A 121,896-nucleotide genomic window follows, 5' to 3' on the forward strand; every position below is an offset into this window, starting at 1 on the left:
GGAGGGAGTGGTACCAACGGGTAGCCGCGTCGAAGAGCGTCTCATGGGAGGAGCTCAAAATCGGCCAGTGCATCAACCTGTCTTTGTCCCAGATGGAGAAAAATGAGCCGTTGGTAATAGCGGCTTCTTATTTTTGGTCTGATGCACTCAATGCTTTCTTATTTGGGCACGGACCCATGACCCGACACTGGCCGATGTGGTTCTGCTGACCGGCCTTGACATTTCTTCCCCGGATACACCCTTCCACCTTCTAGCCGCAACGTCACATCGGCTGGACACAAGAGGAATCGGCGGGTGGAAGGGATTCATCAGAAGTAATAAAAGAACCGGGTGTGTTGAGAATAGGGAGCATACGGCCTTCTTGATGATGTGGTTAGAAAAACATTTCTTTTGCGGAAGAGCCGCCGGCCCGTCAACCAATACCCAGACTTTAGCTGAAGCACTGTCCAGAGGAAACCATGTCCCTCTTGGGAAACATTTGCTAGGGGCGGCGTACCACATGCTCCATCAAATCGGCATCAGACTATCCAAGGGAGAGCCGATCGGAAATCCAGGCGGATCTTGGTGGTTCATCAACCTGTGGCTGAACCTTTACATGAGCGAGATCACTCAGCAGAGGGTGGACCGTATGATGTTCCCCAACATCGAATCGGCAGAAGACCCTACCGAACGTCGCCGATGCATGTCCTTTGGTGAAGCGGCATCAGCCTTTCCAGGTTGCACATATTCTGCTACAAAGGTAGCCGAGTACTTCCGATGCTTCTATAACGGCTTAAATGAAGATGCAACCATTTGGTTTCCTTATCGGCGGGATGACCCGGTCTTTGAACTCCCAACCTGCTTTGATTCGACCACTGGCCGTTTTGACGAAGAGCTCAACGAAGAGTTAATCAAGCCAGGAATCTTGCCAGCTAACTTCTTTTCGGGGAAAGATGCCCCCACGTATGAGTTCTACAACCCTTCTGTTGCAGCACGTCAATTCGGCATGGGTCAGCTGCCGATTCAAGTGTATTTTGCTGGCCGAATCAAGTTCAGAGATGAGCTCACATCCGGTCTGGATTACAGTCGGGTACGAGACCGGATTCCGGATTCCAGCACCATTGACCTGAACAACTGGATAGTAGCTCCCTTTGCTGTCCAACCGTTCAAACTCTGGTGGGCCGATTGGAAGCAATTTCTCTTCTGCAATTCGGCATCGGCATACTGCAACCTCCTGGATCCAGACAACATCGACCCGAACGCCGAGGTATTTTCCTTAGCCGATTTTTACTCCTCTTAACGTGATTGAATACTAATGGTTTTATTATTTCTTCAGGCTGAGAACCGTACACCTCCAACACACAGCCGTAGTGGTTGGCTAATAGAGGGTCATCATCCATACACCTCCTATCCTCTCATCGGCTATGACACTCCGTCCGTAGACGTGATTGCTGGCCGATCGAAACAAGTTCAGAAGAGGATCACCAAGAAGACCAGTCACCGAGTCCGAGCCCGCATAGAATCGGCGGATCCTCCTGTGCTCGTATCGGCAGAGACACCAGCCGCACCACCCTCTCAGGCCATTAAAGATGTCGATACCCAGGTCGTCGCACAAGCTGGGGCAGCCGCCACGTCATTGTTGTTAGAGGCTATTCAGGTAAACCTAAGTTTCATTCCTCCCGATTGTTGTTCTGATATTAACCGTTCTTATCTTAGACTGCACAGAGCACTCCCATGGACACCCAACAATCGACAGTAGCCCAATCGACCATTGACGCGCCCCTGCTTCCATCCATTGAGGTATAGCACTATTTCACCGATTCTCCTTAGTATTTGCATAATGTGCTTATTTAATTCTCTGACACAGGTCATCGGCACACCAAGCGCTCCTCAACCACCGGTCTTTTCTCAGGGAGTTGGTCCAAGCACCGCGCCGATCGTTGTGGAGTCTTCCTCTTCTGACGAACCCATGGCACAGGCCCCTGAGCAAGGCATGACGGCTTCTCAAATGCAACATGAAGAAATTCGCTTCAAAGTGGTAAGTTATATTCCGGCTTTATTTAGCCGATTTGCTTCTACTTTCAGCCGATTTATTTCTTCTTGTTTATTATCTCTAGGAACAAGACACCCCCGACAACAGCCTCTTCTCTTTCGCGGTTGCCCTCTCCGACGATGAAGAAGTCGCTTCCCGCCAAGTCGCCTTGAGCTCCATCCCTGACGATGTCCGAGCCAAACTTGCTAGTATCCGATCCCTCCTTCAAGGGGACATCGGTCGACTAGTAGAAGATGCTTCACCGATTCGGCAGCTCTTCGGTGACGTCAGCGGACGAGTACCAGAAGAGGCGGAGGAAGCCTTGGCGCCGACGGCATTCATTGAGTCTATGCGGATCCCGGTCTTCAGAGCCCTTCATCACATGGCCGATCGCGCCAAGCTGGCCAAGACTCGTGAAGAGGAGGACGCTTTCAAGCGTCAAGCTCAAGAGGCGCACCGGCGTATCCATTTTCTGGAGGACTCCCGCCCGGGGATCATCGGTGAGATAGACCGCCTCAAACGTCGGAGGGCAGAGGTCGCCAAGGAGATGGAGCAAGTGACCAAGGCAATCAGTGCCGAAGAGAAAAGGCTCCAAGAACTCCCCTCTGTCATTGCCGATTTGAAACGGGAGAGGCAACACTTGGCCCACGAGGCCCTAAAACTCCACCGTAGCGCATCAGAAGTCCCCGGATCGGCGGATGAAGACCAATGGGTCCTAGATTCTGCCGATCAGATCCGGCGTCGGGCGATCGTGGCTATCGATACCCTTCTGGGTAATCTGTAAAACACTGACTGTTTTGTACGAACATTTATTATCTGCTTTGATCGTCCTTCGCGACGCCCTTTCTATTTATTACCTTTCTTATTTCCGATGGGACGTATCCTTACCAAATTTCCACGCCCCTTCTTCTTATAAGTACCGGCCTAGGCACTTCCTTCCGAGAGTACCAGTTTGGCTTTCGGTTTTATCCCCTTGCTCCTCTCGTCGGCGCGTCTTTCTGTCATGTCTTCGTCGGCTTCTTCCTCCTCTGTCAACCAGGTGAAACCTTGGCTTTGACTCCCCTTTCTCTTTTTAGATCTTAAGAAGAAGATGCCCCTTCTTATTCCTTTTTTGTTTCAGCCTCAGCGTCTTAGCCCTGAGCTCATACGCGCCATCGAGCTCATACACTCTGAGGACCCATTGTCGTCAGAAGATAAGGAGCTGATCAGGGCTCATCGTGATGAACTCCAAGACCATGTCACCGCGGAGGCTCGTGTGGTCTTGGAGTTTGTGGAGAGTAATGGTAGTTGGCAATCTTCAACCGACAGGAGCCATCCGCTTCCTCCGCGAGTCGTTCTTGAAGACGCGGCGGCAGGAACTTCACACCCGGCCATGGATCGGAGCCATCCCCTCCCTCATCAAGTTGAAGCGGAGGCTTCAATGAAAGAAATAGAAGAAGAATACCTCCGACTCATGAACGAGTTGGATCGGACTGGGAGGGAGCGCAAGAAGAAGAATAATTAGTTATTTGTATTTTTTGTTCTAAGGGCGACTAGTGTTTTGTCGGCCCTGTAACCCATCGCCCATACCGAATGAATACATCGGCCAATTTGGACGACTATGTGTTTGAACCGTTTTGTATCGGCTGTGTGTGATCGTATTACAGTTAATCCCTTATGCTCCGACCCATATACTGGGGTAGTATCTTTTTAAGTACCTTCCGTTCAGAGCTCTAGTAAATTATTCTCCCTCTATTGTTTCCAAAATGTAAGCATTCCCTGGAGCAGATCTGCCGATTTTATACGGCCCTTCCCATGTAGGGGACCATTTTCCGAATTTAGGATATTTCGACCCAATCGGCAATACTAACTTCCATACTAAGTCCCCAGGGGAGAATTGTTTGACTTTGACCTTCTTATCGTACCACCTGGCTACTTTCTTTTTGTTTTCTTCAATGCTTATCAGAGCTCTCAATCGTTGGCCAGCCAAATCATCAAGTTCCCTTTTCATAAGTGACGAGTAGTCATCGGCCGTTAACTGGTCCTGGAGCGAAATACGCCTCGATCCCGCCCTCGATTCCCATGGTAGTACTGCATCGTGACCGTACACCAACTGATAGGGAGATAACTTGGTAGCCCCATGACAAGCCATCCTGTACGCCCATAGGGCCTCAGTCAAACATAGATGCCACTTCTTTGGCTGTTCCTCGATTTTCCTTTTGATCAACTTGATTATTCCTTTGTTGGAGGATTCTGCCTGACCATTGGCTTGGGCGTAATACGGAGAAGAATTTAACAATTTGATTCCCATATCGGTTGTAAATTACTCAAATTCCCCTGATGTGAACATTGTTCCCTGATCGGCTGTTATAGTTTGAGGGATGCCGAATCGGTAGATGATGTGATCCCTTACGAAGTCGGCCATGATAGCCGATGTCACGGCTCTTAACGGAATTGCTTCTACCCATTTGGTAAAGTAATCAGTAGCCACCAGAATAAATTTGTGCCCTTTGCTTGATGGTGGGTAAATTTGGCCGATAAAGTCTATTCCCCATCCCCTGAACGGCCATGGCTTGATAATGGGATTCATAGCCGATGCGGGCGCACGCTGGACATTCCCGAACTTTTGACAATCCTGGCACCCCTTATAATATTTGAAACAGTCTTCGAGGATAGTTGGCCAGTAGTACCCATTATTCCTGATCATCCACTTCATCTTATGGGCCGATTGGTGTGCTCCACATACCCCTTCATGGATTTCTCCCATCAGAATCTTGGCCTCCTCTGTTCCAAGGCATTTGAGTAGAACACCGTCGATCGTTCGGTAGAACAGGTCGTCTTTGAGCAGTACGTATTTAGTAGCATGAAAACGTACTCGTCGTTCCACCTTTTTAGACGGATCTTTCAGGTAGTCGGCAATTTCTTTTCGCCAGTCATCGGCCGCAAGTTCTAGAGCCATAGCGCCTAGAATTGGCCGATATCTAGATGCGTGCTGGGCGAGCTTGTTGGCACCCTCGTTGTGATCCCTTGGGATGTGTTCGATTACTGTCGATCTAAATCCTTTTAAGAGCTGTAAGCAATCTTCGTAATAAATTCTTAATACGTCGTCCTTGCATTCGGATCTTCCGGTCAGTTGATCCACAATAAGCATGGAATCCCCGTAGACTTCAATAGACTCGGCCTTGACCTCTCTTAATAGTTGTAGGCCCTTCAATACAACTCGGTATTCTGCTTGATTGTTAGTAGTGGTAGCTTCTATCGGCAGAGAAAAATCATAGCTTGCCCCCCGAGACGATATGAGAACGATGCCGATTCCTGATCCGACCCCACATGACGACCCATCAAAATATAAAGTCCAAGGTGCCTGCTCTATGAGGGCAATCTCCGGTCCGCAGTGTTGGGCGACGAAATCGGCCATGACCTGACCCTTGACGGCTTTTGCCGATTCATACCGTAGGTCAAACTCTGACAATGCTAAGATCCATTTGCCGATTCGTCCTTTCAAGATCGGCAGTGATAGCATGTATTTCACTACATCCTCTTTGCATACGACCACGCATTCTGCCGACAGTAAATAGTGCCTGAGTTTAGTTCATGAGAAGTAAAGACATAGGCACAACCGCTCCACTAGAGGATATCTTGTTTCAGCGTCCAGAAGTCTTCTACTGACATAATAAATTACCCGTTCCTTGCCTTCGAACTCCTGGACTAGAGCCGACCCAATAGCTTTTTCATCGGCTGATAAGTATAGCTTGAACGGCTTACCAGTCTGAGGAGGAACCAATACTGGTGGCGAGACCAAGTATTGCTTGATATCTTCCAGTGCTTTGCGCTGCTCCTCCCCCTATATAAATTCCTGGTCAGGTTTTAACTTCAACAGTGGCGTGAACGCCTGAATCCGCCCAGATAGATTAGATATGAATCTTCTGATGAAATTCACCTTGCCGATTAAAGATTGTAATTCGGTTTTGTTCTGCGGGGCCATGACTTTGTTGATGGACGCTATGGTCTTTCGATTGATTTCAATCCCTCGTTCGTGCACCATGAATCCTAAGAACTGTCCGGCGGATACGCCGAAAGCACATTTATTGGGGTTCATCTTAAGCCCATGTTTCTTGGTGCACTCTAGCACTTTTCGCAAATCGGCCAGATGCTCTTCATGTCCTTTGGACTTGACTACGACGTCATCGATGTAGATCTCCACCAGAATGCCAATGAGCTTGTGAAATATGTAATTCATGGCTCTCTGATACGTAGCGCCAGCGTTCTTCAAGCCAAAAGTCATCACCACCCATTTGAACAAGCCAAGGTGGCCTGGACATCTGAAGGCCGTTTTTGGTATGTCCTCTTCGGCCATAAGTATTTGATTGTACCCAACGTTTCCGTCCATGAAGCTAATAATCTTGTGCCCCGCGGCGGCGTCGATCAGTACATCGGCCGTCGGCATGGGGTAACCATCCATCGGTGTGGCCTGATTAAGAATTCTGAAATCAACGCAAACGCGTAGCTTTCCATTCTTCTTGTACACTGGTACAATGTTGGAGATCCACTCGGCATAACGGCATTGCCGAATAAATTTTGCTTCGATTAGCCGAGTTATTTCAGCTTTTATGTCTGGTAGAATCTTGGGATTGCAGCGCTGTGCGGGCTGTTGGTACGGCCGATACCCTGGTTTTATGGGTAGCCGATGTTCAACAATAGATCGGTCTAAACCGGGCATCTCATGATACTCCCAAGCAAAACAATCCTTAAATTCCTTTAACAAATTTGTCAATTTACACTTGTATTCTGGGTCTAAATTTGCACTAATATAAGTCGGCCTTGGTTTGGTACGATCGCCTAAGTCTACCATCTCTAATGAATCGGCCGACGTGAACCCGTGCCCTAGCTTCCCATCTTCTCGGGTGAACTGATCCATCTATTCTGAGTCTTCGGAGCTGACTGCTCAGATCGGCTGTAGGCCAAAATCGGTGACCTTCAGGAAATCGGTCTCCCATACTCTGCCGGATATGCACCTGACGGTTTCGCAGCTCCACTGCTGCGTGTCGGCTGCCGCGATGCTGTATGCGGAATCGGCGTTGACTACCTCGATGTTGTCGCCGACCCATTGTACGAGACATTGATGCATTGTTGACGGGATACAGCAATTTGCGTGTATCCAGTCCCGGCCGAGTAGCATGTTGTAGGATCCCTTGCCATTAATAATAAAAAAGGTGGTAGGAAGGGTCTTACTGCCGATGGTGAGGTCGACGCAGAGAGCGCCGCGAGTGTTTGACACGTTGCCCTCGAAGTCCTTGAGCATCATGTCCGTCTTGGTCAAGTCGTCATCGCTTTTTCCAAGCTTCCGGAGCACGGCGTATGGCATGATGTTGACTGCAGCTTCTCCGTCTACCATCAGTCTAGTGAGGGGGCGGCCGTCAACATGCCCTTTAAGGAACAGCGCCTTCATGTGTTGTCGTTCGTCATCTTCGGGCTTCTCGAACGTGGCCATCATTGGCTCCAAAGCCAACTGTGCCGTCTGGTCTTCTATCGCCGATATATCTTGTTGATCGGCGGGAGTCATGAATTCCATCGGCAGTATGAAAACCATGCCGATCTCAGCTGCCGATTCGTCACCCGCCGATTCGTCATCTCCTTTATCGTTTCTTTTGGGGCGCCACACCCGAGGCTTTCCTTCCTTCTTGTCCGTCGTGCTCTGTTGTTCCTCTTCTTGTTGTTCCCATTGGCGGAGACGTTGGATTCTTCGTTTTTGAGACTTGGTCAATCCATCGGGACACCACCTGGGGTTTATTGGTCTTCCCCCTGACTTGGCGCGTTCCCACTCTGGTTCGCGTCCTAACGGGTTTTCGTCTGTCACCCGAGCATCGGCCATCTCTTCGAGCCGGCTGTGAACGTTGGCCTTGTTTTCTGACCGGTCATGCCGATCAGTCCTGCCCCCCTGCCTATCATGGCGTCTATCTTCCGACCGATCATATCGGTCACTTCTGCTCCCCAGCCGATCACGCACGGGAGGGCGCTGGTCATCTTGGTTGCGCCAATTCCTGCTGATCGGTTCTGGCCTTCCGTCTCTGGAGCGAGACCTGTTGAATGGCCGATTGCCACGATATGGACCGTTGCATTCTGGGCAATTATCGGCCGAAGGTAGCCTGAGGTTGTTTTCCCAACAGTGGACGAAGAAAGGACACCTCCAGTGATCTTCGTGCCGTCGCATGGCTTCTTCCCGGGACCTTGAGCGTTCATGCTGACGTTGGTACTTCTGGAGCAGGAACTGGGAAGTAATGCGTGGCTCTTCCGATTCGCCATCGTCATCCTCCATCCGCCGCTTCCCCTTGACATCTTCAGGCGTAGCTTGATTTCTGGGGTCAACGGCGCCACTCTTTTTAGCCGATTCGGACGTCAGCACTTTTGTTTGGAGTGAATTCTTTCCAGTATCAACCATGTTGGTGGGGAAGGGGTGCTGGTCGATCTTCATTGGCTTGGCCGATTTTGTCGGCACTTCAAATTTAAGTCTGCCCTATTCGATGGCTGACTGTATCTGCTGCCTGAAGATTTTGCACTCATTAGTATCATGGGATGTGGCATTGTGCCACTTGCAGTATTTCATCTTTTTTAGTTGTTCGGTAGAAGGTATTGTATGGTACGGCGAGAGTTTAATCTGCCCTTCCTGTAGGAGAAGGTCGAATATTTTATCGGCCTTTGTCGTGTCAAAACCGAACACCTCCGGCTCCTTTTTGCCGAATGGGCATGATATCGGCTTTTTTCCCTTGATCCACTCCGCAAGTCCGACTTCAACGTCTTCCTCGTCCTCTAACTCTTCCAGGAACGCCACTTTCTTCTGGAAATTCCTCCGTGGATCGAAGGAACGTACCTCCTGTCCAGACAATCGGTGGACAATCTGGCTCAAACTCTCGAACTCCTGTGAGGCGTATTTTTCTTTAATGTGGGGCAGAAGGCCTTGAAAAGCTATATCGGCCAACTGCGCGTCGTTTAGAGCCAGGGAATAGCACTTGTTCCTGATTTTCCGAAACCTCTGTACATATGAGGATATCGGCTCGTCACTTCTTTGCCTGAGACTGGTCAAATCAGACAGTTTCATCTCATGCACCCCGGCGTAGAAGTATTTGTGGAACTGTCTTTCTAAATCGGCCCATGTGATAATCGAGTTTGGCGGCAATGTCGTGAACCATTGAAAGGCCGAACCAGACAAGGATGATGAGAACAACCGTACCCGTAGGGCATCCTGCGTAGCTGCCTCCCCACTTTGGATGATGAATCTGTTCACGTGCTCTACGGTCGAAGTGTCATCCATCCCCGAAAACTTAGTGAAGTCAGGAACTTTATACCGATGGGGGAACGGCAATAGGTCATATGTAGACGGGTATGGTGTTCTGTAGGTGTAAGTTTGTACTTTCGGCTTTAAGCCGAATTGTTCTTGCATCACCTCCGCAATACGTGCAGACCAATCTGGCTGTTGCTGGTGAACCGTTGGCTGAGGTATTGGCACGTGTTGGTAAACCGGAGGCGGAATAATCTGAGGCTGAGTGAAAGCAGGTGGCATCTGATTGAAAGCCGGTTGCGTATTGAACATCGGCTGTTTGAATGAGCCACTCGTTTCATCATATAGCATGAGCTCTGCTGTCTTGTTGACCTCCGGAGCGACAGGCTGGTATGGCGGTACGATCGGCCGAGTGGCCGCCTCTGAAGATGCCTGGAATGGAGGGCTTCCTTGACTGGCCGATTGATTCTGACCGACCGTGGCTGAAGGTGCCCCCCAGGGTGATGGGCTAACTGGAGGGAACGGTGCAGAAGACAGTTGGATGGAGTTATACCCCATAGGAGCTGATGACGAAGAAGCACCTGAACCCCCGACAGAAAATTGGATCGGCTGTGAAACCGAATTCGAATAATTCTGGTTTGGTGGAATCGGCTGAAAATATGCCGGTCCCCTATATCCTTGAGGTATCCCACCAGCGAAGGAGTTGACAACGGCGTTGTGCACCATGTTTGAAAGTACCGGGGACTGATCAACGAAGGCGTGATAAATGGACTGTTGAATCATATCGGCCATTTTGTCCGAGTCCTCAGAAATCGTGATTTGGCGGGGAGCAGGGAACGGAGTCTTCTTGATAGTCTCCCCGCTTCTGGAGCGACTGAAAGACTGTAGGCAAGCCTTCAGGAACTGTGTCGTATACTTATCCAGTTCTTCCTTCTGGTCGTCCTTCAGATCTGCTTCCATCACCTCGATGACGTTATCTTCGGAGACTTCAGCAGCTTTCGACATAATGGCGGTTGTATTTGTCCCACCAGGCGTGGCAAAAGTGTGTTGGCGCTAGAAATCGGTCAACCGAATCCCAGCGTCCGACACACGACCCGGGAGAATCTGCTTAACTCCTGTTCGGGTGATTGCCCTGGTGCGGTTCGCGCGGCGTGCCAGCCAATCTGACCTGTTGATTGGCAAGGAAGAATACGTGTTAGGTCCAGAAATGGCCGATCTCGAGAGAGCTTATCAGCGAATCGGCCGATTTGCCGTATTAAAGAAATCGGCTATGAGACAGCCGATCACTATAGCCTTGTGGACGGAGAACTACTGGAGTAATCAACGTAAAGCTATGATGACAACACTAGGAATAGATCTAATCGGCAATATATAAATAGATGAATTTAATAGCAGACTATGAAGGAAACCGAAACTACCGATTCCTAGCTGGATAACTGGTGATAAAACTAGAAAGACAGGTAAAACCTATGATTCTAGCAAATATCGATAACTAGTGAATAAATCTAAACGAAACAACAGCGATACGCCCGAAGTTAAAGCTTAGATATTACTCGATAAGCGGAACTTACAGAATCGGCCGGAGATCAGACTGATGCAGCCCTGCCAACCCGCACAAACTCGTGAAAAAGAGGAAAGTTTTGGCGAAATCGCCTGCTTGAAAGTAAGTACGAGGAAAAAGTAGTTTGTTGTATTGATTTGTTGATGATTACAGATTTACAAAGGTAGCTATTTATAGCCCCGTACATGTGACTTCTTAACCGACTAGAATTCTATCCCTAATTCAAACAGAAAACGAATATTTACAAACACGATTCGTGCTAGGTTGGTTACTCTACGCTTCATGGGCTAATCTCCCCCTCATCCTTTTATTCCTTTCCAAGCCCATACAGGCCCAATTAACCCATCCTCCTAATCGGCCGATTCCTTATCAGCAAAAGGCAACCGATTGGGACCCCGGCACGTTTCGACCCGAAGCAAGACAGAAGTCATCGGCCGATCTTGCACTGTAGCACCATTCGACCGATTCCCAACTGTGCTTCTCCGATTCCCTCTCTTCTTGGCGCCGATTTTACTAGTGACGAAATCTGGCGTCAACACATGCCCCCCAGTTTCGGAGTAAAACATAGTCCTTTACTTCGAAATTCTTTATAACCTCCCCTCCGAAACGGCCATAATGAAAATATCCTTTCGTTTCGCGGTCGTCTAGCTGATGATTGCAATCTTTTCGAAACGGGCGCCCACGACAGCCACTACTCCCGAAAAACTCGAAACGCCGGCGCGGTGAAAATTCCATTTTTACCCTCCTTCAGGCATCCTTTAAATAGCGTTTCACCCCGCACTTCATCTTCAAGCTCACGTCTCTCTTTCCCAGTGCGCGCGCCCTCTTCTTTCTTCAGCATCTTTCCCTTGCCGCCGAAGCTTTCTAGCGCCACCCTCCTGCTACTTTTTCTCCTTCTCCTCCAATGGCGGCTCCTTCCGGCAGCTCTCCAGCGCGCGACGTTCCGGAAGTAGCACCTCCGGCGGTGGTGGCGACGGCCGTTGCTCCATCCACAGAAGAAGGAGCTTCATCGGAGATCCCAATGGCGATCCCCATCTCTACTGGTATCGTGAATTAAAGCTCTATGCTAAAATGTTCATTGGACCATGCTATCATCAAAGTACTCTATTCATTTCTTCAGAAATGTGATTTATGAGGCCACATTTTATCAAGGTCTTAACTCTAGGCAAGACTAACTTCTTTCCTACTGTTGGCGCTAGAAATTGGTCAACCAAATCCCAGCGTCCGACACACGATCCGGGAGAATCTGCTTAACTCCTGTTCGGGTGATTGCCCTGGTGCGGTTCGCGCGGCGTGCCAGCCAATCTGACCTGTTGATTGGCAAGGAAGAATATGTGTTAGGTCCAGAAATCACGATCGGCTAAATTTCCGATCTCGAGAGAGCTTATCAGCGAATCGGCCGATTTGCCGTATTAAAGAAATCGGCTATGAGACAGCCGATCACTATAGCCTTGTGGACGGAGAACTACTGGAGTAATCAACGTAAAGCTATGATGACAACACTAGGAATAGATCTAATCGGCAATATATAAATAGATGAATTTAATAGCAGACTATGAAGGAAACCGAAACTACCGATTCCTAGCTGAATAACTGGTGATAAAACTAGAAAGACAGGTAAAACCTATGATTCTAGCAAATATCGATAACTAGTGAATAAATCTAAACGAAACAACAGCGATACGCCCGAAGTTAAAGCTTAGATATTACTCGATAAGCGGAACTTACAGAATCGGCCGGAGATCAGACTGATGCAGCCCTGCCAACCCGCATGAACTCGTGAAAAAGAGGAAAGTTTTGGCGAAGTCCGCCTGCTTGAAAGTAAGTACGAGGAAAAAGTAGTTTGTTGTATTGATTTGTTGATGATTACAGATTTACAAAGGTAGCTATTTATAGCCCCGTACAGGTGACTTCTTAATCGACTAGAATTCTATCCCTAATTCAAACAGAAAACAAATATTTACAAACACGATTCGTGCTAGGTTGGTTACTCTACGCTTCGTGGGCTAATCTCCCCCTCATCCTTTTATTCCTTTCCAAGCCCATACAGGCCCAATTAACCCATCCTCCTAATCGGCCGATTCCTTATCGGCAAAAGGCAACCGATTGGGACCCCGGCACGTTTCGACCCGAAGCGAGACAGAAGTCATCGGCCGATCTTGCACTGTAGCACCATTCGACCGATTCCCAACTGTGCTTCTCCGATTCCCTCTCTTCTTGGCTCCGATTTTACTAGTGACGAAATCTGGCTCATGTGGATCGTATTCTACTCTACTTGAGTAGGAACCAAGCTCACCTAGGACTCGTAGGCGTCTAGATGAAGATGACCCTGAATACGATCCAACCATGGATCATCAGGTACCTGCAAGCACATTCATATACTAGCTAGTGATGCGTTTGTTGTTCAGATGAAGATGATAAACTCCAACTATTGTTTTCTCTATAGAACGATGACCAATCCCCGGTTCATTTGCCGCCACGACGGCGTAGAACATCAACTCTGCAGGAAGGCGAGGTACCTGCCTCTGCACCACAGCCTTCGGCTACAACTGCTTCCAGTAGTGCTCCGAAAAAACAATGTGGGAAAAGAAGGCAAAACCAGATCACTGAGAAAGGTACTCGCGTCATAGAAATGCTTGGCTCCAAAGGTGAGCCCATATTACCTGAGGGGATAGCTGCTAGGTTTTGGAACATATGTGGAGCTATTGTTAGGGATAAATTACAGACCAGCATCACGACTAGTAACTGAAAGAATGTGCCTATCACTACAAAGGCTATATTGTGGGCCACATTGAAAGAAAAGTTCACTTTTCCTGAAGGTCAAGAGGAATCCACAAGAAAATTTGCTGAGGGCCTCCTTGGGACATGTTTCATGAATTGGAGGTCTATTCTTAATACATAATAAAGAAAGGCAAGAATGCTAGGGATGACTTCGGTAGGATTCCTCCAGAAATGTGGGAGGAGTTCGTACAACAGAAGAACACGTTGGAAGCAAAAGTCCTGAGCGAAGAAAATACTAGGAAGGCTATGAAAGCCACTGAGAACCCCCATCACTTGGGTGCGGGAGGGTACGCAGCCAAGATCGCTAAGTAGAGGAGAGAGGAAGAAGAACGGAGGATAGCTAGTTAACCGGATTTGTTTGAAGGCTTGGATGAGCGCAACAGGAATTGGGTACTAGCTCGAATTCTGATATTCACACCCGATGGCAAGGTTGCATTCAAACACCCAACAATAGTGGAAATTTATGAGAGGTTGGAACAGCTCATCGAGATGCAAAAGAAGGGTCTTTTCAAGCCGGACAGGGAGAGATATCAGCTAACCGCTGCAATCGGAACCGCGGAGCACTCTGGGCATGTTTGAGGGATGTCATCAACATTGCCCTAGGGTACATACTGTGGTATCCCCAGGATATCGTTCTGAATATTAATGCATCGCTAGAAACCTCACAGCGGAGTCAAGATGAACCCATGCTACAGTCAAATGTTGACACGGAGCAGCGGACGTAGTCACATGTGTAGGTAGCTACCAATGAGGGCGAGCAGCCGACTCAATCATGTGTGCAGGGAGCTATCAATGAGGGCGAGTATCCAATGCCGCTATCACCTGTTCTAGAAGGTGTCACTGAGGAGAATGGACATCACTACTCCAAGGTGATGAACGGGTAGATGATGTACCAGTTATTGATCCAACATCGCCGAGGCCACCATCTCCACCTCCCCAAAGGTCAGCGGTACCTCATATGGTCAGTACATATGATTATAAGACTCCATAAACAGAAGTCGACAAGTTCTTAAATGTATTGAAAAACAAGGCTTCATCTTCCGGTGAGAAATTTGTAGCTTGCGGCGCCTCTCGGTAAAAGGAAATAAATGAAAACCTCAATTTCTTTGTATCAGATGAAGTCCCAGATAAATATGAGCATGGCAAATTATTCTTGTATCGGTGGGATCTTGTGGACGGCCCATGGGAACTCAATAAGCTGCATGGATAGATCATGGCCGCAATGAAGTAAGGCATTCGAGCAATCACCACGCGTATCCCAAAAAAGATTTTCCTTGGCGCTCTCGATTACGAGATTGTGATTGATTTTGAGGATTTGCACGTACTTTACCGTCATCAACATCTTGACGTCCAGCTCATTACTGTATGGTGCTTGTAAGTCCACATGTACCACATACACGAGTTTTACGTACATATGTATATATTTTATGTGTCAACTACCTGAGCGACTACCTATTCTGCAGGATGTAATGGAAAGAGGAAGAATCGACGAATGGCAGGTTCTCAGTAGCATACCTTGACCCAACACGAATTAGCGAGCCAGAGCACAAGTTCAAATTGAATGAAAGGGTCAAAGCAAAAATCGATGCAAGAAAATTGCTATAAAGCAAAAAGTCCATAGAGCTGAAATGCACAAAGTGTCCGTGCACATTGCAAGAGTAACGAGGAAAAAGGCTCACAAGAATCATATCATGAGAGCTTACAATTTTTGGTAAGCTAGCTAGTTTAAATTGCTATTTATATATTTGGTGCTAATTAATGCCGTCTATAATATAAATTATTCTAATATAATGCAGAGACCACTGGATTTGCATATGTATTTACCCCAAGCAAGGATTTGCAGTGATCCTCGACTCAGCTAGATTTACCAAATATAGTTACAAGGAATTCCTAGGTATTGTACAAAAGTAAGACATTCCTTGACAATACTTAAATGCATGTTGAGATTCTATGCATCTAAGTTGTATTATTAACTCTTGTCTTTATATTCTCAAAGTGCGCACAAGCTTTACATAATGAAAGGCGGGGAATACCCTGAAAATAGGAAGAAAATGATGAAAAGAATAACACATAGATTCGTAAGAACATAAAAACTTGGTTTCTTTTCATATAATGTCGACTTGTCATTTATAACAACTCATCATTTTCTATTTGATTGCAGTGCCAGAGGCAACCTTCTGATACTGCGCTATGCGAATATTACGTGTGCGAGTTCCTCAGAAACAATGGGAGGTACCGGACGAACCCCGAAGACGTAAGTCTCTTATACGCTGCCATGTGCTAACTTTATAATGGTAATCCATCCTAATCTTCATTTACTATATACCTGCAGATGCCTAGGATCGAACCTCGCAAGGCGGCGCTCGAAAGGTTCATCCAACACGAGATTTGTCATGAGGAAGGAGAATTCTTTGATCCAAATGGCGTGTTGACGGCGGATGATTGCAAAGGTCTACGTAGATGGACGAAGTAGTTTGAATATTAGCGTGGCAAAGAATAGCTCTATTCCGAACGTTGAATTATGTGAATTATTTATTATTCAAATTTATTGAATAATTTGAATTATCTATGATGTACGATGCAGTTTTTAATAATGTGAATTATTTATTATTTAAGTTCGTTGTTACGTGGTTGGAGATACATATTTAAATTTGATTGCTAAAAACTGGCGGAAAATAGAAATTATAAATAAATCACAGGAAATAATATATAAGGTAGAAAAATAAATATTCCTAGCGGGTGGCATAACCACCCGCCAGCACAGAAACAATTTGTGCTGGCGGGTGATGTAACCACCTGCCAACACAGAGGGGTCACCGTCATTTATGCTGGCTCAAAGTTGCTAGCGGGTGCTCGGCCCGCCAGCACGTAACCCTTTTAGCTGCCAGCACGAATCTTTTGTGGCCTGGCGTGAAACGGCAAATAAAATGAATCGGAGGTAGTATTTGTGTTTGTGCCAACAGAATCAAAGGCGAGGACGATTTGGTTTACCCGGAGGGCCTACGCGAGGATTCCAGGTCAATTGAATTGTTACATCAGTGGAATGTCGAGCCATCGAGAGCGCTTATGCCCTTACAACTACATCTATGGGCGATTTTATTGTCAAGAATGCGGAGGAGAATGCCGCCCTGGCCCTGGACAACATAGGATCACCTCCCTGGCTCATCGCAAGTTCTTGCGGTGCTTCATACGCGTGAGCAACCTGCCGCCGGGCTTCATGGAATGGGACATCCCGGAGCTATATCAATGACATTTGCCACTGCAAATCTGAGACTCGCATGAGGTTCGCCGTTCTGGTGTTCAAGAAACGTGCGGATGGAGAGAGGGCCGTCGACGAGGTCAATGGCTACGAGGTCGCCGGCCATAAACTTCGAGTTGATTGGGTTTACCCTTCTTGTGTGTAGCGCAAGATGACAAGCTAGAGCTTTCGGTTTTTAATTTTTATTAGTACATTAATTACCAAGTCTCAGATAAATATAGCATGTGTACATTTCATTCTTGAAAACAAACTAAAGTGAAGTTTCTCTCTTCTCAGTCTAGGTGATCATGGCTACAATCACGTGGAGGTATGCATGTCTAGTATTTATTCAGTACGATTAAAATCAGTAGAGGAAAGCAAGAAAACAAACGAAAAATGCATGGAACCCTGTCATACATTACACAAAGTAGGCCTAATACACGATTTACTTTGGCCCATATGCGACCATTTTCCTCCAGGGCTTCTCTACAAAGAGTTTTATGATTGTATTTTTGCTCTTTTTGGTTATTTGATTTATATCATCGAACAATGACGAGATGGGTACTACTGGAGACAGGATGGCATACCCATCAACCTCATATCATACGGCTCTATTGTGCTGTTTCCAATAGTTGGATTTCATGCCCAACACCTCCATGGTGGATTTCGTGCACAATATCTCGCTCCATGATGGTACAGTTTTCTGCTCTCTTATTAACCTGCTGCAGCAAGATAGAAAAAGAAAGAATATGTGCCATATAAATGATGTGTACGATATGCTATACGAGATTAGCGTAAGCGCTGGGCACCTGCCAATGGGTTGCATAATTTTCACTGGAAAAATTTACGGCTTCATAGTTCATACAGATACACAGTACTTCTTGTTTTTTGATAAAAAGGATTTCCCATGGGAAATAAGGAAAATGATTTGGGTTACCAGAATACTTCTTAGAAAGAAAGATAATGATTTTGCGCGGTCAGGTATTCTTGAAAAAAAAGGAAGGGTTTTTATTACAGTCTTACCATATACATATTCAAATTTACCGTGTATGCTTCATGGCTTTCTACACAGGGAAGTAGATTTTTTTTTTACCGACTTAGACCTGCTTTTGAATTGAGACTTGAGAGAGGCTATGCAACATTGTTCAGCCAAGCAGCTAACTGAGAAGTGAGGAGCACGGCCAAAATGCAAACTTTTTTTTTTTGCTACGTACACGTGTGCAAATCAACAAACTACTGCGGATTCAGCTAAAACTGAGAAAGCGATGGGTCTAGCTCCTTGGCATATGCTGAGAGTATATGTTGTAGTGCCTTATCCAGTCTCAGACGGTGCAACCAATGGGAACTTGACATAACACATGCGTGGGGCCATTTCTATCTCCTCTCTTGGTTGCATTTGCATTGCTGCTGCTAATGGCCATAGCTCCCAGCACACTCCGCAGTTGCTGTACAGCTCCAGGGCAGCAATGGCGCATACCATGACTCCCCTTTCAACAGCGCAAAACACAACCTCCATTCTGAAGATTGCTCCAAAATCCCCAACTCTGAAGAACAGCAGCGACCTTTCTCTGGGAGCCAAATGCGACACCAGGAGGTCAGTGAAGTATATGTATATTCAGTTCAATTTCTCTTTCTGAATGTGTTTGTGTTTCTCCCCTTCTTAGAACTTCGATGTATTGCTGTAACAGGGCACTTGTATGTGGCTTGATTGCTGCTGGTGCTGGTGCAATGCTGGGACCTGACATTGCTTCTGCTGCGTCTAAGAGACGGCCTCCGCCGCCTTCGCCGACGGAGGAGAAGAAAGACCCGAACGTTAGCGGCGTGCAGGCTAAGGTGCTTGCCAGCAAGAGGAGGAAGGAGGCCATGAAGGAAGCTGTGGCCAAGTTGAGGGAGAAAGGGAAGCCTGTTGATAAGTGAAGGGCAGAACCACAGAACAAGTAGCCTTTGGTTCCAGCCTGCTTTTTCTCCTCTCGTTCGCTGCTGGCCCTGCTGCTGTGCGTTTCTGCATCAATAATTTCGTTGCACAATTTTCCCAGTTTTTATAATTTTCAATGGGTTGCTTAATTTTCACTGGAAAATTTACGGCTTCATAGTTCATGCAGATACACAGTACTTCTTGTTTTTTTGATAAAAAGGATTTCCCATGGGAAACAAGGAAAATGATTTGGGTTACCAGAATACTTAGAAAGAAGGATAATGATTTTTCACGGTCAGGTATTCTTGAAAAAAAAAGGAAGGGTTTTTATTACAACCTTAACATATACATATTCAAATTTACCGTGTGTGCTTCATGGCTTTCTACACATGGAAGAAGAGACTATCCATCATTTTCTTTTTGAGTGTTCCTACGTCAAATTACTGTGGTGTGCGGTACATATTGTTTTTGAATTGCACCACCATTGAACTTTGAGGATTTGTTCCATCAATGGTTACAACAGGTGGGGTAGAAACCAAACCCACACTTATTGACAGGGGCAGCGGTTTTGTGTTGGGCAATTTGGCTCACAAGAAATGATGTTGTTTTTGATAAATGCCAACCAAAAACTTTTATGCAGGTTCTTTTCAGGGGAACGCATTGGTTTCGGCAGTGGGCGCTGTTGCAGCGCAGTGATTAGATAAAAGGAGATGATGATCTAGCACACTGGAGACATCGGCTCTTTGCTTTTTTGCTTCCCATGGACGTTTAGTTTACGAATTGGCTTATGAAATTTTGGATGTTCTATTTAAAACTTGTGCGGTGGTGGTGGTGCATGTAGCATTGGTCTATTACGTTTAATAATGTGTGAACTGATTTCTTTTTGTTAAATATAATGGATGAAGCCGGAACTATTTCCATTATTAAAAAAAAGACCTGCTTTTGAATTGAGACTTGAGAGAGAGGCAATGCGAGACATTATCCAGCCAAGCAGCTAACTGAGGAGTGAGGAGCACAACCAAAATCCAAACTTTTTGCTACGTACACGTGTGCAAATTAAATCAACAAACTACTGCGGATTCAGCTACAACTGATGAGAAAGCGATGGGTGCAGCTCCTTGGCATATGCTGTATATGTTATAGTGCCTTATCCAGTCTCAAACGGTGCAGCCAATGGGAACTTGACATAACACGTGTGGGGCCATTTTTATCTCCTCTCTTGGTTGCATTTGCATCGCTGCTGCTAATGGTCATAGCTCCCAGCAAACTCCACAGTTGCTGTACGGCGCCAGTGCAGCAATGGCGCATATCATGACTCCCCTTTCCACAGCACAAAACCCAAACATCACTCTGAGGACTGCTCCAAAATCCCCAACTCTAAAGAACAGCAGCAATCTTTCTCTGGGAGCCAAATGCGACACCAGGAGGTCAGCGAAGTATATGTAAATTCAATTCAATTTCTCTTCTGAATGTGTTCGTGTTTGCCCCCTTCTTACAACTTTGATGTACTAGTGCTGTTACAGGGCACCCAGAACTCGCTCTCCGGTGGGAGTGGGGCCTCCCATGAGAGTTGGGTGAAGAATATGGCCAGCGCGTAGAAAGTGCGCTCGCAGGCACCGAGGAGCCGTTCTTGCGAGAAGCAAGGGATGTCGTCAACGGTGGGAGGTCAAAGAAAGAGAATTGACCTCTGAATACAGTGATCCTATGATCTGGGCTCGAGGTCCGCCTCGAGGTGCACATCGATCTAACGCATGAGGGCGTTGTAGTCGATGATCGCCACCAGACGATGCCTCCATCAGCTCCGGCTAAGTGGGGCGCCCCTCCTCGTGGAGGCGCAAGCGACCAAACTGGTCGGCGACGAAGTCCAGACTCCCGAAACAGAAGGTCTGGGTCGAGAAGAAGTTGGGATGAGCTTTAGCTCACCCTCGGCGACGACGGCGAACTCGAAGCTCCCGAAACAGATGGTGTCACCCGGGACGGCACCGCCGTCGGTGCTGAAACCGAAGAAGGCCATCGAAAGCTAGTGAGGAGTGCGCGACTCTCCCTACCTGGCGCGCCAGCTGTCGGTGTTTCGTACCGTCGACTAGTGATTATACGTCGCACTCTCCTCACTCCCGATGGCTAACACACAAGAACAAGAGTTTATACTGGTTCGGGAAGCCCCTACGTCCAGTTTCGACAGAAGTCGTGTTCCTTGGATCGAGTGCACTGGGGCTTACAACAAGGTGCTTGCAAGTAGGCATGCGATGGGTGTGTGTGTATTGAGGAGTCGAGAGACTTTAAAGAGAAGGCCTGGTTCCCTTATATAGGCTAGGGACCGGGTGATAGCTTTGGAAGAAAGGAGGGGGTCTCCCGACCTCGGAGATCGGGAGGCGTGGGATGGTCGGGGAACGTGGCCTGAGCTAGCAATGTGGGCCCTTCCCATGTGGCCCTCTTGCCATGTTCTCCATGGTCGATCTAGGATCCGTACGGTTTGTCATGGCAGCCCCTGTGCGGTATGGAGTGCTTACACGCGGCATGGCCTGCACCAAGGCACGCCTCTATCCCGTCCGCTAACCCCATGGCAGGGAACAAGACAGACACTGTTGCTTACATCCGTACTCGGAGTGGTCAGGCGGGCTCTGGTCGGCGGCCAGGGCAAGGCGTGCCGCTAGTCCCAGCTTTTCCCCAATCTGCTGGGTGTCCTCACGGCCACTCAACGCCGTGAGGTTCAATCCTGAGCCCTGCCTCGTACTTTGGGCTTGTACCAAGCCTGTCGTGGCCACCTTATCCTGATCCTGATGGTCCATTATGGTGGGGAGGGTCACGATGACGCACGCAGGTGCCTGTGTGAGCGTACGGGTCACATGGCCTCCTCCCTCGGATCGTCCTGGAGCGGTCCGAAGGGTGAGGCCTCACCCTTGGACCTCCTGGTTAGAGGTCGGCCTCCCTGGCCAGTCATGTCCTTGTATGCAGGTCGACGTGGAGTGGTCAGAGGCCGCAATCAATGCACTGGGGAGTGACGTCGGTCCCCTTTGGTTAGAGAGTAGGTGGAGTGCTCCAGGCCCCATGTGGGTCCCACTCCTAAGTCGAGTGGTATGTTGGGTCGCGGTCCATCTTACTGACCTAGGGAGGTCGGGAGGTGGGCTGCAGCAATACTTGGGCTGCTTCGAGGTGCTCCGAGCTGTTGGGCTTCAGGCCCCATTTGTTCATTAAGGGCCTTGGGTACCTTTCGTCGGGGTACCCTTGGTACAGGAACCCGTCATATAGATCGGATGATTTCTTGTAGTGACGGGTGGGGCGGGTAGGTATGCATGCATGAAAAATGAAACATGCAACGTAAATTATAGGCGGGACAGGATGGGTATGGCGGGTACACGAGGTGCGTTTGGTGAAAAAAAATATGCAGAAACATTTTTCTATCATCCAATTTTTTCTATCCTCCTACCCTTCGTCACACCTTTTCACCCTCCCCTTACCTGGCAGGTGGGTCCTCTGTGAGGGATAGGGGGTGTAACTTTGGATGGAAATTATTTCCAATTCTCTCCTTATAGTACTAGTGGAAGTGTGATATAAAATAAGATTACATACAAGTGTTAATCAGTATGCATGTTAAAAATAAAAAGATATTAAAGTAAACCTAATTGTAAAATCATCAATAGTTCTCGTCATCTTTCATGCAGAAACCTATTTGACATTGACATGAAACTATCATTTAGAGTTAAAAAGGTAGAACTCAAATGCTTGATACAAAATACACATTCTATTAATTCAAGGGTAGTGCCACCTAATGCAAGGACTAATTGAGCAGGACAAACAAAAGTTAGTGAAAGAACTTGTATGCTGTGGCCAAGACGCTATGCACCGCACAGCAGCTCTGCTTATGTGCTTGACACCAGACGTGCCTTAGGAACAATAGTCCTATATCAGAGAATGGAGCAAAGTGATGCTGAAAAATGATAATCCTATATAATAGAATGGAGCAAAGTGATGCTGAAAAATTAAGTCCGCATAACTCTAAGATTTATAATTGAAACTGATGTGAACTAAAAATAAATAACCTTAAAGAGTCAAATTGTTTAATCAACAAGACATTGAGAGAAGTGAATGACATGCATGTAGCTGGAGCTTCACTGTTTCATACCTGCAGAGCTCCATGAAAGACAAAGCAACCTGACAGATTTTACTATTCTAGTATCAACTATCCTGGATGAGCATTTCTTCACGGATAGAGGCTACCACAACCAAGAACACACAAAAAAACACAAAAAACCCATATGTTTAATAGTTAAATCATGGTTCATACCTAAATTTTTTTTTGCATTAAAATCTATACTCAATTGCTCACGAGAAAGAATTACCATGCATAATTTTTGTTTCTGCACCAGCAACAGGAAGAGGATGGTAATCCCCTTACTTGAATGTTGCTTCCTTGAATGCACGTGCCTTTGTCATCCACATCCTCGTCTTGCCATACCCATCCCAGGGCCACATCAACCCTCTCTTCGAGTTTGCTGAGATCCTCACGAGCCAAAGCAGCGTCCGATTCGCCCTTGTGCTGAGTTGATGCATAACTAGAAGTCTAGCTGCTCCATTGATGTATAGCTAGAAGTTGTAAAAGCCCTTCACTGCGTCCAATAGTTTTTTTAAAAAAATTGCGTCCTTTAGTATTTCTTTCAGTACTTCTCGCCCATGTTCTTTGTAGGCTTTGTTAAAAATTTTTAAGGGACATGTTCTCCGCCTCTATTTCCTCCACAGAAATTTTAAACAACACTGTACTCTGGAAGGAATCCCTATTGGTTTTATCGAAAGTAGAGACCTCATCTATACTTTTTTTTTGCAGTAACAATATTTATGACACTAATCCTTTCAGTACCAACTCTTGACTCATGCACAACATGCACTTGCCTTTAAAAGAATATAATAAATAAGAACTTTCGATTTATAAAGACTTGGCTCTCCTTTAAAATGGAGAGGAAACACCAAATCTTAAGGAAACTATACCGCATCTTCCCCAATTACATAAGTTCTTTTATTGAAACACCAAATCATGAAGGGTGATTCCACAAACACATTCTTTTATTGAACCACCAAACCTCTACCTGCATTACATATTTTTCAAAAATGATCTTATATTTAGAGAATTCCCAGAAGTGAAGTATTTGTATGGAAACAACCACATTATCACATTGTATTTTTTAACAGTAGAAAAGGATTCATAAAACAAGAATACACAATGTTCGGAAGTGCATGTATATACTTCCTTTAAATCTCTATTTCTCAAATGAAGTATTAGAACTGGAATAGGATAGTACAAATCTAAAGGACAAAGAATTTGTTCCAGAATCCACACTAATCTGGTGCATTCAATTAATAAACCACATTGCCACAATCAACCAATTCGTGATATAATGTTTATAGTTACAGTCATAATGTCCGGTGGACTATAAAACCATACATGACAACAAGTGGTGGTCACAAACATCTGTTGTCTTCTTTTGTGTGCCAGGCTTGGTCCTGTAGAGTAGTTCACCTATCCCATGATATACATCATTTCCACAATAGTGGAGTTGCAAAATACTAGTATGAAATGGAATTGCTTATAGTCAGCTGAATGAAACATTAAATCGAATATAATCATTTCATTTCTATGTTGTTCTATCTGGATTATTGAAAGTAGTTGTTAGTTATAAAAATCTTCCAATTCAAATATTTGTTCCTTTGGCTGCAGAATTTGCTTGACACAAAACGTACCATCTTAACTGGGTCCAGGGTCTTGTTCTTCCAAAATAGTAAATACAAATAATTGATTAGTTCAAAACACACCAGAGTGATAGGTAGCGCAAACAATTGAGGAGAAAAATAAACAATACAAGTGACATGTGGTTTAATAGTCACATGCAAAACCATGTATGATGACCAGAAACACAAAACCTCTAAAATTAAATATTTATTCCATTAAAGAGGAAATAATGGCTACCAATTGAGATAGATTTGTATATGTTAAAGAGAAAATAAATAGATCAAATATTTATTTTTGGAGAGATAAAACATAGCCAACATGGAGTAAAGGATTACAAACAAACCTCTAAGTTGTAGAACACAGCTGTGGTCACTGTTTCAGGGTGGGAATTTATCGAATACCTTGGCCCAAGATCTGAATTTTTTGTCCACTTTTAGATTTTCTACTAAGTTGGAGTCATGATTTGTCCAATTTTTTTAGCCTTTCCAAACAACCATGAACAAAATCAGTGGTGGAGTACAGTCTCACATAGCATGCCTGCCCATATCCCATATAGCCTTCAAAATGACTATGAGCAAAATCAGTGTCCAAACATATATCTAAGTAAGTCTTGCGATGACAAACTCTATCAAGCTTCAAACTCTAAATAGCCAAGCAAGATTAGATTGAGCTGGACCATGAAAAAGTTTGAGCGTTGAAACAAATCGGCTTGAGCAACTTATCTTGCTCATTGAGTTGCTTTACAAATATTTAGAAATTAAATTAATATTGGAAATCACCTACCAAATGCATACTTTGACCAGATAGTTGTAGGAGAGAGCTAGTAGGAAGTTTTAATTCCAAATTCAGCTATAGACAAGATTAAGTTGGCTCCTACAAATTCAGAGGCCTTTTCAGTTTTAAGTGCATCAACAACTAATTCTAAGGGGGAAAAGGTGAGTAGTACTCAAAGCATTCAGTTATTGGGTTTTCGCATTTGTTTCCGACTCAATAGTGCATAAAAGATTAAAAGGTAATATATGTGCAAACCAGACACTGAGATATTTACCTCTTCCCACATGCCATGGATTGCAGAAGCCTGCAACCTAAAGAATTTAAACACATCAGCTCGTAAAATGTAGGGATGCCAAGTATATTTGTGTTATGTTGAGCTTCTTCATATATTATTGTTGTTGTATTTAATTATTAATATACTAATGTCTCATGTAGATGGATGATAGATTGGGAGATGTAGCCAAAGATGGGAAAAAAGGACTACTACTGCTAGCTGAACTTGCACAGCATGGTGGTGCTATTGGAGAAATGAGCAACTTGAATACTAAGCGGTATTTGCACAAAAGTGAATATAGGGAAACATCAGAAACTGGAATTCAATGGGTGATGAAGTGTATGTCACATCCGAGGTATTTATATAAGATGTCGGATGAGCACCGAGATTTTTGAGAAACTTCATGACTTGCTAGTCTCTACCTACGGATTGACCTCAAGCAACAATGTTTCATCTATTGAGTCATTGGCGATGTTTTTGTGGATCGTTGGAGGACCAAAATCTTTTTCACAAGCTAAAAATCGTTTCACACGGTCACTTTGGACAGTTCACATGAAGTTTCACGAAGTGTTGAAGTGTTTGCGCAAGTTAGCTAAGGACAACATTAAGCCAAGAGATCCTACTTTTTCTATGGAGCATCAAAGGGTGAGAGAGGATCATTTTTTGCCATACTTTAAAGGTGCAATTGGAGCAATAGATGGTTCACATGTTAAAGTGGTAGTGCCAGTGGACGAATTGATTAACCACACATGCCGTCATGGATATACATCTCAGAATGTGCTAGCTATTTGTGACTTTGACATCAGGTTCACCTTTGTAGTTGCCGGTTGGCCGGGTTCGACACATGACACACGTATCCTCAATCATGCATTGGCAAATTTTCCTTCATTTCCCGTACCTCCTAAAGGTATACATGGTTCCTTCATCAAGTTAGCAATACTTGTATTATTATGTACCTTACTAACTTGGTTTTGTAGGAAAATATTATCTTGTGGACTCGGGTTACCCAAACCGAATTGGATATCTTGCGCCTTTCAAAGGAAGCACATACCATATACTAGAATTTTGGCATCGTTTGGGGCCTCCTTAAGGAAAGTACGAGATGTTCAATTTCTTACATTCATCTCTTCGTAATGTCATTGAAAGGTCTTTTGGAGTCTTAAAGCAGAAGTGGCATATTTTGAAGGGCATGCCAAGTTTCTCACCTCGTACTCAGAAGCATATCATTATGACTTGTCTTACATTGCATAATTTTATCCATGACAATAATTTGTGTGATAAGGAGTTCGAGAGATGTGATGTTGATGAGGAGTATTTGTGTGGCGGAACACCTCGGATTAACTCAACTAAAGCACGGGTAAGTCGCTTAACACGCGATCCTCATGCCTTAATCAAGTTAACTCGATGAGCCGTCGGATTTCATCCGATTTAACCACTTAACAGGACCGAGTTAGCATAGCTCACACGAAGGTGAGTGGTTCCAGAGAATACAACAGATCCACCATTGGATTAACAATTCATTACACACTGGTTGAAATCAGAGTTTTACAAGGTTTGAAAGAAGAAAACATAGCGGAAGCTAACGTCGGGGTCGGATGTCCCTGGTGAGGCCTGACAGGACATCAATGCTCCCATTCCCCGCCGTCCGAGGAAGGATCCCACTCGACTGTCCACCCAGGAGGGAGCTGGGGCGGCCAAGTGCCAGTAGCAAGCTCTGAAGTTTCAACTTCACCTGGAAAGAGATGCCACAAACAAGGCTGAGCTTCTAAGCTCAACAAGACTTAACCGATTGGTGAAAAACTACTCCACCACTTCTAGACATGCAAGGCTCTTTGGCTGAGGGGTTTGGTTTGCCAAAAGCATCTATGTTAGGTCCTTACTTTCAATGTTTTAGCTGAGATTCTGAGTTCATTAACCGGTCTATATTGACAACTTATACTAAGCAAACATAGATCCAACATTATGTATATAAGCTCATCATCAAGACCATGTCATCATCAGACTCCTTCTTTACTCAGTGTAGCATAGTGATCAAGCAGTCTCAAACTGTGAGAGGCAGACGAATCGATTCGAGTTCTTTAACCATGCATGGTGAACCTAACCTCACGACATCCGCGCACCACCGAGGGTCGCTTCCTGTGTTGGCCTTCCCCATCAATTCCCTAACCCGTGTCGGGCCCACTTCCCTTGGTGCAAGGTTCCACAGACTCGACCTCTGCCGTTCTGTGACCACACTTGCCACCACATGCAGCCGCAGGGGAACTTCGTTCCAGAGACAGTGGATCGACCGCTCACATCCAGGTTCAATGAGGTACTAGGCTTCCCCATCCCATAATGGGTATGAGATTAGTACTCACTACGGGAAATAGGGAAGATGCCGAGTGCCAGGGGCACTCGGCGAAGCCCCAAAAACACTCAGCAAAGCGTTTGCCGAGTGTAACACTCAGCAAACGACACACGGCAAAAATCCTGACGGCAAACACTGATTCGCCGAGTGTTTTGTGTCGGGCACTCGGCAAAGTCTTTGCCGAGTGCCCAGAAAACACTCGGCAACCAATTATTGAAAAAAATAAAAAAAAGTCATGCTCCGCCACCAGCACATCCTGCTCCGCCGCCGCCACCTGCTCCGCCGCCGCCACCTGCTCCGCCGCCACCGCCGCCACCACCATCCACACCGCCGCCAGCCACCGCCACTACCTCCCGCCGCCACACCATGAACCCCGCCGCTGCCAGCACCGGATCTGCCGCCTACGAGCACCGCTGCCCGAGCTCCCCCGACGACGACTACTACGAGGACGACGACTTCGAGTTCACGCCTCTCCTCTTCAGGCCCTGGCGCCGGCACGGCGCGCGCACCGAGCGTCCAAGAACCGCCGAGGCCGCAGCCACGCAGCCTCCCCAGCAGCGCCGCCGGTGACGGAGGGGAGGGGTGGGGAAGCAGATCTGGGGGGGGCGCCGCCGGTGACAGAATGGAGGGGCGGGGAAGAAGATCCGGTGGAGGGGCCGGGCGGGCGGCGGATCCGGGGGCTAGGCGGGCGGCGGCGAATCCGGGGACCGGGGGCCAGGCGGCGGCGGATGCGGGAGCGCCGGGCGGCGGGCGGTGGGGCGGGGGGCGTCGGGCGGCGGGACCGGGGGCGCCGGGCGGCGGGTGGCGGGTGGCGGTGGGGAGCGCCGGGCGGCGGGTGGCGGGTGGCGGTGTGGGGCACCGGGCGGCGGGCGGCGGCGGGAGGGAGAGAGGAGGGAGTAGTGACGGGTGGGAGTGACGGGGGGGAGTAGTGAGGGGGCCGGGTGCGGTGCGACCGGGACTTAAGTCCTTGGCGGCTGGGCACTTAAGTCGCCGAGTGTCCTAGGGGTGACACTCGGTGAAGGGTTCTTTGCCGAGTGTTTAACCTAGGACACTCGGCAAAGCTATTTAAAAAAAATTAAAAAATATCCAACAGTTTCAAAAAATTGTCAAAAATTTACATGAAATAATATATATTCTCTATTGAATGTACAAAAAGTTTTGTAGTCAAATCAAAACTCGACCGTCATTTTGACTCCAAATCTTATGCAATCCTTCTCAACGTTACTATTTTTCTTCTGAAATACTTCGGTTTGTAAACATCGTACGTGACGAAATGTGCAAAACATTCTCAATTTTTTCCACAGCCTCCACCTATGATATCATCACATCATGACAAATCTCATGATTTTTAGACTTTGCTTGTTTTTTTTATAATTTAAAAATACCACTGCCACACGTTCGTGGTCATGTTTCCTAAACAAGATGTTCGAAATTTCTTGTCATTTCATGGGTCAGGTCTCAAATTGCGCCGAAAAACATGAATATCATTTTTCTACTCATTTTGTTCCATAATTTGAATCACTTGCAGTTCAAATTTGACTTATACCAAATATTCCCTTGAAATGCAATTAATTAAATAAATATAGCAAATAAATCCAAAAATATACCAAATTTTAACATGGAGTACCACATGTTGTATGTGGGGAGTAGAAAAAATTTCATGGTGAAAAGAGGGAAAAAAATTATTTTTTTGCCGAGTGTCAAAAAAAACACTAGGCAAACCCCCCTGTTTGCCGAGTGTTTTTTTGACACTCGGCAAACCCCCCTCTTTGCCGAGTGTTTTTTTTGACACTCGGCAAAGAGGGGGCTTTGCCGACTGTTTTTTGTTTGACACTCGGCAAAGCCCCGATTTGCCGAGTGTTTTTTTTTTGCCGAGTGTTTTTAGCTTGGCACTCGGCGAAGAGCTTGTTTGCCGAGTGCTCGAAAAAAAACACTCGGCAAAAAAAATACACTCGGCAATTTTTAGCTTTCCCGTAGTGACTTTCAAACACTTGATCACGAACACCACCACTGTCGGGCCTTAACAGATTCAATAAATAGACGGGACGATCAGCAGACTACCAAAAGAGTTAACCAAAACCTTGCCCCGTCCATCGTCCTTATAGTTGTAACCAGAAAGAGAACAGCCAACTCCTATAACTCGCGAGTGACAGGAAATCACTCGACTTTTATCGAGTCCTATTAAGCATTGCAACTACTCGATCCAACAGACTAGTGTTCAGATCAAAGGGACTAAGTCATGCATCTATGGTTTCAAACAACTCCTATACGTAAATGCACATTCATAAGAAGGAAGGCATGTGCAAGTTTGGAAAGATGGGTTCATGCTCCGGGGCTTGCCTTCAAGTGGGGTGGAGGTGAACTGGTCCTCAGCGGGTTCGGCTTCGGCTTCTGTGATTGGCGGCTCTGCTATAGCTCCGTCTTCAAGCGCCGGATGTAGCTCGTAGGTGCCGTCGACGAGATGTAACTCTACACGAATGCAAATGCAGGAGTTAGCACGTAGACGGTTATTTCAACAACACTTGCAAGCTTTAGCTCCAACACTTGTAGCAAAGCTACAGGAAAGGTGGGGGAGAACAGGATAAAAGGGTCGGATGGGGATAAACTTGTGATCTGACCCTTAAACTTAAGGAATAACTGTGCCGGGGTTCTCAGACTTAACACAGAGAAGTCCCCGATATTTTACACAGATACCCTCGGGTCAAGGAAGGAGATACAACCGAGCCCTCGGGTGAGGTGGATAAGGGTCGGCGAAGCAGACAGAGTCGGGCGAGATGGAAAAGGGGTCGGGCGAACGGGAAGGGGTTGGCAACTTACCTTCAGGTCTGCTGGTGAAGTTTTGGGGGTCGGGAAGGAACAGACTTGGGCAGAAAGACTAAGGTGCTAAGGTTTGGGCAGCGGCGAGGTTCAACGGTGCTCCGGCGGCGGCGGTGCTTCTTGTGGACAACAAGAAAGCTCTAGCACAGCGCAGAGGAACAGACGGTGGTTGGTTAGGGAGAAGTGGGTTTGAGCGGAGAGGGGAACTTCTCAAGAGCTCAGCAGCAATGCTCAAGTGCGCGCAGAGTAGGGGCGGCAAAACAGCGATGGCGAAGGAAACGCCGGTGGGACTCTGGTACTCCTTTTTATAGCTGCGCGGCAGAGAGAGAGTTCGAGCAGCATGAAGACCGGGAAGAAAAGGTGGAGTGCGTTGCCGTGGCGGCGATTGAGCGGCGATGGGCGTTGGAGCAGAGCCTTGGAGACAGGGTCTTTCGTCATTGGGCATTGGAGACAAGGCCGGCGCAGGCGCGGCTTTGCCGGGATTTAGATTTGGCGAAGGCGAGCGTGGTCTGGTCACGTCAAGTGGCGGATTGTGGACGGCGACTTGACGGGCGTGTGACAGGAAGGAAGGCGCTACAAGCGAGGTCGCAGCAGGCGAGGTGACAGGGCGAGCGGCGGCGCGAGCGAGCGCAGACAGCGGCTTGCCGGGGCACATTACTGGCAAGGCGGAAAAAGGAGTTGATTCTGCTGGAGTCGTGGTTGGCGAGGGTGGTATCATCGTGGAGCGAGCTCGTGGGCAGCGCGACTGTGGAGAGGCGGAAAGACCGGAAGGCATCGGGGCTTGTAGCCGAGGATCCGGGCGAGATGATGGGTGCGGGTCGCGAGGCGGTCTAACGCAGCTGCGGCAAAAACTCTACCACGGCAGCGACAGGGCACCTTGGCGCGGCCGGCGAGGATGCGAGGGAGACGGGGCGAGGCAGAAAGGGTTGCAGGGGGCTTCCGCTGCGACTGGGAAGGAGGGCGCGCTGATCCATCCTGTCGCGGCCGGCGACTGGGCAAGGCGGCGGGCGTTGGGGAAGTTGAGCCACGTGGCGGGGAAGCTCTGAAGAGGGCGCATGCTGCTTAGGCGCGTTGGTCTTGAGAGAACCGGGGAACTGATTGTGGGTCCGCCAGTCAGCCTCTGGTTCTCCTTCAGCTCCAAGATTGGAAGGACACTGTCTTTGGACTTAGAGATGAACCGGCGGTCTGTTTGGGTTTCCCGGGGTCGGGGCTGAGAATCGGACCTTGAGCGCTCATGCTCAGGAAGGCAGAGTCAGCTAGATTAGGGGCTCGTCTTAAGATAAACTTGGTTGATTAACCAAGGTCGTTACAGCTTGGTACAATATGCAAGTGGCACGAGATAAATATAAGGAGATGAGAGTGACGATGTGGAGAATGAGGATACCATGAATAATATTTGTACTAGGATAGCTGATGCTTTGGTTTGTGCGAGAGGAGGACAATTATGTTGAGGGTTGGCATCATTGTATAAGCTTTTTGATGAATATTGTTCTATTTATGTGGACCAATCACTTTGATGGATGGAAAACATAGATTTTTTTTTTTCTAAAATAGTCATTTACATGCAAATTAGTGAACACATTATTTTGTTACGAGCAATTTGCATATAAATAGACCCTCAAGCCTTTAGGGGCATTACTGGTATTCCATACACAGCCTACAGTTTCACAGCTGCTCTAACCAAACGGTCTTCTGCTTTTCCCACAACTGCTTTCTCACAGCTGCTTTTGTACAGCCCACAGCTCACAGCAGCTTTTCCAAAAGCCACAACCCAACCAAACACACCCCAAATCCTTCACCTAAGAATCCAACACTCAAACACACTAGGCGATGTGAGAGCTCCCTCCCCTCACATCTCAACGGCAAACGCCGGCCTATCTCAAAAATAGGGAGGTAGAAGAGTAGTAAAGTCTAGTCTAAGTACCAGATCAGAAGACTGTCCATACCAATGGACACGGACTATAGCTATAGGTTATACACTCTGTAGAGTTTGTACATTTGTACCTGCACGGATGGAGCCTGAATGAGGATCAGCCGTCCAAACCCCACCTAATGGCCAGAGCACTAGTAGGTGGCTAGCACTCTCCTATTTCCTCGAGCCTGGTAGTGTCTTCGACTGCAGGGCACACCGTCACCTGTCAGAGACCTCGAAGCTGTGAAACCTACACATGCCGAGGTGCAGTATGGTCAGAGCAGATCAAGACTTCGAACTCTGATCCTCCATTCTACCTACAAGCTGAGCGCTATCCACCACTAGTCTCGGACCGAACTCCACCCGTGTTACGGTATGCACGTAAATAGTCCAAAGAAACATGGTTAAACTGACTCAGTCCTTAGGAGCCAAGAGCAAGCACTCAACTCCACAAAGTATGTGCCGAAGCACCTGCAACATACAAGTACGCTACCTGCTCCTTAGTGTCAACAAGGTACCCGCCACAGGCACAGGGGGTGCAGAGAGACTAGAATGCTCTCTCCTAGCAAGGCACTTCTCAGTACCAACCGCGGCTTGCTCCAACACGTCAAGGGATCACACTCACCCAAAACGCACGTGAGAGTGCACACGGAATCCTATCACCAAAACCATGGCATATGCCCATCCATAACTCAAAAAGCATGTATATGGATATAAGTAAGGTGGACTAGCTAGGGGTATGTAGCTACTCCACAAGTAGGTGAAAAAAAGTTTAAACAATTATCAAGGCATGGCTAGAAACATAGGCTATGCAATTGATCATCATCCACGCATCATAATAAAGCACTAGAAACTAAGCATGCAAAGGATCTATATGATTGGGAGTGATATGACACCTTGTCCGTTGTCGTTGAGGTCCTCTTCGATGTAGTCGGGGTCTTGAGAGTCCTCCAGGTCGTAGCTCGAGTCTGAACAGAACGAGATACGACGCAATATAAATTTATCGGCAAAACATCTAAGCAAAAACTCCAAGAAAGCTAAATTTAGAAGATCCAAATAACACCAAACTAGCTACAAACAACACATACTCAATTTTACAAATTTAATGCAACTGATTTCATATTTTTTAAGTTTAAATGAATTAGTTATAAATTTTTAAAAACTAAAGGATTTATTTAATTATTTAATTAATTTAGGAAATTCATTAATTAGGGTGACACGTGTAATCTTCTAGTTGCACCACGTGGCAGCATGGGAGGGTGCCATGTTTCGGCGGACGTTAGCGTGGATCCAGTCAACGGTCAACGTTGACCCGATCAACAGTCAACTGGGCCCCACCGGTCAGCTGGTGGGCACCACGAGTGGGCCCGGCCCTGGACACATCAGCGCCACATGGCTCCATGTTGTAGCCACGTGGTCATCCTAGTCTAAGTGGCACTGCCACGTGACGCCCATGTGGCCGCACAGGGTTAGCCGTGATCCGGTGTGTCGGCCGGATCCTGTCCGCTACCCATGTGTGGCCGCAGGTGTAGCGCACGCTTGATTGGCTAGTGCGGTAGTGGGCGGCGGCGAGGCGGGCGCACGGTGATCGTGCCCACGACGTCGCGGCACGGCGGCACAGCGAGGCTGCGGGGCAGCAGTGGCGAGGCAAGCACGGTGCGGGCGGCAAGGCAGCCGCCTTGCCAAAGGCGAGGCCTTTGGCCGTGGCGAGGTTGGGTTGCATTACAGGCTACTCGGCGAACCAGACGCGGGGTGCGCACGCGCGCATTGGCCAAGCAGGGTCTTCCCTGCGGCCATGCGGTCGGGCCAGCTAGCCATCCGTGGAAATAGCCGGCGGCCTCAGCGGCTCGATCCCGTGACACCACAAGACCACGCGCGGCCAAGAGCGTCACGGCTTGCCATCGGTCATGGTGCGGCGGAGCCATGTGTGGTGCAAGAAGCCGGCGGCGAAGACCAGAACAGAGAGGGGAAAAGAGAGGCGGCGACACTCACGGTGGGGCAGAGAAGGAGAAGGTAGCTGGCTTGACGAAGACGGCGACGAGCTCGCGGATCTCCTCGGCATAACAATGGCAACTCGTAGTTCCTCGACGGCTTGGCGGCGACGGGCTGCTCCGGCTCCTTCCCTTGGCAGCGTGGCGCCCCGGCGGCAGCGGCCCATCTTCATCCTCCCTCCTTCTCTTCCTCTTCTCTCAGTTGGTTGGCGTCGGAAAGGGGAGAAGCCCCTGGTGGGGTGGAATGGCGAGGAGAGGCTACTGGCTAGGGCTATGGCAACGGGGTGCTGTCTATCCTCAGCCTGCGCGCCTGAGGGTGTCGTGGCGGCCATTCAATGGCTCGCAAGTAGGGTTTGGGGCCGCGGTGGCACGGGCTGGCGGGAGTGGCAGGGGCAAGGCGTGGGTTTCCCCGCCTCGGAAGACTCCGGAAGGGGTCACGGGCGGCTAGGGCTGCGGGGAGGCGCCTGCGGGTGCTCCTCGTGTTGTCACGGAGTGGGGGACGCGCGCAGGCGAGGCGGTGGCGGCACGAGCAGAGCAGGTGGCTGGTGGGAGGAAGGAGGTAAAAGCTGACACGTGGACCCCGTGTGTCGGTGAGAGGGAGAGAAAGGTGTGTGCGATGGCGTCCTGGTGGGCTAGCTGGCTGGCAGGCCAAGGTGGGCCGGCTTGCTGGGCTGGAAGAGGGAGAGAGGGTTATCGGGCCAGGCCAGTTGGTTGCGGGCCGGCCTAGTTTGGTTAGATAGGTTAGATAGTGTTGACACCATTTTTTGACACGTGTCGAAATTGGCGTCAAAAGGTAGCGAAGGTGCTGGTACAAGGCGAAGGAACAACGGCTGGTGGAATCGGCTGATGGAGTCACAGCAGTCCAGCCGATGGAGTCACAGTAGCCCAACTGATGGAGCCACAGTGGTCCAGCCGATGAAGTCACAAGGGATCGGCCGATGGGAACAGAGGGATTCAGCCGATGGAAGGCGATGGAGACCCAGCCGATGGAGCCAAAAGGGCCTGGACAACACAAGAAAGGAGATTCTATCCGATCGTGGATTTCAGAGATTCGGCTGAAGATCTTTCTAGGTAGTAAGTATAGAGTTAGTTAATAAAGTTTAAACTCGTATCCGACTCTTGCACGAGTCATTTTATTTAAATAGTTTGTTTCTTAGAGATAAATCTTGTATTTCGTCGTAATCGACTAGGACTAGGAGTTTGGAATTTTAGTATATAAATAGAGGCCCTGCGAGATCTAGAAAGGACATGTACACACATCAATACAAATCTACTTTACTCGCAATTTACTTTCAAGTCGACGACTTCGTCAAAGTTATCTTTTTCTTCAACAAGTTCTTCCAAGCTAGCGAGGCTGCATCAACTTGATCTCCGGCTGGATTGTGAGTTCCGTGTTTACCGAGTAATTTCTAGGCTTTAACTTCCGGGCGCATCGCTGTGGTTTCATCTAGATTTATTCACCAAGTTATCAATATCTGCTAGATCTGCAAGTTCATCTTGTCGTTTTAGCTTTTATCATCATTATCCAGCTTGAAGTAGTTTCTATCGGCTTTTTATCCTGTTCTTCTGTCAAGATATTATCGTACAGCCAATCGGATTTGTTTCAAGTGTTGTTCGCATAGCACTGTTCAGGTTAGGTTCTCAGCGTTTCCTCTGCATTGATTACGCATACATCGGCTGATCTAGCTGATCATATCTATTCGTATCGGCTGCCTTGCCGTCACGTTTCCTTGTCAATCAGCAGGTCAGATTGACTAGCATGCCCGCGTTCACCACGCGCAACCCGTACAAGAGCGAAGTAGATTCTCTCGGGTTTCGTGTGTTAGCACGTGGAAGTCACCGCCCGATCAACAGATAGGTTAGTTTAGGTTTTGTTTTTATATTTAGTTTGAATTTTGAATTGGATTCAAAATTCAAACACACTCATATTTGAAATCCAACAAAATCCAAAAAGAGCCAAAACAAACTAGCACACATGTTTTGAAATTAATTTGAGATTTAATTTATTAGGGAATTCTAGATGAGAGTAGAATTTGACTTCCATTTTTAAATGAGCACACAATTCAAACAAATTTTTTTAAATTTTTGCAAACTCTCTCAATTTAATATTTCAAATTTTTAGGAATATTACACCAGCAGCTTACTGAGGTCCGATGATGGAGTCTGCGTGCGGTGCCTCCGTGCCTGTGCGGTGGAATCTGCTAGTATTGTTTGGTTGCTGCCTCGCTCACAGATTTTATACTTTTGTTTTGGCTAACACTTGGACACTTGGTCACCCTGTAACAATGTCTACACTAAAAAACCGAATAAATTAGATTCTTATTTCCAAATGTTCTCACATTAGGAACTAAAACAAAAGATGTTCTGACATTATAATTGTTCTACACCTAAAAAGATATATCGATGAGTTGAAAAATATTCAAATCGAGTTTTAAAACCGACTGACAGCGATTTTGATCACTGTGAGCTTGTTCTTGTTCAGTTCAGTGATCAAAATACTAGCTGTTGATCACCGCGACTGACGAGCAAACACCAAACAAACAGTGTCTCCTGCTGGGTGCTGGCTACTCCTACATCGGCCACCCTCCCCCATGGGAGCCAGCCGCCCAGCTCGAAAGGGCGGCAGCACCGAGCCGAGCCAATGCAGGGCAGCCCATCATTTCTTTCTCCCCTTCCATTTCACACGGGAAAAAAGGGCGGCAAGAATCCAAAGCACACATTCCCATCACACCACGCCAGTACACCAGGCATGGGAAGCAGTGCATGCCTGCCATGGAGTGGTGGCCCCGCCGGCCCCCTCTCCTCCTTTCCCTCGCTGCGGTCGCAGTCACAGCTGTCCAGTTCAGTCGCCTCAGCGTTCACAAGCGCGTTCTCTCTCCTCTCCTCCCTCCTTCCCTCTCCTACCTCACTCGGCTAGTGTGCTAGCAGCAGCTAGCAGGAGCAAGGCTCATAGCTCAGTAGCTCACCGCTTCTATCCGAGCTCGTTGGGAGCTCACCGAGGGAGTGGTCGCCGGCCGTTGCCGTTCCCGGGCACGCCAACGGCAATGCTGGCGCGGGTGCTGCTCGTGCACCTCCTCCTCCTCCTTCCGGCCGCCTCCGAGGCCGACCAACACCGCCACTACTACCGGAGCAGGAGGGCGCTGCACGAGCCGCTGTTCCCTCTGGAGAGCACGCCCGCGCTGCCGCCGCCGCCACCCGCGCCGTTCTTCCCCTTCTTGCCGGGCGCCGCGGCGCCCCCGGCTCCGGCGGTGACGCCGGAGGTCGGCTCCGCTTCTACCCCGGCCGACGCCGGCGCGGGCGACGCGTCGTCCTCCACCTCCTCCTCGTCGCCGCACCCGACGGCGCCGGCCAACATCTCGTCGCTGGCGGCGCTGCCCGTCTCCCACTCCGCGCCGCTCCGGTCCGTCCTCTCCTCCCACCGCCTCCTCACCGTCGTCGTCGCCGTCGCTGCCGTCGCCGCGGCTGTGCTCGCGGCCGCGCTCGTGTACATCCTCGCGCGCCGCCGTCGTCGCCCCTCTCCCAAGGAGGAGCCTGTGGTGTACACGAAGCCCTCCTCGCTTCCACCGGCCAACCCCGTGCTCTACGATGGCGCCGACCAGCACGCCCGGGGATCGACGGCCACCGTCTCCAGCACCAGCTCGCCGGAGCTCAGGCCGATGCCGCCTCTGCCGAGGCAGTTCCAGCAGACACGGATGAACTTGCCGTCGTGTTCAAGAGCTGTTCTTGACTCAGCAACAGGGGTCAAGCGAGCGCCAGAAGGTGCTCCACCGGCGGCGCCGCCGCCACCTCCCCCGCCGCCACCGCCAATGCCACCGGTGAAAGACAACGGCGGCGCCCAAGCGACAGCTGCTCCTCCGGCGCCGCCCCCGCCACTGCCGCGGGCCGGCAACGGCAGCGGCTGGCTGCCCCGGCGGCTCACCGAGCGCCCTGTGACCACGGTGATCAGGGCCTCGGCGGGCGCGGTTCACCCGGAAGAATCTCCGGGGCGCGCGCCGTCAGAGAAAGACGCTGACTCGGACGTGGCTGCTCTTCCGAAGCTGAAGCCGTTGCACTGGGACAAGGTGCGCGCGAGCTCTGGCCGGCCGACGGTGTGGGACCAGCTGAAGGCGAGCTCTTTCCGGTGAGGCGCTGTCGTCCTTGCATATTTGCCATTGCTTGCACTTGAGTTGCTTCCATGATAACTTTACCTCTGTAACTTGATACTTACTGTGTTAAACTCTTTGTATGAAAATAGAGTGAACGAAGAGATGATCGAAACATTGTTTGTCTCAAATTCAACAAGGAGATCGTCTAAGAGTGGAGTCAGGGGGCCAAATTCCAGTTTGTGCAGCCAGGAGAACAAGGTCCTCGACCCGAAGAAATCGCAGAACATCGCGATAATGCTAAGGGCGCTAAATGCAACAAAAGAAGAAGTGTGCAAGGCTCTCTTGGATGGTGAGTACACTGAGATGCGATAGTTCTAATACACCTCTCGTTCTGTAAATTAGAGTCCATAGGGCTATTTATGATCATTCAGCTTCATGAGCATTTGCTTGTCCTGCCATTGTTGGAAGCAGGGCAAGCAGAGAGCCTTGGAACTGAGCTCTTGGAGATGCTGCTGAAGATGGCGCCTACTAGAGAGGAGGAGATCAAACTGAAAGAATTCAGGGAGGATGCTCTGTGTAAGCTTGGCCCTGCCGAGAGCTTCCTCAAGGCAGTGCTCGCGATACCATTCGCTTTCAAGAGAGTGGAAGCAATGCTCTACATCACCAACTTCGATTCAGAGGTTGACTACCTCAAGACCTCCTTCAAGACTCTTGAGGTACTGATAGATATAGATAATTTCCTATTTTGTCCTGCCAAGTTCCATTTACAACTTTGAATGAAATAAGAGTACAAACATGAGACGTGCCATAAACCCATAACAATGGTTCTGAATCAAATTTTAGGGCTGCTGTTCATTTATGTAAGGCACTCTTTCAGACCATCTGCTATCCTGCACCATATAGTCATGGTACGGTAGTATGGTTTGTCCTGATGGGTAGATGAACAACTTGATGACAAAATTATCTGCTTAGGAATTTCTCACCAAAATCAAATTCTCATTCGCATATGACAAGAGATGCCTGATCAAAACTCAGCCTGTTACCCTGTTCATTTTAAAAATGAAAGCACTATGAACAAATTGCTAATATTCATTGTCATTCCAGGCAGCATGTGAAGAACTAAGGGGCAGCAGGCTGTTCCACAAGATCTTAGACGCGGTCCTGAAGACTGGCAACCGCATGAACACAGGCACGAACCGTGGGAACGCACACGCCTTCAAGCTCGATGCACTCCTCAAGCTAGTTGATGTGAAGGGCGCTGATGGCAAGACGACGCTCCTCCACTTTGTGGTCGAAGAAATCATCAAGTCTGAAGGAGCCAACATTCTAGCCACTGGCCAACCAACTGACCAGGCGAGTGCCCTTGCAGATGATCTGCAATGCAAGAAGGTAGGCCTGAAGATCGTGGCCAGCCTCGGCGGTGAGCTCAACAGCGTCAAGAAGGCGGCAGCAATGGACTCCGACGCACTGGCCAGCTGCGTCGCCAAGCTCTCCTCTGGCGTCAGGAAGATCAGCGAGGTCCTGCATCTAAACCAGCACCTCGGCTCCGAAGACGGCTGCAAGCGGTTCCGCGCCTCCATCGGCGAGTTCCTCCGCAAGGCGGAGGCCGAGATCGCCGGGGTGCAGGCACAGGAGGGCCGCGCCCTCGCCCTGGTCAGGGAGACGACCGAGTTCTTCCACGGCGACTCGGCCAAGGAGGAAGGCCACCCGCTGAGGCTCTTCATGGTGGTGCGCGACTTCCTCGCTGCCCTCGATCACGTCTGCAAGGACGTCGGGAAGATGAACGAGCGGGAGCGGGCGGTGTCCGGTGGCTCGTCGCGGCGGGTGGAGAACGCGCCAGTTCCTCCGAGGTTTAACACGGTGCAATCCACAAGCTCGGAGGAGAGCTCGAGGTCATCGCCCTAGCCGTTGGGATGCAGCATTGATAGCACCAGCAGTCTGAGCAAGAATCTGCATATTGTTGTCTAGAAGAACAGCAGAGCAGGCTCAGACGTAGGACCATACTAAATATTTTGTACTACCTGGAGAAGATAAAATGTAGAGTGAAGCCTATATGTCCTGCATGATTCAGCATGATGAACATCATCCCTGCCAATGGCCTACCAAAGGTGAAAGTGGCATTGTACATGATTCTCCATGCTGGTAATTACTGTTAGATGAGAGCTTTTTGACGAACTGATGATAAAGCTCAGTCCCATGATAAAAGTAGATAGTACTGTCTCGCTGCTAGCTCTTGGCACAGCTGGCTGAAAAGCATTGGACATGTTTAATCGGCTTTTGAGGGTCCCATATCTGACATGATTCATCCTTAACCCTTTAACATCTTATCACATTGTTTAGTTTTCTCTTCATACTTTTCTGAGCAACTAAGCTTTACTGCATGCGGAAATGAACACACTTTGCTGAATTGACCACAAAAGATGCATAAAACCAGTTGATCATCACAAAGTGCTCTACCGACAAGAACGTTTGACAAAGCGATGATGCAAAAGGCAGTTGGAAAAAGGAACGCATGGGAACGGCCATCAGTACCGTTTCGAGGGCAGATAATAAATAAAAAATAACATGAAGGTAGTGCTTTCTCAAAAGAACATTTTGAGTCTCGAGGAGTATGTTATTATACACTACGTATGGTCTCTTTAGAAAACAAAATTCACAAATGGTGCCACGGAGATGGAGCTACAGGCTACAGCTATGCCGTTCTATTACCGGCGTGTTACTTATCTGTTGATAGCTGCTGCTGAAATCGTGGCCAATTCCCCCGTTAGCAGGTACAAGTAAGATATCAACTTATCAAATAACAAATGTCTGAAACAAGTGGCTCTGAAGGACTAGTTACATAAACCCTCCGCTTCCATGCGCTCTAGTATGCGCCGCGCCTCTTCTTCGGTTGAGGGAACAACGTTACGAATCTTCAATCCGTTTTTCAACATGTTGCTACAAACTGTGAAGGTGAAGTGAAATGTGTTTGAGACCTGTTCGTTGGATAACATTGTCAGCAAAACAGCAAGCATTCGAGAGGTTAGAGGATTTGGGGTATAGCTGATGCAAGCCAAATAGTCTAGCACCACTCCATGTAAATTGAGTCAGATTCTAGGATTACCTCACTTTTCCGGAGCTCAGGCCTTGTTACATGAGCAACAACTTCAACGTTGACCAGGGGCTGCTCTGGATTGTCAAGCTGAGTATACAAGACACATGATTTGAATCGAAGAAAGTCTCCTACATCCACCTGTGTAAAAACAAGAAAATAGGAAAATATAGTCAATTTTTAAATGGAGTTTATTACATATACGACAATGCAAAGCATCATTTTTTTCTGGCAGAATTTGAGGTTAATAGCAGTCACATATGAGAAAGGGTAAAACACTTCTTTAACAACAGAACTGATGGCCCAATTAACACCAGATAGATTTGAATAACTGAGAACTGCCAAAAATAATATAGACACTCACTGGTTTTAAGAAGTCAACATGATCAACTTCAAGAAAACAAGGTCTCTGTCCAACAAAGGCATACGCAGTTGAGAAGGCAAGCTCAAATGCTCTGTGCATCAAGAAACCTCCGAATATCCTTCCATGCAAATTTCGTTGCTGAGGCTGGCAGACAAGAGAGTTCTCCAGGCGGGTATCCTTCAGCAAGATGCTATCTCTATCAGCTAAAGCAGGCAGATCAGAGAAAACACGACCCTCTGCGAGTAACGCATTCAGCCTCTCAGCCTCAGCACGAAGCTTATGTATCCCATTTTCAAGCCCTCCCTTCTGTTCTTCTCGCTTCCTTTTTCTCATCTTATCACGTGCTTCTCTCTCACTAAATAATTGCTTCTCTCTTTCAGTTTCAGGTGAAAGGCGGTTCACTGGAGCAGATTTTCCAGTCTTAGAATCACGTGCAACAAATGTGAAGTTAGCAGTCAATGCAATTGGATCGGAGTCATTATCACCATCTGTTGCAAGGTAAGTCAGTTAAGAAAAACAGAAAATCAATCAAACATCACTGTTCAACCCAATCAATAAAATATCTAGATCGACCATCTACTGAGTCATAATTTTCAATCAATAATACCTTGATCAACCTGAGTCACTTCAATCTGTATATCAATTGATGAGCGGCCAACATAAGTAACAGCTCCAGCTATCTTTAAATCAGTGTCCACACGAATAGGCTTTTTTAGCTCCATTTTATCGACAGAAGCTGTCACAACCAAAAGGGGTCTTGTTGTGCTATCTTCATCAGAACAGTGCTGTACATCAATCAAGTTTTGTCAAAGAGGCTACAAATTGTCAAAGAGGCTACAAAAAACATGAACAAAACAAAGTAAAAGGAATACAAAATTGTACATGTTCCACCCATAATTATCAGTATGTAGAATATTCAATCAACTATAAGTCTGAAACAGATGTCAACAGGGAACTTAACAGCTTGAGTAATCGGCATCAGTGAGCTAGCTATGGAAATGGAGCGTGTCAACAGTGCATCATCAGCTGCTTCCACTACCACTCATGGCAACATTGATTCACTATCACAACTTCCTAATACAATGAAATATTTTTCTGGTACTAACGTGCAAAGACTGCATTCACAGGAGTCACATTCATAGTTTTGGTAGCTACTAAAATAGTAACAAAACAGTTTGCAAGATTCACTAATATCATATCCATCAAACTAATAATTCCATGAGCACCAATACATTATAGATTCCAAAAGTTGTCGCTGCAGCTCACCGAGGATATAAGTTATAACACGGTGCTAATCCTGTTGTTCAGCTGATGAATTGTAACCAGCTCCATTTTCATAGTTAAGATTGATACTTTTACCATTTTTGCAGTGTCAATCCAACCAATCTCAGAAAGAAAATATAGCAATTGCAGGGAAATTGTGGGATTGCACCATATCCATATATATTTTCAAGATTTTGATCAAGTAATAGAGCCAGGCAATGGAACCATTCATCTAATTTGTGAAGTAAAGACACAGAAATTTTAACGACACGGTGGAAAATTGGAAAACAAACTAAACTTCAGGATAGTTGTCGCGGCTATAATAGAATCAAATAAGATCGAAATGGACATCGCATTACCTTGACGGCGATGGTGCCGGCGAGGGCGTCGAGGTCCTCGAGCAGCTTCCCGATGCGCACCTCGTTCCATGGGTCCCGGTACTGCTCCCGGAGGATGTCGTCGGTGGCGAACTTGTACACGATGCTGGTCCGGCTCTGCGCGGGCGTCTTAACGAGCAGCTCCGTCGGCGCGCGCTGCTCCCCGGCGTCGGCCGCGTCCGCGGCGGCGCCGCTGTTCCCCGCGTCCATCATCCGCTCGAAGATGCTGGAGCGCGCCTCCCACAGCGCGTTGGTCACCGGGGAGTGGTACATCCCGGGCCACAGGCTGAGCGGCCTCCGCGCCGAGTTCCCCGCGTCGATCGCCGCCGCTCCCCCCTCTCCTGATCCCCGTCCTCCGCCTCCGCCCCCTAGGTGGGAAACAACCTTGATCGGGGAGTCCATGGCCGGCGGTGGCTCCTGGCCCGGATCTCCCGAGGCGGTCGAGTAGGACGGCCTGGGCTGGGAACGGGGGATCCCTGCGGATGGTTCGAGGCCGAGGGGCGCGAAGGGTCTCGGGGGGATTCGCGAGGTGACGCCGCGGCGGAGGGTTCTGGAGAGCAGCGACGTCGCTGTCAGCCGCGTCGTCATGGGTACTTGGCCGCGGATGTGGGGATCCCTCCGGCTCCGGCCATGTGGGAGGGGTGGATTGGGGTAGAAGAGGGGCAGGTGGGCCACAGCTTCCTCGCTGCATCGCATTGACTGCGGTCAGAATCAGATCGTTGGCGGTTGGTGGGCTGGTAGCTGGGCTGGTGGTCGCGGTCGTGGGTGAAAGCGCCGTATAAAATGGGTCCAGAAGATCAAGAAGCCCAATACGTAGCCCATTTAGGTGCTTCTTCCTTTTTGGGAGAGTTCGGTCAGACAAAGAGGTTGAAAGGGTGTAATGCACGGCCCATCAGGGTTGCCAGCCCCCGAGGCGGTGGGTTGGGAGCCCTGGGAGTCTGGGACTGGGAAGGAAGAAGCGCTCAAACTTCTCTCTCTCTCTCTCAAAAAAAAAAAAGCGCTCAAACAGCCTCCCCTGGAGACACAGTGACATACTAGTACTACAGAGTCAGAAAGAAACAGTCTCCCCTGAAGGAAGAAGATTATTTTCGAAACGGAAGCAAGACTTGTGTTGTGATCGGGCACGGTACCTTCGTTCTGTAGCTTATTGGTACAAGCTCATAACTTTCACACCATTTCATCAGGGATAAGAAACTTCTGATCCAGAAAATGGCAGGCAGCGTTCCTTCTTCGAAGAGCTGCAGCTGCATGCCGTCTTCACAGAACGTGCCAGAAATATGCAACGCCAAACTCCCTGAGTCTGGATCCGGAGCTTCTGTTAAAAGGAAACACCGGTTTTGTATTTCTAGAGAAAAGACAAACAGAAATAAAATCAATAGATGCAGCAAGCTAGTCACGGAGTCAACGTAGTGGTGACACACTGCCACTTCCGTGTTGCCGACTTCAACCAAAGCAACGCGAGGCCTTATCTTCTATCACCATCACACTGAGCATTTGTCTCGTTGGCAGGCTGCTCGGCCGGAAAGCAACCGCGAGGAAAACCAAATCGCAGGGAATCGTTTCGACGCCGACCGCCGCCGCCTCGCTTCGCTTGGAGTCCAGCACTACAGCGGCCGCGACCGCATAGTGCAGGGTGGTGCCACCGCCAACCAATCGACGGCCGTACGTGTACGTGAATCGGCGGCGGCGTGCGCCGAGCGACATGTCTTGTTTCGTCGTGGGCAAGTGGACGGACGTCGCAAAACGAAGCATATATATGCACGTCGGTTTAAACTTGTATACTGTACAAAAATATAAATATGATCTGTCTGGACGCTTGTGGAATCCAATATGCGTAGCCTATTTAGCAACCAGCATGGCTTGCGGGTTTCCGATACTGTTGAGTGTTGGCGTCCTTTTTTTTTTCAAAAACGTGCCTAAACATATGTTTCATCGAAACAAATACTTCCTCTGTTTCAAATTATAGATCATTTTAACTCTCTCTGTTTCAAATTATAGATCATTTTAACTTTTCTAGGTTCATAATATTTACTATATATTTAGGCATAAACATTTATTTAGATACATAGCTAAAACTATGCACATAGAATACCCAACACGACCTATAAATTGGGATAGAGGGAGTAGGACACAATAATATTCCAACACAGTATAGGTATTCGAGACTATGTACACGCAAACACACACAAATTTTGAGAATAACCAACCATACACAACACAATGAATTTAAACCTGAAGACCACCTAGCATCAAGCGAGAGGTCCAATCTTGGCGAGTAAGGATCAACCACGCAAGTTTAGAGATTTCGTGCATGAGAAAAGAAAGCGAACACCTTAGCTCCGTAAAAAGAATAAAGTACGCATTCCCAGCCACCATCACCGAATGGCCACGACCAAGCGGCAGACACCCTGCAAACAAAGAGTATCAAATCGCCGAAACCAGTCAAAGTACCTAAACCGATGGTAAAATCAGGACGACGAAGGTATCCTCAAGATAACGCCTTGAGGAAAGACATGAGCTTAAGTGGCAACGTCGGTCGTCGCATGTCGGACAACCAGACTAGCGAGGTTTTCACCTAAGGATTTAAGGTCAAGATCATCACAATGCCTCCAGCAAGGTGAACGGCGTCCGAGGACATCACCATTGTTAGCGCCGACCGAAGTAAGGCAAGACTTTCACCTGCGACCCAAAGATCCACCCTCCATCTTGATTATCGCTGGTGGTGCAACATGAAGATCGAAATCGACGAGCTTGGCGACCAATGGAGCAAGCGCAGGGCAAGCAACAAGTGCAGTGGCTACGGTAGCAACGCTACACATCTTGGTGTGGCAGCCACCATTATCGACCGCCGGCCGGACCACCGGAACCCGCCTCTGCCAAACGACTGACAGGGAGGACGGGGCGGCCACAAGACCAAGGGGATGGAGGCGGCAGTGGCAGCTGTAGCGCCGCTTGCCGTCCCCTACCTGGAACAACGACCGTGACAAGAACGATCATGACATGAGGTGACGACGATGGGGGCGAGTGCCCACTGGCGGTGGGGGAGAGGCGTCGCCCTCGATCAGGAACATGTGATCCGGCCCATGAGAGGTCGGACTTATCATGTGGTGGCTAAAGATGGCCCTCGCTGGTGACGGATATAGCTACCATGAGAAACCGATGACCTTAAATCTGAGGGAAGAGAAGGAAAGGGAGGAGGGAGAGGGGCGGCCGCTGCCGCCGCTAGGGTTTGGGACGAGTTCCTGGTGGTACGGCGGTTTGGGAGCCCCCAATCGCCCTCGTGCGAGAGCTACAGATCTCTTTAACGTGAGAATTATTAAAAAAAACTGTTAACGTGAGCACCACAACATGAAGCCATGAACACTGCGAAGCCGAAACTGTATGTCTGGACCATGCCAAACAGGGCGACAATTAATCAAATATTCGATAATTATACGGTAAACTGTTGAGGTGGCGAGTTGTGCCGTGTGGACTGCTATGCCAAGCGCCCGCTAGTATATAGCTAGACCCTGGGGCATTTCATTATTCGGACACACCATACACAGGAAGCCACTTCGCAAACGCAACTAGCTTGCTAGCAAGACACGGCCATGTGTTCCTATGCCGGCGGCGAGAACGAGCCGAAGGCCCCCAGCGGCGGCGGCGGGAGCCACGTGCTCCTCCTGCCGTACCCGAGCCAGGGCCACGTCCACCCGATGCTCCAGTTCGCCAAGCGCCTGGCGCTCCACGGCCTGCGCCCCACGCTGGCCGTCACCCGCTTCATCCTCGCCACCTGCGCGCCCGACGCCGCCGCGCTGGGCGCGGTCCGCCTCGCCGCCGTCTCGGACGGCTTCGACCGCGGCGGGTTCGGCGAGTGCGGCGACGTGACCGCCTACCTGTCCCGGCTCGAGGACGCAGGGTCGGGGACGCTGGCGGAGCTCCTCCGGGACGAGGCCGCGCGGGGACGCCCCGTCCGGGCGGTGGTCTACGACGCGTTCCTGCCGTGGGCCCGCGGCGTGGCCCGGCGCCACGGCGCCGCCGCCGCGGCCTTCTTCACGCAACCGTGCGCCGTCAACGTGACCTACGGCCACGTGTGGTGCCGCCGGGTGGGCGTGCCGGTGCCGGTGGAGGGGGATGGGATTGTCCGCCTGCCAGGGCTGCCGGCGCTCGAGCCGGAGGGCCTGCCGTGGTTCCTCAGGGTCGGGCCCGGCCCGTACCCGGCCTACTTCGAGCTGGTGATGCGCCAGTTCCAGGGCCTGGAGGAAGCCGACGACGTGCTCGTCAACTCGTTCTACGAGCTGGAGCCCGAGGTGAGAGAGCTGCATGCATGCTTGTTCGTCCCTATTGCTGCCATACATCATATACACTGCCGTCGTAGATGCTTCCAAATTCCAAACACACCCATTGTTTTCGGATGCATCTTTCAGTGATGTAGTGTGGTACGTACTCGACATTTTCGATAAAATCCGTCAGGATCATCTTAAATTTCCTTCCCGTCCACTTGCACACCACACTTGCATCTTATCGTCGGAGTCGTATGATCAAATATCAATCAAGTTTCAATCCGTTGGTTTCATGCAGCCATATTATCCTAACGAATCCCAAGTTCTTGGACACCATTCGTACTAGATGACTAGATGTGTCAAGTTGGCCTTCCTGACATCTCGAGCTGTTGGATTATTTGCAACATGGAAAAATATCTTGGACGACGAGGCTGGGCCAGCCATGTCGACGCTACGTCGCGTTTTGCACTGACGACGCTGGCTGCACATGGCCACTTGCAGGAGGCGGAGTACATGGCGTCGGCGTGGCGCGCCAAGACGATCGGGCCAACGGTGCCGGCGTCCTACCTCGGCGACGACCGCCTACCGTCCGACACCAAGTACGGCCTCCACCTCTTCGAGCTGACCGCCGCGCCGTGCGTCGCCTGGCTGGACGCGCACCCGCCGCGCTCCGTGGTGTACGCCTCCTTCGGCAGCCTGTCCGACCTCGACCCGCTGGAGATGCGGGAGGTCGCGAGCGGCCTCCTCGACGCCGGCCGGCCGTTCCTCTGGGCCGTCCGCTCGTCGGAGTCCCACAAGCTCCCCGCCGGCTTCGGGGACGCCTGCGGCCGGCACGGCGGGATGGTGGTGTCGTGGTGCCCGCAGCTGGAGGTACTGGCGCACCGCGCCGTGGGGTGCTTCCTGACCCACTGCGGGTGGAACTCGACGGTCGAGGCACTGGTGGCCGGCGTGCCGATGGTGGCCGTGCCGCAGTGGACGGACCAGCCCATGAACGCCTGGTACGTGGAGTCCGCGTGGCGCGCCGGCGTGCGGGTGCAGCCGGCCGCGGCCGACGGGCTCGTGCGGAGGGGCGAAGTGGCCAGGGGCGTCGAGGAGGTGATGGGCGGCGAGAGGAGCGGCGAGTACAGGCGCAACGCCGCCGCGTGGATGGAGAAGGCCAGGGCGGCGAGCAGGGAGGGCGGCAGCTCGGACAGGAACATCGCAGAGTTCGTGGCCAAGTACTCCTCCAATTCCAAGTGACCAGAGAAATTATTTGCGAGAACAATGATCTGTGTATTTGATATGGTAGTGTATAGCTTTTTCCATATGGAGTCACGAGGTAGGAAACTTCTCTTTTGTGCCGTGACGATGACCGCGGCGCACGACAAAAGCGTAGGAGGCTGACACTAGCTAGTAGCCACCGGACTACTTCCTGATCCAGATAGAATTCATTACTGACTACGACGGCCGATAGAACGGGCGCCTGACAGCGCTAGCTCATTTCACACTACATCCCGAAATTTGCATCATATATAGTTTGCAAGATATATATAGTTTGTAGCAAATTTGCATCACATGGGCCAAGCCCATGTAATAATTCTTAAGAAGTCTTAAAAGGCCCATTAGCGCTGGTGAGATCATATTATCTATAGTCATGCATGTATGCTAATCAGCTAATGGATGCAGATTTGAAGGGATCTATGCATAAGTGTGGACCTCCATCGTGGAAAGGATGCTAACATTATGCAGGGAGACCTCTTGATTTGGGAATTTCTAAGGTAATTATTCTATTAGAATTAGGTTTTTCGCCACCATCATAGTTTACCAGCCGAACGCTAGCTAGCGTTAGCTAGCGTGCACAATGAACGGGAGGGTAGTTCTTTAAACCTTAGCCTTTGCAATTATCTTCAGCGAGAGAGGACGAATATGATATTTTGGAAGTGCTCTATTCGACTGCTCAAACCCTTCATCATGACTTATCTTCTCTCCAATCAGGTGTTGCGGTGTTAGGCTGTCTACGCCGCCAAATCCCGTGACTTGTCATCAACGATGCCGCATCTACATTAATTAGGCTCTGTTTGGGAGGAAGGGACCCTCTCAAATGAAAGGGCTAAAGTTTAGTACCTTGGGTGTTTGGAAAGAGGGCTAAAGTTTAGCACCTCTTCTGTAAAATATCCCTTTTGCCCCTGCTATGCTGCCCCTCCCACCGTTTTCCTCTCAGATCCCAACCGGAGTTCAGCAGGGGCTTCATGCTGGCGAGGGCGGCCGCGGGGCGCAAGCGGACAGCAGCAGCGGCGCCGGCGAGCGCACCGAGGAGGCAGCGAAACGCGGCGGCAGGGCAGGGGATGCGCAGCGGGCCCTGGCGCGCGTAGCCGTACTTCTGCGGGGCGCGGCGGAGCAGCTTGGCGATGGGCGGGCGGCACAGCAGCTCGGCGGGGACGACAAAGCGCTCTGTCTCCTCCCTCCCCGTGCCGACATCCACCAGCACGTGCCCCACCGGCTCCTTCCCCCCGCCCGTCCCATGCCACGCCGGCGCCCTGCCCGATCCGGAGTTGGGCGGGCACCAATCGGAGTCGAGGATGGCCGGCGCGGCGCAGATCTGGCTGCAGCGGCGGTGGCGGGGCGGACTGCTCCGGCGAACCTCGATCTGAAGCTTGCGGAGGGGGGCGCCGGTGGAAAGATCCTTGGCTCGGATCCGGCAGCGCGAGGCCGGCAGAGACTGGCAGAGGGCGGCGGAAGGCGTGGAGCAGCAAGAGATCCTTTTGGTCTCCGCCTCTACCTCCAGCTCCTCATCCTCCCGTGCCTCCGCCGAGGGCAGCGGGGTCGCGGCGGAGGCGGCGGAGCCGGCGAGATGGGTGGCGGGGCCGAGCGGAGACGGCGTGCGAGGAGAGAGAGAGAGAGAGAGAGAGAGTGGAGAGAGAGAGTGCGGGGAGGAGAGAGAGGGGGGCAGGTGGTGGAATTTAGGACAAGGGGACCACTTTTAGCTCCTTTAGTCTATTTTAGCACCCCTTGGAGGAGCTAATGGATTATGGGGGCTAAAGTTTAGCCCCTCCATTTTAGCCCTGGTGTTTGGATGAGAAGTGCTAAAATCTGGCTAAAAGGAGGGGGTAAAGTTTAGCCTCCCCTCCCAAACACCCCCTTAGTGATGCCGTATTTATATGCAAACCCTCGGTACGTCATGCTGCCTAGTACGTTCAAAAATTTCATGCTAGTCTTTCTTTCAGTCATGCACTCATGCTTTTATATTTGGGTGTTAATACCACAATTGCCAAATTATCCAACATATATACAATTACGTCTCAAAACATAAAACCGAGTAACATTGTACTAGCAAACGGAATCATATTGTGCAATACTTTTTTTCTCCTGTGCAGTTGATAATATCACTAAGCAAGGATTAGTATATATCATAAAAATTGCTACTGCAAAATAAAATATAGATGGAGGACTCTGCTTTTGATAAACCCAATAGGGATTCCTTCCACAGTATAGTGATGAGTAAATTTTGTGTAGAGGGAATAGAGGCTGAGAACACGTTGCTTGAAATTTTTTAACAAAACCTACAAGAACATGGCCGAGAAGTACTTTTGCTAGGACAGGAAAGAAACACTAAAGGGCGCAATTTAAAAAAAATATTGGATGCACCGAAGGGCTTTTACAGGTTCTAGCTATACATAATACATCAATGGAGCAGCTGGACTTGGATGGAAACAATAGATGCATTCGACGCTTGGTGGAATATTCCGTTTCTGTAGCCAAGTTACCTTTAACTATATTGCCTTCTATTTTTTACCCCCAGGGGCATGCGAGGAAGCTCGGCATGGTCCACCTGGTAATCTCACAAACTTGGGAGGATGCTGTATCAAAGTTCAGTGGATGGTTCTTCTTCTTGTGTTGCTGGCGAAGAAGTGCGAGGAAATGAAAAAAAAATGTGCCTGATGAGGAAGACCTGAGAAATTTAGGCACTGAGGAAAACAGCATCAACACGAAGTGCGTCAATCAAACGGTCTCAGCTTTTACAGCTTCAGCCTCTTTCCACATTCCACAATCATTAGAATCCAAAAGTGAAAACAAATTGGCCCTAACTCCACGTCTCCATATTTCAGAGCATACTTTTATGATACAACATACAGAATATATAAATGCATTTCTGAACTCTCAAGGTTGTTACAAAGTCACATTTCATTTTGAAGGAAACATACATGTGACACGTCGCATTATAGGGCGGCTTTAATATTGATTATTTGTGGTGCCCAAACTTGGAGAGGAAATCTGAGATGTTGATGTCTGAGCTGCCACCTTTACTCATGGCTTTCTTTGCCTTCTTGCTCCACTCCAAAGCTCTTATTTTGAACTCCTCGCGCAGTTCTCCTTCCATCACCTGCCGAACACACACCTCGATCTCTTCTCTTCTCATCACCCCTTGGGAATCTGGAGGTACCCGTACACCAACACGCCAAACATCTTGGACGTACTTGGCATTCGTTGGCTGGTCCGACCAATGCGGCATCGCCACTATAGGCACACCAGAGCTGATTGCCTCTAATGTCGAGTTCCATCCACAATGTGTCACAAAACACCCAATGGACGGGTGTGCTAGGACCTCCAGCTGCGAGCACCATGGCACAATGAGACCCCTCCCTTTTGCCTTATCAGCGAAGGTTGCAGGTAGCTTCGAAGTCTCCTTAGCCCGGACGACCCATAAGAAGGGCTTGTCAATGTTGTAGAGACCTTCGGCTACCTCAGTCATCTGTTTGGAGCTTAGGGAGGCTATGCTGCCGAAGGAGACATAAACAACAGACAGCGAGGGGTGGGCGTCAAGCCACGCCTTGGTTTCAAACGTCTTTGGGGTGTGGAGGTGGATGCCACAGGATGCATCATTTGGAAGGCGATTGTCAAGGTACACCGATGGCATGGTTGGGCCGACCGTCTTGGCACCCCATGCAGAAGTCAAGTAGTCTGCTTCCTATGAATGTGACAACGATGCAGTGTCAAAATTAAATACTACTCATATATATATATATATATATATAAACGAGAGATATTTTAGTTTTGCCCTAAGTCAACCTATTTAAATTTCGACTAAGTTTATATAAAAATGCACCAACACTTGTTACATCAAATTAGTTTAATTGGATCGATCACAAAGTGTCTTCTAATAATTCATTACATGATATTATTGATTTTAATTTTTTTATAAATCTGGTTCAAGTTAAAAAGTTTGTCTTAAGACAAAACAAAACTAAAACGTAACACGAATTGAGTAGCATGCAATCAGTGCCATGTCATGTTCATGCGTGGATGTACATGAGCTGAGCTCACCTGTGGCTCCAAGTCATAGAACGAGTTGACAAGCACGTGGTCCACGGTGTCCAACCCCACGAACTGGTTCATCAGCAACTCCAGGAGTCCAGGGGGAAGGTTCTTGTCGACCATGAACGTGGGCAGGTCGGTCAGTTCGAGCTGGGACGGCAGCCCGTCCAGCTCCGGCGGCAATTCCTCCCGCACCGGCGGCGGCGGGATCCTGCCAGCCCGCAGGTGCGTGTACAGCACGTCCACGGCGCACGTCTGCGTGAGGAACGCGGCGCACGCCGCGCCGTGCCGCCTCGCCACGCCCTGCGCCCACGGCAGGAACGCGTCGTACACCACCCCGTGCACCGGCCGGCCCAGCTCCGACTCCGACCGGAGGAGCTGGTCCACGGACCCGGGCCCGGCGGCGTTGAGCCGCTCGAAGTAGGGGCCGCGGTGCCCTCCTACACCGTCGGGGCCGACGTCGTCGCAGCCGTCGGAGAAGACAGCGATGTGGACGGAGCCGGTGGCCGCCGGCCTGGCCGAGCTGGCGACGAAGCGGGTCACCGCGAGGGTGCACCGGACGCTGCTGTGGCCGGCGAGAACCTTGGCGAATTGGAAGAGCGGGTTGATGTGGCCCTGGGACGGGTATGGCAGGACGAGGATGTGGATGCGGTGATCGGAGTAGTTCACCATGGCTATATGTGAGCTTGATGACAATACTGCCTAGGCCGATGTTTAGTGTACAGAAAGAGATCCATGTCCAGGCTATATATATAGGCGTTGCCGCAATGTTTCAATTAAAATTTGCTTCATCAGCAAAACATTTTGTGTACAGAAATTAAGCTGAATGTTTCAATTAAAATCGAGCCAAACTTTTTTTTTATAAATATATATCCGCAAAATTAAGCTGCAAGTAGCCGCAATCCGGAACTTAATTACTTCTTGTACATGCAACTCTTTGTGTATGCACACGTAAACCATCAGTAAAATTATGCTGAATTAAATCCCATATAAGTGCCAGCTCGGCTGTTCTGGAAACTACGATGGTTAATCACCATCACATGTGTTTTAGCGTGTGGCTGGAAGGTAGCCATCGTCTTCTTTAAGCGCCGTCATTGCCTGTCTGATCACGCAGATTAGGTCGTTTTCACCCCAGAATATAAGATCAGGGTCACCAGTGACCATAATGCCAATATTAAGGTGAACGTTTGAGGGCATCGTCACTGTTTGTGCCAGCCAAAGATGGGCAAGGCTTTCACCTATACTCCATCCCGAGAACCAAAAAGCCCAAAAGCCCATCATCATCCATCCCGAGAACCACGGACATTGTCAACTCTCCGAGATATATGATCTCCTAAAATCTTCGATTCCATCATTATGGGTGAAAATGACACAACATATACTTTGATGCCCGGCCTGCTTTTTGCACGAGCTGATACTTTAAGTTTGAACCCAACCACTCGCCGTAAATTATAAGATGGTGTCACAATAGCATGCTGTTGCTGACGTGTCACTGCTGACATATATGGCTTACGCAACCGATGAAGGATATATACTCCTCCCATATGTGGTGAGCGCGCCATTGCTTTTAATAAACCGACGATCGGTCGAGAGCGAGCATCTTCTTCAGTTGGAGAGGCATATTTTGTTACAGGCTTACAGTTGACAATGATTTTGTTAGATATACGCGCTTGGTCCATATAAATAATTAGGTTTATTAGCGTAAGAGAGGAGAGAAACTTGGCACCTCTAGAACTCATACATTCTGATCTCTGTGAGATGAATGGTGTGTTGACAAATGGTGGAAAGAGATACTTCATGATATTGATTGATGATGCGGCTAGATTTTGCTATGTTTATTTGTTGAAAACTAAGGATGAAGCGTTAGACTACTTTAAAATCTATAAGGCAGAAGTTGAGAATTAGCTTGAGAGAAAGATCAAGCGTTTAAGGTCAAATCGTGGTGGTGATTATTTCCCTAAAATATTCGATGAATTTTGTGAAGAACATGGTATTATTCATGAGAGGATGCCTCCCTATTGGCCCGAATCAAACGGGATTGCTGAGAGAAAAAACCACACATTAACTGATCTGGTTAACGCCATGTTAGGCACTACTGGTTTATCTAAGGCATGGTGGGGGGAGTGTCGGTGTTTTAGACCGGCAACCCGCCTAGGGGGTACCCTAGGTGGTCTTTTGTGCGGTAAGGGTCGTCGAGAATCAAGGAATCAATGGTGATGCAAGGAACACGATTTATACAGGTTCAGGCCGCTAGATCGCGTAATACCCTACGTCCTGTGTGTTGGTTTGTATTTGATGAACTGGAGTTGTTGTTGAGAGGGGTCCCTGCCCGCCCTTATATACACGGGAGGGCAGGGTTACAAGTCTGAGTCCTAATCGGGTACTATTACAGAGTTCTACTCGGTAAGGCCCGAGTAGTTTTCCATAAACATACTTGACTAGTCCGAGCAGGGTACGCCCATCCTTGTTCTGATCTTGTCCGAGTACGTCCCTTAGTGGGCCGTCCAAGGTCTACTCGTGGGCCTGGGGTGTATGCCCGATAGGGAGGCTTTATTGACTTCATGTCATGTCCTGAATAGAGTTTTGAACAAGAATAAAGAGCAAACTCCATACGAGATGTGGGTTGGGAGAAAACCATCACTTTCTTATTTGCGCACTTGGGGATGCTTGACGAAAGTCAATCTACCAATCCCTGAGAAGCGCAAGTTGGGACTTTAGATGGTGGATTGTGTCTTTCTAGGATATGCTTAGAGGAGTATTGCTTATAGATTTTTAGTAGTTAAATCAGAGATACCTGATATGCATGTTGATACTATTATGCAATCTCGTGATGCAACATTTTTTGGGAATATCTTTCCTATGAAAGATATGCATAGAACTTCTAGATTTTCCTCTGAGATAATTCCTAAACCAATTGCATCTATTAAGTCTTCTGAACAATCTGATGAGCATGAGGAGGTCATTTAGAAGGATGACAGTGAAGCTCCTAGAAGGAGTAAGAGACAGAGGATTGGAAAATCCTTTGGTGATAATTTCACTGTGTACCTTGTGGATGATACGCCCACATCCATTGCTGAGGCATTTGCATCTCCAAAGGCAGATTATTAGAAAGAAGCTATCCATAATGAGATGGACTCGATTCTTTCTAATGGAATCTGGGAGCTCACTGAACGACCCTATGGCTGCAAACCAGTGGGTTGTAAATGGGTGTTCAAGAAGAAGCTTAGGCTGATGGTACTATTGAGAAGTACAAGGCATGTCTTGTGGCTAAAGGCTACACACAAAAGAAAGGTGAAGATTTCTTTGATACTTACTCACCCATCACTAGATTGACCATAATTTGAGTACTATTTTTTTTGGCTACCTCATATGATCTTATTATCCATCAGATGGATGTAAAGACAACTTTCCTAAATGGAGAGTTGGATGAGGAGATCTAAATGGATCAGCCTGATGGATTTGTGATAAAGGGTCAAGAAAGTAAGGTGTGTCAGTTATTAAAGTCTTTGCATGGTCTGAAACAGACGCCTAAGCAATGTCATGAAAAGTTTGATGGAACTTTAACTTCTACGGGCTTTGTCATAAATGGAGCTGATAGATGTGTGTACTATTGTCATGGTGGGAGTGAATGAGTCATATTATACTTGTATGTGAATGACATACTAATCTTTGGCACCAATATTGATGTGATCAATAAGGTCAAGTGTTTTCTATCAAAGAGTTTTGATATGAAAGATTTAGGAGAAGTTGATGTTATTCTGAACATTAAGCTGGTTAAGGATGAGAATGGGATCATTCTTTCGCAATCCCATTATGTGGAGAAGATCTTTAGCCACTTTGGCTACATGGACAACAAGCCTTCTCTAACTTCTTATGATCCTAGTGTGATACTTCGAAAGAATAAGAAAATTGCGAAAGATCAACTGAGACACTCTCAAATTATCGATCCACTCATGTATTTAGCTACCGCAACGAGACCCGACATATCTTTTTCTATGAGCAAATTGAGCAGGTTCATGTCAAACCCGGGTATTGATCATTGGCATGCACTTGAAAGGGTTATGCACTACTTAGTAGGTACTATGAGTTATGAGATTCACTATTCTGGGTACCCTGCTGTGCTTGAGGGATATAGTGACTCGAACTGGATTTCTGATGCTAATGAGCTTTATGCCATGAGCGGGTATGTGTTTAACCTTGGAGGTGGTGTAATATCATGGAGGTTATGCAAATGGACCATTTTGACGAGGTCAACCATGGAGGTAGAACTTACTGCTTTAGATACAACCACTGTTGAAGCAGAGTGGCTCTGTGAGCTTTTGATGGACTTGCCTGTGGTTGAAAAACCAGTGCCGGCCATCCTTATGAACTGTGACAATCAAACTGTGATAGTCAAAGTGAACAATGCCAAAGATAGTGTGTAGTCATCAAGACATGTCAAGAGGCAACTGAAGTCTGTCAGGAAATTGAGAAACTCTGGAGTAATAAGTGTGACTTATATTCAAACAGATAAAAACCTAGTAGATCCTTTTACAAAAGGGATATCATGGAATGTGATATAAAGTGCATTGAGGGAGATGGGTACGAGACCCGTTTGAGTTGCCATAGTGGTAACCACACCTATGTGATCGGAGATCCCGTGAATTAGGTTCCGGGAAAAACAAGCTTTTGTTAACTAAGGACAGTAATTATTCAACCCTCTTGTAACATCCCTAGAAATCACCAATTGAAATCACTCGCTAAAAATCTTTTTCAAAACCTTTCAACATTCTGAGCTCCCGAAATTCCAACTTCCCGGTGAATTCTCCATCCCGGCACCAAGCTGACCACCGTCCATCCTTTTCCCTTTTGCCTCTCCGCGCTTACGCCGCGTGCCGGACGGAAGACCGCCATGCGTGCTTGCGACCATTTCCGCAATCGCCGCCGCCTCACTCTCTTTTCTTCTTCTCTTTTCCCTCTCCCTTTTTCCTTTTTTTCTTTCTCTCTTCCTTTTTCTTTCTTCCTTTCTCCCTCCTTCCTCCTACCGTGCCTGCCCCTTCCCGCGCACCGCAACATGCCACTGCGCCCGACCACCCGGCCCACTCGCCACCCGTGCATGCCAGCACACCCACGCCCACCGCTCGCCCTCAGTGCCTCGGCCCTGCGCTTGACGTGCACGCGTCCACGCGCCTGCCCACCTCGCCGTGCGCTTGACGTGCACGTGTCCACGCGCCTACCCGCGTCGCCGTGCGCTTGACGCGCCCACGCACGCGCCCGTGCTCCTGCCTGCCTCGCCGCGTGTGCCCCGGCCCCACCACACCGCGCATGTGCTTCACCACCGCGCCACGCCACCGCCCTGCCGTCGGCACGCCGCTTGTCATCTCATCGCCACACTGCTCGCTACAGCACCTCCCTGTGCGTCCCCTGTGCTCCACCCTTTGCCCAAGCATCCTAGCTGCCATTAATGCCGCCTGCCGCCTCCCTGTGTTCCCTTGTGCGCCGCTCGTTGGCCGCCCCCTTCCCCTTGCCTCCGACCTATTAAAGGGCCTCCGCTCCCCCATGAGCTTACCTAGCCATCCTTCTCTCCCTCCTGAGCTTCCCAGCCCCGCTGCCATAGCCACTACTCGCCGCCGCTGTCACCCACCCGCTGGCCGCCGCCGCGCCACCTCTACGCACCGCCCCCTCCCAAGGTGAGTAGGGGAATGGAGCCCCCTCACTCCCCTCTCCATTTCCTCCCACTTCCTGGCTGCCCAGGCTCGGCACCCCCTCCTCTGTTCTATTTGAGAAGAAGGCAAAATTGCCTTTTGCCCCTCCCCTTATTCCTTTTTATACTAAGACCCTTCCACTTTTCTTTTCCTTTTTCACCTGAGCCCCTCCCTCTCTCAAGTATCTCTACAAAAAGGTCCCTAGATCCTTTAAAACCAGCCCCTAAGCACCTTATCGCTAACATTTTATGCGCCAAATTTCCTCCTAAGCACCCCAAATTCGAGCACATCATTCTTAAACATATTATCGCCGAGTCATCTACCAATTCTCTGAAAACACTCTTCCTTCCTCTATTTTCGGTTCACTCACTCTCTCTCTCTCTCTCTGAGCTCAACGAATAAAATCTTATTTTCTTTTATTTATTGTGTGCTTGCTCGTATGTGCCGTAGATCGTGAAGTGACCGAGGAGGAGGAACCCGAAGAGGAGCTTGAAGGCTAGTACCACAAGCCCAAGCTCAGAGACCAGTACCGCGAGCAGGAATTCCCGGACGACTTTGAGGACGGCAAGTCCAATCTCACCCTTTGATGCATATTTATCCTAGTTTTTCAAACATAACCTATTGGCCAGTTTTACAAATTGCATATTGTTTTACTGCTGAAACCCAGTTGGATAGACACCCCTTGATTGTTATGATTATTCCTTGATGTCTTAAAATTATCTCTAAATATGATATGCTCTATTTGGATGATAATTACTGCTAGAATGCTTAGGACCTTATTACTCATTTTATTACAATTCAATTATGACTACAATGTGTTTTTATCAAAGAATAAATGCGTGAGTGTTTTGGTGAAAATAAATGGGATTTTGGTGAAAGATGAGAAAAGATGTTTTGATGAGACGGATGGGTGTTTCTTGTGTGAAATGCCAAGTTGGGCTCGTACCTTAGTGGTTGAGCAAGTTGGAAGATATCCGTCTTGTTTTAATTAAGGACCGAGTTGATGTGTCATCTTGCCTAACCTAATTTATCGTGCAACCACTCGACCTTTGTATGCGACAAAGGCTTAACATAAATCCCACTAGCTGGTCTGTTAGCTATCAGGAGAGCTGGTGAGCAATGAAAGATCATGGAGAAGGAGTAAGTCTTTGTGACTTAGGTTGTAGTTAAGACCTCGTTTGTAGGCCATTAACCCCTTGGTTGCTTCCGTGTTGGCTATTCAGGTCTTAGCGAAGGTGGGTAATGGCTTTGATAGGATCCGCACTGACACTAAGGTGATTGTGCTATGGTACCCTACTTTTGGATAAAGTGTACACCTCTGCAGAGTTAAAACCTATTCGAATAGCCGTGTCCACGGTATTGGATGAGTTACGACTTGGTCACATAACTAGCTTTTGGGAGATGGATGATTTTCATGGCGTGTGTTGGATTTTGGAAGTGTCTGGCAGTTGTGCCATGAGCTACCACGGACAGGGAGTCCGGTAGCATTAAAATTTGGATCCTTTGTGTAGGATCAACCCCACTTAATTATTCAGTTACTGAATAAATACTTTGTGAAAATCCTTTTTGAAAATGAACCCTTGCATGTGTTGAAAACCTAGCTTTATTGCAAATAAACCTTAGCCTTATCCTTGTTATGACTTGTGCATATTCTTGTTGTATCCCCCTTCGTGGATGGGGTTGGACTTGTTGAGTATGTTTATACTCACCTTTGTTTTGTTGCTTCAGAGGAAGATCCAGACTTCGTTGCCAAGGACATCGAGTAGGTGGTCGTTTCCGCACCCAACGTTGCTTGTGGCGTTGGCTCTTTGCAGGATGCTTCTGCTGGCACATAGTCCCGAGTGTTGTCTAGGGTTCATCTGGACAGTAGCTTGTATCATTACCGTTGTTGTTTTACTTATCGTTTCAGTGTGGCTTTCGCGCCCGCTCCCTCGGGAGTTGTACGGTTTATGAACCATCTGTTGAATAAATAAGTTATCAGCCTCCTGAAACTGATATTTGTATCACATTTAGTCTCTGCTTATGTGGGGATGCTTTACCTCTCTAAGTGAAGATGCAATACTCTCAAATATTGCAAGGCAGGTATGATTTAAGGCATGTGTGCTGTAAGGCAGGTTGGCTAGATGCCTTAATGTGATTCTATTGGTTTAATAAGTCCTGTAGAGCATTCTTAAAAAACACACCTATATGAGTCCGGCTATTAAATGTCACAGTCTATGAGACATGGGTGATCTCTAGTGAGCTCATGAAAGAGACTGGGAGTACAACACATATGCTACACCCGCGGGGTAGGCTATTGGTGGCCAAGTACTGGTTATGACTTTGAGTGAAACTTGTACGTGCAAAACTAGCAATTCAAGGTGTAGTCCATTATCAAGTTGTGGATGAGTGTAGCTTGAAGCTCTAGGCAAGAGTTCAACTCAATAGTCCTTGTTGAAACACTGGTATATCAAACAGTAGTGAGAAACAAGCAAAACACATAAATGTGTATTTGAGATCTGGTGGGGGATTGTTAGATTTGGGCCAAGTAATTCTGAATAAATCTCAAAGGCCCATTAGCGTAAGAGGGGTTAGTCCCGTATTGCTAATAGACGAGGGTGTTGGGGTTTTCCTCCCTATAAATACGGGTCACCCCCTTATGAAAAAGACGCATCATAGACTACTATATGGGAAGGCACCCAGGTTAGAGTATCCCTAAGGTTGTTTATACGAGTTAGGTTTTGCCTCTTCTACATTGCTGCGCCGCCACTGTAGTGTTCTCCATTCCATTGCATCGGTGAACGAGAGAACAGGTCTCCGGAACCCGTCGTCCTTGTGATCCTGCACCGGGAGAGGGTGGATAAGGTTTTTAGGAAGCGCTCCGCGCGACTGCTCAAGTTCGTCGCCACGGCTCGTCCTCCGTCTAATCTTCATGTCGCGGCGTACCGTCGTCTTCAACGCCGGTTGCTGTGATCCGTCCGCAATATCGTTGTCGTTCCGTCAACGCCGCTCGTCATCACAGCTTCCCGGTACGTGCATCATAATCTGATCTAGTTTGTTAATCATATTTTCTGAGATCATGATTATGCTGTTCGTATTGTCTAGTACGTTAGATGCTAGAGTTTTGCATGCTAGGATTGTCTCTTGTTATGATTTATATTTTGGAAATTAATACAACAATTGCCTAATTATCCAACGGATTTTTTCAGTTGACTTATGAGAAGCTGGCAGTTAGGGCAGTTTTAATCGGCCTAGCATCTTCTTCAGTTAGGTGCGGTGTAAAAGAGCTCGGAACCGCTTGAGAGCGATTGTGTTTACATCGAGCAGCATGCTGTGTGCGCATGGCAAAAGACGTCTCCTCCGTTGAGATTCTGTGGGGGCGCAGGCGATCCGAAGGTGTGGCTCAGGAGCTACCGTTAGTCGCGGCAGGGGCCGGGGTTTCTGTTCGATATCTTGACGAATGCTGCTGCGGCCGGTGGGTGGCTAATTCCTTGTCGAGTATTAGGTCGGCGATGGTTGCGGCTCATCAGGCTCAATTTGGGTGCCCGTCCCGTCCTCGATCCGCCTTTAATCTTGGGCCCAGCCAGCACGATGCCTACCACCTCTTCCGTGGTGACGGGTGCCTGCACGTTGCGTCGCATCTAGTAGGCTGAATGGCTGATGGCTCTTCCAAGGAAACCGCAGCCATACCACATCGGTACTATACACTGGCCGAGGCGATCTCTCTATCTGACCGATGGGGAAACAGCGTTCGCGTGGGCCCCATCCCGATGTCTTAGGCCTTGTTCCATCCAGCCATATTGGATTTCGGCTAGGATTACTTACAGATTCGGTTCGCGTGATTTCATCTGTGTCACTCAATCCGGCAGGATTGAATCCTGCCAATCCACTCAAACCGAACATGCATAGGTGGAATCAATCTGTCCGGGATGCACACCGTGTAGGGTAGTCAGCTTAGGTGTTCTCCCTCCTAGTCGGCAGCAGCCTGGCCTTCCCTGGGAAGGGAGAAAAGTTGCTGCACGCAGCTGTGTCCTCAGTGTCATCTTGTTCGGTTACTTGCAGCGTCACGCGTCACCTGGTCACCGCACCACGTCGGCACAGCTCGTCTTTTTGTTGCCGGAGTTATCGGTCTTTTTATCGCTGCCGACCACGCCGTCGCAGCCGGGGTTCAGTACACCACGGCGCTGTCAGTGCCCTACGTCTGGGGCTCGTGGCCGCCCAGCGCCGGATACGAGCACCACCACCATCATGGGTAGCCCACCGAGCTCGCCGGCGCTCTGCCTGCTGCCCTGCACGTGGTACTACCCCATCGTGGTGGACCCGCGCGGGGCGCCGTCGGCCGCGTACGCGGCGACGCAGCAACAGGCAGCGTTCCAGCCGGAGCCCACGGGGAGCGGGGGCGGGAGCCCGGCTGGCGGCGCGACGCCCGAGGAGGACACCGACGACGACCCATGCTCACTCACGCTTGGCCTCGACATCGCTGCCGACAAGCGGAGCGCGCCAGTCAGCATCAACGCCCGGAGCGGTGCAGGGCTGAGCGACAGGGACAAGATGACGACGGCGGGGGAGGCGAGGAAGTGGAGGAAAGAGCATGACGGCATGCCGGCAAGCGTGGCCAAGCAACTGGTGCCTTGGAGGGGCGCCCAGCTGTGGCCACGTGGGGGCACGTGCGGCAGGCCGGTGACGGCGCTAGGGGGCACGAGCGGCCTGGCGGCAGCCATGGGGTGCACAGGCGCCGGGAGTCGCAGGCGGCGGCGTAGTCAAACCGCGGGTGGAGGCGCCGTGGGGTGCGGCCGCGACGCCAGGGCCGCGATAGCAGGTCGGCGGCGATGGGAGCGTGGAGGTGTCGGGAAGCGTGGGCGGCGGCGCAGTAGGGCTGCGGGTGGAGGCACGACGGCGAGGTCGTGGCCATGGAGCGTGGATGCGCCAGGAATCGCGGAGGCGTGGGGAGCTGTGAGTGTCGAGTCGAGGGAGTGGCTCCGTTCCGGAGGGGTGGAGGTGGAGAATGATTCCGGGACGTGAGTGGTGGGGGAATCGAACTGAGCCTTTTTCCATTCCGAGCTACATCTAACCGAATAGCAGATCCAAGTGAGACCTGTCTCCGTTCCAAACCGTTCCAATTCATTCGGATTGGGCTGCATTCTGGGCGAAACTGGCCGAACCGAACGCCCCAATGCGGTTTCATCAGCAATTAATAAGGTGCCAAGTACGCATTTTTCTAACATGGCACCAGATTAACGAAGGGAGAGGAAACTATTTTCATCCGGCTCCAGTTAACCAGACGGACAACACCCACTGAGGGGTCATCGTTTCATCCAGCGGCGGCGGCGGATCCCGTGCGTCGCCGCCCTCCCGCGCCGCGCCCTCCCCCCCGCGCTGCTCTCCCGCGCGGTGCCCTCCCTCCTGCGATGCTCTCCCGCGCGGTGCCCTCCCTCTCGCGCTGCTCCCTCTCTCTCAGTCTTTCTTCTTCCTCTGTCAAACCAAGAACAGAGAGCACCGAGCAGAGCGCCTCTCGCCCGCCGGGAAAATCCACCGCCCCTACCCCGCCATTCCCAAATCGCCGCCGCCCACAGCTAGCACGCATTCCCAGATCCATTCCCCACCACTTCTTGCCCCGTGCCATGGCCCCAATCGCCGGAGGTTTGAGTTCCCGCACCCGCCATTGTGGCCAGCCGCCGAGCTCCACCTCGCCGCCGAACCCCACCTTCCCGGCCCTCTCTTCTCCAACCAACCACAAAAACCGAACCTAGGTGAGCCGCTTGACCTCAGGCTCTCTCCATCTCGCCGTCTTAATCGTGTTTCCATGGGCGTTCCCGAGCTCGCCGCCATAGGTGCGCCGGCGCTAGTCGCGTGCGAGGCTAGGGCTAGGGATTTGAGGAGAAAATAGGGGGAGAAGATTCACGTGGATGTAGGGAAGCGCTAGGGCTGTCGTTGGAGAGGGAGGCGAAGCCACCACGCCGCCAGCGGTGCGCCGCCGCCGCTTGCCGTGCGTGTGTAGGAGCTAAGGTAGACGAAGGGTAGGGTTGTAAAAAAATAGAAGTCCGAGGGGTTACCAAGGAATGTTCGGGTTTAAGAGTAAGGTGGGGGTTGGGTTTTGCGCAAGATCTAGGGGCTGAGTTGTAAAACAAAGGGATATACTCGTAATGGGCTGTATTCGTGAAGTCAATATCCATGCCTATCTCTGACAATGACGAGTTATATTTACAGGATAAGAAGGGAAGAGAAAGGATATGCACATTTGGGACAAGCACTGGCATATATCTAAGTATTGAGATATACTATGTGTAATCATTTTCATATATGACTATTTAATATCGTATGCATATATTTATTTACCTATATGAACTTTTAACACGAGAAATGACCGCATATTTTACTATGTAAAAGGCTACGTAGTTTCAATGGTACAATTGATCCTAACACAATGCGAAACTTAAACGCTGCACCATGTTTATAAAATTGTGTAGTGAAAACTGTGCATTGAGGGTGACAGTTTCGTTACGATAAAAAACTAACGTCGCATTGTAGTAACAGTGCTCGTGAAACTGCCACATCTTACGCAGTTATGCCCCGGCCTGGGTCACATCGACCCACCAATCCGGCCCGGCCTCCGCCACATGTACGGTGGCCGTCGGCGTCTCGGTCCTACGACGTCGGCTGCTCGTGGTCGTGGATGGTGGTCGCTAACACCGGGTGGAGCAGGGCACTGGGGCAGGCAGCGAGCTCGGAGGAGAGCTTCTACAGCACATACGAGTGCTGGGAGGAGAGCACTGGCTGCCACTGAATTTTCGTGGACCTCGCACCCACCCGAGCGTCCTGCGTGCGGGGCCAATCTCACGCCGACTGGATTCCGCGAGACACAGGCCAGCAAATAGATGATGGCATGACGAGGAAATGGACAAATGGTGGCATGGGGAGGAGGAATGCTATCATTGGTGCGTTTGTGGAGGACCTATGTAAACGGTTTGGGAATGGTCGGAAGGTGGAGTTAGGAGGAAGATGATATTAGAGCAAAGTTTTTTAAAAAAAATTCTCCCCAAAATGATGTATTGGGAGATATGCTAAAAAAAATTTCCTCTAAAAATATATCAACTCACAACAGAACGCTAAAAACTATCCCTCAATAATTCAAAATAGACCATGTTATCATAATTGAGCCCACCCCCTGACGCAGGACACAGTAATAGGAAGACTTTTGATTCTTTTTTACCCCAACCTTATCTTTCTTCCTGGAGGCAGAGAGCGCTCCGCCTCCTCGAGCCACATGTCACCGCCACCGGGGGCGCCTGTGCTCGCTGCCGTCGGGGGCCGCCACCTCTGCCGCTCATCCCACGTCAGCCATGGTTGCGGCCCGCACGATGGTCGCCCTCCAACGGCCCTTCCCGCGCCGCGCCTGTGCTCACCCCCGCCGGCCCTCCCTGCAGCCGTGTGGTGCTCGCCCCGCTGGCCATGGTTGCGGCCCGCACAAAGGTCGCCCTCCACCGGCCCTCCTCGTGTCGCGCCTGTGCTCGCCCCGCCGGCCCTCCCCGTGGTTGCGCTGTGCTCGTCCCACCGCCCATTGTTACGGCCCGCACAGAGGTCGCCCTCCACTGGCCCTCCTCGCGTCGCGCATGTGCTCGCCCCGCCGGCCCTCCCCGCGGCTGCGCGGTGCTCGCCCTGCCGGCCATGGCTGCGGCCCGCACGAAGGTCACCCTCCACGGGCCCTCCCCGCGCTGTGCCTGTGCTCACCCCGCCGGCCCTCTCCACGGCTGTACGGGAAAGGAGGCTCGGGGGCCGATTGGGGGCAAAGGCACGTCCCGAATATTTGCACGGCGAAGGGGAGGATTTTGGCGTCGTGAAAAGATTAGAAAGATTTAGGGGAACTGTTGGAGTGCCTTTTTTCCAATTTTCCTTTAAAAAGGTATTAGGGGTGAGATAGAGGTACTCTTGGAGTTGCTCTTAGGTCCTATTTGGTTTGGGGCTGCTAAAGTTTAGGGACCCACTAAAAGGGGATAAACTTTAGTCCGTAAACTTTAGCCCTTTAGTCCCCAAGAGGTTGCTAAAAGGGACTAATAACACGGTCTGTCCCTCATTAATGCCTCCCTCCCGCCCGCCCCCTCCGCTGGCCTCCCTCCCTCCCGCTCGGCCACCGCCGCCGTCCTCCCTCCCTCCCGCCCGGCCACCGCCGCCGTCCTCCCTCCCTCCCGCCCGGCCACCGCCACCCCCGCCGTTGGCCTCCCTCCCGCCCGGTCCCCATCGTCGTCACCCTTGCCGCCCGCCGCCGCCGAAGAAGGCTGCCGCTGCATCTCCGACCAGGAAGTGTTAGAGTATATTTGGTAGCTGTAGATATACGTATCGTAGACTGCCATATGTATCTGAGGGAGTCTTGCCCCTAAGTTTCTATACTCTATATATACCGGCTGAGGCCTCAATGCAATACAATCCATCTATTATACGCAATCTATTCCCTCCTATATGGTATCACGAGTTTAAATTTTTATTCCTAGAGCTAGAGCTAAGACTTCCGCTACCCTCACGCCGCCTCTGGAGACATCGATCTCGAGGGGGCAGCGCCACGGTTTCCTCGGCGGTCTGTGATCCGCCTCCTTCGAGAGTCATCAAGCAGCCCAGTTGACATCTTCATGGCTCCTGTGAGCCAAGCCGCGCTTGTAACACGGAGGGGTTGCTGGGCGCCTACCACGAGAAGAGGCTATCACCTGGTGGCGCATCGGGCTAGTGATTTGTTTTTGGGTATTCCGTGCCCTGTCTAATCTGTCTCTCTAATCTTCCCTGCGATCGTTCATCACAGCAGGAGAAAGAGGACAAATGAGATTGGGTAAGCTAGGGGCACCTTGACATCCACATGGAGACATCCTTGCTGCTGCTGTATCTTTTTCTTTTGCCCGATCAAAGATTGGGATTGCGTTGCCCACCACCCATCGACCTCTTGCCTCTACTTCGACATCTGTGTCGACTTCACCAGCTCCTGCCCCGTCTCCGACTGTGCGGCTTGGCAAGATGGATGGTGCCCTAGGGGATGCCCGTGTGCACCACCCTCCTCGCTGCTTCGTCCGCATGTCAATCTCCGCCGGCTCATCGTTGCCTCAACCGATCGGGACACCTCCACCGACTTCGCCCATCGTCGTCTCGCCCCGTGCATACTCGGTCTGATCAGCCGATGTGCGTGATCCACCCAACTCCCATGATGTTCATCCTCGTATTGCGCGCCTCTTCTCCGAGTATGGATGGCAGGGCATCACCCCTTCGAGCAGCAGCGGCGCCACCCGTGGTCTCCTTCGCCATTGCATCCTTACCGTCGCCGACCACATCAACGACCTCGTCGTCAACTACGAGTCGCTACACCTTGCGCGCATGGTCTTCATCAGGCTGTTCGAGTTCTTCGCCGTCTCCTTCGAGCTCCGCCACCGCGTCATCCGGATCATCAGGCCTTGCGTCAGATCGCCCGGGTCCACCTCCTCGCTTCTTCGTCCAGCACTACCTCGTCGCCAGTGTCGCCATCTAATCTCCACCTCGTTCGTCTACTCCAGCAACCGCGGGCTGCATCGGTATCTTCTACCTCGCCGTTTTTCTGCGCCTGCGACCACCGTGGAGGCCTTCTCTGCTCCTCAGACAACGGCGTGTCTGGTTGTGCACTCTCCCTTGCACGTCCGGTATTGGCAACACCGGTGCGTGCCATCATCCCCGATGCGTTCCCGAACCTAGGAAACCTGGGAATGTCTCATCTGATGGCTTAACTGCATCGACTTTGGCATCGACCCCCCCTCTACGATTGCCTCGACGCGTCACCATCTTCATCTTTGGCATCTTCCCCTACGCGCCACCATCCTCACGGCGCCTCCTCGTGCGCCCGCGGTTTCATGTGCGGCTCCCTCATCTTCAGCAACCTCGACGGCTATGTCGACCATGGCTACTCTACGCACGGCATCCTCAACCACGGCTACTCTACGCATGGCATCCTCGACCACGGCTACTCGTCCTCATGCTCGACTACATCGACATCGGCACAAAGGGCTATCATCTGCATGAGTTACTCGCTAGTTTTCTCTCCAGTCGCAGCATCCGCACCGCACCGACGTTATCACTACGGGAGGATGTCAGTCCGTCAGCTTTTGCCTTCAGCTTCTTCTCCGGTCTCACCGTCTGCGGTGCTCCCGCTGTGACTGCGGGGGCTGTTAGAGTATATTTGGTAGTTGTAGATATATGTATCGTAGACTGCAATATGTATCCGGAGGAGCTTGCCCCCCAAGTCTCTGTAGTCTATATATATCGGCTGAGGTCTCAATGCAATACAATCCATCTATTATAACCAATCTACTCTCTCCTACAGGAAGGGCGCGGCGAGGAAGGCCAAGAAGTAGATCGGCGCCGGCGACCCCCTTCCATTCCGCCTGTAGATGTGCCCTCCGCTCCTCCCCGGATTTGGGGTATTTTGGTCTTTGTTCATCTGCATTAATGGACTTTAGTCCATGGATCCAAACCGGGTAGGGACTAAAGTTTAGTTTAGTGAATAGGGGGCTAAAGTTTAGTTTAGTTCCTGGAGGAACCAAACAGGACAACCACAATGTGAACCAAAAGCAATCCATAGGAATTAAAATATTCCACTCAACCTACCTGACACATTTTAGGAGTGATCTATAAGGCAGCTTATAGCAAAAGGTGCCCATAAATTTATAAGCTACGCATAAAAAATAAAATAGCAATTTATCTCTCTCCTTCCTCTTCCCCTCTCTATCTCTCTCCTTACTTTCCTCTCTCCGCATCCACCGCTACTGCTTGCTTTTGGGCTGAGCGCTGACACATGACCCACTACTACTTGACCCAAATACATTGGCTTTTCCGTCCCCGCAATCATTTCTCCGAGTGCGGCCGCGGACGTGGAGTCGCGCGTGGGGCTCCGTCACCGTCAGATGCTACAAGAATCCAAAGCCACGCACGTCCATCTTACTGATTCTTTTCGATTTGTCAGTTACTCAGTTGGATTTTTTTTTTGATCTCCTGGATCTACACCATATTGAAAATAGAGGACAGGCCATTCCATCATGTCTATTCCTCAATTATCTCTAATATGAGTTGATTTTCACGCTAGAGGCGAGGGTCCAATTTAATTTCTCATTTCCAATACCATGATACCACAAGAGTTCACGGAATCGACCACATGACCCTAAATAAAGCAACTTAACACTTCAACTTAGACAAAGAGGACAATAAAAGGTTTTAGTGCGATAAAACAAAAGCAGTAACTTAAGTTTCAACATCATGTCTACCAAAAATTAAACGTCGTGATACGCCCTAATCATCTTCCCGCTAGCTCGTTTATTATGACGGAATGACAAGCCTCCTTCAATTCAATCAAGTCTCCTTTTCTTTGATCTGACCCCTTTTCTTGTTTGGTTTCACTGCATTCTTTGCTTCTTCCGTTCAGTTGATAGCTCAACTGTGAAAAAAATTTGGATGATCAGATATTGGGTGCAAAGAGACAGTAAAGATAGGAGGAACATTTGATGGATGGTTAACATACCATTAGGCACATTGGGCTCGATTTTATCATAGACCATTTGAAGCAACTCCTCAATGGTAGCCTGGTCATCCTGAAAATTTGAAAACAGGAAAAGTTTAACTAAAAGCAAAAATAATACTGTATGAGTTAATAGGAAGCAAAATTTGGGCATCTTAAAAAAACGCCTCTAACATTTCACATACAAAAAAAATTAAACATTTGTGCATATACAGATTTTCCTAAAGCTCATAAATGGTCACGTTTTGGCATGTATCTTTTCACGTTTTCCAATACTAAAAATGAGTTTTCAAGAATGTACTGCAGTACTTACGCTTAGAGAAAAAAAGTAAATATGTTAACTTACTTCTCCAACTCCGAGCCATTCTCTCAGCACTTGCAACACTGTCCTGCAAGAAACACCATCCTTCCACCTACCATAGTTGGCTAGATGGACTCCAATAACTTTACCATCTCTAAACAAAGGAGACCCTACGTCTCCGGCGACAGCAAAGTTATAGATGATCTTCTCATAGTACTCTTGGATGTCCTCTCACTATTGAAAAACTGAGGGCTTAGTACCGGTTGTACTTTGGTCTGGTACTAATATAAGTATTAGTATCAGGCCTAACGGATAGATCCCCGCGAGCCCCTTTAGTACCGATTGGGAGCTCCACCCAGTACTGAAGGCCCTAGGGCACATTAGTACCGGGTGGAGCCTCCACCCGGTACTAATGGGTGACTTTAGTACCGGGTGGAGCTCCCCCCTTATCCATCCATCCGCTCCCCTCATCCTTCTCTGCTCCTTTATCTCCTCCTCATCCGGTCCTCTATCTCTCCTCATCCTCTAGCTCTCTCTCTATCTCCTCCTCTGTCTCCCTTTCCCTCCCCCCTCCGCTTGCCCCTCACTGGCAGTGAGGAGCAGCGGCGGGGCAAGGTGAGGTGGCGGTGGGTGGGCGGGGGCCGGCGTGAGTGGCGGTGGGGTGGGAGTGGGTGCGCCGCGGTGGGAGTGGCGGCGGGCAGGGGCCAGCGGGAGCAGTGGGCCGGGAGTTGCGGGCACCACGGCGGGAGCGATGGTGGGTGGTCAGCGGGAGCGGCGGTAGGCGGGCGGGCCGGGAGCAGTGGCGGGCGGGAGGCCGGCGGCGGGGAGTGGGCCAGGGTCAGCGGGTGGATTTTATTTTTTTTATTTTTAATACCCTTTTAGTACTGGTTATTTCAATCGGTACTAAAAGCTCCTCCTTTAGTACCGAACTACCAGTACCGGTTGCGAAACCGGTATTAAAGGGGGTTCCGAACCGGTACTGATGACGCATTCCCTAGCAGTGTCCCTTCTAAATGCGTCAGCACTGTGCATTACAAAAAAAGAAACAAATGTGTTTTCATATATGCAAGAACCATACATGGAGCTAGTATAAAATGACCACTAAACGGTTTCTATTTTTCATGTGCATAGACTTACCTAATTCTTCCTGCGTAAAGTCCTGGCACCTTGACCATTGCCTGGACCAATATTCCATTCTCGTCGGGAAGGGTTGGGGTGAAGTATCCAACTAGTGCGACCTTGTCATGTTGATGTACTTTGTCAGTAGAGAACTCCACACATGGGTTTTCGGGCACATCACCCTTAACTGAAAACAATAGAAGATCACGTGCACCGTCTCGGTAACGGATCTTGTCAACTGGGTAATCCCTCTTATATATCCCCATTAGGAAACCTGATCACCTCACCCATTTTCCTTTTCATAAATTTGTGGTCACAGGTGAGAAACAAGCTTCTCTTTTCACCTCTAAACACGAGGAAGGCTGTGCCGGTTTCGATGACATCCTTCTTCGGATGATCCTCACTACACTTCCAAGGAACGGTTTTGTTGATTCGACCACTTGTTTGTGCTCCTTTTGTGTCAAGCGGTTTACTGTGAACTCACCTACAGATGAAGGAACAAAATATCGCTTCAACATTAATAATAACAAAGCTATATATATCTAAGATACCTCTCAGTTGGGCCACAACATTATAGCTCGGTGGGTCTGGGTGTCTGGGACTATGGGTTGCGTAAAAGTCGTAAACCAACCAAAATAGTCTCGGCGCATGAGGTGTGAACAAAGATGTACTCCCTCCATCCCAAATTATAAGTCATTCCAAGAATCTTGGAGAGTCAAAGCATCTCAAGTTTGACCAAAATTATAGAGAAAATTATAAAGATTTATGACATCAAATAGGTATACTATGCAAATATAATTGATGAAGAATCTAATGATACTTAGATGACATCATAAATATTATTATATTATCATATAAATTTAGTCAAACTTGAGATACTTTAACTCTCCAAGATTCTTGGAATGCCTTATAATTTGGGATGGATGAGTACGTACCAGCAGTACCACATGAAGAACTGCCGGCGGTAAGCCCAGCTTCGCTCGGCAGTAAGCCTTCAAGCTTCAGCTTCTCCTTTCCTCTTCTTGATGCCAACGAGCAAATTTCTGTAATTGAAAATAAAATTTCAATAACAAGTCCTATATGCTCGACAAATTATTGTACTTCAACTAAGTTACCCTTCTTTTCACTTCTTTATAACTAATTAATAGACTTCTGGAACAACTAATTTGGCCTTTCTAAATCGATGTTGGGTATGCATTCTAAAACAACCAGGTCATAGAACTTTTCACGAACTTCTCCTCCACTATGCATAGCAGTCAGTTTGATAGAGGTCACGCTTTATCACCAAAAGAATCAAGAATATATAGAACTAAACTTGCCTTGGAGTTGCTGCAGATTTTTCACCCTAGCTAGCTTTCAGTTTTAGGTAGCCACTGCGACTGCTCTGCATTAAGTGAAAAAAAACAAGAGGTGCTCAATATAATGATCACCATGAAAACAAGTACACTAATAAGTGGCTTTTGATCTGATCCAGCAAATTACAGAAGTGAGGAATAGGGATGCAATAATACATATTCTGCACGAAAATAAAATATGACTTGGCATGCAATTGTTATATTACCAGACTAGAGCAACTCCAAGAGTTCCCTAAAAAATTCTTCCCCAAAACGAGGTATTGGGAGCTATGCTAAATTTTTTTTTCCCAAAAACATAGTAGGCCACAGCAGAACGCTAAAAACTATCTTCCAATAATTTTAAAAAAGACCACATCATCATAATTTAGCCAATATACTTGGCTTGCCCCACCTTTCGACCCATGACACTGGGCGTCCGGAGTCCTTCTCCGGGTGCAGCGCCATGCACCGAACCTCCTCGACCCCTTCTGTTTTGAGTAGTGTTGTTTGAGCTTTCAAGGGATCTACATAGAAAAGAAAACAAAATGCAGAACAGCGTTTGTACTTGGATTATCTGTTAGCAGTATAGCCCAGTTGATATTAGTGAAGTTCAAGGTACGCAGAATCCAGAATCCAAACTCTTATAGCACTATAATTACCGACAATCTTCAAGAATTATGAGCACTACAACATGTAATATGGGAGCAGGAATAGTTCAGTAGCTGAGTCCCTGTAAACACCCATTCACCACTGCAGTGTTTTTATACTAATTCAAGAATTTCTGTTGCTAGAAAGAATGTTCCTCCAACTCTCCAAACACTAAAATTGGAATGCTGTAGAGGTCGAAGCCTTTACTTGTCCGAAAGTCTCTTCATACTTCACCATAGCTATCCTCAGTGTGTCTTTGTCGCACTGCCTGAATACAAGCTCCATGAGCATTCTGGAGCTTTGTGCTTCTACTCTATCTCCTCGAACCTGAAGTGAATACAAATATGAGGTGAGTATTATGCAACTGTAAGAATGGGAAGTTTCTAAAGTTGAACTGAGAAATTAAGAACTTATGCAGAAGAAAGAAAGAAAAATTGAACAGTGGTGTAAGGCTAAAATCTGTCTGAAAAATTGACCGCGTGCTTCAGGCGCCACCGGAGCGCAGCAGGTGAGGGACCGTCATCGTCGTCGAGCACTCAGACCTTGAGCTACGCGCCGTCGCTGGCCACGTAGTGCAGGCGCCCGCCGTAGTGCGCAAGGCGCGCATCGCCGCCACCCGCCGCCAGCGCTACCGCCCCGCTGCTCGCCCCGCCGGATCTTGAAGCTACAACTACATCAAACCTCAGCAGATCTTGAAGCTCAACAGATCTTGAAGCTCCGGATGGACACCACTAGCGGCCATCAGCCGCCATCCTTCTTTCGTGCGTTGTGCCCGCACTTCCCATCGGCTGCCCTCCTCGCAGCCGCCACTCTCGCCGCCGCGCATCTGTGGTCCGTCGGGAACCGATGCTTGAGGCACACCTTGAGGCCGCACCTCTTGCACTGCATCGTGGCATCGCGTTGCAGAAGGTGAGCGCCTCCTTGCACCGTGGCACGGGGCACTGCGGCTTGCGCTTCCTCGCCGGGTAGCAGCTGCCCAACCGCGCGTGCGCGTCCAAGATGTCAGCCTGCCCCGGTGCCGCCCGCTCAACGGAGTCGCCATAGTCCGGGCACAGCACGACGGGAAAAAACGCGCGCGGGGAAGGGGAGGGAGGCGGATTGGGGAAGACCGGCCGACGCGAATATATGCGGGGCGGACGGTGTTTTTTCGTGTTGCTAATATTTCGGTGAGTTTTAGGTGGACTGTTGGAGTTCTTTTTTTCTCTTTTTTTTCCTAAAGGAGGTATTGGGGATAAAATTAGCAGTCTTTTGAAGTTGCTCTAAATAGCTAATTAAACAAGACAGGATCCACGCCTTTTTCATATTTGACAACAACTGAAAGTAAACTTGCTTGCCTTTGCATCATTATCTCAAGGATTTAACTCATACGTGCATGTGAACAGAAAAAGAATTAAACGACACAGACACATACTATGCAGGGTAATATGATTCGGAAGTGGCTACAATAATATTATATGTTCATTACAACAAAATAAAGACATGATTAAAATCAATAACACCCAAATGATTACTCATTAAGCTAATTTATCAAAATATCAGTACAAATGTTTCAAATGGAAGAGTACTACTACTAGTATCATTTGACAAGGTTTGAACGGAAGAGTACTCATCAGAAACTGATTCAGTTACCCCGCAAAAATAAAAAGAAAAAAGAACTAATTCATATAAACAGAAATGTACATTTTGGAGTCAATAACAGAGATGTGCATACTTTCGATCTGCAAAAGTAAAATGATTCGGGAGTGGCTACAATAGTATTAGATGTTCCCTACAACAAAACAAAGATATGATTCAAATCAACAAAACCCAAATGATTACTCCTGAAGCTAATTTATCAAATATCAATACAAACGTTTCGAATGGAAGAGTACCACTACTAGTATCATTTGATAATGTTAGAACCGAAGAAAGTAGTCAACAGAAATTGATTCAGTTAACCCGGCAAAAATAAAAAGAAAGAGCTAATTCAAATAAACAGATGTGCAACTTTCTGTCTGCAAAAGTATAAAAGGTATTCATTCTTTAGTCATTTTCTTATTCGCGCATTTTGGAGTCAATAACAGAAAAGGTTAGCAAAATTTTATCTAAAAATTGGGTGCCAACAGAACTTCGTTTGTGCAATGACATACTTGATCTTAATTAGATAATCAATGCTAGCTAGTTGGTTCCATTTTGATTCTTTGTTGGATCATTCTAATAATAAGGCAGAAACTGATGACCTAATTAACGCTCTTTTGAGGTTCAAAATATAATACAGACTATAAAGCAACAAAACTGCAAAACCATAACCCCGCAAGAAATTCACTAGATCTACAAGGATTCCAACGCCCCAACAAGCCACCCATCGACCAATCCAAAATCATGCTAGACATCCACAAGCATTCTACATTTCTACTGTGGGACCATCATAAACGCATCACGCATCACCAGATCAAGTGAATTTCTTGCGGGCTCTAAATCCCAGCAAAATGGGCTCTAAACAAGCTAAAAAAAATATGCGAAAGCTATGTCTCACCGCCACCCCAGGTTTCCCCGACGCTAGATCTGTTAAGATCTCGACCAAAGATCCTGCCAGTGCTACTACTAGCTCGAGCACAAGTATGTGCTGCGTGCACGCGTGCGTGTAGCCGTATACCTCTGGCCGATGCAGAACTCGCAGAGCTCGCGGCGGCTGCCCGTTGGAGAAGATGATGATGATGAGCGCGAGCACAGACAGATCGTACGCCTTCTTGAGAAGCAGGCTGTTGCGGCGCTTGCTGAAGGCCGCGCCGTCACCTGCCCGTAGATCTTGTTCTCCCGTCCCTCCCCATGGCGCCGGCAGCTTCGTCCGAAGGCACCTTAGCTGGCTACGACTACGGCTCAACAATAATCTTCTACCCTTACAGCTGCTGCCTCTCTCGATCTCCCTACTACCACGGCCAGAGCTTCTAGCTAGAGATGGAGACAACACGGAACGAAGCGAACGAAAAGTGGAAGGGGCAATGGGGAGAGGAGCCGAGGAGAGGTAGGGGAGGGCGCTAGTAAAGAGCTGAGGAGTGATTAGGGTTGCCGTTTTCGGCAAGGTGGTAGGCGACGCGGAGCCCTAGAGGCACGCGTGATCAGCTAGCTCGTACGTACGCACACGCCACCTTTGCATTCAATCAGATTCAATTCGGCTGCTGCCAACTGATGGGTAGTGGAAAGAATTCATAGCTACATGTATTTATCTTCAGCGGCCGGGCAGCATGTCTATAACATTTGTGAAACGAATTCGCCCAATGTTGCATTAAAAAAATCCATCCAATGCTTTGGAGGATATATTGCATTTGCATGGACGTATCACATATATACATATATGTAGTGCTAAAATCGCACAATATATGTTAGCCGTACGTATGAACGTTTCGCTTTAAAAGCTGATGATTTTAGAAACTTCAAACACTGAATTTACAGGAAAAAAAATACTTACAGGAAAGCTAAAACTACACTCGGGTGTTACGTTGTTCAGAGCCATGTTTCCATAACAGAATTTTTCAGCCGCCATGCACCAACGCCACTCTCGTGCTTTACGTCTCCAACTTTAGCAAGAAAACATTTTCTCTCTACTGCCGCACGCGCGCTGCTCCACCTCCTCACTCCTCACCACTCCTTTGGCATCTGGCCAAACCCGCACACCGACACGCCACACATCTTGGATGTACTTGGCGTTTGTTGTCTGGTCCGACCAGTTCGGCATCGCCACCATGGGCACACCGGCGCTAAGCGCTTCCACCGGCGAGTTCCAACCACAATGTTTCATGAAACAGCCGACAGATGGATGTGCTAGAACCTCCAACTGTGGACACCATGGGTAGCTTGGCAGTCTCCATTGCCCGGACGACCCACAAGAATGGCTTGTTTGCCACTGTTGTAGAGGCCTTCTGCTATCTCGCTCATCTGGTCAGGATCCAGAGAGGCCATGCTACCAAAGGAGACGTACAGAACAGACTGCACCTTCTGGGCGTCGAGCCATGCTTTGCTTTCCATTATCATTGGTGTGTGCAGGTGGATGCCGTAGGACACGTCGTCTGGAAGGCGGTTGTCGAGGAATGCCGACGGAATGGTTGGGCCCACCATCTTGTCTCTCCACGTAGATGCCAAGTAGTCCGCTTCCTGTGGATTCAGGCAGGAAAGAAACGTACGATTCAATGTCAATCAGAAGTTAAGAACATATGGCAGCATGCATCATGCAGCCATGCATGTCTCGTATGGAGTGACACATTTGGGCTCACTGCTCACCTGCGGCTCCAAGTCGTAGAATGAGTTGACGAGCACGTGGTCGGCAGTGTCCAACCCCAAGAGCTGGTTCACCAGCAACTTCCGAAAAGATGGGTGATAGCTCGTATCGGCCAGGAACGTCGGCATGTCGCTCATCTCGAGCTGGCACGACAGCCGGTCCAGGCCCCGTATCACCTCCGGCTGCAGTAGCGGTGGCGGCGGCAGCCGCCCGGCCCACGCGTGTGCACGTACAGGATGTCCACGGCGCACGTCTGCGTGAGGAACCGCCGCGCCCGCCGCGCCGCGCTGCCTCGCCACGCCCAGCGCCCACGGCATGACCGCGTCGTACACCACCACGTGGACCGGCCGGCCCAGCTCCGACTCCGACCGGAGGAGCTCGTCCAGCGTCTTGGACCCCGCCGACTCAAGCTGCTCGAAGTAGTGGGCGCCTACTCCTCCTAGCTCGTCGGGGCCACCGCCGTCGCAGCCGTCGGAGAAAACGGCGACGTGCACCGAGCTGGGGGTCGGCTTGGTGGAGTTGACGACGAAACGGGTTGCCGCGAGGGTGCACCGGACGCCGCTGTGGCTCGCGAGCCGCTTGCCGTACTGGAGCAGCGGGTTGATGTGGCCCTGGCGGACCGGGAATGGGACGAGAAGGACGTGGATGCTTCTTTGGTCGGAGCTCGCCATTGCTATCTGAATGTGTGATAATGTGTTATGTGAACTGCCGTGGCGATGTTCTTAAGAATAGCGTGAGTGAAGGTCGCTATATATAGGCGTCTTGGAGCTTCTGCGTCATAATCAGATGCTGAAGCTAGCAAAGCCCAAGTGGCCACCTATTTTTTAATATTTGAACTGATGGTAAGATATGTTCATGATACCTAATTAAACTAGGGAAAGCTATACTACACTCAGTATTTCTACTCCTCCCCACACTCGAATTTTGCTGCCCAATCATTCCATGCCACAACACCTTCTTGAGCTCCAGCGGCACCTTCTTCTTGAGCTCTGGCGAGTTAGGGTTCGGGGGTGGGTTCGGGGGTGGCGGTTACCTGTGGCCTCTGGGTGTAGAAGGTGCTCCGGGTGGCTCGCCGGCCGGTGGTGGTGGCATTCGAGATGGCGGATGAGCGGAGGCGGCGAGGTGCTGCCGGAGCCGGGTGGTGGCGGACCCCCGGTTGGGCGGTGGTGGTGGCGGGGGTGAGCACTGGCGACGAATTATGGTGCGAGCGGTCGAGACGGCGGCAGAGGATCCGGCGGCGCCGCTGGAGACAAGTAGGGCAGCGGAGGAGGCGGGCGCGGCTCAGGTGACCTCTGACAATGGGAACGAATGGCAGGGGGTGGAGGGAGAGAGGGAGGGTGGGACTCACTGGCATCGGGGATGGTGCCGGCGAGGTAGCGGGGTGGAGATGGCGGGCGCCGGCAGCTCGGTAAAGAAGGAGATAAGGTGGAGGGAGGTTGGTGGGAGAAGATAAGGTGGAGGATGGACCGATCACGGTGGTTGATTTTAGATCTGACGGACAAAAAAAAATTCAGGTGTTGGAAGGATTCTCTACACTCGAGTGCTGTGTTTGATAACTCCTTAAACTAATACATGTTTGTAGCCTCTGTTTTTCCTATATTTTTATTTTAACTAAAAAGTATTATTAGTTATAGCTACATGCTGAAACTCAGTGACCAAAGCTTCCTGTGCATATAACTTTGTTCTTGTCCCATTTTTCCCTTCTTTTCAGAATAGTTATTAGACTTATTTTTCTGGGTAGCTTGAGTGTATATGTTGTCTGATTGTGCAAGTAGGGTTAAGGACATTCGTTTTAATCTATTTCAAGTTTAGAAAGAATGTTATCCTCCAAACTGACATTGGCTTAGATAGTGAATCCCTACCTGACTGCCAACTGTCGGGGGACAATCCGACAGTTCACCACGGGGCTACCCAAGGTGGTAGATTGTTTGGATGGGATCGTCGTGCTTGGAGCTAGATGGATGAACACATGGACACCGAAAATTAACAAGGTTCGGACCACCAAATAGGTGTAAGACCCTACATCATGTGCTCAGGGTTTGTATTCTCAATGTATAGCGTATCGAATATGATTTGGGTTTTTGAGGGATCCCCGCCCGCCTTGCATAGCCGGGGCAGGGTTACAGATTTGATCCGGATCAAATTCTAGTCGATTGCAAGGAATCAAACCCAATCCTAGTACAAATTATCTCTTTACATATTTAAACCGATCATATCTTTATCCCTATCTTTTTCGTGCCGACACTTCATCTTGCTCTGCACATCTCCGCCTACAATTCGGGTGAGCCATGCTACCCCTTGGCAGGCGTTCAAGCCCATCCGATCGGTACTCGGGGGGTCATAACCTCCACAAGAAGCGATCCTTAATGTACGGTAAAGATGACAGCTGTAGTGTGGTTACGTGGATGATTGGGTTTGCCACGAGGACAACCAACAGATTGCTGGATTTACACTGTTTTGCGTGTATTCATTATAATCACTGTTGTTGTGGTGATTATGAGCACTTGATGCGGTTTAAATTGGATGGTTCCACCATATTAATTTGGTATAGAAAAAGATCCATATTACTCCCCTTAGGTATAGCTAAAATAGATAACCCTTAAAGTTTTTTATTCAGTTTACCCCTAAAATTATGCCATTTGGTTCGATTATTTATATTTTTTTATTTCTTCATGTACAAGTGGAACCTTAGGTTAAAATTTTGCAAGATGATCGAAGATATCAGAAAAATATATCATGAATTTTTTATCATTATTTTGTTAGGCAGGATATTTAATAATAAATATGTCCGGGAGATATATATACACACACACATATATATATATATATATGAAAAATAATGATGAAAAATTAATAATATATTTTTTAATATAGATTCTAATATCCACTACCACCCTACAAAATCTTTAATTAAAATCCAACTTGTGTATAGAAAAAAATTGTGTTACGGATAAATTCAACCAAATAGGATCGTTTAGGGGTAAATGAACCAAAAAATAGTTTAGAGGGTTATCCAAACTTTTGATATACTTGAGGGTAGTAATTTGGATTTTTTTCTTTAATATATATACCATAGAATTTGAGGAAAAAGCAAATTGTATATTGGAAAATATATAGCATTTCCGATAACCTTCCAGAGTTACTCAACATGTGTTCCTCACCTGAGCGCTTATGGTATATTGCACACGCCAACAAATTATGTTGTTCATCTATAAATCTTGGGTGCAATTAAACGCCCCCTCAAACCCAAAGGATCTACGTATCGACCATTATTAGGAGTGTCCAACTTTTTCCTACTTATAAAATACGCAAGAGAGCTACATTTCTCTATCAAGAAGGAAAATAATACAAGTAACTTATAAATGCGCTTCGGGCTATCACGAATCAGTCGGCATGAGTCACATGAGCAACACTTGATAGGAAATCCGAAATGTTGGTGTCCGAGGTTCCGCCTTCGCTCATGGACTTCTTAGCCTTGTCACTCCAGTCTAAAGCCTTCATCCTGAACTCCTTGCACAATTCCCCTTCCATGACCTCCCGCACACACCGCTCCACCTCCTCGCTCCTCACCACTCCTTTGGCATCTGGCCGCACCCGCACGCCAACACGCCACACATCTTGGATGTACTTGGCGTTTGTTGTCTGGTCCGACCAGTTCGGCATCGCCACCATGGGCACACCGGCGCTAAGCGCTTCCACCGTCGAGTTCCAACCACAATGTGTCATGAAACAGCCGACAGATGGATGTGCTAGAACCTCCAACTGTAGACACCATGGCACTATGAACCCCCTTACCTTAGTTTTGTCGGCAAAATCCTTGGGTAGCTTGGCAGTCTCCGTTGCCCGAACGACCCACAAGAATGGCCTGCCACTGTTGTAGAGGCCCTCGGCTATCTCGCTCATCTGGTCAGGATCCAGAGAGGCCATGCTACCAAAGGAGACGTACAGAACAGACTGCACCTTCTGGGCGTCGAGCCATGCCTTGCTTTCCATTGTCATTGGTGTGGGCAGGTGGATGCCGTAGGACACGTCGTCTGGAAGGCGGTTGTCGAGGAATGCCGACGGAATGGTTGGGCCCACCATCTTGGCTCTCCACGTAGATGCCAAGTAGTCCGCTTCCTGTGGATTCAGGCAGGAAAGAACGACTTAAGCCAGTGTGTCAGAACATAGGGCAGCATGATTATAGTTGCAGCCATGTCTCGTTTACAGTCACGCATTTGGGCTTACTCACCTGCGGCTCCAAATCGTAGAATGAGTTGACGAGCACATGGTCGGCAGTGTCCAACCCCATGAACTGGTTCACCAGCAACTCCCTGAAAGACGGGTGATAGCTCGTGTCCGTCAGGAACGTCGGCATGTCGCTCATCTCGAGCTCGCACGACAGCCCATCCAGGCCCCGTATCTCCTCCGGCCGCAGTAGCGGTGGCGGCGGCAGCCGCCCGGCCCACGCGTGCGCGTACAGGATGTCCACGGCGCACGTCTGCGTGAGGAACGCCGCGCTCGCCGCGCCGCGCCGCCTCGCCACACCCAGCGCCCACGGCAGGAACGCGTCGTACACCACCACGTGCACCGGCCGGCCCTGCTCCGACTCCGACTGGAGGAGCGCGTCCAGCGTCTCGGACCCGGCCGACTCGAGCCGCTCGAAGTAGGGGGCGCCCACCCCTCCTAGCTCGCCGGGGCCGACACCGTCGCAGCCGTCCGAGAAGACGGCGACGTGCACCGAGCTCGGGGTTGGTTTGGTGGAGTTGACGACGAAACGGGTCGCGGCGAGGGTGCACCGGACGCCGCTGTGGCTCGCGAGGCGCTTGCCGAACTGGAGTAGCGGGTTGATGTGGCCCTGGACCGGGAATGGGACGAGAAGGACGTGGATGCTTCTTTCGTTGTCGGAGCTCCCCATGGCTATCTCAATGTGTGATAATGTGTTATCCGAAGTGCAGTGCGAGGTGTTCCTGAGAAGAACATGAGTGAAGGGTCTGTTTATAGGCGTCCAGCAGCCTGGAGCTTCCGCGACATAATCAGGTGCTGAAGCAAAGCTCAAGTGGCCAAGTGTTTCTACTGAAATCGGCGAAAAATGGAGCTCTGCTTGGATCTGCGGCAGGTGCGGTTGGAGAAAACGACACGATCACAGGACGCACTACCGGGGTTCGGAAGCCGTCGGCCCGTCACTTAGCTTGTCGGTTTTCTTTACATCACATTTACATCACACGTCATCGATGACTTAAGCTTCATATAGGGTGATTGGATTTGCTGTCAGCAGTGACATGAGCATTATTGCGTAATAATTTCATGGACTGTTTCAAACATTTCTTGAGAAAAGCCCCTTGGACTGTTTCAGTTTAGTTCCAACTCTAGAGACAGGCATCCGGCATCGTCATTGGACTATATGTAAAGATCGTTCGATTTCGTTCTAAAGCTGAGCTTACATCATGTGGTTTTTACCATGTTGGAGGCAAATTTGCCATGTCGAAACAAGGCGTATGCTAGTCTGAACAGTAAGTATTCGACAATAACCTCACGATTCTACTGTGCAGCGACGATTCTACTTGTTTCGAGACCACGATTGCATTTGCACTCAACTTTGAATGCCCACCGCAATATCAACATGGAGTTTGCTAATTTACGATCGCCCATGTGAAGGTCCTTCCACGGTTGAATCCCGATAAGTCTTTTATAGTTTGGTCCTCCATGGCACCTACCCTTTTCACTTTCCCTTTTTGTTATGGTCCTACACTCCTCCATAGCAGAGTCCACGTGCACCGGCCGGCGCTGCTCCCGACTCTGACCGTCCAGCGTCTCCGACCCAGCCGAAGAGTTCATCGGAGTTGCAGGCTGCCATGGCGAGCAGGTGTACAAGGACGGTGAAATCAGGAGATAAGATGAATGGTGGTTGGTCCCAAAAATTGATTTTCGGCAGGCACTAGGGTCCAAAGAAATTTGATCCATGTCATAGAAGATGCCACAAGTTTTTCAGTGACAAATACAAAATCTGGATCTTTTATAATAGCATACGCATTATCCATAATTGCAAATGAAATAAACATGGCAAAACCTAAGCGCATTTTGTTCAAGTCAAATATTTGAGCAAAGTTACAAACATTTTAGACAGAAGGGCAATGATAGCGCTACTGATTACTTAAATACTACAAGATGAGCAGAACAAGATCTGCTAATGGCTTGTCATCCGATTGATAGTCTTCATCGTACCTATCCACATGGTGCACCATGAAGCTAATTTATTTCCATGTGCTGATAGCACGGCCGCCTAATTGAGAGTCCTTCCAATAAGCTCAGGGACATCGTACCTATCCACGTCAAGTTCACCATGATACCAATATGGTCCGGGCACTGGCCACCTGTCATCCAAAACATATTTTTTTCTCCAATGATGTAGGTTGATTGTTGAATAAAATAGTTCAAGTCACGAAACAAGTGGCAACGAGAAAACAGAACAAATATTACCTGTATTTCTCCCCCACCATGAAACAATCAAATATGTGCATAGGATACTCTCCGCTGTCGTCCAACATATTTTTCCATTGTAAGTTCAGACTATTATGCTTACCCAGTTACAACTGAGATAACAGAAAAAAAAAGTACCTTTCTGATGGTAATCTGGAATCAACTACTCTTAAAAGATTAAGGATCACATTCCTTGGAAGGAAAGGAGTTACATCGCTTCCATCATAAAAGTTCATGCCAACAAAACTCCCATCAAAACCAATAAGAGGGCCACCGATCTCAGCCTAGTACCAAAAAGACAAATGTTACTGTTAAACTTGTAATTCCTGATTCAGTGGGAGAATTGCAATTAAAGAGTGAGCTCGGATTCTAATGCAATTATTTAATACAGGCTACCATGTAAAGAAACAGTATGAAAATTTCAACATGCTACCTTCGTGATGTTACAAGTGGAACACTGATCGAAGCTCTTTGCAATTAAGTTTGCAATCCTCGTTACTACTTTTCACTTTACCAATTGTGGCCATCAATAGTCCATGTATAGTGTCATGCCCTATAGCCACTACCTTTTTAGGTGACACTAACATTCCTTTATCGAAAATGTCTGCAGGTCGAGTGGCATTGAAATGTTTCTTGACACTGACAATAGCAATATTATATTGTAAATTATAGAATTCCAATGTTCCATCACAGCGTTGATTCGGTGGGAGAAACACCTCAATCTGCATTCATTTAGGGCTCCTTTGGCAGTCCACTTCCCCGCAGGGAACCTGGCCGTTTCCGCGCGCCCGCAACCCACGCGGGATTCTTCCACGCAGCGTCCAACTTGCGCATTTGGTAGCCTGCTGGGCCACGTCTTTCAGCCCGAATGAGCCCAGCTTCCACGCGGAAAGACTCCTGACGTCCACAGGTCGGGAAGCGTTCCTCTCCATCCCCGTTGTCTCGCGACTTCTCCCCACGCGAGAGACCGCCACCGCTGCCGCCACCTGATCTCCTCGACGTTGCTGCCTGATCTCCTCCGCCGCCACTTGATCTCCTCCGCAGCCACCCGATCTCCTGCGCAGGTTGGTCCTCATCTTCTCGTGTCTCCCTGCTCTCCGCTAGGGTTTGCGCTCACCGGGCTACCGGGCCATCGCTGTTTCCTCCCTATCTCAGCTATGGAAATCCTCCTGTAGATCTTGGGGCTACTGCGCCGCCGCTATCTCCTCCCTGCTCCCGCGTTCACTATGAACTTTGGAAGTTGTAGACACGAGCGAATGATGATTTGACGTAGTTGGTCCTGGGCGTGGGCCTTGAGTTGAGGATCTTGTCCGGTTCTACCACTTCACCGGTGGTCGGCGGGTCATCAAGATCCCCAAGGTAAGTTTGCTTCTCCGATCCTGCGATTCTCTTGTTTGTCAAGCTGCTAATAGTTATGCTTGTTTAGTATTAGAATGTTACTCAATCTAATGTCTAGCATCAAAGCGACCATCTTATATTTTCTTGGTAATTGTAAACTGTTGCGCGTTGTCACCATCCATGCATTAGTTATATCTGATAGCCACAGATAGAAGTGGTGTTTTGTGTAAAGAGCAAATCAATTTTGGAACCATCAGTTAATGCTTGGAACCTTGTTACATTTTTCACTTTGGCAATCTGAGTCTCCAAGTTAAGTAGATGCATATAAGCCTTGTTTTGAGTTCTTTGGTCATAATCGAATGCATCTCTGTTGATTTTTGCAGCCTTTAAAACTAAGAAAGTATGAACACTAGATGCAGGAACGATCAATATAGAGTAGTAGTACAGTTAACCTCTAATGAGCAGAGTAGTAGTACAGGTTAGAAACTGTTGATTTTTAATGAAGGTGATTCTCGACTGGATCTGTTCAAAACTGTTTAGAGGGAGGAACGTAGCTAGCTTTGTGCAATCCTTGTTCATGACTGAATAGGCATTTTCAATTGTTGGTTTTAGTTTTTTAGTACCAAGTATATAATAAATGCTTGGATCATTGTGCTAATTAAGAATATAATTTATGTATACATACACTAGATAATGAGATCTTGGGAAAGCAAGTTAGGTAGTTCTTGTTGGAGGAGGAGGAAGAGGACAATAAATTGTTCTTTATAATTGTTCCTGCCATAATTTCGTACCTACAAGAAGAGAAAATTCCTATGCACACATCTTCTCTTTCTGGTAAAAAAAGGTTAAGGAAATCCTTGAAGGGCGCCCGAGCTGGTGTAAAGTTGAGTTCCGAATGAAAACTGAAATATTTAAAGTCACAGCGAACTTTCTTAGAAGAGAGAATTTGCTCCGTAACACACGAGGTGTTGTTGTTGAGAAGCATCTTGGGATGTTCATGTTTATGCTCTCACACAATGCTAGCAACCAAAGGCTACAAAAAGCTTTTCAACATAGCGGCGAGATGATCCATCGGAAAATAACAGAAGTTTTTGAAATAATTTATGCCTTGAATTTGTGAGACTTCCAAGTTTATTCCAAACTCATATCAGAATCGCGATAGATCCTTGTTTTATGCCGTTCTTTTAGGTAGGCATAATCCTTTCCCCAATCTTTTCTTTCCTTGCGTGCCAAGTCCTTAATTTCTTCCCTTCTGTGCAGAATTGCATTGGTGCAATCGATGGCACTCATATACCAATCACCATCGCAGAAGACAAGGCCCCTCCCTACTAAAATAGGAAAGGAACCCTATCACAGAATGTTATGTTAGTCTGCAACTTTGACTTTAACTTCACATTCATTTCATGTGGATGGGCAAGGTCAGCATCAAATGCAGGAGTCCTTAGATCTGCTATTGGCAAAGGATTTAGTGTGCTAAAGGGAAAGTTCTATCTTGTAGATGGTGGGTATGCAAATACATCATCCTTTATTGCCCATATTGAGGAGTTCGGTACCATCTCAATGAGATTAAAAGGCGTCGTTCGTCTCAAAGTGGTTATGCAAACTACAAAGAACTGTTCAACCATTGCCATGCATTGCTTTGCAACCATATAGAGAGGGCCATTGGTGTTCTAAAGAAGAGGTTCCAGATTCTGAAGGTAGGCACTTTCCATCTCATAGAAAATCAAATCAAGATTGTAGCTGTAGCAGTTGCATTTCACAATATAATTAGAGGGAAAAATGGTCAGAGGGGTGGTAGGATGACCAACCATAGTATATCCCAACAGATCAATATGTTGACGTGCCGGAGGGGGACAACAACTATCCAAGTGGGGCGGAATCAAACAATAGCAGTACTCTAAGAGATCAGATTGCACACCAAATGTGGGCTTCTTATAATAATAATAATTAGTTTAGAATAATATCTTTGAGAGGAGTATGGCTCCTCTAGTTTTTGTATGATTTGCTTATGTAATTTTTGGAACTTTCTACTACAAATATTATTATAATCAGTGACTTTTTTAATGCAATTGTTATCTTTGTACTTGAATTTATTTTTTAAAACACCTTGATCTTGCTTATGTTTCTTTGTACTTCATCTTAACATATTTGGGGAAATGCAGCCATGGCAGGAGAAGCTGATAGGGCTGCTTGGAACTCCACTTATGAGAAAGGTCTTGTTGAAATATTACATAACTACAAAGATAACCCTAAATATAAAGGTCAAAATGGTTGAATATTGGAGGGCTGGAGGATTATCACCAGCAAGTTTAATGAGAAGTTTCCCGTAGCTCATTTCACAAAGAAGCAGGTGTAGGAGAAGGAGAAGGAGCTCAAAGCTAATTACAAGGCACTAAGAGATGCTAAAAGAGACAGTGGTAATGGTTGGAATGAATCTTTATGTATGATACTAACGGAAAAAAAAGTATAGGAGAAGCTAATTGCAGTAAGCCATTTGGACTCTATATAAAATATGCTAAGAACTAGCTAAGTTATTGTTGTTAAGTAATTATCCTTTTCTGTTACATTCAATAGAATCACCTAAGAGTAGTAAAGTTTGGCAAAAAGCCATTTCCTCTGTTTTACCAATTGGAATCACTTCGTGAAGTTCCCTCACTTGCATATCTTAATTTGTTACTTCCAGCATCAAACATTTATTGGTTCTTTGAAAATCATCTAATCTAAGTTCCAATTGTATCTATGAACAGAAAGTGTTGCTACAGGAAACCTAAAGTTTACGTCATCTGCACCTGCACCTTCTGCTCCTACTCCTGCACCTACTCCTAATCTCCCTCCTCCAGCTCCTGATCTCCCACCTCCAGCTCCTGTTGAAAGAAGTAATTCTGAACAAAGCCTTTGTGATGATCTCAATCTCTATGGTACAAATCCCTTTGCCTTCAGTTTTGATGGTCAAGCACGTGATGAAAATAATGCAGCTCAATCTGCCTCATCAAATCAAGATTCAAGGTAGGTTAAGGTGGAAAAAGTGTAAGCAAAGTCACATTGGATCTACTTTTGAGGGATATGTGGAGTAAAAAAGAGCCAAACCAGCAAAATTTTGGAAGCTCTTGAAGAAAAGAAAAGGCGTAAGGAAGAATTTTCAGTTGAGAAGTGTGTTGATCAAGTGGATGTTATGGTTGAATTAACTGATGAGGAGAAGTCATATGCTTTGGATCTTTTTGAATCTGAGACACTCAGGAAGACATTCATTGCAACCAAGAATCCTAATGTTCGATTACTGTGGCTAAAGCAAAAAATTAGGTATGTCTCTTTGAATATGCTCAGTGTATGGTTTATGAAAAACTTACTTGTCTGATTATGTCTGACTTGAAATGCAAGTAGAGTTGGTATAAATATGATTGACCATGTTAGTTCAATTATTCACTTTTTTTGTTAATTGCAGAGCCTTTATGATGATCCGAGAGTCAGTCGCCAAGATCCCCAAGGTAGCTGCATTTTTTATTGTTTACACTAGGAAATCTCTATGAACTAGTGCACACTTTAATTTTTTTTGTTTGAATTTCCTACCAGTTTCGTACTAGTGGCTTCAAACTTAGTATCTCTGCAAGGTTCCAAGGGGACATGTTTTGAATTGCATAGCTTCATCTAGTCAGTTTATTGTGGGGTATTGAATAGTACTTATGATTCATCATTTAATGAGGTCCTAATTATTGAGAACCAAGTCCAGGCTAGAGATAGTATAAATATGGACCGTGTTGGGCTTTCATGCTTTGCTACTTCATGTTTACTGAAATGCTTTCTGTTGTAGTAGTAGCATCTAGTCATCTGGTAACTTGATGCCGACCTATATCATTGTTCACACTTTTATGTGTTACTTGTAGAGTGCTTGGCGGAAGCAATGCATAGAAGTTGGACCATCTTTTTTGACAGGAGTTGGTGGTGTAGAATGCTTGACAGGAGTTGCGCATGCTTCTACTTTTGTTAGTTCTCTTCGGCTTTCATATAGGAGGATACTAGGCTGAGAGCTCTTTTAGTCCACTTTTTCATCATAGGCACTGTGACAGTTTTAATCAAGCAGTATTACTAGTATTGTCTGCATTTTATTGGGGGATGGTAAGTGAGATCTATGTGGATTTAAATTATGTGGATGTGATGGAATTAACTATTTTTCACTACGGTATATATTTGTCACAACTTCATTTTGAAGTCCGCACCAGACACACTCCAAAGAATCATTGGGTGGAGCACCAAAAAGGATACCCTTTCCAAGCAAGTAATTCACCAAATCGATCTTCAAATTGATGAAGCAACTCCCCATTGACTGGTTTAAAAAACAAGATCAGAAGTTAGCACAAGGGACATCAGAAATATAAAACCCAAAGAACTTACATTCAATCACAAGTGGTGGTGGCATTGGACAGCAAAAGGATTTTATCCAGTAAATAGTTTTCACGAATCCTGATGCAACAAGGTGATTAATATTAGTACTCCAAATGATGATACAAAATATTCTGCAGTCAATTGTCGGTAACATTTACAATGATGACTTGCAAGATTATTGACACCTGAAGGGACTACGCTTGATACACCTAACACCTTGAGGCAACGAATAATGACAGAAGTGGAGTTCTCTAGGACTGCAATAGAACAACAAAAAGACATCCGACTCAAGGTAGGCAAAATTAGACAATCAGACTCATACATATTCAGTGAAAGATATGACAAGAGTGAGCAGATTCATATGCCACAAATATAAGCATTGCCATATCAATTGTTTTAGCTCTTTCTAATTTAGACACATTAGCTTGAAAATTAAGCAAGGGCACTAATTTAGCAATAAGAGACAACACTGATGCAGGTCTCCACCATGTCTAGGTAATGAGAACCAATTTGTTTACAACACACAAATTACAGAGTGAAAACCCACAAGGCTACAACGCTTATAACACCAGAAAAAGGGTAACAAATATAAATAAACTAACTGGGATGCTGGAACTGCCAAAGACATACTTGGCACATTTCTTATTCTCACTATCATGATGACAAAGATCAACAATCATCCCATGAAACCTCTTGTCATTTCCTACAAGTGACCCTCCAAGTGCAGCCTAGAACAAAAGCAAAGTGGCATGGTTTATGAAGGAAAAATGCATTTTTCACTTTGGTGCATGTAGTGATACACTAGACCAAAGATATCATAATGCAAAAATTAGTTTCAAGCTTTCCCTAATGCCAAAAGTAAAAAATATATCAACAACATACCTCTGTTAAACCTTGACTATCAAAAAGGAAGATGTTGGGGGATTCATTAGACAGAGACCCACGCATGGCCATAAAACTGCCTGAATTGGAGGCACGCCCAGCAGCTAGTACATGACCATCAGGGCAGTCAGGTGATTCCTAAAGATCGAGATCTACAGGATCGTCATCTAGGTAGCCGATGGATGTAACAATAGCAATATCTTTATCATATAGTCCCAAGAACCCAGCAGTAGTTGTGTTATCAGGAAGGCGCACTTGAATCTATTGATAAAGCAATAGATCAGCACAGAATGGACATTGAATAAACAAATCAAAATGAAGGACATAATGATCAGCAGCACCAACCCTCAATTATCATTTCTATTTCTTTTGTCATTGAATTCTCTAACCAAACATGCTGAAGTGACAAATCTTGTTAGCTCTAGTATAGCACTTCCACGTGGCAGAGTTATGCCAGAGCATGCAAATAACATGTTTTCTTCTGCACAAGGTCATAATTTAAATCATTAACATTAACAGCAAAATAAAAAAATACAAATTAGGAAAATTCGTATGCATACCAGCACAATCGCTATCAAACAAAGCAAGCAAAACAACATCGGATTGACAAAGTCCTTTGTCACGTTTAACTTCATCACCAAATGGTTTCTCTTTAAAGCAAATGTGTGAGACTTCCCGATCAGGAAACGTGGTGCCAAATCGTTTCTCCTCAATAGCACATAGTTTATCATCAAATTCAGCCAACGCTGCCCGACTCGCTTGTACTAGTTAACAGATATGATACTCTAAAATTGTTAGTGTTCTATTAGAGCAATATGTGCACAGAAAAGGAAGCAGCAGCAAATTCAAAAGCAATACTCACATCTCAACATTCTTTTAATGGCCCGGCACATGCCTTTTGGGGATGAGCGTTTTGGGCCATCACTGCCACTTGAAAGCTGGAGTTTGTTCCTTCTAGTTCTGGTTCTCTGTTCTGTTGTCACACCTCTCAGCCGCCCTCTTGTTTTTAAGGTCCTTTGTAGTCCTAAAGCAAAGAGTAAATGCAAAAGTTTGTAGAGCTATTTAGACCTCGTTGCATGATTAATCATAATGCCCCAACATAAATTGGAAGCCTTTGCTAATTTTCATTTTCACAGGCTCACTGATACTCCCTCCGTTCCAAATTATAAGTCATTCCAACTTTCTTGGAGAGTCAAAACATCTCAAGTTTGACCAAATTTATACAACAAAGTACTAACATTCATGATACCAAATAAGTACCATTAGCTTCTTTATTAAATATATTTTCATAGTATATCTATTATGTGCAATAAACCTTTGTGATCCTCTCTATAATTTTGGTCAAACATAAAATGGTTTGATTCTCCAAGAAAGTTGGAATGACTTTGAAACGGAGGGAGTATTAAACAGTGTGTAATTTGACAGGGGAAATATAGGGAACCTCATAGCACTAGATTGGAGAAGATTTTCTCACAAACGATTGTTTTTTGCCCCATGCAAAGTTACCACTAGAATCCAACCCACTGTCTCCCAACCTAACACTCTGTCAAGTTGTTAGCACCTTCTTCCTACAGACTGCTCTAGATGATAACCACCAAGCTTCTTCCTCTTCTCCAAGCCAGATGGACATCACCACCACAGCATCTGGTTTCCCTACCTGTATTCCTTGCACGGCACCTGTTCCCTTCCCTCCCAGGCCGCACCGCCTGTGGAGGAGCGGCAGCAACAGACTCGGTGTGGGCAGCTTAGCAGGTGGAAGGCATTGAGGCGAGTTGGAAGTAACAAATAAGTTAGTGTACATCCGGAACAGGCTGCTGATGTTTTTGGCTATCCGGGTGTTAGTGTACAAAATCTGGGTTTTGACAATATGGAATAAACAGGGTTAATGGTGGGAAAGGATCGATGGCTACTGGGCCATTCGTGTACGATCGTGTGGTGCTGCATGAAGAAGATTTGAGTCAAATATATATGATGGTGTGAGTAATAAAATAAAAACAATGACGTTGGTGCAAAAACCGTTTCATCGGAGTGCTTTGAGAGCAATTTGGCCAAAAATATATAAGAAGCGCTCAAATAACTTATTATTTGCGAAAATTGTAAAAAGAAAAAGGGCTCAAATTCATTGAAGCACTAGTTTTGTATGGCAATCAGCAAGTTTTGTAGGGCCAAAAACATCAGCAACCTGTTCCTAGCAGCTGGCTAAGACTGCCAGACAGTATGCAAGCCCAAACAAAACTATTTAGCAGGCCGCACGCACGCATAGTCGCATGCATGCTAGAAAGAGCAGAAAGTCCTAATGAAACAAGGAGGAAAAGGCCTGATATATGTATGGATGTTAGCTTATTAGAGGTTATTTGCAGCCTGAAATAGAACCCCATCCAATATCGATCGGCTTAGTAACTTGGTTGATGTGATGATTCGGGGGAGGTGATCAGGACTATGATGGTTAAACACTATGATTAGTAGAGCATAAAGTATACTAGTATAAACTCAATTGGAACTGCTCCTTGAGCAACTACCACCAGAACAGTAAGCAACCTAGAAAAGGAAACAGAGACGCTTACTTGTCCCCGATGCAGCAGGTGAACCGGGGGAATTGCTAGCCGTGAGATGCGCCCACGAACACCCCGTCGACGAGATGCCTCGCCACCGCTGGTTTGTACAAAGCCGGAGTCGCCGTGAACCGTGGCGCACCCGCCCGCGAGACGCCGAGATGGTTAGGGCTTGTGCAGCTTCCTGGAAACTAATGTACTGACTGTTTCGGCCCTCGGCTACCTGCTGGGCCCTAGGTGGGCCAGTATTTATAGGCCAATGGCCCGAGGCCCATTAAACTTCTTTGATTTTGTGTTGCGAAAATCAAGGAGATGATCGCCGAGTCGGGCTTCCCGTGCCGCTCAGCCTCGGCCTCGACCTCGTCGGAGCACCAGACCGTGTGGACGTCGCCGCCCAAGCAGCCGGCGGGCCGGACCAAGTTCCGGGAGACGCGGCACCCCGTGTAACCGTGTTCCGCGGCGTGCGGCGCCGGGGCAACGCCGGGCGGTGGGTGTGCGAGGTGCGCATGCCCGGCCGGCGCGGCTGCAGGCTCTGGCTCGGCACCTTCGACACCGCGGAGGGGGCCGCGCACGCGCGCACGACGCCACCATGCTCGCCATCGCCGGCGCTGGCGCCTGCCTCAACTTCGCGGACTCGGCGTGGCTGCTCGCGGTGCCGGCCTCCTAACGCCAACCTCGCCGAGGTGCGCCACGCGGTTGCCGAGACCGTGGAGGATTTCCTGCGCCGCGAGGCGGCCCCAGAGGACAACGCGCTCTCGGCGTCGTCCTCGACGGCGACGCCATCGTCCCTGCCAGCGACGATGGCAGCGCCACCGATGGCGAGGAGTCCTCTGAATCCTCTCCGGCAGCCGGGGTCTCAGCGTTCGAATTGGACGTGTTCAACAACATGAGCTGGGACTTGTACTCCGCGAGCTTGGCGCAGGGAATGCTCATGGAGCCGCCGTCCGCGGTCATGGAGTTCGGCGACGCCAACATCGTCGATGTGCCACTCTGGAGCTACTAGAACCGATGTCCTTTCCTTTCACTTGGCCTCGGCGCCATTTCTTTTGCTGTAGAGGTTACTTCTTTTGGCAACGGGACAGAGCATGTTGAGAAAAAAAGTGCCAAACTGAGCATGCCCATTCGTTTTTCTAACATTAGCAAAAAAATATTTAAATTTAACGCTTAAGTTAGTTGTTCACCATCGGTTTGTCGATGCCCTCCCACTTTCTTTCTTCTTCTTTTTTATAATAGGAAAAAGCTAGCGCGCTGGGTCTACCGGAGCGCCCAGCTTGCTGCGGACCCTTTTGTACTGCTGCAGCTTAAGAACTTTCTATTTTCCTTTCCCCTCTTAAAATGTGATAACTTTCTTCTCAAGTGTCCGTTTTCGATTCCGTTTACACCACTGCGTTCGTTTTGATGACGTTTATAAAACTAGATCCATGATAGATATATTTTTATATTCTAGCAACTTATGTTGAATACATAATAGCTAGTTATGCATGAAGTGTGTAGTAACTGTCGGGCATGCACCCCAAGCCCACGAGTAGACCTTGGACGGCCCACTAAGGGGCGTACTCGGATGTGATCAGAACAAGGGATAAGCGTATCCCACTCGGACTAGTCAAGTATCTGTATGGAAAACTACTCGGACCATACCGAGTAGAACTCTGTAATAGTACTCGATTAGGATTCGGACTTGTAACCCTACCCTCCCGGGTATATAAGGGCAGGCAGGGACCCCCTCAAAATAGAACAACTCCAGTTCATCCAAGATCAATACAAACCAACACACAGGACGTAGGGTATTACGCGATCTAGCGGCCCGAACTTGTCTAAATCGTGTTCCTTGCGTCACCATTGATTCCTTGATTCTCGACGACCTTTACCACATAAAAGACCACCTAGGGTAACCCTTGACGGGTTGCCGGTCTAAAACACCGACAGTAACTTATGTATAAATTTATAATAATGTACATAAATTGCTACATTTTCTTGCACCCAATATAATTACGTATTTGAGGTATCTATTTAAGCTGTCTTATTTGTCTATGTATATAGGATACATTAGCTCCGAAGAAGCTATTACATTGACTCTATGTGAGTTATAATTAATATAACATATAAGGTATCACATGTTCTCTGTATAAATCGATACTAACAAGTGGACAACAATTCAGTTCCACCAGACATACAATACAAGTTAATACTATGTATAACATAAGTTGCTACATTCCTAAATAGTTTGTATATAAGTTGCTACTATGTATACAACATAAGTTGACACTTGCATAAAATGACTTTAAAATATATTTAATGTCTAGTTTTGTAGATCTCATCGCAAGGAACACGATGCTTTAAACGGATTTGAAAATGAACACTCGATGGAAGAATTATGCTCATTTAATGAAAATACAATCATTTTCCCACGTTGATGTCAGTGATGACCTCATACAACTCTACCAACTCTCTTTGCTCGTTTTATTTTATAATAGCTCCACTCGTATGGTCTGCTCGTTTCAGTTTTCAACTGCATGCATGTAGTAGTAATAAATAAGCCGCGTGCATGTGTCGCACGATTGGTGGACTGCGCGACCGGTCACGGCTTAACTTGTTCCTTTATCGTATCCGAGTCACATTTGATCATATTTATCTTTATCAACACCTTCCCTCCTATGTTTATCAAACATTTTCTAGACTATCAGTCGGTCCTGTCTTCTCCAGCACATAAGGACAGGCTTCAGATGTCATCAGTGACGACGACGACGATCGGTCGTCGGCCATTGGAGGTTGATGAGTGCCGTCCTGTTGCTAGCTGCTTCCTTGACTGCCACGCATCACGGATTGTGTGTGACATCACACCTTACATCATCTTGCAGTCCATGCTGCACCTGCACTCTAGCTAGTAACCAACTTACGCACCACACAGCGTGTCGCGCAGTACGAGGGTCCTACCGCAGGTGTTGGTGTTGGTGTTGTTGCCAACTTACATTTGGTAACTGCTGCTTTCTTCACAATGTCGATCTTGGACAGCAACCTGAAAGTACAAAATATTATCGCTGCTGAATACTCGATCAGCCTGAGCAGTTTTTAATTACGTGATGGGCAAGCCACATTAGTCCAGAAAATCACGTGCTCCATAGTCTTGGGCTCTTGGCGCACCAAGATTTCTTGCACACGAACGTGGTATAAAAGGGTTACGCACTCTCTCTCTCTCTCTCTCTCTCTCTCTCTCTCTCTCAGACTGTCAGTTCACAGTCACTCGATCGCTCCAGATAACAGAGGACCGTAGCTGCGCTGCACACGCACACAGCTGATCGAGTGAGCTTGCGACCAACCATGGCCGACAGGTCAGATTCAGAGCAGAGCATCCACGTCCTGTTGCTCCCGTACCCGAGCCAGGGCCACATCAACCCGATCCTCCAGTTCGGCAAGCGCCTCGCCGCGCGCCGCGGCGTCCGGTGCACGCTCGCCGCGACCCGGTTCGTCCTGAGCCAGAGCCACCCCAACCCGTCCCCGGGCGACGGCGCCATCCGCGTCGCCGCCATCTCCGATGGCTGCGACCGCGGCGGCATCAGGGAGGCCGGCGGCGCGGACGCGTACCTGCCCCGGCTGGAGGCGGCCGGGTCGGAGACCGTGGGCGCGCTCCTCCGGTCGGAGTCGGAGCGGGGCCGCCCCGTGCGCGTGGTGGTGTACGACGCGTTCCTGCCGTGGGCGCGGCGCGTGGCGCGGCGGCACGGCGCGGCGGCCGCGGCGCTCTTCACGCAGCCCTGCGCGGTGGACGTGGCGTACGCGCACACCTTCGCCGGACGGATCAGGCCGCCGCTCGCCGGCGGGGAGCCCGTAGAGCTGCCCGGGCTGCCGGCGGGACTCATGCCGGGCGACATGCCGTCGTTCCTGGCGGAGCCCAGCGACTACCCCGCGTACCTGGACCTGCTGACGAACCAGTTCAACGGCCTGGACGCGGCCGACCACGTCCTCATCAACTCGTTCCACGAGTTGCAACCACAGGTATGTCACCACAGCTATCATCAGTTCAGTCACTCGCTAACAATATCCTGGACAAGGTGATCAATAGATCGTCGTCGTCATCTTGCAAGGAATCGGATTACATGGCGTCCACGTGGAGAGCCAAGACGGTGGGTCCAACCGTGCCGTCAGCCTACCTCGACAACAGCTTGCCGGACGACACGTCCTACGGCTTCCACCTCTACACCCCGCTGACGGCGACGACGAGGGCCTGGCTGGACGGCAGGCCACCGCGTTCCGTGGTCTACGCCGCCTTCGGCAGTATTTCGGCGCCCACCGCGATCCAGATGGCCGAGGTGGCGGAGGGCCTGTGCAACTGCGGCAAGCCATTCTTGTGGGTGGTCAGGGCATCCGAGACGGCGAAGATCCCTGAGAACTTCGCCGAGAAGGCGAAGGAGAGGGGCCTCGTCGTGACATGGAGCCCCCAGCTCGAGGTGCTAGCGCATCCGGCCGTAGGTTGCTTCGTGACGCATTGCGGGTGGAACTCGACGACGGAGGCGCTAAGCGCCGGCGTGCCAATGGTAGCGATGCCGCAGTGGTCCGATCAACCCACGAATGCCAAGTACATTGAGGACGTGTGGCGAGTGGGCGTTCGGGTGCGTCCTGACGAGGAGGGCGTTGTCAGGAAGGAGGAGGTTGAGAGGTGTGTGAGGGAGGTGATGGATGGCGAGAGGAGCATGGAGTATCAGCAGAATGCTACTGGATGGAAGGAGAAGGCTAAACGAGCTGTGAGTGAAGGTGGCAGCTCCGATAACAACATCGTGGAGTTTCTTGGCAATCTGGGATGGAATAGGAGTTGAATAGAAAATTTCAATATTCTGATTTTGCACCTGCCATCTGTCCCAATAGCTAGTCTCTCTTCGTGAAATTCTATCTGTTGTTGAATAATGTGTGCCATTTAAATGCAATAATAAATGGAAGTCGATGTCGGGAAGTCTTTGCTTACGTGCCAATTTGTGTTGTTGAAATTCTGTCTGAACCGAATGCATGGCCGTACAAGAAGCGTTCTAGACGTTGAGGCTATTACTAGTTCCTGTGGAGGAAACCATCACCTCTGGATCATCATAACACATCAAATTTTGACACATAAATGCGGTAAAGCACTTGAACAAACTAAAGATTGTTAGAAAATGCCAGAAAGATTGCCGGCAGCGGCGATCGAGCGTGGGGCGTTCGTGAGGCAGGATCGCATGAGGGTCCTCCGATTCGCCTGTATCGTCGATCTCGTCGCCGCCATACGGTACCCTCCTTCCCGTCATCCAGCCCCCTTCCTGCCTTTTCTCCGTCTGCTCACTCTCCGTTGCTCGGCGCGTGCGGAAATCAGAAGGCCGGGGGTACTCGTTTGCTTACTGTTCCGTTGTAGTGGCAGTTGCTCACGGAGCAGCAGTTCGAATACAGAGTACTCCCTGCAAGCAACATCTTCTTGTATCGTCTCAAGTAATAAAATATGTGTGCACGTTTATTGGATAAACATATATGCAATGGATCAGGTCAATTTGGTACTGGTTTTGAGCACATGCTCCTTCATAGTACAATTACTGAGAAAAACAGAAAGGTAACAAGGTAGTACTTTATACTGTTTTAGTGTTCCAATTGATTTTGGGGCATTATTATGATCAAACCCTACAACGAAGGCTTAATTGATCCACGTACTGATAAGCATATTCATTTACCTTTCTGCTTCAGGACTGCAAGAACCCTGAGAAACAAGGGGCGGGTTGATTGCACAGGAGGTGTGAGCCGGGAGCAGAGAGCCATCAATACAAGGAACAAACTTGAACTTCCGGCCTATGCTGTTGGAGTATTAGTTCTCTTGTTCTGCTCATTCAGCAAGTAACATATCTAACGGATCTGTGGTGCTATTGCTAACCTGTTTCTAGATCTAGCAAGTAATAATTGACAGACATGCATGTCTAGTATATACGTAATATAAGTTGGACTCGTGTTACTGTAAAAAGTCCCAGAAAAAATTATAAGGTCACAAGGAGTACAAAGTTCAAAGTTAACGGCGAAAGAGGAGAAGTAATCTTGTGAATAGCTCATGGAAATCCTGCCGGCACTGTCTTTCTCCGCCATGACCCATACGCCAGCCTTTCCGATGTTTTGCGCATCCATAAGGGTAAGCACATTGATGTTGGCTGTCTTATGTGCTGAGCTCGAACGCCAGAAATGTGACTTTTGACGCACAGAGAGCAATCGTGACGTGTGCTGCTTTTGCTTAGCCGCCGGACACTAGGACATAAAAAAAGAATCTTGAAACTACTCACAGGACAAACGCTAATATATCTTTATCGAGAATTACGTCATACCATGATCTTGTTCACAATGCGCCTGATCGATCAAGGCAGCTTTTATGCATGTCGCGTAGCACGCGAGTCCTGCAGTCGGGTTGTTTTACAAACTGACGATGATACGGACAACCAGACAATATCAATCTCATTTTACTTATTACCACGTAGCCGGCCGCGCACGCAGCTGAGTGACCAGCCATGGCGGAGCCAGACTCGGAGCACAGTATCCACGTCCTCTTGCTCCCGAACCCGAGCCAGGGCCACATCAACCCGATCCTCCAGTTCGGCAAGCGCCTCGCCGCGCACCGCGGCGTCCGGTGCACGCTCGCCGTGACCCGGTTCGTGCTCGGCCAGAGCGGCGGCGGCGGCGCCGTCCACGCGTGGGCCGGGCTGGTGGAGGCGCCGCTCGTCGGCGACGAGAAGCCGCTCGAGCTGCCCGGGCTGCCGGCCGGGCTCAGGCCGCGCGATCTTCCGACGTTCCTGACCGATCCCGACGACCGCGCGTACCTGGACCTGCTCGTGAACCAGTTCGCCGGCCTCGACACGGCCGACCACGTCCTCGTCAACTCGTTCTACGAGTTGCAGCCTCAGGTATAATCATCGCTGCCTACCACAGATACATGCGTCGATCGATAAGGTTCACTGAAATCGTTTGGGCATATTGCAAGGAATCGGAGTACATGGCGTCTGCTTGGAGAGCCAAGACAGTGGGCCCAACACGTCTTACGGCTTCCACCTCTGCACCCCTCTGACGGCGACGACAAGGGCCTGGCTGGACGCGAGACCCGTGCGCTCAGTCGTGTACGTCTCTTTCGGCAGCCTCGCCAAACCAGACCGTGTCCAGATGGCCGAGATGGCGGAGGGGTTGTACAGCAGCGGCAAGGCCTTCCTATGGGTTGTCAGAGCCTCGGAGATCTCCAAGGTACCTGAAAACTTGGCAGACAAGGCCAAGGAGAGGGGCCTCATCGTGACATGGAACCCTCAGCTCGAGGTGTCGGCGCACCCGGCTGTTGGGTGCTTCGTGACGCACTGCGGGTGGAACTCGGCGATGGAGGGGATGGGTGCGGGTGTGCCAATGGTTGCAATGCCCCAATGGTCTGATCAGACCATGAACGCTAAGTATATTGAGGACGTGTGGCAGGTCGGCGTGCGTGTGCGCCCGGATGAGAGAGGTGTGGTGAGGAAGGAGGAGGTCGAGAGGTGCGTGAGGGAGGTGGGCAGAGGAGCGTGGAGTGCATGCAAAACGCTGCCAATTGGAAGGAGAAGGCCAGGGGGGGCATGCGCGAAGGTGGCAGCTCCGACAAGAACATCCTAGAGTTCATCAGCAAACTTGGTTCGAAAAGTGTAACCAACAACTCGCTAGACAAAGTTAGCAATAACGGGGTACGTTCTTGCTAACTTTGTTCAAACATTTTCATCCCTGTCCTCTCGCGCAAAATGTAAGTAAGAACAATAATAATGTTATACGTACGGCTGTCTTCTGAGGATCTTGGACCATGCATCTAAATGACCTAACTAATAACCCTTTGTGTTCGATGATGGATTCTCCGTGGAACAGACATGTATATATCCCATCAAAGAGAAGTAGCCAAATTAATACACAGCAAGCTAAGACATCCAAAAGACTATACTGTATTAGGCTGCGACCACCTTAGTCAATTATGGTGTCTTCAACTTTTTGTCGGTTCTCCACATGCAATTAGTACTCGGTGCGCCAAAAATCATCGCGAAGCTTGTGTCATGTATCACCCACATTGATTCATCGTGAGCCGACACGCGAAACCTAGCTACAACCCATCAGTGATCCATTATCCATACGCAGGGGCGGAGGAAAGAGTTAGCGCCAGCCCGTTTCTTCTGTAATGTAGTGCATGGTAGGGTGGTCCTTGATGTTGGACTAGCCCATCTCCGTCGTCCCTGTCTATTCATCCAACCAACTGAATTTATGTTTGAAAAGAGGCAGGAGAGCTGCTGCTATATTAAAAAAAAAAGAAAGTCCGACGGGCCGGTTACAAACATTCTATACAAACTGTACACTCACATCTCAATAGCGGCAAAGGAAAACTCCGCGAGGGATACTACTAAAATCAAGTCGCGTAAACGAAATACTGTAAGTGTTTAGCTCCCACCGTGATCCACACTGCTGTCTGGTCTTTGATGCAATTGACTATCCGATTAGCTGACGGCTCCTTGTGCCGGTATATCCTATGATTTCTCTCTGGCCAAATTTCCCAAAGGACGAGGATAATTAGACTACGCAACCCTTTTCCGCTGGCCACCGGGGCGGCCAGTAAAGCTATCCACCAACTATGTAAGGAATCATGCCTGTCCCAACGGCTCGGGTCAATGTTCGGACACCTTATCCATGCACTCATCTTGGTCCAGATTGTTCTTGCAAAGTTACAGTCGGCAAAAAGATGATAGCCGGTGTCCTGCGTCGTGTTGCATAGCACACACCTTGGGTTACTGGTCCATCCCCGACGTTGTAGTCGGTCCGCTGTCCATATCCTGTCTTGTATAGCCAACCAACTGAAGAACTTGCACTTTGGAGGCGCCCATGTTTTCCAAATTAGATTCTCAAAATTATTCGTCTTGGACCATATGAATTGTGCTCGGTAGGCCGACTGTGAGCTATGCTTCCCGTCTGCCGTGAGCTTCCATGCGATGTTGTCCAGGAGATTCGGTCTTAGCTGCAGTCGGCTGACCTCGATCCATAATCGATGGTACTCAATGAAATGTGCCACGGTGAACCCTCGATGTAGAAGGCTTAAGTCTCGTATCCATGTGTCACCTGTCACCGCATCATACAGCGTCTTGTTCTTCCTTCTGGAGATGTGAAACAGGTTCAGCGCTATGTCCCTTAGCCTTTGTCCACTTACCCAACCACTATCCCAGAATGATATTTTCTTGCCGTCTCCAATTGTAATCGTGGTTGCCGCAGCAAAAAGCTTGCAGTCAGCTTGGGAGCAAGGTATCTCACGTCCCTCCTAGGACAGCTCTTCATTCATCCAGTCCTGCCAAAGCCAATACAGATGTAAAGCTCTAGAAAACTTTCTGAGGTGTAATACTCCTAGTCCGCCCGGTTCCTAGGCCTTGCTGACCGCGTCCAATTCACCTTGCACTTGCCGCCTGTGATTGGCTCTGTCCCACTCATAGGAATTGTTTCCGCTTAGCATCAATGGTCTTCATTATTTCTTTCAGTACTTTGAGAGCCGTCAGTAGATAAACCGGTTGTGCGGTTAGGATGGATTTAACCAATGTGAGCCTCCGGACTGCCATCAAATTCCTTCCGCTCCAATTGCTTAGCTTGCCAACTACCTTGTCCACTAGCGGTTGGAAGTCGACCGCCTTCAGGCGCACTGTGGACAGTGGTAGGCCTAGATATTTGATTAGGAAGGTGCCACGCCTCGCCGGTAGATTTTCCAGTACCTCGCTCAACTGTACACCTTCATAACAGATAGGGACGGTTGTTGACTTGCGAAATTTGTTTTGAGCTCCGTTACTTCTCCAAACATTTCCAAAATGTTGACTAATACATCTATTTCCACTTTTCTTGGCGCTATAAACATTGCCGCATCATCTGCATACATTGAAATACGGCATGACGGTGCCTGTCCACGTAGTCCGCTAAGGACTCCCATATTGGTTGTCAATTGTAATAGCCTTTGTAGCGGGTTGATCGCTATGACGAAGAGGAGCGGGGACAGTGGATCGCCTTGCCATAAGCCTCTGCCATCCTTTATAGGCAGATTTGGGATGCCATTTAGTAGGATGCGTGCGGATGAAGTGGACAGTATGGCTGCAATCCAGTCACACCAACGTGTGGGGAAGCCCAAGTGGCGCAGAAGTGATAATAGGTAATCCCATCGGATGGAGTCGAAGGCTTTAGCAATGTCCAATTTGAGGAAGACGGCTTGCACTTTGTTTCTACAATATCTTCTAGCTGTGTTTCACACTGTCATGAAGTTGTCATGAATACTCCATCTCTTAATGAACGTACTTTGGCATTTGGAGACAATTGAGTTCGTGTGGTTGTAATCTAATTGCCAGAACTTTCGTGATGATCTTGATGAATGAGTGGATGAGACTTATTGGCCTGAAGTCCTATAGTGTTCGCTCCCTCTTTTTTCGGAATTAGAATTATATTAGCTGTGTTAATTAGTTGGAGGTTGTTGCATCGAAGACAGTAGAACGCGTTTACCGCTGCCATTACATCAAACAACATCTTGTTTGATGATGTCCCATCATGATTTTAGGAATAAACCCATGAATCCGTCTGGCCATAGAACTCTATCACTCGGCATGTTGTGGATGGCTTCTTTGATTTCTTCTTCGGAGAATGGTGAGTCCAGTGAGGATAGATCATGCTGGTTGAAACCAACCGAAAATAATCCTACTTGACAAGCTTATTAGGTGGAGAAGCATTGTCGATCACCATCCAAGTACAAAGATCAAACACATCGACAATCAAGAACCTGAAAATGAAAACCAAACCAACAAAGAAACAATCAGTTGCGCCCGTCGTGTCCCAATCTTATCATTAATCACAAAGAACCTTTCGCTCTTCCATCACTCCGCGACATCGACCACATGCTATTAAGTCGCCAATGATAAGTAGAGAAGAAAAAAAAACATCCTCCGCTGTCGTAATTCTGTTGATCATCACAAAGAACCTCTCGTCCATCCTTTGTCCTGTGATATGGACCGCGTGCACATTATTAAGCACCTAATGACAAGGCTAGGGAAGAAAATAGTGCCCCTGGACCTTTCAGCTCTTTCCAATTGAAACATTACCATTTCTCGTTTTACAAATAGCATATATAAATGCTATATTTGTAAATAGAGGCAACGGCATGCGTGCAGGCTGCAGCTGTAAGCAAAGCTTCCTCGCGCTACCGACAGCCAGTGGGCAATGGCGGCCTCCGACAAGAGCAGCATCCACGTGCTCCTCCTTTCCTACCCGTCCCAGGGCCACATAAACCCGCTCCTCCAGCTCGGCAAGCGGCTCGCCGCCCACCGCGGCGTGCGCTGCACCCTCGCCGCGACCCGGTTCGTCCTCGGCCAGAGCAGGGAGCCGCAGACCGGCACCGTCCACGTCGCCGCCTACTCCGACGGCTGCGACACGGGCGGCTACGACGAGGCCGGCGACCCGCAGGAGTACCTCGCGCGGCTCGAGTCGGCTGGGTCGGCGTCGCTGGACGAGCTCCTCCGCGCCGAGTCCGCCCGGGGCCAGCCCGTGCGCGCCGTGGTGTACGACTCGTTCCTGCTCTGGGCTCCGCGCGTGGCGCGCCTGCACGGCGCGGCGTGCGCGGCCTTCTTCACGCAGGCGTGCGCGGTGAACGTGGCGTACGCCCACGCGTGGGCCGGCCGGATGGACCTACCGGTGGCGCCGGGCGGCAAGGCGGTGCCGGAGCTGCCCGGCCTGCCGACGGGACTCGAGCCGGCCGATTTCCCGACGTTCCTCACGGAGCCGGACGGCGGCTGCCGCGCCTACCTTGACCTGGTGCTGCAGCAGTGCCAGGGGTACGAGGTGGCAGACCACGTCCTCGTCAACTCGTTCTATGACCTGGAGATCGAGGTAATTATGCTAGTCCATGCCGGTGACCCCCTCCATCTGTGCTGGGGTTTTTTTTTTTGAAAAAAATGGCCGAGGTGTTGTTTGATTTGCAGTTTGAAATTTGACAGGAAGCTGAGTACATGGCGTCGCGATGGTGTGCCAAGACGGTCGGACCAACCGTGCCGTCGGCGTACCTCGACAACCGCCTCCCCGACGACGTGTCGCACGGGTTCCACCTCTACACTCCGATGACGGAGGAAAGCAAGGCCTGGCTCGACGCGAGGCCTGACCACTCCGTCGTGTACGTCTCCTTCGGCAGCCTCGCCGCGCCCGGTGCAGGCCAAATGGCCGAGGTGGCGGAGGGGCTCTACAACAGTGGCAAGGATTTCCTGTGGGTTGTCAGGGCCTCGGAGACTTCCAAGATACCTCAGGGTTTCTCTGACAAGGTGAAGGGGAGGGGGCTCCTCGTTACATGGAGCCCGCAATTAGAGGTCCTAGCACACCCTGCGGTTGGATGCTTCGTGACGCACTGTGGGTGGAACTCGACTATGGAGGCACTAGGCATTGGCGTGCCGATGGTAGCAATGCCACAATGGTCGGATCAGCCGACAAACGCCAAGTACATTGAGGATGTTTGGCGGGTTGGCGTGAAGTTGCAACCAGATGGGAAAGGTGTAGTGAGGAAGGAGGAAGTTGAGAGGTGTGTGAGGCAGGTGATGGAAGGAGAAAGTAGCGAGGAATACAGGAAGAATGCTACAGGTTGGAGCCAGAAGGCGAAAAAGGCCATGAGTGAAGGTGGCAGCTCGGACAGCAACATCGTGGAGTTCCTCAGCAAAATCCGATTGAAGTGATAAATGGCAGTACACAACATTTGGAGAAATAAAAGATCCGCGTACCCTGCTTTGGGAGTTTATAGCTGTGGTGCTTTATATGGCCATTTACACATAGTGCCATGCAATAAATCCTTAATTTGTCATTCCCTCAAACTTACATCAATTTTCTTGTGAGAACACCACAATAAAATGTTTAACGTCCACATCTATAAAGGTCCTGTTAATTTTGGAGAAACGGGATGTAAAGTAGTATAGCAAAGTTCGCTGACACCAATTTCACATCAAATGGCGCACAATGCAAACAAGTAATCAGATTCCTAGTTGTACCAAAGACATGCTACAGAATCTTGAAACATACATTTCTCCCTGACATTCCGATCAGGAATGCCTTCAGTCCACCAAAGAATCTAAATGGAGAACTAAAGCTCCATGAGCCAAAATTACCAATCAATACAAGGCAAATGTATTAGAACTATTGTACTTTTTTACTACTGCAATTAGTGCCCACCCTAAATCCTAGTGTTACTAATGCACAACTGTTACATAACTTACAAGCGAGAAGTGGAACACCGTTTCCTGGTTGCAAGCAAGGCTAACCTGTCCTGTTGGATATGTACCTCGGGTGAAACGTCCAGGGATTTTGTTTTGGTTTGCAGTCAGGTGTTCGGAGCTGAACTTGGTATCTTGAATTGCTTCTTTACATAATGTGAGGCCTCTGAATCATTTCTATGACACAGGACCCTAAGCAGAGTTTTGGAGTCTGTTCCGAATTTGCTTTTGCCCCCTTGAGTAACTTCTCGTAGGTCATCAATGAGCACACGTGTCTGCAAAAATATGAGGGACACGAACATAAGTAATTCCTTACACATAATATTTAAATATGTACAGGTATACCTTGCCTTAATCAGACAGCCCTGTTTTATAGAATTACTGACAGATTCTGAAGAAAATGAAATCAAACTTAAGCCCAAAGGATAGGCCCACTAGAGCTATGTGACTATGAAGTCATGGCTTACCACTAGTTCCTAGCACCCAGCCTATATTCCGTTCACTATTTCTCTAAGTATCATGAGAACATAATCCAAACTTTACCTCTTGCTTGATCAAATTTATTACAGGCCGTACACGCGAGACCAAGTTCTCAACAGTTCCCCGAGGCAGTCCATCTCCACCAGATATGAAAAATTCCTACAGCAAGTAGAGGACTATTTATGTACAGTTTATCGTTTGGCCAACAGAGACAGCAAAAACAATGTTCAATGATGTGCAGGCATAATTTTTTATGAAAAAAACATCAGGCATAAAATGTGCCACTGTTCTGACATGCCTTAAGAAAATAAATTACAACAAAGCAAGCAAATATAAACTTTACAAATGATATAACCTTCAGAGTTTCAAGATCTTCCTCCAAATAAGGTGCATCATTTGGAGAGAAAACACGTGTAGAACCTCCATTCAGTATCACACGAAGTAGGCCATCCTGCCAATCAATAGAAGTTTAAGAAACGTAATCTAGAAGTAGGTATGAAACCCCATCCTCAAATTACTAGCTGAAGTCATTACCAGGGACGCTTGCAAAAGCCCCGTAACCACACGATCCCTCAGTTGCTCCACAATGACATCACAAAGTTGATTAAGGACCTGAAATTGATTCATAGCATAAAAGAGCACCATAAGCCTCTTTGCAGAATTTTAAAGGAATTTTGCAAGGGTAAGGCTGTCTAGGAATTCCCTTCCCCAGACCCCACCTTGTGTGGGAGCTTTCAGCACTGGGTACGCCCATAAAAAAAGCACAATAGTTCAAGAGAAACCTACTAGCCAAGAAGCAGATAGAAATTTATTCTACCAAAATTTACTGTTAACCAAAGGTAACAAACATACTATAGTCCAGGTTTTTGAGGTAACAGCTTATGCTTCACAGTTTGGTCAGAATGTTAGATATAACTCATAGAGTAACAACCTCATTCACGTTATTATTTTCCTCATCACCAGCAGCATAAGCACATACAAATATGCATACACCATTGCATGTTCAGTCAAACATGATAAGTAGGATCAAGGATGCTTGGGGTGCACTCACATGTCAAACGCCTATAAATTATTATAGTTAACATAGCATGTCAACAGTTGAACGAGATATTTTGCACGCTTACGGTTTCAAAAGATCAGAAAAAATACCAGGGAAAGTGAATCCCATAAAAATCTAGTCAGCTAATCAAAGCAATTGAATAAGTGAGGTTTTATGTATATGGAAGTTTGTCAACATACCATATCAAGCACTTCCATTATGGAGTCCAATCGAGCTTGCTGAACACTGTTTCTGTATATATTGTCAATAAATGGCTGCTGCAGGTCCCAGAATATAACTTTCGTCCCTACAAAGAAAAGAAAAGCTTCACATATTAATACCAAATAGCAATAAGCTTCCAGAAAGACTGGTTTTACATATTTCCTTACCAGTAAATTCACACAAGCGATCAATAGCGCTATTGATTTCTCTTCTACTGCCATCAAATTGATTTTTCTGATTGGGGACAGCACTCTTTGATTTTTCACTTGTTGATCGTCCTGGCAAATAAATTACAAGCATATAGGATTGCCTTTAATCTACAAGGACTGGACTAAAATATCAAGCAATTTAGGAAAATGGTACGATTATCAATAGATAGATTTTATGAAACTACTATAAAAGAAAAGAGAGAACTTACTGATATTAATGTTTTCAGTTTTCTTCCGAGCCCACCTCTCATTAATGCTGTCCTCCAATTTACTCAACTGGCTGATACCATACTGCATAAAAAGTGCTTCTAGTTAGTAAGCTCTGATGAAGATAAACTTAATACAATAAACAAGGGAAGAGTTTGAAAGATTAAATGGCCCATCGATCTAAATCCTGGCAAAAGCATAAACATTGCTGGCACAATGGGAGTGCATGGTGTCAGAACGCTCGCTCAGTTGTAGACAGCATTGTCTAAATTACTGATATTACAGCAGGATATTGCTGATATTGCAACAAATTAATTTTAGCTAAACTGAAAAGGGAGATAACACCAGACTAGGAACCATGAAATACACAACTGAATAAAAATGCATCTTTAACGTGAATACAATATAACACAATTATTGACTATATTACAGAAATGCTTCTCCAGTGCTATGGTAAATAAGAAACTGAACTATGGCAAATAAGAAACTCTATATACCGAACCAATGGTAAATAAGAAACTCACATATAGACTGTTAAGCCGTACGCAAAGCTTTGGCATTGTAAGCTGAGTAATTTCAGCTGCTTTCCTTTCATCAACTGTTTTAACTTCTTGGACCTCCTTCTTTACAAAAGCCTTGATTCCAAGCTCCTTTTTATATCGAGTAAGAACAGGAACAGGTGGAGCTAAATCTTCTATATCAACTGCAAGTAGACAAAGTCATCGTCACTCGATGCATAGAGAAATGACGAGGTTTGAAATCAGAAAAGGGTCAGCAAAAAATGAGATGGATATTGCTCTATTCATACTGAAAAGTACATGCCTATCTACACTGGTACAGTAATCCCTCCGCTACACAATAATTGTAGTTCTAGGATTCAAATTTTTTATCACAATACTTGGTTCTCACATTCCAAAGCATTCAATGTAGCGACAACAACCAATCATATCGCTTATTCTCCTTGATTCCACCACCTAGCCAAATGCACCAGCCAATAGGATGCAAGCTAATAAAGATTGTGATCCAGTTAATGAGGGAATAGCTTCTCTCTTTAATGCTCCTTGTTTTGTGTGAGATTAGCTACAAGTATTGTGAAACAGAGTATACATTATTGAGCAGACATGCACAGGACAGTATGAACATCTGCCTTAGACAACAAGGAACACCATGATGGAAGAAAAGAAATCACAAAACAGTGTGAGCATGTAAACAAAACGAACTTATCTGGATAAAAGAATATGGTAGTACAAACCTAGGGGTGCAGTAACAAGCTGTGTATAAACTTGGAATGCCTTGTCAAGACCACGGCAGAGACTATTTAATTCTCCATCTCGCATGGGCACCTTAAAGGCAAAAAACTGATCTGTAGTCTGCAATAGTTTATGAGAGATCAGTGTTTTGCTCTTTAGAGAAGGGTGGAAAGCCATTTATAAACACTCAATCATCAGGGAAAATTGATACGGCAGCTGAGTTTGCTGGTAATTAGTTATTTCCTATGTTAATTATTGGCAGTCAAGTTTTTACCAAAAAAATATATAGAAGCTAAAACAACTAGCAACACCTATAAATTCGGCTGCAGGTGTTGGAGAAAAAATAAATTTGGTTGGAGCATCTGCACCCATAAACTTGGGGCGCTATCTTGATTTACATAGGACTGTGAAATGACCACATGTAAAATCAGTAGAAAAAAGATACATGTAGAATGCTGACCAAAGAAGATGATTTCATACAACTTTAACACAAAATTGTACCTTCTTGTACAGACATCAAACCGAAATTGCTATTTCTCATATATTTAGAGGATCTAATTTACATGTGACTGAATTTTTTCTATTTTTCAATCATGCTTTTTAACCACATCTCAACATCTAATGACTAGTATTACGTGATGAGACACAAATTTTCAGGCAGCGAGAATTAGAGAAGCTGTATATTTAAGTCCAACATTACTTTATTTATTTGTTTGTCTGACTGTTTGTTTTTAGCATGACATGACCATGCTTTGGGTTGCCATGGCACTGTAGATCCATGACTAGCATCTGCAGCAGCCCTCTGTATAGATTTTAGAAATTCCGTATGGATCAGATTTGTTATATCCTCTTGATAGGGTATAGCCAGCTCTATAAATAGGGAACATACACTGTTGCTACAGAGCCATGCCAGCACAAAGCCAGTCATGACGCAGAACATTATTACTAACTTCTTGTGCATAGTGCAAGCATACACAAATGCTGCAGCAGGTAAGGATGCAAGAAAACTTTTTGATATCCTCAAACAAAGAAATTTTTTTTAACTACTATCCTATACATAGGTGCTCCTTGGGATTATAAGCCCAAACTTCTCAATATTTCACCTGTACTCCATAACATTGTGGCATGGGAATATATTCAGGACACTTAATATTAATACGTTAATAGTTAAATTCTAATTCAACAAATATATTATTTCATCTGAATCAACATTTTTTAGAACACAGCATTGCAAACAAAATCTCAGGGGAAAAAACTACAAAGTGCAAATGAAATAATTATGAGATTATGGCATAAAAGAGAAGCTTCATTTGAATCAAAAACAACCTTTAGCATGTAAGGAGAAATGATTAAATGAAATTTCAAAGGAATAATAAAGAATAAAAGAAGCACCTCTTCTATGATTCTATAAACTTCTACAATAGAACTGCCATGGCGTTGTTGAGGGGATATAGGGTCCCAAACCTGTAAGGTATAAGTTTTAGAATAGAGATGATAGGAACACAGAAAACAACAATTTTAGTTTACAATTACTAAATAATGTTACGAGGCAAAGATAAGGAAGTAGCGAGAAATGGAGAAGGAAATGCAAGCAGTTGTCAAAATGATAGCAGATAACAGACAGAAAAGTGCAGTCATAAATGTTAGAAAATAGAACTAGACCAAGTCATGAGTTCTATAGATTCCAGAAATCCCTACTTCTGGAGTCTGGAATCTGGACTCTGGACCTATTCATAAGTGGAATGACCGTGTCTTCTGGAAGGGATACAGAACCCAGAAACAAAACAAACATGCAGTTCAACTGAAGAACTATATGCATGTGCAAAAGCACATGTATTTCATATTTCAATATACACCTTAGAACCTTAGCAGCTTCAACTATCATAAATGCTACATAGTTACTATTTAAAGCATAAAGCTCAAGTATATGAAACTTGTCACCAAGCAGATATGTTTTCACTTTGTTGAGCTACAGCTAGAACTAACAAATAAACCGACAGGTACTTCTAAGGATATAAATAGCTTAGGTATTTCAAATCAAATGGTGAATAGTTGGACTAGCAAGAAGACAGAGTCACAAGAAAAAAGATATATAAAAAATGTGTTACCTCTTGATCAGCAGCCCTTTTAACCCAAGTTTCAATTCTCTCAAGTTGCCCATTCACCCAGCGCAAAACTAGAGTTCCAGATTTACTTTCAATCTAAAAAAGAGGAGAATTAGAATAAACAACACCGCACCAAAAAATGGACTTCAAGACATAAGAAATTTTCTGTAATTTACTACACAGCACAATTGGTTGATAAAATGGCAAAGAATGACATCAGTGTCTCATGTCAAGGCAAACACATGGATTGCTTTGCTGATTTCTAAGTTTTCGTACTTGAGGAAGGTTGAGCTGACCTGATATGGAGCTATCTTTTGCCTGCATATGCTATCCAAACCATCTTCTCCAGCAACAGAAGCCATCACAGACATTATGTATTGCTCCAAAGCATCAGCCGCAGGGAATACAGAAACCACGTCCTCAGTAAGATGCTCAGCATGATCAAGGAATGGTCTCTGGGAAAAACACTTCTTTGTAAGTATGCAGAATCACAAAGATACAAACCCTCAGTCATTTATAATATATGCCAGATATAACCTACCAATTTATTTCCATAAAGCTTATGGATGAGGGAAGCAGAAACAACTGCTGCCTGTGGATGCCACTTTGACAAAACAGGCATAAAAATGGTTGTATCTTTCTTCAGAAGCTTCTTTGTCTCCTCGGCTAGAGACGCTAAAACAGGTTCATGTGTTGTGTCCGCTTTAAACTCTACAGAATGTGCCATCTGAGGAAAATAGTAGAAAGTTTCAATGACCAATGTAATGGAAACAATGTTTCTCGTACGAAAGAAAGTAGTAGAATGTTTCATTGACCAATGTAATGGTAACATGTTTCTCGTAAGAAAAGAAAATAGTAGAATGTTTCATTGACCAATATAACATCTCCAGCTGTGAAGAATCTTGCCAACATTGACAATAATGAAGTATTATTGTTAAGAGTCAAGGTGGTCAAACAGATAGCAATGAAATATCAAAAGCAATGTATAGGTGCAGTGGCAATTGATAAAAATTCAAGGTTTCGCATTAAGGGACCAGTGGGGGAAGAACCGCCCCCACGGCATCGCATTAAGAAGGGACCGTATGACCCCGGTTGAGAAAACCCCCCCAAACCCTGGCCCATGCCCGTATAGGACCAAACCGAACTTGGGCCAGTGTACACCGTTACCCAGGCCGGCGCAGCGCACCATTACCTGGACCGGCGACGCACCGCAGCCACAAGCCAGTGAGCACAGCGAGGGGAGTTTTTTTTTGGGTGCAATACCGGGGTTTGAACCCCGGTCGGTGGGCATGACCACAACCAGCCACACCACTGAGCTATCAGTTTATCACTCAGTTTGCCAAGGTTTCACATATGAGAAAAGTGTGCAAGTGATCTATAATCATCTCAGGTAGGAAACGAAATAGAATAGCAATGAAATATCAAAAGCAACATATAGGTGCAGTGGCAATTGATAAAGATTCAAGGTTTCACATATGAGAAAAGTGTGCAAGTGATCTATAATAATCTCATGTAGGAAATGAAATAGAAATTAAAACTACACTACTGATGTAATAATGGCAGCTGCAAAAATGTCACCTTCAAGAAAGCACTTTTGACTGAAGAAGTGATGTAACGGTCGATCTGATCTCTGTCAGGAGACTCCAATGCCTGATGCACAGAAGCAAATGGGTTCACAAAATATGAATTCAACATGTGCAAATTGTGAAGATGGTTCTGCTCTCTATATTCTTCAGTGAATGTATTTGCATAGAACAATAAATTGTTACCATATATTGCCAAAAATGGGAAGGCAATAACTGTGGTTACAAAGGCAAAGTATAAGCACCTTGTCATTTTCTTCACCAAGGATCCGCCTCGTAAGCATTGCCACTGTCACAACATCGGCCATTAAGCTGGGACCCTGTAAATGTAAAGAAAGTCTTAATGTGGGGGGAATATCTCTTGTTGCAAGCAGATTAGCATATGCCACATGCTGAAGTCTGAATAAAGATTAGCAACATGCATACATTGACAAATTGGTAGATTAAGAGAAGCAAGTGATAGGAGGTGAAAAATATGAAACATAAATGAGGCCAAGATGAAAAGAGATGAAGGTGACAAGTTTAATAAGAGATGACAGAACTATAAGATGTGGAATTTACTGTTAGACTATGAACAGCATATTTGATATCATAGAAAAGTAATTCAGTCATATTTAACTTAGCTATCAGCAATGACAATGGCCAACCTAGTGCACCTGTGTGTTGCACATTCAGTAGCAAATAACAAATGAACAAAAGACTACAGGAAGTGGGACATGTCACAAAAAGATCTTCAGCAAAGGAAGCGTAGTAAATATTTGATACATAGGTAAACAAATTAACAAACCAAACGCCACTGCAACTACAGAATTAGCTTCCAAATAGTAAAGATATATTTTCCATAGCATAACTGCCCATGCATGCAATGTACCACAAGATCAAACCAGGAGGTCGATAAACAAACCTCTGAGAAGTGTAGATGATAATCGTTTAGTTTCTTGTCCACCCATTTCTGAATTGGCGACAGGAAGGACTGGAAAAATGTGAAGTCTTGATAGCTACCCTCAGCATCAACAGAACTACGTAAGCTTTTCAAGTGTAATCTTTCCTGCGGACCACGCTGCTCTTTCAAAGGTATCTTCCTCAAATGGTCAATCACAACTTTCAGAAGTCCTTGCTCTCCTGTAAAAACAAACTGTATTGCAGAACCTACATTAATTATCAGGACCATCCTATTTCAAGTGCTAGACCAGTAGCACAGTATAGAACAGGACTTTGCAGGAAATATATTCTCCAGTTAACAACATCGCTAATGAAAGAGACTATTAGTCTCGAGAGACGCAAATAAGTGAACAAACCAATGGTTAGGCCTTGTTCAGTTGCGCAGGGGTTGGCAGAGATTGGTATGGAATATGGATCAATTCCGTGGCAATCCCTCTCAATCCATGATAATCCACACATCAAACCGAACAAGGCCTATTGTTTCAGATTTGGCTGTACACTTGGCTTATCCAACTTCATAGCAATCTTAAATGGCAAAGGTCGTTGGGATTTTGTAAGAAGAGATGATTATCAGATAATTTTGCCGGACATATGAACACAGAAAACTTAGAAAGTCCTAGGCTCTGTGATCAAGCAGATGAAACCATTCAGCATGTTTCAATCTCATGTGTTTTCACTTGGCAAGTATGATTTATTGTCCTTCATAAAACTGGGCTACAAGAGGTGACCCACAGCCTGAAACTGCTGTATTTTCTACTCAGCGATACCATGCACTGAAGATGGCCAATAAGCAGCACAAAAAGGGCATCAAATCTCTCATAATCCTTGTTGCTTGGGAGCAGTGTTCCAAATAATGGGCTATGGCTCTGCTATAGCCCACCATATCGGTTCAAGCCAACTGCTGTCACAACAACGTTGTACTAAATAGTGGGCTATAGCGGCACTACAGCGGCTGAGCAGAGCTCTCCGCTAAATATTATAGCCCGCTATTTAAACCATTGCTTGGGAGGTTCAGAAACACTGCAATGGTTGTGTGTTCAATGGAGACTCGCCCAGTGTTAGTGTAGTTCTAAGGTCGATAGCAGATAAGGCTGCTCTGTGGTGTATAGCCAAAGCCAATTAGCTCAAACTGCTAGTCATGGGTTAATTTAGCAGTGTCTCCTTGGTCACATACTCACATTTCTCGCCCAGGATGTAGCGGGTGCTTCTCCTTGCACAGGAAGAAGCTGTTCTCTGGAGGCTGGCAGTCGCCAAAGGCATTAGTGATCTGGTCGCTGCTCGACCTGGGGGTTAGCAGCGTCCGTTGGTGAGGGGTGGTCGACCTTTAAATTTTAACGGGCGTGTATGTAACCTAGAACCTGTGAGGTGTGTGTAGTGTTGGTGTGTGTGGTGTTGTATGGCTATATGAGCCTTTTATCTCCTTTCTTAATGCAATGATACACAGCTCTCCTGCGTATTCCAGAAAAAGAAAAAAAACATACTCACATTTCATTTGTTTGTGGTGCGTCTAATGTAAGGAATGTGTGAATGTGTGTTTGAACTAGTTCTGTAATTCTTTTCTTCTTTAATGAAATGATAACTCTACTGCATATTCGGGAAAAAAGAAGAAAAGGCACAAGATGCTAAAATAGGCTGAACTCAGTGAGCGGTTCATGAACATTAACCAGCAGTAAATAAACAGCTGATTGCCCTTGTAAAGATATTAGGGCCAATGCAGAGGGGGGAAATGAATTTCCACAAATGTAGCCTCAATTGATAGTCCGATATATCTTCATCATAATTTTTTCACCTGTCGAAATAATACCCATGCATAGCATGTATCATGAACCGTCTCTGTGATTCCTAGTATTCGCCACGTTGACTTCAAGAGCTCAAGGATTTCTTCCACCTCCTGGTAGATTAAAGAAAAAAAACTAATGAGAAATATCATGGCTAATGGTGAAATTATTCAGTGGAAAACTGCAAGATTGGATTTGAAGTAGAGACCTCTGTAAGTTTTCCCTCATCCAAGATGTCAAAAACACTGCCGAGCATCTTCTCATATAATGCTACATTCAGATGGTATCCATCAGCCCAGTGACAAACCTCGCCAGTAAGATCACCCCGAGCAGGCCTTTCAGATAGAGAAGTGGCAACTTCTCTCAGTGATCTTAAGCACTCTGTACGTTGAACCTCCGCAGCAGATGGTGGCAGGGACTAGCAAAAACACGTCAGGATAATATCATTTAATGGGGAGTACACGCAAGGGTTATAAAATGTCAACCATAAAACTTTCATTGAATAGGATTAAAACCTCAGATTCTTCAATCTTTCTAAAAAGGTTCCGTAGCTCATTGACTTTTCGACCTAACTCCCCAAATCCAACAACTGGATGATTTATAAGGCCTTCCTCCAGCATGTTTAACTAAGAAAAAAATCAATGAAGCATCTAATGTTATGAAATGCAGATATAGCTAAAGGTCATTTAGAAAAAACTGAACAACAGAATGGCTAACCTGTCTCTTCTGCCAACGAAGGTATGCTTTCATGTCGGAAAATTCAGCTCTGGATATGCAGCACAATAGTTCCAACGGAATCAAAAGATTGTCCATCCGTTTTCCAACTTTGCCAGCCATAGCATTGAGTAATCCTTGTCTAGTTCGAATATCCATGGACTCTGTTATCTATCAAAAATAAATAGGGGGAGAAAGGAGTCGGCACTCGGCAGATGTAAAATTAGCATGTTCAAAAGCTTTAAGAAACCTGGACTTGCCTAGATATAACATAGGGAACTGTAGCCTAAAACATAACAAGTTATTCTTTATAAACTTTCAAGTGCCACGTGCCAACTACCAGAAGTAAGCTATTCACTTCAAATTTTGAATAGCAAATCATGCACTAGATTGGATTAGACCAAACTAGCAGTTCCAATATATTTAGCAATTTTCATAAAAAAATGTTCTGGTAATCTACTCAGGAAGCAGGTGCTTATCTTCTTTGACTAAAGAAGCAAATATTTTTCTTCATCAAGATTTATAGGCAAAGTAATAAGAGAAATAAAGAATGGGCAAACATGCTCTGACCAAATTACACTTCAAAAAATATTGATGAGACTACGAAGCTCTTCATGAGTCTTGTGCAACACTCAAAAAATAAGTTTTCAAGGTACAGGTATTCAAATGTATCAATATAATTTAAATTGAGTGGCTTAAAGCTTAATTAGTTTAGATTTTTGAATATCGGAGGACACAAAGGTTAAAATGAAATGTGGCCTGCTAATCTAGTCGTAAGGAACAGAAAGTTAAGACAACATACCTCAAGTTGGGCTCGCATGGTTTCAAGCAAACCAACTAAACCAGGTTGCCGCTGAGTGTGGGCATCAACACTTTCACTCTTACTACGACCGAGTTTCCTCATTAATCTGTGCCTCTTCTCTTTTTTCTTTTCTTTTTGAGGAACAATAAGCCCCCTACATGGACCAAAACTAGGTTAGGTCTTCTATCATACTCCAGGAAGGCTTGCAGTCCTTTAACGAAAAAACTATGTGGATGTCAAGAGATGAACAGGCCTACCCTGAAGCTCCAGCAGCAGCAACAAGGATCTCATATGCTGTCTCACGAAGATCATCATCCGTGATACCTGAAAACGTAGCATAGCTGCCAATAACATTCTAGCTCAAAGTTGGACAAAGATAAGAAGCACCTGACAAATAATGGCCTAGCTATCCCAATCACCGAAGTGAAGTCGATCAGGTAGTTCAAGAAAAAAACTAAAGTAAGAAATAGGAAATGACCAGCATGCTATTAGAAAATCACCAACGAAATACTCAAATGCAAATAGAGCAGATAGAAGATCATCAGAGTGTGTAATTCGACCAGCATGAAGATTATCTAAATTCTAAATGAAAAAAAGACTTAGCATTTTATCTGTACCTGCTATTGAACATGTAATATCATGATAGTTGTTCATCAATTCAAACAACTATTACCTGTTTCAAATAGTGGTAGCCGCAGTGATAAATCACTAGCATCAGTTTGATGTCTTCTAGAAGCCCTTCGGCTATCAAATTCATCCTCATCATCCTCGAAGTCTTCAATGTCATCTAGGGTCAATTCCTTCTCGCTTGGAGAATCAAATGATTGTGACTTTGTTAAGTTAGTAGTGGCGACAGGTGATGACACAGTAACTGGTGCTGATTCCACAACTGGTGGTGGTATCACAACTGGGGATGGTGTGGTGGCTGGGACAGGGGGTGGTTCTCTTGTTGGTGCTGGTCCTGAATATTCTGGTTTTGTAAGCAAATAAAACTCTTCTACAGCTCCAGTGTTATTCTGGCCAATAAAATCAATAGATATTTAGGTATACTGATGTCATAATGGAAAACATGTATGCATGAGATTTTTCTACATCAAAATTGGGAGACAGAAATATCCAGTAGTTCAGATGAGATGAAGTATAATGGTGAAAATCAATTGCCAAAATGCAAGATAACTTTTCAGCAAGACCAAAATATTTGCAAGAAAACAAAATATAAATAAACTCACCACATATGGATAGTCAAGGCTATCGTGAAAAAGGCGGATGGCGTCTCCAAGATCAAGAGGTTCACCTACATCATCGAAGCATTTTCAGACCAGACAAGAGAATGAAACAAAAAAAAAGGAACTCTGATAAAGCTATATTTCACCTTTCTTAGCACAATTGAGGACATAATCAACACTGACTTGATCTATATCTACATCATCCAAAGAGATTGCACCAGGTGGCATTACAACTTTCTTGATCAAGTTGCCTGAAAGAATGTAGTTGAGTAATACTTGGCGGTCACGGCGATAACGTTGCAACAGCTCAACAACATTTTCTCTGGTTCAGTTGAAACACACAACAGTCATTTCACGACTGGATGTAAAATTTAGAATGAAAGAGTCTTATTCTGTAACAATCCTTACTCGTCCATATTGTACGCAGGGGACACAGCAATCTGAGTTTTAAAACCCTGGTCGAAGTGCTACCAATTGCTCGTAACCAGCATAGCTGCACCAGGGGAAAAAACAACATTATCTACTATTACATCAAAACAACCAACCAACTACAGCATGGTAACAGGAGATGTGCAACAAGCAGTTTAAAACATAAGTTGCACTGTTGATGAAGCACTGAGTTTGTGTTAAAAAAAACAAGACAGTCAGTGAACTGCGAATCACGTACAATGATTAGTACATATGATTTTGTGGGTTCAGATTTACTCTTTTGCCATGCATTAGATGTTCATATGTAAAGAAACCGAACTAATCCATATGGAATTTCAGGCTGACAAGTTCAGCACAAACAGGTGTAAATCCTTACTAAATACGTCAGGCATTCAATGTCATGACTCCGAAACTGATCGCAGCTCTCAGGACATACCCGATCCAGCCAAATTTGGCGGCACAGCAGTACTGACACTGGCCACAGCACAACTTCCGTAGCCAAAACAGAGGAAACACACAATGCCAAACTAATCCCGCAACCCCACTGACTCCGACACGCAAATAAACCGCCACTGCCCAATTCACACACCATTCAGCGCGCTCCATTCCAGACCCACGCAGGCACGCACGCGCGCCCGAGGTAAAGCGACGGACGCCCGAAGCAGGGAGACCGCCGCTGGCCAAAAACGCGGCACCTCCACCCGGCCGCGCTCGCGCTCGCGCCCGCAGGTACAGGGCAGCGCCAGTGGCCAGCGCGCGCCTCCAATGAGCCACGGGGGACGGGGCTGGATCTGGATGGAGAGACTGGGGGACGAGGAGGGTCGGGGTACCTGCGCGCGAGGCGGGGATCCGGCGGAGCTGCTGGCGGAGATCTGGACGCGGCCGCCGCTTGTTTGCTGCGGAGCGGGGAGCAGGTGGAGCACGGCGGTGGGAGTGGGCGCGACCGCGCGAGGGGACACCAGGACGAGAAAACCCCGAGGTGGGCGAGGCCGCGAGCCGGAGGAGCCGATCAGACGCGCAGAAAGAAAGTGAAAGGAGATGAGCTGGCGCCTGGCGGACGCGGATCGCTGTGTGGATTTGGGATGCGGCAAGGCGCAGCACCGCCCGGGCACGGAGCGCGACATTCTCCGGCTACGAGGCAGCAGGCCGGTGGTGCAGGCACGTGCCACGGCGCAAGCTCTGTTGGTGGGCCGGGCCTCGCGCGTAATTCCTTCATAGTACATACTACATAGCCATCATGTGTGCATTTGGGCCCAAATCGGGAGGGCTGGCTGGCTGTGCATTTCCTTTCCATTTTATTATCATTTCAATTTTTTATGTACACCAAATAAAGATTACTGCCTGATATTTTTTGTAGCATGCGTTGTGCTATCCCTGCAATTAAAATAGTGCGGCAGAGATGTGGTCTGGCGCGCAGGTCTACCTCGCAGCCAGGCTTTGACCGAGAACTGGAACCTGCAACCGCAAGCGTCTTCTGACCGATCAGCGAGCGAAACGCCGCATTTGCGGTCAAGGGGAGTGGAGTGGGGGACCAAACCTGCGTCAGATGCTGGAACGGGAGAGCTCTGACAGAGAAACGGAGGGCGAATTTTTCGTTTTTCCTGAAGAAGATTGGCTGTCGTTATGCGCCTGTCTCTTGCACGGTTCTCCTTCCTTTCAGGCTTCAGCTGATGTGAAGAACTGAAGATCCACTCGTGCCCCTGAACACAGGACTGCACGGTTAACCAAAGTTAACAATTACAGGAGATAAAAATGGTGGCTGTATAAAGAAACAGAAACAACCATGGTGAATATTTTGTGCTGCAGAGGTACGTTGTTCCGTCTTCCGTTGGCTGGGTAGGGTGGGTAGGTTGGCCGTTGGCGACGGGGACCTGAACAGTGAACTTCACTGCTC

The 121,896-nt window shown here is 47.6% G+C and overlaps 9 protein-coding genes, 2 long non-coding RNA genes and 4 pseudogenes across 12 annotated transcripts; 9 read left to right on the forward strand and 6 right to left on the reverse strand.

Moving 5' to 3' along the window:
- The first annotated feature begins 18,233 nt into the window (after nt 1–18,233).
- On the forward strand, nt 18,234–19,637 carry LOC117841961 (uncharacterized). Of its 2 annotated transcripts, XR_004637433.2 has the most exons (3): nt 18,234–18,440; nt 18,535–18,840; nt 19,402–19,637. XR_004637433.2 is itself a non-coding variant. In XM_034722286.2 (2 exons), the coding sequence occupies exons 1-2, from the start codon at nt 18,313–18,315 to the stop codon at nt 18,761–18,763; spliced, it is 357 nt and encodes a 118-aa protein (XP_034578177.1). In that variant the 5' UTR covers nt 18,235–18,312; the 3' UTR covers nt 18,764–18,947. The 2 variants fall into 2 exon arrangements, 1 of the variants encoding a protein (XP_034578177.1); XM_034722286.2 differs by lacking the exon at nt 19,402–19,637 and having other exon boundaries at nt 18,235–18,440; nt 18,535–18,947.
- A 17,677-nt stretch (nt 19,638–37,314) lies between these two features.
- LOC117844296 (formin-like protein 15) lies at nt 37,315–40,959 on the forward strand. The gene is made up of 4 exons (XM_034725035.2): nt 37,315–38,718; nt 38,833–39,032; nt 39,155–39,399; nt 39,788–40,959. Exons 1-4 carry the CDS (start codon nt 37,643–37,645, stop codon nt 40,586–40,588), a joined length of 2,322 nt encoding a protein of 773 aa, XP_034580926.1. The 5' UTR covers nt 37,315–37,642; the 3' UTR covers nt 40,589–40,959.
- Nucleotides 40,960–41,233: 274 nt separating this feature from the next.
- Nucleotides 41,234–44,453, reverse strand: LOC117844297 (acyl-coenzyme A thioesterase 2, chloroplastic). The gene is made up of 5 exons (XM_034725036.2): nt 43,761–44,453; nt 42,746–42,923; nt 42,139–42,626; nt 41,787–41,915; nt 41,234–41,658 (listed from the first exon to the last, which is right to left on the reverse strand). The coding sequence occupies exons 1-5, from the start codon at nt 44,364–44,366 to the stop codon at nt 41,515–41,517; spliced, it is 1,545 nt and encodes a 514-aa protein (XP_034580927.1). The 5' UTR covers nt 44,367–44,453; the 3' UTR covers nt 41,234–41,514.
- Nucleotides 44,454–47,032: 2,579 nt separating this feature from the next.
- On the forward strand, nt 47,033–49,641 carry LOC117845968 (UDP-glycosyltransferase 79). The gene is made up of 2 exons (XM_034727063.2): nt 47,033–48,067; nt 48,542–49,641. Exons 1-2 carry the CDS (start codon nt 47,369–47,371, stop codon nt 49,277–49,279), a joined length of 1,437 nt encoding a protein of 478 aa, XP_034582954.1. The 5' UTR covers nt 47,033–47,368; the 3' UTR covers nt 49,280–49,641.
- A 2,443-nt stretch (nt 49,642–52,084) lies between these two features.
- LOC117845969 (UDP-glycosyltransferase 79) lies at nt 52,085–54,062 on the reverse strand. Its single transcript, XM_034727064.2, has 2 exons — nt 53,342–54,062; nt 52,085–52,985 (listed from the first exon to the last, which is right to left on the reverse strand). Exons 1-2 carry the CDS (start codon nt 54,002–54,004, stop codon nt 52,260–52,262), a joined length of 1,389 nt encoding a protein of 462 aa, XP_034582955.1. The 5' UTR covers nt 54,005–54,062; the 3' UTR covers nt 52,085–52,259.
- Nucleotides 54,063–63,762: 9,700 nt separating this feature from the next.
- Nucleotides 63,763–65,374, forward strand: LOC117843232 (uncharacterized). The gene is made up of 2 exons (XR_004637680.2): nt 63,763–64,745; nt 65,203–65,374. It is a non-coding gene; the product is annotated as an uncharacterized lncRNA (long non-coding RNA).
- An 8,512-nt stretch (nt 65,375–73,886) lies between these two features.
- Nucleotides 73,887–77,003, reverse strand: LOC117844346 (uncharacterized). Its single transcript, XR_011897502.1, has 2 exons — nt 76,548–77,003; nt 73,887–74,239 (listed from the first exon to the last, which is right to left on the reverse strand). It is a non-coding gene; the product is annotated as an uncharacterized lncRNA (long non-coding RNA).
- Nucleotides 77,004–77,469: 466 nt separating this feature from the next.
- LOC117844347 (UDP-glucosyltransferase UGT13248-like) lies at nt 77,470–78,838 on the reverse strand (annotated as a pseudogene).
- Nucleotides 78,839–81,344: 2,506 nt separating this feature from the next.
- Nucleotides 81,345–83,252, reverse strand: LOC117842898 (UDP-glucosyltransferase UGT13248). Its single transcript, XM_034723419.2, has 2 exons — nt 82,399–83,252; nt 81,345–82,286 (listed from the first exon to the last, which is right to left on the reverse strand). The coding sequence occupies exons 1-2, from the start codon at nt 83,062–83,064 to the stop codon at nt 81,552–81,554; spliced, it is 1,401 nt and encodes a 466-aa protein (XP_034579310.1). The 5' UTR covers nt 83,065–83,252; the 3' UTR covers nt 81,345–81,551.
- A 3,434-nt stretch (nt 83,253–86,686) lies between these two features.
- On the forward strand, nt 86,687–87,777 carry LOC140221929 (uncharacterized; annotated as a pseudogene).
- Nucleotides 87,778–89,136: 1,359 nt separating this feature from the next.
- Nucleotides 89,137–94,857, forward strand: LOC117844348 (dehydration-responsive element-binding protein 1A-like; annotated as a pseudogene).
- A 2,056-nt stretch (nt 94,858–96,913) lies between these two features.
- LOC117842975 (UDP-glucosyltransferase UGT13248) lies at nt 96,914–98,731 on the forward strand. The gene is made up of 2 exons (XM_034723512.2): nt 96,914–97,768; nt 97,858–98,731. Exons 1-2 carry the CDS (start codon nt 97,097–97,099, stop codon nt 98,584–98,586), a joined length of 1,401 nt encoding a protein of 466 aa, XP_034579403.1. The 5' UTR covers nt 96,914–97,096; the 3' UTR covers nt 98,587–98,731.
- A 1,413-nt stretch (nt 98,732–100,144) lies between these two features.
- LOC117845806 (UDP-glucosyltransferase UGT13248-like) lies at nt 100,145–101,564 on the forward strand (annotated as a pseudogene).
- Nucleotides 101,565–104,867: 3,303 nt separating this feature from the next.
- LOC117843025 (UDP-glucosyltransferase UGT13248) lies at nt 104,868–106,610 on the forward strand. The gene is made up of 2 exons (XM_034723576.2): nt 104,868–105,655; nt 105,763–106,610. The coding sequence occupies exons 1-2, from the start codon at nt 104,990–104,992 to the stop codon at nt 106,483–106,485; spliced, it is 1,389 nt and encodes a 462-aa protein (XP_034579467.1). The 5' UTR covers nt 104,868–104,989; the 3' UTR covers nt 106,486–106,610.
- Nucleotides 106,611–106,753: 143 nt separating this feature from the next.
- LOC117843024 (protein unc-13 homolog) lies at nt 106,754–121,034 on the reverse strand. The gene is made up of 27 exons (XM_034723575.2): nt 120,833–121,034; nt 119,982–120,066; nt 119,720–119,895; nt 119,577–119,641; nt 119,021–119,363; nt 118,605–118,671; nt 118,348–118,501; nt 117,549–117,716; nt 117,347–117,457; nt 117,040–117,249; nt 116,843–116,944; nt 115,016–115,246; nt 114,357–114,431; nt 114,107–114,178; nt 113,070–113,255; nt 112,825–112,983; nt 112,532–112,624; nt 111,816–111,887; nt 110,426–110,543; nt 109,698–109,876; nt 109,176–109,257; nt 108,925–109,035; nt 108,736–108,842; nt 108,031–108,108; nt 107,852–107,947; nt 107,560–107,655; nt 106,754–107,291 (listed from the first exon to the last, which is right to left on the reverse strand). Exons 2-27 carry the CDS (start codon nt 119,987–119,989, stop codon nt 107,124–107,126), a joined length of 3,327 nt encoding a protein of 1,108 aa, XP_034579466.1. The 5' UTR covers nt 119,990–120,066; nt 120,833–121,034; the 3' UTR covers nt 106,754–107,123.
- Nucleotides 121,035–121,896: the final 862 nt, after the last annotated feature.

This window comes from Setaria viridis, chromosome 2, assembly GCF_005286985.2.
Source record: "Setaria viridis chromosome 2, Setaria_viridis_v4.0, whole genome shotgun sequence".
Classification (NCBI taxonomy): Eukaryota; Viridiplantae; Streptophyta; class Magnoliopsida; order Poales; family Poaceae; genus Setaria; species Setaria viridis.

Excerpts from the sequence above, each read along its gene's own strand:
- LOC117841961 (XM_034722286.2), top strand. The coding sequence starts at position 18,313 with ATGGCGCATACCATGACTCCCCTTTCAACAGCGCAAAACACAACCTCC. Across the intron at positions 18,441-18,534 it reads GCCAAATGCGACACCAGGAG|GGCACTTGTATGTGGCTTGA; the intron begins GTCAGTGAAGTA and ends TTGCTGTAACAG.
- LOC117844296 (XM_034725035.2), top strand. The coding sequence starts at position 37,643 with ATGCTGGCGCGGGTGCTGCTCGTGCACCTCCTCCTCCTCCTTCCGGCC. Across the intron at positions 39,033-39,154 it reads GTGCAAGGCTCTCTTGGATG|GGCAAGCAGAGAGCCTTGGA; the intron begins GTGAGTACACTG and ends TGTTGGAAGCAG. Across the intron at positions 39,400-39,787 it reads CCTCCTTCAAGACTCTTGAG|GCAGCATGTGAAGAACTAAG; the intron begins GTACTGATAGAT and ends TTGTCATTCCAG.
- LOC117844297 (XM_034725036.2), bottom strand. The coding sequence starts at position 44,366 with ATGACGACGCGGCTGACAGCGACGTCGCTGCTCTCCAGAACCCTCCGC. Across the intron at positions 42,627-42,745 it reads AGTGACTCAGGTTGATCAAG|ATGGTGATAATGACTCCGAT; the intron begins GTATTATTGATT and ends ACCTTGCAACAG. Across the intron at positions 41,659-41,786 it reads CTGAGCTCCGGAAAAGTGAG|GTCTCAAACACATTTCACTT; the intron begins GTAATCCTAGAA and ends TCCAACGAACAG.
- LOC117845968 (XM_034727063.2), top strand. The coding sequence starts at position 47,369 with ATGTGTTCCTATGCCGGCGGCGAGAACGAGCCGAAGGCCCCCAGCGGC. Across the intron at positions 48,068-48,541 it reads TCTACGAGCTGGAGCCCGAG|GAGGCGGAGTACATGGCGTC; the intron begins GTGAGAGAGCTG and ends GGCCACTTGCAG.
- LOC117845969 (XM_034727064.2), bottom strand. The coding sequence starts at position 54,004 with ATGGTGAACTACTCCGATCACCGCATCCACATCCTCGTCCTGCCATAC. Across the intron at positions 52,986-53,341 it reads TCTATGACTTGGAGCCACAG|GAAGCAGACTACTTGACTTC; the intron begins GTGAGCTCAGCT and ends TCACATTCATAG.
- LOC117842898 (XM_034723419.2), bottom strand. The coding sequence starts at position 83,064 with ATGGGGAGCTCCGACAACGAAAGAAGCATCCACGTCCTTCTCGTCCCA. Across the intron at positions 82,287-82,398 it reads TCTACGATTTGGAGCCGCAG|GAAGCGGACTACTTGGCATC; the intron begins GTGAGTAAGCCC and ends CTGAATCCACAG.
- LOC117842975 (XM_034723512.2), top strand. The coding sequence starts at position 97,097 with ATGGCCGACAGGTCAGATTCAGAGCAGAGCATCCACGTCCTGTTGCTC. Across the intron at positions 97,769-97,857 it reads TCCACGAGTTGCAACCACAG|GAATCGGATTACATGGCGTC; the intron begins GTATGTCACCAC and ends TCATCTTGCAAG.
- LOC117843025 (XM_034723576.2), top strand. The coding sequence starts at position 104,990 with ATGGCGGCCTCCGACAAGAGCAGCATCCACGTGCTCCTCCTTTCCTAC. Across the intron at positions 105,656-105,762 it reads TCTATGACCTGGAGATCGAG|GAAGCTGAGTACATGGCGTC; the intron begins GTAATTATGCTA and ends GAAATTTGACAG.
- LOC117843024 (XM_034723575.2), bottom strand. Across the intron at positions 118,672-119,020 it reads GCTACCACTATTTGAAACAG|GTATCACGGATGATGATCTT; the intron begins GTAATAGTTGTT and ends CTACGTTTTCAG. Across the intron at positions 114,432-115,015 it reads ATCATCTACACTTCTCAGAG|GGTCCCAGCTTAATGGCCGA; the intron begins GTTTGTTTATCG and ends TTACATTTACAG.